At 44.1% G+C, this 111,170-nt stretch overlaps 4 protein-coding genes and 1 long non-coding RNA gene across 10 annotated transcripts; 4 read left to right on the forward strand and 1 right to left on the reverse strand.

Moving 5' to 3' along the window:
• Positions 1–7,569: 7,569 nt before the first annotated feature.
• Positions 7,570–16,550, forward strand: ZNF263 (zinc finger protein 263). 3 transcript variants are annotated; one of them, XM_079781815.1, is made up of 6 exons: positions 7,570–8,788; positions 10,225–10,405; positions 10,860–10,930; positions 11,227–11,353; positions 13,667–13,783; positions 14,279–16,550. In XM_079781815.1, the coding sequence occupies exons 1-6, from the start codon at positions 8,402–8,404 to the stop codon at positions 15,445–15,447; spliced, it is 2,052 nt and encodes a 683-aa protein (XP_079637941.1). In that variant the 5' UTR covers positions 7,570–8,401; the 3' UTR covers positions 15,448–16,550. The 3 variants fall into 3 exon arrangements, with proteins under 3 accessions (XP_079637941.1, XP_079637942.1, XP_079637943.1); XM_079781816.1 differs by lacking the exons at positions 10,225–10,405; positions 10,860–10,930; XM_079781817.1 differs by lacking the exon at positions 14,279–16,550 and having other exon boundaries at positions 11,227–13,778.
• A 10,387-nt stretch (positions 16,551–26,937) lies between these two features.
• ZNF75A (zinc finger protein 75A) lies at positions 26,938–43,785 on the forward strand. 2 transcript variants are annotated; one of them, XM_079794758.1, is made up of 9 exons: positions 26,938–27,153; positions 28,573–29,091; positions 30,989–31,181; positions 31,872–31,963; positions 32,257–32,383; positions 33,507–33,598; positions 33,877–34,003; positions 36,393–36,503; positions 36,682–43,785. In XM_079794758.1, the coding sequence occupies exons 2-9, from the start codon at positions 28,681–28,683 to the stop codon at positions 37,362–37,364; spliced, it is 1,836 nt and encodes a 611-aa protein (XP_079650884.1). In that variant the 5' UTR covers positions 26,938–27,153; positions 28,573–28,680; the 3' UTR covers positions 37,365–43,785. The 2 variants fall into 2 exon arrangements, 1 of the variants encoding a protein (XP_079650884.1); XR_013814817.1 differs by lacking the exon at positions 33,877–34,003 and having other exon boundaries at positions 36,682–36,817.
• A 14,916-nt stretch (positions 43,786–58,701) lies between these two features.
• On the forward strand, positions 58,702–82,629 carry LOC307113260 (zinc finger protein 75D-like). 3 transcript variants are annotated; one of them, XR_013814823.1, is made up of 7 exons: positions 58,708–59,085; positions 62,182–62,294; positions 64,418–64,610; positions 66,559–66,650; positions 67,138–67,264; positions 80,269–80,403; positions 81,111–82,629. XR_013814823.1 is itself a non-coding variant. In XM_079794787.1 (6 exons), the coding sequence occupies exons 2-6, from the start codon at positions 62,289–62,291 to the stop codon at positions 80,304–80,306; spliced, it is 456 nt and encodes a 151-aa protein (XP_079650913.1). In that variant the 5' UTR covers positions 58,708–59,085; positions 62,182–62,288; the 3' UTR covers positions 80,307–82,629. The 3 variants fall into 3 exon arrangements, 2 of the variants coding, with proteins under 2 accessions (XP_079650914.1, XP_079650913.1); XM_079794787.1 differs by having other exon boundaries at positions 80,269–82,629; XM_079794788.1 differs by lacking the exon at positions 67,138–67,264 and having other exon boundaries at positions 58,702–59,085; positions 80,269–82,629.
• On the reverse strand, positions 70,211–91,441 carry LOC307113271. Its single transcript, XR_013814828.1, has 4 exons — positions 91,241–91,441; positions 82,623–83,067; positions 79,733–79,823; positions 70,211–78,957 (listed from the first exon to the last, which is right to left on the reverse strand). It is a non-coding gene; the product is annotated as an uncharacterized lncRNA (long non-coding RNA).
• A 99-nt stretch (positions 91,442–91,540) lies between these two features.
• Positions 91,541–101,844, forward strand: ZNF174 (zinc finger protein 174). The gene is made up of 3 exons (XM_079794775.1): positions 91,541–92,701; positions 93,662–93,884; positions 97,361–101,844. The coding sequence occupies exons 1-3, from the start codon at positions 92,294–92,296 to the stop codon at positions 97,960–97,962; spliced, it is 1,233 nt and encodes a 410-aa protein (XP_079650901.1). The 5' UTR covers positions 91,541–92,293; the 3' UTR covers positions 97,963–101,844.
• Positions 101,845–111,170: the final 9,326 nt, after the last annotated feature.

Below are 111,170 nucleotides of genomic sequence, written 5' to 3' on the forward strand. Positions count from 1 at the left end.
ACTAGTCATCAGAACTGTTTGTTTTTTTGTTAATCCTCACCTGAGAATATTTTTTCCATTGACTTAGGAAGGAGGGAAAGAGAGGGAGGGAGGGAGGGAGGGAGGGAGGGAGGGAGGGAGGGAGGGAGGGAGGGAGGGAGGGAGGGACAGAAAGAGAGAGAAATGTTGATGTGAAAGAGACACACCATTGGTTGCCTCCTGAATGTGCCCCTATTGGGCCAGGAATTGAACTTACAACGCTTTGGTGCATGGGCTGATGTTCTGACCACTGAGCAACATCAGCCAGGGCTAAGCATCAAAACTTTTTAAAGCTCCAAAGGTGATTGCAATATGCACAAAGCTGAGAACCAATGGTTCAGGGGTGGGGAATAATCTGGCTCTTGGGCTGCATAAGATCCTTGAAATCATTTGGTCTGGCCCTGCCAATTAATGTTTGACCAAATATAGCAGGCCACTTTTTAAGTTGATAATTTTGTATGCTCCTTGAATGATGTTATAAATATATAAATGGCCTTTGGCAGAAAAAATTTCCCTGCCCCTGGAGATTGTGAGTAAACTGTTCTAGCACCAGTTCTCATTTTAGGGAGAAAAATCTCCATCTCAGTTGTTAAAACGCTCAGGTTTGGGGGCTGGTTAAACTGACTATAAGTGCTAAGGAGAGGCCAAGAGGTGCCCACCTCCCCTCCCCGCCCCCCTCCGCCCCTGCCACAATTGCACATCTTTATAGGGGGGGGACTTGAAGAGAAAGAAAGCAGAGTCAGGTCAGGAGGCTGAAGATTAAGCGTTAGTTGATTCTGAGATTATTCAGCCCAGATCACTAGGCTAGAAATAAAGATCAATAATTACCTTGATCTTTAGGATGGTTTTTCAGGAATGTGAAGGTGACTGCAAGTGCAGGAGGGAAAGCATAGTCTCTCAACCCCCACCGTATTGTGAGCTCCTTGGGAGCTGACTCAGTCTATTCCCTCATTTCTTCAATTTCAGTCTACACAACACCCTCGTCACACTGTGAAAGAATTCATGGAGATTCTGGAAGGTCACAATTGCAAAAATTGTAATATGACCCCTGCAGGTTCTCTTTGCTTTCAAGAAGACAAACAACTATGGCATCTGAGGAGGACTGTCTTAGCTAGAGAAAGGGATGAGTTCTCTTCTAGGTCCTTTAGCCTCCTATTTTTACTGCATTAAGTAGCTAAGCAGCTATTAACAACTGCTTTATAAAACACGTAGAATAGTTGTTGTTTTTAAAAACTTTTAACAGATAAGAGGAAGTCAAAACAAAACAAAAACCCAGGAGACAAAAATGGGAAGCAACTCAAACTTTTCTCACTTCCCCTTCACATAAGCATGAAGGATGCTTCCAAACATACAAAAGTACTTGAGAAGCCAAGGCTATTTTAGATTTGTTGTTTTATAAATAGAGTCCTTGTTTCCTAGAGCTTTTAGAATATTTAAACAAGTTTTATAAAATATTAGTCTACCAGAAAAATCTAAATAGACTTTCAGAGCAGAAATAGAATGAATTTCATTTTCTAATCAATGCAGTTAAAAAGTTTAATAAATTTTCTTGACCAGATTAACCAGTTGATCAACTCTTGGCTCAAAGATGAAATAAGTTAAAAACAACAATGACAAACTAAATTGAAATCACCAGTAAGGATAGTATTCTATATAAAAATTATGGGAAGTAACCAAAGCTGTACTTAGAGGAAAACTCATAAATTTTTTATCATTAAACAACAAATACTAGAAATAAAATACAATTATATCTATTGAAAGTTTATTTTGTAAAGAGCCTGTATTTAGATATATTTCACTTAATCTTTATAATACTTATAAGGGCAGCACTGTTTTTTGCCCCTTTCATAATACTCAGTATAACTAGGCATATCCATTGCAATGTTCTATGTTCCTAGTTGCCAAGAGCTATTTTACATTTCTTGACTCAATGCTAAGAGCACTTATTAATGTTTAATATGTACAGGGCACTTTATGGGATGGAGATATGAATAATAGATGTTCTCTACTCCGTAAAACTCCAGTTGTGTGTGATGTTGATGTAGCATAAGGGCAGCGGAAGACACAGGTCATAGTATGATTGCAACTGACCTGCCTAGCTAAGGTGAACTGTGTTAAGTGCTGAAAATGAGGCCTAAACAAAGCACTGGGGACCCAGAAGAAAGTTATTCTGACTTGGGGTGGGGAAGGAATCACATGCAGTGCTTATTGCCACGTTCAGGGCCTGCATCATGAAGATTTTTTGTTGCTATTTTGTTTTGCTTTGGTTTCTCCTGTCAGCATAGTTTCTCAGAGATGGAACTGCTTGATCAAAAAGGACTAACATTTTAAGATTCTTCAAACACACTGTCAAATTGATTTCCATAAAATGTAGTGAATTCCTAGGATCTCTCCCCTGTGTGGAGGCATTGGCGTCTATAAAGGTCTGAGAAGGAAGCTTTTCCCACAGTCAGGGCACTTATAAGTTTCCTCTTCTAAGTTAATCCTCTGGTGCTCAATATGTTTAACATTGACATGCTCTTCTGGGTTGAAGTTCTCCAGGCTCTTTCTTTAGAGTGGTTATGATCATCTATAAGCTTTGCTAAATCTGGGGATTTCCACATTGATTTTGTAAACATTTGTTGTTGTTGTTGTTAATCCTCACCTGAGGATATTTTTCCATTGATTTTGAGAGAGTAGAAGGGAGGGGGAGAGACGGAGAGAGAGAAACATCGGTATGAGAGAGACACATCGATTGGTTGCCTCCCGAATGCACCCTGACCAGGGCCAGGGATCAAGCCTGCAACCGTGGTATGTGCCCTTGACCAGAATCGAACCAGGGCCTTTCAGTCCAAGGGCTGATACTCTATCCACTGAGCCAAACTTGCTAGGGCTTATAAACATTTTTAGTAAAACAAACCATGGACAGCATTCCTCTCTAAATGAACAATGAATGGATGCAGAGTTTCCAGTTTTTTCCTGCTGCGACTTAAAAAATAGAAATTGAACATGTTACCCTGTTCCAAGGGGAAAGAGTTGTAATAAACCGATAATGGGATGATAGAAACTTATGTAGATCCCAAAGCTTTTACTCCAATTAAGGCTGATTTTTTCTTTTCTTCCTTTCCTCATATCCAATGAACACTCACTTATTTCAAAGTCAAATAATTGTTTCACTTACTCGGAATCCTGCAATCCCTTCACCCATATCTCTATGCTTCACTGGGAAGCTCAGGCCAGGATGTGGTACTGGAAATCGTGGTCATAAGAAAGATTGGAAGGGTAATATTTGGATCACCATCAGTTTTGCCTGAACTCAAGCTGATTTCTGGGGCAGACAGCCTTTATATCTATCTCCTTTTCAAGATTATTTTACCTGGAGCCTCTGCCAGGCAGTTTTTCAATACTAAAACAAAACCAAAATGAGGGGAAAACTCCTTTTGTGCTTAATTCAAGGCTATTGTGCTTCCATAGAAGAGGAGTGAATTAATTCTATGTTAAAGTAATGCAGTAAATTAGTCTTACATTATGTTTTTTTCAAAATATTTTTTAATTTTAAAAAATTTTTTAATTGATTTCAGAGAGGAAGGGAGAGGGAGAGATAGAAACATCAATGAGAGGAAATCATTGACCAGCTGCCTCCTACACGCCCCACACCAGGGATTGAGCCTGCAACCCAGACATGTGCCCTGACCAGGAATTGAAACGTGACCTCCTGGTTCATAGGTCGATGCTCAACCACTGAGCCACGCTGGCGGGACAATGTTTTTAATATTTCGACAATAGAATTATCTAAGTTAGGTTACTGAGTTCCAAGGGAAGATAAAGATAAAAGTGAGAGTTTTGGAATTATGTTCTGGATAATTTCAGTTAAGAGATTTTCAAATAAAAATTGATATCTGGCCCTAGTTGGTTTGGCCCAGTAGATAGAGCGTCGGTCTGCAGACTGAAGGGCCCCGGTTTTGATTTTGGTGAAGGGCACATGCCTGAATTGTGGGCTCAATCCCCAGTTGGGGTCCTGCAGGAGACAGCCAATCAATGCTTCTCTCTCACTGATGTTTCTATCTCTCTCACCCTCTCCCTTCCTCTCTGAAATCAATAAAATTAAAAAAAATAAAATTAATTTAAAAAATTATTTTAAATTGATATCTGAACTGGGTTATATGTTTCTTTTAGCCGAAGTCTAGAAGTGGATTATCTTGGAATCGATGAAAACAACTACCTAACAGTGTTTCTAGCAATCTAAAGACAATTAGTAAAATTTTCTCCAGCTCAATTTTTTAAAATATATTTTATTGATTTTTACAGAGAGGACGTGAGAGGGATAGAGAGTTAGAAACATCAATGAGAGAGAATCATTGATCAGATGCCTCGTGCACACCCCCTATTGGGGATGTGCCCACAACCAAGGTACATGCCCTTGACCAGAATCGAACCTGGGACCCTTCAGTCCGCAGGCCGACGCTCTATCCACTGAGCCAAACCGGTTAGGGCTCCAGCTCAAGTTTGCTCCATGTCCTACCATTCCTTCCCTCACTGAGACCAGTATGGTTTACACCCTTTTCATGTGTCCCTTTCTTCTCCCTCCTCTCCTCAGACAAAGTTTAGTGGACTGCAATAACATGTGGGTTGGTAAATAGTGATTTAAGATTCAAATAGAGAAAAATGTTTTATTTGTGTTTTTTTGAGAAAAATGTTTAAATATCAACATTAACAAACAATATTAATGCAAGTTAGTTTGGTTGATGTTAATGTAAAGACAAACTTAAATTCCAAAACATTTTTTTAAAATATAGGAAATGATGCAAAATGCCTTTGATATTTTCATGAAGAAAAGGCAATTTCAGATTAATAAAAATAAAATGCATTTCAAATGAAAAGCCATTTATAGTCACTATTTTGTTTATGATTGGATTTCAAAGCTAAGAGTTGAATCAAAGAGTAATATGGTGCACTTAAAAATAAATGCTAAGCCACAGATCACAGGAAAGCTGTATCAAGTAAACTGGGAAGAAACCAAAATTGGGGGGGAAAGCAAATAGCTAAGGCTTAGGGTGGCAGAAGCCTGGAGGTCAGACTATCCTAAGGTGAGCAGCATTTCAGAAAGATAGAAACTGCTCATTTGTCTGTTCCCATGCCAAAGAGAACAGACTTGAAAGTTTGTTTTTTGTTTGTTTTTTTAAAATACATTTTATTGATTTTTTTACAGAGAGGAAGGGAGAGGGATAGAGAGTTAGAAACATCGATCAGCTGCCCCCTGCACACCTTCTGCTGGGGATGTGCACGCAACCAAGGTACATGCCCTTGACCGGAATCGAACCTGGGACCCTTGAGTCCGCAGGCCGACGCTCTATCCACTGAGCCAAACCGGTTAGGGCCAGACTTGAAAGTCCTAGTGCTAGGTTTCATCAAATGTCAATTTGAAAACCAGGCACAGACAACTGCCCACCTGAGTGCAAGGGAATATATAAGACCTGGGTAGACTAAAAGCAGCTCTAGAGACAGAATCTAGCACTTATGAGAACTAAGTCCAGGATTGGTAGGGGTTCTTTATCTGAGATTCAAATTTGTTTTTATTTGAAATAGTCAAGGAGTCACTTACAGCTGAGGACAAGAAAGTAGAATCAATACAGAGTAGTAAGGGAGGCATACTTACCTCCCTTAACTTTTCACCAAAGCCCTTAAAGGAGTGGCTTGTAATCTTCTTGGTGGTTTTGAGAACTTAATGTCATAGATCCACATCCTAGAAAATACTCATACACATGCAATTTTGTATACAATATAAAAAGGTTTACAGAATTTCTAAATCTATCCACTCTACCTTCTAGAACTTCATTGACTAATATGGTAGCCACAAGGTAGCACTTAGCAACACTAGCTGCATTTTAAGTACTCAAAAGATAATATCTCATTAAGTTCTATTGGACAGTGCTGCTCTAGAATTTCATGGACCCTAGGTTAAGAACTTCTGTCCTAAATGAACCCCTATAGATATACTGGCCTATAACCCCACTCCCAAATACCAGCTATTTTCTGTCTGAATATAGATGGGCCTCAAAGAGATGGCCGATGAATATTAAAAGTAATTCTGAGTGACTCTGAAAGCCCATCTAGCTTTAAGTACCCATTAATAACCCGAAATCAAAAGAAACTTACACAGCAAATGATTCATCTTTCATCCCAAGCTATGTGTAGTTTTGCAAACATTCCCATACACATTCTACAATAATCCAAGTGGCTTTTCTATATATATATGCCTTTATTGATTTCAGAGAGGAAGGGAGAGGGAGAGGTAGATAGAAACATCAATGATGAGAATCATTGATCAGCTGCCTCCTGCCCATCAAGCCCGAAACCCGGGCATGTGCCCTTGACCAGAATCAAACCCGGTACCCTTCAGTCTGTAGGCAGATGCTCTATCCACTGAGCCAAACCGGCTAGGGCACAGCTAATTTTTTAAAATAACAATATTGAGTTCACACTAAGTGCTAGGTACCATTCTAAGCATCCTGTATGTTAGCTTATTTAATCCTCATGCAATGTTATAAAACGGGTATAGAATTATCCACTCAAAACGGACAAGGGGACTGAGGTTTGGGACTTAACAAGATTTAATAACTTGTTTGAGATAACATAGTAATGCCAGAGAACTGATTATAAGGTTAGAATCGATAATCTCCTGAGATATAAATCTCTAAAACATGAGAATGGTCTTAGAGGACTCTGAGGTCACATGGTTTTTTTTGAAATGGACCTATACCTGCCAGCGCACTGAGGCCTCTGGATCTGCATTTGCCACAACAGTTTGTGGACCTGACTTTTTCCCTGGAGTGAAATAAGAAAATAAAATACACTCCGTACTTTTTCTCTGCATCCTCATATCATCCTTTACCATCATGTCGCTTTAACTTCAGCGGCAGACTAGCTGTGTGACCCTGGGCAAGTGACTTATTGAGACTTGGTGCCGTTATCTGTAACATGCGCATAGTAGTGTATACGTCCTACAATTTTGCGTGTTGTGAGTCTCCGGCTGCACGTAAGCAGGCACTAATAAACGGTACTGGTGGTCACGATTCACTCCTATCATGCTTCGATCTCCTGAGCCCACGGGTCGGACCGTTGCTGGAGGGAATGGAGAAGCTGGGCGATCCTTGGCCGTAGCTGGGCCACCCTCCCCTCACTGGCACAAAGCACTCCACTGCTCGGCCAGAAAAACAACCCTACGGGTTTGCTCCCATTCCCCTCTCACCGTGCAAGTTCACGGCGGAGCTAGGAGGGAGACCGGATCCCGCCTCCGCAGGGCTGGACAATGAACGGCACGTTCCAGACAAGTTTAAAATCCGGTTTAAAACAGGAGGCCGGTGGCGCAGGGCCGAGTCCCTAGCGGCCTTCCGGGCCATCCAGCCCCCCAGAACTGGACGCCGGACGGCCGGGTGACCGCCGCCGGTTACCAGCCCCGAGCCCCCAGTACCGCGGGGTCGGCGCCGTCACCGGCAGCACCACCGGTCGCACCTCCCCGGCAGGCCCCGCGGGGACGCCGACCTGGGCGGGGCAGCTCGCTTCCGGGCCTCCCCGAGATGCCGGCTCGTGGACACCGGTTCCCTCTCCTGCAACCCTGAACTACTGGAGCGGGTGGAGGCCGTCTTTAATCCGTTATGACTGGGAAATGCCTCTCAAACTTGGCTTATGGGTGAAGAACTTATCGGGGGGGAGGGGGGATGTTAACAATTCAGATTTCCGAGCCACCCCGACACTCTGACGCCTTGAATCTCGCGTGGCTCGAGGGTTTGTATGTTAGTAAGCTCTCCGGGGTATCTGACCCAGGCGGCCCGCCAGTCACGCCCGTTTTAGGACCATTTTTCACAAATCTGTGTAGCGAACCCATCCTGCCCCTTGGCCAACCCCAGGAACCTCCAGGGTCTCAGGGCTGGTCGGGTGACTCCGCCTCTCGTCTTGAATTGGCCCCTCGCTCGTCCCGTCCCGGCAGAGGAATCTCCCTTCCTGGTTGGTCGGCGGTGACTCCGTGGCGAGATCTGGACCAATGGGCGCTGTAGTTCGCAGGACGTGACCTGGAGGTTGGTCCCCAGCTGGCGCCGTTGGCTGGGGACGCCTAACTCTCGCGCTGAGACTTCCGACGGGGGAGCTGAGCGCCGAGTTCTGCGTGAGTTCGCGACGCGGCGAAAAGCGCGGCGCCCGGGTCCTTCCCCAGGGAGGGCTGGGCCGAGGGCGGGCGCGGCGGCTCCTGGGTCCGACTGAGAGGCGAAGACGCCGGAGGTGGCTGCGGCCCGGCTAGAGCTGGCTCTTCGGCCGGGACCTGAAGCCGGCCATCCCTGTGCGAGGCTGGGGGCCCCTCTCCAGGCGGGCACAGCTGGTTTCCCGGGTAGGGCACTCCGAGGGCCTGACGATGGCGTCGGGCCCGGGCTCCCAGGATCGGGAAGGGCTCCTGATAGTGAAACTGGAGGAGGACTGCGCCTGGAGCCAGGAGCTGCTCCCGCCAGACCCAGGGCCCAGCCCGGAGGCCTCCCACCTGCTCTTCAGACGGTTCCGCTTCCAAGAGGCCGCTGGGCCCCGGGAAGCCCTCAGCCGGCTTCAGGAACTTTGCCATGGATGGCTGCGGCCTGAGATGCGCACCAAGGAGCAGATCCTGGAGCTGCTGGTGCTGGAGCAGTTTCTAATCATCCTGCCCCAGGAGATCCAGAGCAGGGTGCAGGAGCTGCATCCGGAGAGCGGCGAGGAAGCAGTGACCCTTGTAGAAGATATGCAGAGAGAGCTTGGGAAACTGAGGCAACAGGTGAGAAAAAGAGCTGTAGTATCTGCGGTTTGTTTGACCCTATGACTGGGACAGCGTCCACTTCCCTATTTACTTGGTTTCCCTGAATAGGCCTTAAATGGGCCAGAGGCCTTTTTTTAGTCAGTCAGGAACAGTTATCTTCCAGATTTTACCCAATGGACAGAGTAGTGAAGAGTGTCCTGTTTCCATATGGAGGCAGTGTCTGCATTAGTGGGAGCCCCAAACTTAGTTTGCAGGGTTTAAATCGTCACTCTTGTTTGATACTAGCATTGTGACTTTGGGCAAGTTAACCTTTTTATTAGTCTCAGATACGCCACTGGTGAAGTGTGAATGGTAGAATACCTTTCTGGTGTTGCTTTTAGGGTTAGAGGGAGAGCAGTATGTAGTGTGTCCCCTCCCCTCCAAATTCTTGCAGCACACCGTTTGAAAATCGCTGCTTTAAACAGTCGCACTGCTTTTTGAATCACACACCAATATTTTTTTATTTTGCTTGGTGAAAGCACTCAAGCAAGTTGTTACATTCAGACATATGTTGTTTTTTTGTGTTTTTTTTTTAACCTTTTTCTTATACCATTTAATTTATTCTTAATAGGATATTCTTTATTTTATTTTATTTTTTATTGAGGTATTATATGTGTACATATCTTACCATTGCCCCACCCCACACCCCACACCCATACATGCCCTCACCCCAGACATACGTTTTTTTAAAAATTGATTTTCGAGAGAGCAAGAGAGAGAGAGAGGAAAGGAGAGAGAGACATCGATTTGCTGTTCCACTTATTTATGCCTTCGTTGGTTGATTCTTGTATGTGCCCTGACTGGGGATGAACCAGAAACCTTGGCATATTGGGATGACACTCCAACCCAGAGTCTCGCCAACCTTTCTGACCTCAACGGACCACTGGTGCTCCAACCAACTGAGGCATCTGGCCAGGGCCGTGCAGTTTTGATCACACTGCTGGCTTATAGTTAGTGCTTAATAGCCGTTAGCTCTTGTTATATTAGGGTCAGCAGTCTCCTGTACAGAGCTGGGTGGGAGTTAATTGTGGACTTAGAAAACCAGTTTGTCACTGAGACTCTGAGGGCACTTGTGCCCCCAGAGCCACCCAAGTCTAACTTATCCAGTAGTGAGGAATGGAAGCATCTAGAAAAGGTAGGGGAAAGCAAGAGGGAGTGAGGTGTGTCCAGAGGAGCTACGTGGGCAGGTGTGCTCAAGGAGTAGACTCTTCTCCCCCCACCAACACTCCATCCCCACTTTCTCTCATGCACTTGGGATCAGAAAAACCTGTAATGGAAACCATCCTTTCTCTCTAGCTGGGTCCAAAGGTATGTACCCATGATTCACTGTTGAAGGCTTGCCCTCAGAGTTCTGTACTAATTTCCCCTCCTGTGGGGCCCTGTTGTGATGATGAGTAATGTGGGTTGGTTCCCAGGTCACAAACCATGGGCGGGGAACAGAAGTGCTTTTGGAGGAGCCTTTGTCTCTGGAAACAGCACGGAAGTCACCGAGCTTCAAGCTGGAGCCAATGGAGACTGAGCGAAGCCCTGGTCCCAGGCTGCAGGAGCTGCTAGGCCCCAGCCCTAAAAGGGACCCCCAGGCTGTAAAGGAGAGGGGTGAGGAACAGTTATCTGGGTAGGTGGGAGGGAGGAGGGGCTTCGGGTTTGCCTTTGACAGCAGGATGAAGCACCTATGCCAGGGAGAGGGAATTTCTGGTTCAGGGTTCCCAGAATGGAGTGAAAGACCTAGAAGTGGTGGTTGGGTTCTTCTGGAAGTGGGAGGAGGGAGGGAGGTTTCTTTGCTCTTTTGTTTGCAGAACAGAGACATTTAGAGCTAGATGAATGATTGAGGGCTTGAATGCTGCAGACAGACTAGTGTCTGTCTTATTCCTACCCCTGCATTTAGGATGTCATTTTGGATGTAGCTTAATTGTGCTTCTCTTGCCTTATTTTGTTCAGTGTTCAGTCCTCAGAGCAGAGACTGGGTGATGGGGAATGGATACTGTGTAATAATCCTTGGGTTGCCAAGAATTAGGAATGCCATTCTCATCATGATTTCTGTCACCTTCAGCATTATCTGCTCCCTGGCTTTCTCTCTTTCCTCCCGAAGGAAACATGGAAGACAAGATGACTGGGCCCCAGGTGATGTGGAAGTTCCCAATGTCTTCCCTCAGCACACACACACACACATCCCCATACACACTGTTTGTTCTTGTGGTGGTGGGGTCCTCTGTTCACTTGGAGAGGATCCTTTCTTCCTCACCAATGTGTCTCCCCTACTTTCTTTATATGCCTCCATCTCACCTCACTCCTAGGCCTCACCTCACTCCCCATGAAATGTGTTCTGGGCACTCCCGGGTTTTGCCCCTTTAACCCTTGACTTTGCTTGAATTGTTCTTGGTGCCTCAGGGGCTAAAGGAGATCTTGTGCTGTTTCAGTTGCCTGAGAGCTTAGAGGACGTGGCTATGTACATCTCCCAGGAGGAGTGGGGGCATCAGGATCCTAGTAAGAGGGCCCTCTCCAGGGACACGGTGCAGGAGAGTTTTGAGAATGTGGACTCACTGGGTAAGGACTTCTTTTCTAGGGATGAAGATTGAGCCATTTCTGACCAGGTTCCTGTGTCTTAGCCACTCACCTCCCTTATTCTAAAACTAGAGGCCTGTTGCACGAATTCCTGCACCAGTGAGGGTCCCTTGGCCTGGCCTGTGGGATCGGACCAAAACCCGCTCTCCAACATCCCCTGAGGGGTCCCAGATTGCAAGAGGGTACAAGCCAGGTCGAGGGACCCCACCGGTGCACAATCCGGGCTGGAGAGGGACGTGGGAGGTTGGCCAGCTGGGGAGGGACCGTGGGAGGGCTCCAGGGCAAGTCCGGCCCATCTCACTCAGTCCCAATCGGCTGGACCCCAGCAGCAAGCTAACCTACTGTTTGAAGTGTCTGCCCCTTGGTGGTCAGCACATGTCATAGCGAGCGGTTGAGTGGCCTTAGCATATCCTTAGCATATTACGCTTTGATTGGTTGAACAGACTACCGGACACTTGGCATATTAGGCTTTTATTATATAAGATTCCCCGGAGCTTGGATCAGTTAAAACAGCTAGGATCAGTTAAACATCTTCCAAGTGGCACATTTGGCACTCTTAAAGGCCCCAGCTGCCAGAGCTGAAAGCAAGGAGTCTGAGCTATAATGGTCTTCCCAAGGCAAAACAAATCAAATCCAGTGACTGACCCCCTTCCAGGCATGACACATTTTCAGTGTCCTAGGATGCGGTGGAACTATAAAGTTCTTGATGACGTGCATTTTTGAAATGCTTACTCTTCTGATCTCACTTGTGTTTTCTATACGTCATTAGTATTTCTAGGCCCTTCCCCAGAGACACAAATTTCAGGGGCAGTGGCACCAGCATTCCAGCTTAGCAGCTCTTCCAGCCCTTAAAAATTCAGGAAGTAGGGAGGACCTTACGGAAATTTGGAAATGATATATACCGTAGGTCCTTGTGTTACGTTGGAGATCCGTTCCTACGGCGCGACATAACACGATTTTCGCTGTAAGTCGGAACCCACTTACATAAGCACCTACGTCACTCACGTGGAGCACATACACAGCAGTAATAAAGTGAAACAGTAAACAAAATTTAAAAGGAAGATAACAATTCCTGATCTTTACTTGTGGTAAATAAATAATAAAAAACATAAAGCACCTATGTACATACGTCGAAATGACGGAACTTTTTTTTTTTAAATAAATGGGAGATGGTGATGTAACCACGAAACAACGTACGTCAAGTCCGATGTAACCCGAGGACTGTCTGTATTCAAAACTGGAGCTAAATGAATCAAGCATAAATTAAGGTGCATCTGTGTGTTGACCTATTATGCAGAGATTTTAAATGATGTCTATGAAATATGACCAAAAAAAAAAAAACCAACAGAGATTTTTAGGTGGAGACTGCACAAAAACTCAGGATTTAGGTGAAGAGGGTACAGGTATTGTTTAATTCCTTCAACTTTTATATATGTATGAAAATTCTCATAATAAAAGTTGAGGTAAGTCTTTAAAAACAACCTAAGACAGCAATGTGTCCATTACAATTATGGCTACATTGACACACACCATAGAAGAGTCACACGACTTTGTTTTCATAAATTAGGTTTTTGTAAAGAGAAGCACAGCTATCAGTTCACTTGCACTAATACTGCAAAGGGGTCACTGCTGGGATTGGTTCCCTTCATTAGGACCTTCTCTAGCTCCCCCTGTTACTCTGCTGTGGTTTGGTGCCTAAGTTGAGCACAGCTCTCTCAGTGAGTGCTAAATAGGAAGAGATGTTCAGATCACATGTTCTTAGAACTGAACTATTTAAAGTCCACGTTTGCTGGAGTTAGAGTGAGGTTTTTGTTTTTAGCATAGCATAGGAATGGCACGTTTTGATTTCGACCTCAGGGTTGTTTTAGAGCCCCCAGATCCTTTTCTGATTGTCCATCATATTATATTTTCTTCTTCTGGAGTTGCCCAGTCAGATTAAGTTCTGTTCTCTATACATAAGAGTCAAAGCTCTTTTACAATATTAAACTGGTAACTTAAGGAACTGACCACTCTGACCATTTTGGTTTGGATGTTTTAATTACAAAAGTGGTACGTTCTCATTGCAGAAAAATCCCAAGTACTACAAAAGTGTAAAAAGAAAAAAGCTATAGTCTCCCCAAATTTCTTCCTTTAGAGGTAACCACTGGGAACAGTTTAGCAGGTTAATGTATATTTCAGACTTATTGTACCCTCTGTATCTACTCACAGAGGACAGGGAACATGACTTGTCTGTGCTTCCCCTGCTTGGTGGAAGAATGTGGTGACACAAAAATCTATATCTTTCATTGTGAACAGAGTCTCAGGTTCCCAATCAGGAGGCTCTGAGCATCCAGGTGGAACAAGGAAGAAAACCATGGGATCCCAGTGTCCAGATTTGCAAGGAGGGACTGAGCCCCAGAAACCCAGCTCCAGGTAAGGAACTTGAGGAGCCTGCCCATCTAGTTTCCCTCTGTTGGAAGTGAGGCATTTGAGGGTTTGGGTGTGGGGCTTAGCCCATCACTGCTGCCAGGAAGGTCCTGTGTCCCCACTGCCCGCTTCCATCCCATTGAGGCAGGCAAGGCACCCAGAGTTCAAAACGTAAGGAAGCATTCACTCCTGGGCTCATTTGCCCATCCTAGTCTCAGCCGTGCTCCATCCCACCCATTTCTGAAGGGCAGAGCCAGAGGCTCAGTTGAAGAGGTATATGGGGGCCCCTACAAGGGAATAAGACTGGTCTGAGCTCTGGTTCCTGACCAATTGCCCCACCTTTTATCCAGATACCTCTCTAGAGTGTTTTCCCTGTATGGGGAAGACAGAAAACAGATACAGCTAGTCTTTCTGGACTTCTGACCTACTGGCAGTAGTGGACATATTGGATTTTCTTTAGGGTAAAAATAATGTAGGGTTTGGTTTCTCTCACTCTACCAGGAGAAGAGAAATTTGAGAGCCGGGAAGAAAGTGCTCAGTCTATTTCTCCTGAGAACATCCATCTGCAGGTGCTTCTGACTGGCCAGGTCAGAGGGGAGGTGCCCTGGAGTCCTGAGCAGGGACGGCCTGGGGACAGGGCAGAAGGGCATTGGGAGCCTCTCCCAGAGGATCGGATGGAGCAGTCCATAGTGGGGGCCACAAGTTGCAGAGAAGTCAGCCAGCCAAAGGAACTGCAGCCGAAGAAGCTCCATTTATGTCCCTTGTGTGGCAAAAATTTCTCTAATAACTCAAATCTAATTAGGCACCAGAGAATACATGCAGCAGAAAGACTGTGTATGGGTGTAGAGTGTGGTGAAATCTTTGGTGGGAGCCCACACTTTTTATCACTACACAGAGCACACTTTGGAGAGGAGGCCCATAAGTGCCTTGAATGTGGAAAAAGCTTCAGTCAGAATACCCACCTGACTCGCCATCAACGCACCCACACAGGCGAGAAGCCCTATCAATGTAATGTATGTGGAAAAAGCTTCTCTTGCAACTCCAATCTCCACAGACACCAGAGAACACACACCGGTGAAAAGCCCTACAAGTGCCCTGAGTGTGGCGAGATTTTTGCTCACAGTTCCAATCTCCTTAGGCACCAGAGAATTCACACAGGAGAGAGACCCTATAAGTGTGCTGAGTGTGGAAAAAGTTTCTCTCGAAGTTCCCACCTTGTCATTCATGAAAGAACTCATGAGAAAGAGAGGCTTTACCCCTTCTCCGAGTGTGGGGAAGCAATGAGTGACAGCAGCCCCTTTCTTACAAATCATGGAACCCACAAAACAGAGAAGAAACTCTTTGAATGTTTGACCTGTGGGAAAAGCTTCCGGCAGGGCATGCACCTCACCAGACATCAGAGAACGCACACAGGAGAGAAACCATATAAATGTACCCTTTGTGGGGAAAACTTTTCTCATAGATCCAACTTAATCAGGCACCAGAGAATTCACACGGGAGAGAAACCCTATACCTGTCATGAGTGTGGAGACAGTTTTTCTCACAGCTCCAATCGGATTCGTCATCTGAGAACCCATACAGGAGAGAGACCCTATAAATGTTCTGAATGTGGAGAAAGCTTTTCTCGGAGTTCACGCCTTATGAGTCATCAGAGAACTCACACCAGATAGAAACAATGGTGTTTCATTACACCACAGATAAGGTGGCATATTCAGAGGGTTCTGCTGTTGAGAGCTGTTATTTCTTGCCCTGCTGACCAAAATCATCTGTGTTCTTTTATTTTAAAAATATTTTTATTGATTTAGAGAGGAAGGGAGAGGAGATAGAAACATCAGTGATTAGAGGAGAATTACTGATTGGCTGCCTTCTGCACGCGCCCGCCTACTGGGGATGGATCCCACAACTCAGCATGTGCACTGACCAGGAATCTAACTGTAACCTCTGGTCCATAGATTAGCGCTCAACCATTGAGCCATACGGGCTGGGTGAAATTATATGTTTTTGAGGTAATTACTATAAAGAGTAACAAGGATGGGTGTGGGGGCGGCGGGGCTGGAGGTCATGCAAGGAAGAAGCAGGGGCAGCAAAGGATTAGCATCAAACTAAAATGGAATTCTGTCTGAACTAGTGAGGATGATAAGTCTTTGAGGTCACCTGATCAGGGCAGAATTCTCTATGAAGTCCACCTTGTCTCATGGTGCCTAACCCCCTTGGTATATTTGGCCATGTTGTAATTTGGATGCCTTACTTAGTCTTGTCTTTCCCAGCAACTTTGGGAATCTATATGACTTTTGTTACTGCTTCCTCACTTGGGACATTCAGCAGGAGTATTTGAACTCCTGAGGCCCTGAGACCAAAGAAGAGGGGCTGAATCTCCTGGGAAACCAGCTTGAGGGCAAAGAAAGACTGGTGGTTAGTTGTAGCTCTCCAAAAGGCCTTGACAGGGAAGCCACAGCACACCTCAATGGCCTCACAGGAGTGCCCATTGGCAGGCCATGAACATCAATGTCACCTCAGACAAAAAGGACCCAGAGACCTAAGGGAAATAGTAAGAAGGAATTTGCAGGTCAGCCTAGGAATTGGCAGAGGGAACTGGAATCTGAATTAGTCTAACCTGTACAGAGATCAAGACTTCCCCCACCTCTGTCAGAGGAGGATAAACAGAACTCTGGAGTCTTCAGAGGGTTATGTAAGAAGGGTTCCCTAGGAGACTTTGAAAACACAGATTTAAGAAATTAGGGATCATGCCTTTCCCTATTGGAAATATGTTTGGATGGTAATAAATACCTTTAAGAAACGTGAAAGTGTGTGACTCTTCATTGAAAGTGTCTTGGCCTCCAGTGTTGATCTGTTTGGAGGACCTGCTTTCTCTTTGTGGTCTTGCTGGGTTGGTTGAGAAGTTGTTCCACAAAGGTGGCAGCAGACAGGTTGAGGTAGGGTGTGGCATGGTAACAAAGGGTCAAGCCCAGGGGGCTTGGGGTGATGATGTCGTAATGGTCTCTGAGGTTTTCTTTCCTTCTGTAGTGTACAGCAGTAAAAGTATCTGATTTTTTTTGTTTATAATGTTTTATTTCTTGGGAAGTAGCTGAAGGAAGATCGGGCTCTTCAGAGACAGGATATTTTGGTCTTACAATTGCTTCCCAGGAAAAGGTGGTCCTGCTATAACTGAATTATTGCCCATTAGTGGAGAAAGGGCAAAATTATTAGGAGAAAGCATATTTTAGAATGGGTAATCAGGAATAGGAATTTTAGGAGTGTATGCCTATGGGAAAGATATCCACAAGAGGGCAGTTGTGGTGTGTATGTGTGCTGGGGGTGGGGGGGAGGGAAGAGGCAGGGGTAAGGGGATGTTTAAGGATTTGAGAGATGAGTGTAGGATCCACAGTGGTAGGAGTGGGACAGGGATGATGTGGTTGCTGATGCCATGAAATGGGTGGTGGTGTCAAGTTGATGTTAATAAGCATTCTCTAGTTAAGATCGTAACCTGTATGCATTGTAAATCTTAAAAGAATAGAAAGTGCCCCTCCCCCTTCATTCTTGCTCCTAACCTTCAGATGTGTCCAACTGGTGTTACTCCTACTTGGAGCATTGCAGCTTGAAGCTTATAGCAACAAGGACTCCCAGGTATTTGCTTTTGGCACTGAAAGGCTTTCCAATAGGAGCCTCTACTCAGTCCCAGTATAGCTCCCTTTCTAGCAAATTTCAGATGCATAGTTGTTCTTGGCCTTGTTTTCATGAGATAATATCACAAATTATTGCATGTAAAAAACACTTAGCACAGTGCCTAGCACATAGAAAGTATGTACCTACTTGTGCCATCTGTGGTCAGATAATTGCAGGACTGTCTTCTAAGCTCCCTGGTGCTGAGGTCAATGTAAGACTACATTGGAAGAACTTCAGGGAGCAGTCTGATATTGACAGGCAGGCTTGATGAGGTCTTCCCTTGTAGCAGGTCAGAGGTCCTTCCTTACTGCAGGCTCTAACCAGAACAGATTCCAACTGGCTTTTATGCCAAAGGAGAATGATGCAAAAAAACACCCCTGCCCTCTAAGTTCAAATGGGTACAAAAGAGATGTGGCCTGACCCTGAGCAATAGCCACACATCCATGTAGCAAATGTAGCACAGGAGATCAGCAGAAAGGCTCCTGAGTGGAGAATCAGTAATACTTTTAAGCAATGTGAAAATGCCTGGCAGAGGCAGACTAAAAGCAGGCAGACAGCAATGAGGACAAAGACTGTAGCGCCAGAGACTAGATGTGTTAAACAAGCACTAAATTGTGTTTGGGGTTTTTTCCCCAAGAAAACTCATCAGAAATTTTAAGAGTTTTTATTGTAGGAATGAAAGAATTTACTGGTCTCAATATCATAATCTGAAATTTGCTATTGAATCGTTACTATTACTATTTGCTACTGATAATCATAGAATTATCAACTGGTATAATTTTGGAATAGGCAAAATCACCACTGTTTTAAGACTTGTAATTTTTGTAAATGTTTCACAAGCATTTGAAACAAAGCATGTAAAAAGTCTTGATGTATGTTATTGGAAACCAACTAGCAAATTTATTAGCATTAGGAGACTTCCTAACTAAGTTGAGTGTCAGGAGCTCAAGAATAGCAAGATGAGTTAAACCAAAAGTACATTTATTAGCCCTAGCTGGTTTAGCTCAGTGGAAAGAGCACCAGCCTGTGGACCTAAGGGTCCCAGGTTCGATTCCAGTCAAGGGCACATATCTGGGTTGCAGGCTCTTCCCCTTCAACTTCTTCCACAACTCATTCTACTCCAGGCTTGAAAGGTGTCTCAACAAATGCTAACTTCTTATAAATACCAAAGCCTTTAATAAACAATATATAAATGGACACTGCTATGCAAAATGAGGCCAGTTGATAAAAACAATGACAATTCACAATAGGTCTGTATCATATATTATATAACTGCAGAAATCTTTAAACACAAATCTAATTACTAGAACCAGAAGTTGAAGGCATACTGAGAATCCTTAATATTCTGAAGCCTAGATTTCAAAAACCTCCTAATTCTAGAAGGGTCTCTCCTCTGGAACTGTTTCTTGATTTTTTTTTTTTTTAATTGTCTGAAGTTTTACATATGTCTCCTTTTTCCCCAATTGCCCCCGCCCCAGCCATTCCCACCCCGGGCAAGCCTCCACTGCCCCAGTGTCTGGGTCCATTGGCTATGCTAATATGCTGCATACAAGATCTTTGGTTGCTCTCTAACCCCCACTCCCCTACCATTTGTCTCTGGATCTATTCTTTTTTTAAAATATATTTTATTGATTTTTTACAGAGAGGAAGGGAGAGGGATAGAGAGTTAGAAACATCGATGAGAAACATCGATCAGCTGCCTCCTGCACACCTCCTACTGGGGATGTGCCCGCAGCCAAGGTACATGCCCTTGACAGGAATCGAACCTGGGACCTTTCAGTCCACAGGCCGACGCTCTATCCACTGAGCCAAACCGGTTAGGGCTCTGGATCTATTCTTGTTCATCAAATTATGTTGATCATTATATCCCACATATGAGTGAGATCATGTGATATTTATCTTTCTCTGACTGGCTTATTTCGCTTAGCATAATGCTCTCCAGTTCCATCCATGCTGTTGCAAATGGTAAAAGTTCCTTCTTTTTTATAGTGGCATAGTATTCCATTGTGTAGATGTACCTTGATTATTTCTTGTTGCATCTCTTTCAGTGTGAAATGGAGCCTTTGAAACTCAGGTGCGGTGTCCCAAGGAGATCGTGGGAAAGGATCTGGGGTATTTATCTAAGGCGTCCCTTGAGATAAACTTTAACTGTGCAGGTGTGGGACATTCAAGTAGTTGCTAGCGAAGAGATTGCTCTTACGCAAGCAGGACCAGAGTGGCAGGCTTAGGACCAAAAAGACCAAAGGCTTTAATTTAAATTTTAAGCGTACGCAAATTAATTAAATTAACTGCCGGAGGAATTACACCACATGAAGCATATGCAGTTGCAAATCACACAGCTTTTTATTACTCACACAAATTCCTGAGCGGCTGCGGGTACTAGCTTAGTTAGGGATCCCCGTGGTGTTGTTCTCTGTGGTGGGGCAGCTGGGCTGGGCTGGGCTGGGCTGGGCTGGGCTGGTCCGGGTGCAGGGGGCGGCGTTCTTCTCCCAAGAGCTCGGTCAGGTCCCATTTGGGGATTACTGGCCGTTCTTCTGTCATCTGGCAGGAAGAGGAGCATGGAGCGGCTTCGCATGTCAGACCAACAAAGGGACGGGCCTTTGTAATGTCTCGACAAGACGAGCATCGTTGGCTGGCAGGGGGAGCACCATTGGCTGGCAGGGGTCCATATTTAAGGCTTGTTCGTACCCGCAGCAGCTCAGGTGGCTATCAATTATTTATGTCAATGCACATTATGTTCATCTTAAACACGGCAAGGGGGCTAAGGAAAGTACGTCACTCAGGCAAGGGTTTATCTCGACACAAGTCACTCTGCGTCAGTTAAAGTCCTTATCTCTGGGGTACACACGCTTCAGGGCAGTGGGAAATGTATCTTTAATATCAGACTTTAAGTTTTAAGGAAAGTTAACTCAAACATTTTTAACTTTTCTCACATTCTTTAAGCATTTAAACATTTCTATATTTTACTATGACATGCGGCATCAACAAAGTCAAGAAGGTAGTCCAAACTCTTTCTTACAACAGACAACTTAAATTCAGCACTATGCTCTTGAGCTCTTCCTTTTTTAATAACTTCCTTTGTCATCCCACTTTTTTATTTTGGGGGACTACCCTTTTCATCATCATACCCACACCCTATCACAACCTAGCTTTGTTTCCAACTTCCCACATTTTTTAAGACTTTATAATCCCCATCTTCTAATCCTTGAAGGTCATATTCAGGTTCCTTTCTGTAAAGATTTTCCCACGCATTTGCTATGGTTATTTGTTCTACTTCATCCCAATTCTTTGCCCAATTAAAAACTGCACTTTCTATATTGTAGATTTTAATCTTGGAAATTCCTTTCTCTCCTTTATCTTGCTCATCATCACTTTCTTCAAAAATTACTAGACTCTCTTCAAGTTGCTTCCACCTATAAGGCTGTTTGCAGCTTAAGATCATACCTTGATTCATTGGTTGAATCAAGGTTGAAGTGTTGTGGGGACAGAACAGGCATTTTATTTAACCATCCTCACTAGTTAGTGATTCAGCAGAAGGGTGAACTGGGGAATTGTCCAGATGTAACAGGCCCTAACATCCTCTTCATGGAATCTTAGAAAGTTAAGTTGAAAATGCTTGACCTCAGGAACAAAATTTTGAAAGAACCATTCTGAAAATAATTCTCTGGTGAACCAAACATCTTTACTAGGTTTATATATAACAGGTAACGTACTTGTGTCCTCTTTCACACTTTTGGGCAGCTTTGATTTCCCAATAATGAGTCTTTAATTTTTGAGTTCCATCTGCATTTGCACATAAGAGAGCAGATAACCGTTTTCTGTGTATTTTCCTTCCAGGCAGGCAGCCATCTTTTCTACTTGCCTGAGTGTTCTCTGGCATTGATTTCCAAAAGAGGTCAGTCTCACCCCCACTGTATAGTTGAGCTAGACACAATTTCTCCTCTTTGATAAGCATGGACAATTTTTGTTGAAATGGCTCAAGTTTCTGAAACTGAACCTAGGACTTGCTCCACTCATATTTTTTGGTTTCCAATTGCATGCTGATTTCAAAATCTAAAAAGCCAATGGGGGAGGGGGAGGGAGTAAGGAGCGGCCTGGAGGAGGTGGAGGGGGAGAAGGAAAGGGGGACATATGTAATACTTTCAACAATAAAAAAATAAATAATAAAAAGCCAACCAGTACTAGCTTTCAAGTCTGTTTGCCCAAAACACTGTGCAAATCTCTCTGCAGCAGTCTGAAGCTCCACACCTCTAACAGGGACACTAGCTGAGTGTTTCTGTTGATACCATATGTAGACGGCATTGTCCACATCACCATATTTGGTTCCTGTTGGCTTCTTTCTCTTCTCAGCCCCAACTAATGGCATGCCCTGCTTCAGTACAAAGTCCAAAATAAATTCCTTATTCTTTTTAATGTCATAAAATGTTGATTTACTGCCCTGGCTGGTTTGGCTCAGTGAATAGAGCATCCGCCTGGCGACTGAAAGGTCCCGGGTTTGATTCTGGTCAAGGACATATGCGTGGGTTGTGCGCTTGATCCCCAGTGGGGGGAGTGCAAGAGGCAGCCAGTCAATGATTCTCTCTCATCATTGATTTTTCTCTCTCTCTCTCCCTCTTCCTCTCTGAAATCAATAAAAAAAATATTTAAAAAAAAGTTGATTTACTGATTCCAAATTCATCCTTTACACTTTTAAGAGATCGTCCAGCTTCAATCCTGCTTAGAATCTTCATTTTTATCCTCCAAATTCAATTCTGTATATTTTCCTCTCTCATTCATACTGAGTTTGGTTTTAAATAAACAACAGGAGAAAAGGGAGAAACCTTACTGAATTGGAAAAATAAAATTCAAACAAAACAAAAAAACCAAAACTAGCTTAATGTCCTAGAAGGCACAGGCATTTGTATGGAAGGGTAATGAGCTAAAGGGATAAGGGCTCATAATTGAAGTGTTAGTCTAGAGGTAAAGGTACTATGAACTCAGAAAGCTGCCACTGCTAAAGTCCTCTCTTGCTTTCACGCCGGCAAGACATGGATGATCAGTTTTCAGAACCTCCCTGCTCCTCTGCTCCCTTGACAGATATAGCAGAACTAGTCAGGAGTAACAGGAATACTTGGATACTCTGTAAGTCAACACAGAAAAAGACACAAGGAAGAGAGAAGACAAATTGTGCTCACAAGTAAAGACCCAGGTGAGATAAGTCTCAATAAAAAGTTGTGCTCATTCTGGCTAGTGTGCTCAGTGGTTAGAGCATCAGCTTGCGCACTGAAGGGTCATGGGTTTGATTCCTGGCCAAAGGCATATATCTGGGTTGCAGGTTCAATCCCCAGTGGTCAGGGTGCATGAAACCAATTGACATGCCTCTTGCACATGGATGTTTCTTCCTCTCTTGTTCTTCCCCTTTCCCCTTCCCTTCCACTTTCTCTAAAAATCAATGGAAAAAATATCTTCAGATTAGGATTAACAACAACCAAAAAAGTGCTTGAGGTGCGGGTAGCTCAGCTGGTTAGAGCATCATCCCAATATGCCAAGGTTGTGGATTCCATCCCGTCAGGGCATATACAAGAATCAACCAATAAGTATGTAAGTGGAACAACAAATTGATGTTTCTCTCTCTCCCTTCCTCTTTTATTAAAAATCAGTTAATAAATAAAACTTCTATTTTAGCCCTGACCGGTTTGGCTCAGTGGATAGAGCGTCGGTCTGCGGACTCAAGGGTCCCAGGTTCAATTCCGATCAAGGGCAGGTACCTTGGTTGCAGGCACATGCCCAGTGGGGAGTGTGCAGGAGGCGGCTGATCGATGTTTCTCTCTCATCAATGTTTCTAACTCTCTATCCCTCTCCCTTCCTCTCTGTAAAAAAATCAATAAAATATATTTAAAAACAAAACAAACCTTTTTTTTTAATGGTGCTTGAGAACATGGGAATGTGGAAGCTTCAAAGGCAAGGACAGAGTAATCTTATGTAGCAGAGATGCAGTAAGGCTCCTCTTCCAAAAGTACCTGATTTTACCTCACTGCCAGAAAAGAAAATGGTGTTCAAATTGCTCTGTATGTAGTGTTCACGGGGCAGCAGCCCATCCACCTGGATAGATTCCAAGCTTACCCTGACACTGGGATGTCTAGAGAGCTAGAACTCGGTAACGGTTATAAATACCTTTAAGTGAAAAAGAAAGTTAGTAGTTTCTGCTGTCCATATGAATAAAATCCAACTTTGATTACATTCAATATAACATTCTTAAAGACTGATCTTTAACAAAGTCATCTGTAAGAAGGTAAATAATTTATTTGTTACTGGCACCTTTCCACTTCTCAGATCTTCTTTGTGTACATCTAGTGTATTCGTAAGTATTATTTTTCAATGAAACTGTTTCATATGTGGGATATTAGCAAGTTTCAGAATCCTGGAAATTCTTAGAGGTGAGTATAATAGTTTTATAAATATTTCACCGTAATTAGAAAGTTAAAAAATTTTTAAAGATCCGTTTTTTTGTTTGTTTTCCTAAATTTACATTAGGGTTTTAAATAATACACTTTTCATATTTGAGACTTTATTTGGTTTCTCTTCAGTGTAGATTTTGTTTAATTTGAACCAAGACTCAATTTTTCCACTGTTGAAAAATTTAAAAAAGTTTCTCTACTGGTATTTCTGATCAATTGATTCCCATAAATCCTTCTGCTGGCAAAGTCTTCTGTAGCTCAGCTCCCTCAAGTAGTCCATTCAGGTCCTCTTGGTGCTGCTCAATTCCATTTATTCCTTAGAAATGTCCTACTCTAGATTAATTTCATGGTTCTCATTCCAGATACAGAATTTCCTGGGAAGTAACAAAAACTACCACTTTTTTTCCATTCCAGGTGCTATGAAGAAAAAAAAGTGTCAGGGAAATGATAAAAATGATTGGTATTTCCGCTATTTTCCCACTCCTTTAGGGAAGAGCCTGACTGGCTTTCAGTCATTCCTCAACTAACAGAATTCTCACAAACCGTTTATCTAGGAGTCCAGAGGAGCCTAACCTTTAGTTTTCCTCTAAAGGTTACAAGAAGTAACACTGGTTGCAAGAAGTGCCAACTGGTTTATGGAGCACTAAGAAGATCATGAAAGAATATCATAGTTAGTAGGGTGTGGAGGTAGTTGCAGACTAAGATCAAGCAACCTTGTAAAAGAGGCAGCTGTAACTAAGACAATACTAACAAAACAAAAAAAAGTTTTTCAGCCAACAGTAGCACTATTACTAAGTCCAGCCAATTACCCAGCAAAAATACTCAGCCTGCTATGGCAGTTGGGTGGTATCTCAAAATAAACTCCATGTATTTGCTTTCATTGCTTCCCACCTGTGCATTCATCATTTTCTCAAACCATGCTCAGGTAGGAGAAGGTGAAATCAAAGGGAAGACTCGGAACTTTTATGGGCTCCACAGCAAGAAATAACTTTGGCCTCAAACTTCAACCAGTGAAAATCATCAGTGGCCCTTATTCACTATTCACCATTTTGTGCCTTGTTTTGTCTTCTTTCTTTCTCAGGGTCTCTTCTCCCACTTCCCTAACCAACTCCCTACTCATGCTATGAATCAAGTCTGCCAATGACATCAAAAGGCACTGCTAGCAGAACTTCATTTATTCAATTCAGTAAGTTCCAATCATATGTTCAGCTTTGGGACAGCTGATGAGGATCTCAATGCTAAAAGCATCATTGTCCACTGGTTCTGAGAGACTGGAAACAATAAAGACTTTTGAAGAAACTAAGTCCCAACCTGGCAGATACTAAGGAAATGGAAATGTTTTGAAACATGCAAGTGACTTAGGCAGATGCCTATAGTTATCACCTGTTTAATCTTTTTCTCAAAAAGGATCAAGATCTATGCTTCAGAGGAGTGTAACACTATTCTATCTAAAAGCAAAATAGCACAGTGGCCTGGTTAGTGGTCTCTTATTTTCATTTTCACCTTAAACTTACCTCCAGATGAACACCCTAGAAAGAAGCTCCCTCAAAAACCTTCAAATGATGCTCTGGTATATGCTCTATTAAAAGCATTTCTCTTCACTTCCATTAAAAGCACACAGATCTACATGAACTTATTTCCTTTCTTTCCCTAAATGTAGCAGTTACATTTAGTAAAAATACTAAAAATTTCACACACTAATCTCTGGTTTTTCAAGGCTATGCTTTTATGTTACCTCACTAATTTTCAACCTTTTTAATCTCACAGCACACTTAACTAATCACTAAAATCCTACAGCACACCAAAAAATGTATTATATTTATTTTTTTTGCTAATCTGAAAAAAATATTTCTCTGTCTTGGAGAATGAATTTTGACTCATTCACATTGGATGGCTCTTGTGTTGGCTGTTGTCATCTTTTTATTTGACAATGTAAGGGAAAACAGGTCGATGCCCTTGACTAAATAGTCAGGTATTGGCAGATTTTAAAATTCTTTCAGCACATTGGCTGAAAATCGGTGCCTTACCCTCTGCTCTCTCCCATCTGCTGGCAAATCCCTCGAGGTCTCCTATAATTTTCCCCAACCAAAAATCAACATCCATTTCCTTGGAATTTCTGCAGCATTCACCTAAGTCCTCCCCTTTCCTACCCTGTGATACTGATATTCATGAAATTGTCTGAGTACTTCTGCCAGATTCCTTCATTTAAAGACATTGTTCTATGAACTTTGTAAGACTGACTACACCTGGTAGACTTAAATAATTCTTTGACTGGTAGAGACTAGTACTATGAAAACACTAGTAATTAGAACACAACCAAAACGAAATACTCATATTCCTTTGAACATGACTTAGTAAATATTTGTGGAATGCACATCTTAATCAGGTAATTCGGCCAGGCACTGCAGGAAATACAAGATAAAAAGAAGGTTCCCATTCTACAGGAAGCACGCTGTCCTGAAAAAGGACAACAGGGAAACTAGATTACAGTCTAGGAGCTGCCAGTGGTAAGTTATGTGACCCTCGCAAGTCACTTCTTAGCTCTCAATTTCTCTGTCATGGAGAACTAGAAATGTAACCTATTCCACATACCTCCCAAGAAAAAACAATTGTGGTATGCACAGCCCAAAACGGGGTAACCTCAGGTCCGTTGATCCTGAACGGAACAAAAAGGCTTCGGGTACGGCCAGCGGGGCCAGGAAGGCCGAGGACCCTGCGAGATCAGCGGGCGGCGACCTCTACCCGGCGGGGCTCCAGGTAACTCGGCCGCAGGCCTCCTGAAGGGGATTCAGGAACCACCCCGACGCTCCCCGCCTCACAGAGCCAGGCCGCGAGACAGCGACACCCACGGGCCAAGCAGCGCGCAGGGTCCTTCTAGGCTCCACAACCTGGAGACTCTGTAGCATTAACTCTTCCGGGCACCAGGGCTGAACCCCTCAGGAGGTAGGTTCCTTCCGCGAAGCCTGGAGCCGCAGCGCAGGCCGGCTGACTCAGCTCGGCGGCAGAGCCAGTCGGGAAGTGCGCCACTTCCGCTTCCGGTGGGAGCGCGGGTTTCAGACACTTGCGTAGAAACGGCCCCAGGTGGGCGAGGCGTCCGGTAGGTCCGTCGGCCCTGTCAGGCCTGTGACCTAGAATCCGCACATCTCGGGTCTCTGGACCCCCTTTGAGTGTCGAGGAGCCGATAGCTGCGGTCCTTGAGAAGCAGCCGGAAGTGCGGCGACGTGCGGTTGAGTCGGAGGATGAGGGAGCGGCCCTCAGGAAACTCAGCTGTCTGAGGTAACTAAGAATCGATTCCCCTTCGGCGTCGGCTGCGGAGCCTCAGAGACCTGCCGGCCTCTGCTCGAGGCCACTGCAAGGTGGTTGGAGGCGAGACGCTATTTCTCGTAGCCCAGCGACGAGGCTGGCCATCAGGCTCCGGAGGTCACTCGTTCTGCCCTTTGCGCAGATAACGCCGGGCCCGCGGCGGCAGCACGCTCGTCCGCTGCCCGCTTGCACAGTGCTCACGAATCCCGAATGCCCTCCAGAAATGTCTACGTTCCCGCCTCTGCTGGCGTGGGTTTTGGTGTGTTTTTTTGTTTTGTTTTGTTTTTGGCTGGGGTGGGGGTGTGTGGGGGAGAGCTTGGGGCCATTACTGCTGATGTTAACCGCCAGAGAGCCGAGTTCAGTCTAAGAGATCACTTTCTCCTGAGGCCAAAGTCCCCGGGCCTCCTGAGCCGGGGTGGACCGCGAGGAGCCGGCCATTCATTTGTGAACACCGTGGCATCCTGTACAGAATCTTGGTGCCGGTTCTGCTGCATCACCTCTGGGAGAGGGAGGCTTATGAAACTCTCCATAGGCTCCTTAGAAGTCTAAAAGACGCTTGAAACGTAAAGTCAGCAGAAGGGTCAGCTTAATCATCACCAACTGCCATTCTCACCCTTTTCATGACTTGGTATTTGGACATACATTTTGTAAAGAAAGGTCGGCTGTGATTTTTCCTAGTGGAAGTAAACAGACATTTTAAAATACAGGTATAAATCTTCTGCATAGTGCCCTTAATACGTCTTGCAAAGAAGTGCCAAAAAAGAATGTTGAGCATCTCAGTTACTTAATTGGGGGATGTTTTCTGAGAAGAAAAGGCTACTTTTTCCCTAATTATTTTCCTTCTACTCTGGTCTTACTGTCTCAGTCTCCTGCCAGTATTCATGCAAGTAAAGGAGAGTCTCAAATGTTCCATGAAGTGAAGGCTTCAGTCATCACAAGAGGATGGAGGGTCATAGAAGTTGTACCTCTTATTAAAAGCAGAAGGCTAGGGTGATATATTAAAATTTAAGAGAAACTCAGAATGTTTTCATAACCTTTTTTTTTTTTTTTTTTTTTTACATGGCAAAGATATGATAGGAAGCACATCAATGAACTCTTTGGATAATCCCCAAACTCTTTGGAGTCATTGGGTGCTAATTTTCTCACCCACCAGTTTTCACCGATTTATTATTTTCTTTTAAAGGCAAAGTCATCAATTGACATTTGTCTTTAATGAGCTGTCTTATAGATCAACTGAATAATATAAAGAAAAGGAGAGAAACCAAGGGCCTGCCTGGCAGTTGATATTAAAGAGAAGGCAAGGCAGGATGTTTTCATTTTTCTCTCACAATAAGTAGCAAGTAGTAAAGTTCTTGTGATTTTCTTATTGACCTGCTTTTTTTCTGTCCTCAGTGCCTTAGGAAGAAGATCCTTTTATTGATTTTATTCCAGACCAGACTGGGCCTTAGTTGTCAGAGGTGGTATTGGTGGTGTGCCCACAGGAACAACTGTTCCAGCAGAATGATGATGGTAGATCTGAAAGTGGCTGAGTACCTGAACCCTCAGATCAGGGCTCTGTGGGAGACCAAAGAACCTGTGACAGAGAGCTCCTCTCAGAGTAAAAAATATACTGCACAAATGGACAGTCTCAGTCCTGAGAGCTTTCGCCAACACTTCCGGAATTTCCACTATCATGAAGCAGCTGGACCCCGTGTGGCTGTTGGCCAACTTCAGGAATTATGCCGTCAATGGCTGAGGCCAGATATACACTCAAAAGAAGAGATCTTGGATCTGCTGGTACTAGAACAGTTCCTGACCATTCTGCCCAGGGATACTCAGACCCAGATAAAGAAGCACCACCTACAGAGCATTGAAGAGGTTGTGGCCTTGGTAGACCACTTGCAGAGTGAATCTGGTCAAACGAAGAATGGGGTGAGAAGATTCTTGATTAACATACAGTGATATAGAATGAAAATGGATAAATGGGGTTAGGGGCAGTTAACTGAGAAGTAAGATGAATTAGATCAATGATCTGTTATTGCTTTAGGCCATCTAAGGCAGGACCTGAAACCACTGATCTGTAGCAATCGTCATTCCACAGGTTTTGGAGATTCTGGCAGAGACTTCCTTGGCTATAGAGTTGCGTTTTTCCCTCTTTGGAGCCAGAATGTATTGAGAGTAATAAGCTTAGTCTGGCTTGGTGTAGGAGATGGTTCTTAAGTTCTAAGAAACAAAGGGCAACAAGAAATTGGAGAAGAAGGGGCAGATCAAAAAAAGGGAGAACATATAAAGATGAAAGGAAAGGACAGCAAAAAGAAAGAGAACCCAAAAAGTTAGTAGGGAAGACTGCAGAGGAAGAAAGGATAAATTTAAAAAAATGGAAACAAAGATTTGGAAATCCCAACAGAGTGACAGAGAAGAAAGACAGAGTGATAGTGTCCTTCCTACAATAGACAAGAGCCTCCACTGCCCTCCCTTAGTGGTTGATCCTTGGCTCTGCTGGTGAGTGAGAATCCAGGGTATGCCCTTGGGCAGGTGGCAGCATATCAACTGGCTTCAGGCCTACTGTCAAGAATACAGGGCAGGGCATATGTTTGGTGTCAAGATCATCTGGAGAGAGGTTGGAGTCAGAATTATTCTTTCCCCTTTCTTCTCCATTTTATCCACATTCTCTGTAAAACCTTTCCTGGCCATGGAGAAAATCTGGTTGATAGGACAGTTAAATTTTTTAATCTTTTGAGGAAAGTATAAAACAAGAAATCCAGGAGGGATCTAAGTGAAGAGAGAGATGCTGTCAAGACAGCATGAGAATAGGCGGCCTGCACAACCCTGCTAGTGGTCTGAGCTGGGCTTTATATAGAGGAGTGGAGACTACTCTGATGGAGGGCTGGCGGTAGCCATATCTTTTTCCTTTTATCCTGACTTTACCACATTTGTGGATAGTTTTTTTTTAATCCTCACCCAAGGATATTTTTCCATTGATTTTTTTTTTAAGAGAATGGAAGAAAGAAGGAAAGATAGAAATATTGACGTGAGAGAAACACATCGATTGGTTGCCTCCTGCACACCCCCTGACCAGGGCCCGGAAAGAGCCTGCATCCAAGGTATGTGCCCTTGATCGTAATCAAATGCAAGACTCTTAGGTCTGCAGTCCAACGCTCTATCCACTGAGCCAGACCAGCTAGATAGTTCTTCGTGAAAAATTTGTGGCCCGTTATCTCTTTGTTTTTTAAGGGTTTTTGTTTGTTTGTTTGTTTTTTAATATATTTTATTGATTTTTTACAGAGAGGAAGGGAGAGGGATAGAGAGTTAGAAACATCAATGAGAGAGAAACATCAATCAGCTGCCTCCTGCACACTCCCCACTGGGGATGTGCCCGCAACCAAGGTACATGCCCTTGTCCGGAATCAAACCTGGGACCTTTCAGTCTGCAGGCCGATGCTCTATCCACTGTGCCAAACCGGCTTCGGCAAGGTTTTTTTAAAATATATATTTTTTGTTGATACCAGAGAGGAAAGGGGGAGGGAGAGAAAAGCATCAGTGATGTGAGAGAATCATTGATTGGCTGCCTCCTGCATGCCCCCCTATTGGGGATCGAGCCCACAACCTGGGCACGTTCCCTGACAGGGAATCAACCGTGACCTCCTGGTTCATAGGTCGATGCTCAACCACTGAGCCATGCCGCCTAGCCCATTATCTCTTAAAGTCCTTTTGTCATTTCCTTTAGTGTCTCATACTTCCCACAATCTGGACTCTGCTTTCTCCTCCCTCTTCCACAAGCCCCAAGCCTCAAGTAAGTTCTGGTAACATGGATGGGAATTATTTCTAGGTTGCAGTCCATGTGCTGGGAAAGGAGGCAGTGCCCTTGGGAGAAACAGCAGAGACCTCAGGCTTCAAACTGAAGCCAGCAGAGTCCCAGCCAGTGGGCAGGTCCCAGGATGAAGAATTTTGGAATGAATATCAGGATCTACAACAGCTGAGCAGGAATACTCATAAAGAAACTGAGCCTGTGTGTGAGAGGGGTAAGGAACTTCATGATAATTTCTTCCTGCTGGGAGCTGTGATCGTAATTTGTCCAGCCAGAACATTGTGGGCACTTTCTGGGTTCCCAGCTTTGTGGATGTGCAGATGTAGTCATGTTAGCAATTATGATTACCCCTAACCCTCCCCTCACAGATGGCCTTAGAATAGACCAGTTGTTGTGAAGGTGGGGATTGGCCTAAGGTACAGAAATATCCAATCCAGAGGACCCTGGTAATAACACCATGAACACTGTTCCTTAGAAAAGTGGAGGATTGGGCCACCCCATCCTTAAAACACAGAAGGAATTGGGATCACAAATGGGCTGTCAGTGGCAGTATGTGAACTATAATTGTGTACCATGAAAAATAAATAAATGATAAATAATACATCTCCTACTGTACACTGGAGTCCATGAGTATTTCATTTTCAAATCCGTTAAAATTTTCTTAACTCCTTAACTCGGAACTATTTATGTCATGAGAGAAAGTTAATAGTTTTTGTTTTATTAATTTCAAAACTGGGCAACCTGTTCTGGGGGTTGATAGATACTTAGTTCTTACAATGATAAGGCCACTTCACACTTATAAAGGTTTCCCATCTACTGAAAGAATCAAGATTTTATTTTAGAAATGAGCACAAGATGTGTATAGAAGTGAGAGAAATTTCTGATGGCTCTTTTCCACCCTTAGCTGTGCCTACTCACCAGATCCTAGACTTTCCTGAGCAGACAAACACCAAAGACTGGACAGTGGCACCTGAGCTCATCTTACCTGAGTGCCAGGTGAGCTGTGCTTTTGAGCTCTTCAGGGCTGCCTTTCCCTGCTGCCCATGACCCACACTGCCCAGCAGGTGCTTAGAGGCATTTAGCCCAGATGTTCTCCCTGGGTAATTGGACATCTCCCAGACAGTTTGCTGATCCCTTGCCTCCTTCCTTTCTGCCTTTTCACTTGAAAAAAAAAAAATCATATATTGTTTATTCCTTCAGTGCCTGGCCTACCATGCAGTTTGTGGGCTGGATGTTAGGGCTGCTTCTGGAGTGGCCAGTACTGAGCTGAAGCCCATTCTCTTCTTTAGAGCTTATTGACATTTGAAGAAGTGGCCGTGTATTTTTCCCAGGAAGAATGGGAATTACTGGATATCAGTCAGAAGACTCTCTACAATGATGTAATGCAGGAAAACTATGAGACTGTCATCTCTCTAGGTAAAGATTCTTTGTGCCTTTTGTGTAGAAGTTGAGTAATCTAATGTTCTTAGCTTACTGGGAATGCACTCTGGTTCCAGTTGCTAGTTGGTTCTCAACTTGATGGTGTGGGCAGGGAAAAGTGTATCCAGATCATCTCAAGCTTCTTACAAAGTTCATATGCTCATTCCTTATCCTAAAATTCTCCACTCTCCCCTACTCTTCACTCTTGCTTACAAATCTGCTCTTTTATCTTTCCATTTCCATAAATGCCACCACCATTTACCCAATATTTCAGGCCAGAACACCTGGGTCATCCTTTAGTCCAAGCATGTCAAACTTGCAGCCAATAGGCTGCATGCCTCATTTATGGCATGTGGTTCACCAGCCGCGAGTTTGACATGCTTGCTTTAGTCTGAACTTGCCATTCATATTACACTACTCATGCATCACTAGTTCTCTTGGCTCCACCTTTGCATCATAGCCTGAGTCCAACCATGTCTCATTCTCTTGCCCTGTTAGCATTCTGATCTAAGCCAGTGGCTTCTCTAACCAGTTTTGTAACTGATGCCCTGGCACCACTCTTACCTTTCCACGGTCTGTTTTCCACAAAGCAGTCAGAGTCTTTAAAAAAACCTGATGAGATATGACAGTTCTCTGCTTCAAAACCTTATGATAACTTTCCACATTCAGAATAATATCTAAACTCCTTATGAGGTATGTAGACCCCTCTAAGATCTAGCTCCTACTCACCTACCTGCCACTTGTACCCTGGCTCCGTCCACTTTAGCCACACTGGTCTTGCTGTTTCCTGAACTTGCTATGCTCATTTTTACCTTCCTCCTTCCTTTACTTGACACACTGGACTCCTACTTTTTCAGACACCTAATTTTTGCCCAACTCAGAATAATTTAGGTAGTATAAGGAAAAAATGAGACTTCCTTTTATTGACTTCAGTCATGAAAACTGAGGACAGTCAATTTAGGAACTGGTTGTAGGGCTGATAGCCACTTCTAGTTACCACATAACACTTGTAAAGGAGTCCCATCTCTACTGAAAGAATCAGATCTTGTATATTTTAGGAATGTGCCCAGAATGTTCATAGAAGCAAGAGAAATTTCCTATGGCTCTTTTCCATCCACAGCTGTGCCTACTCACCAGATCCTAGACTTTCCTGAGCAGACAAACATCAAAGCCTGGACAGTGGCACCTGAGCTCATCTTACCTGAGTGCCAGGTGAGCTATGCTTTTGAGCTCTTTAGGGCTGCCTTTCCCTGCTGCCCATGACCCACACTGCCCAGCAGGTGCTCAGAGGCATGTTAGCCCAGATGATCTCCCTAGGGAACTAGACACCTCCCAGATTGTTTACTGATCCCTTGCCTCCTTCCTTTCTGCCTTCTCACTTAAAAAAATTAATTCCTTCAGTGCCTTGCCTACTATTAATTTCATGGGCCAGATGTTAGAGTTATTTCTGGAGTGGCAGGTAATGAGCTGAAGCCCATTCTCTTCTTTAGAGCTTATTGACATTTGAAGAGGTGGCCGTGTTTTTTTCCCAAGAAGAATGGGAATTACTGGATCCGGGTCAGAAGGCCCTATACAATGATGTAATGCAGGAAAACTATGAGACTGTCATCTCTCTAGGTAAATATTCTCCCCTTCCCTTTGTATAGAAGCTGAGTAATCTGTCATGTTCTCATCTTACTGTGAATAGTCCCCTGAGGGACAGTCTGTTCCAGTAGTTAGTTGGTTCTCAACTTGATGTTGTTTGCAGAGAAAAGGTGTGTGTCCAGATCACCTGGGAGCTTTTTCCAAGTATACATTCCTTATCCTACATAGAATTCTGGGTCTCTTTCCCTTAAACCTGCTCCTCTCATAACTTTTTCATCTCAGTAAAGATCAACTTCGTTCACTCAGTAGCTCAGAGCAAGACACATAGTCATTCTTTCCCATTATCTTGTCATCATACTCCACTACTAATACATAACTATTCTCTTGGTTCCATCTTCACAGTATATCCTAAGTCCAACTATGTCTCATCCTCTTCCCTTACTAGCATCCTGGTCTAAATCAGTATCATCTCAAACCAGGCCCATCTTAGTAGCTTTTTAACTGGCTGATGCTGCCAACACTCTTGCCCTCCAATAGTCTATTTTTTATGCAGCAGCCAGTCTTTAAAATCTGATCAGATTATGATATTTTCGTATTTCAAAATCTTATTATGACTTCTCACCATATTCAGAATAAAATTAAAACTTTTCCTTATCAAAGTTCTCAGGACCCTTCAAAATCTGGTGTCTCTTCTCCTTTCTGCCTTCATCTTCTACAACTTGTGCCCCTTGTTCAGTTCTCTTTAGCCACACTGGTTTTCTTGGCAGCTGTTTGGTTTTCTGTTGATGTTGTTTTTTTAATGTATTTATTTTAGAAAGAGAGAAGAGGGGAGAAAGGGAAAGACCAGTTTGTTGTTCCGCTTATTTATGCATTCATTGGTTGATTCTTGTATGTTCCCTGACCGGGGATCAAACCTGCAACCTTGGCGTATTGGGATGATGTTCTAACCAACTGAGCTACCGGCCAGGGTTTCTTGCTGTTTTTTTAAATAACCATGCTCATTTCTACTTTCCCCTTGCCTCTACTTGACATACTTTTCTGCTATACGACAAAACTTGCACCTTTTGTTATGCTCAAATATCACTTTCTCAAAGAAGTCTTCCACATAGCCGTATCTCAAATAGCTTCACAGAAACAATCTTTTTTTTCTTTTTCTTTTTGGTTTTGTTAATCCTCACCCGAGGATATTTTTCCATTGATTTTTAGGGAGAGTGGAAGAGAGAGGGAAAGAAAGAGAGAAACATCGGTATGAGAGAAATACATCTATTGGTTGCCTCCAAACAGGGCTAGGGCCTGAGGAGATGGCAGCCAAGGTACATGCCCTTGACTGGAATCGAACCCAGAACCCTTTGGTCTGCAGGCCAACGCTCTATCCACTGAGCCAAACCAGCTAGGGTAGAAATAGAATCTTAAATGCTCTCTTATCCTGCTTCAGTTTTTTAAAAAAAACATGTATCATTTCGTGCCCTGGCTGGTGTTTCTAAGTGGTTAGCGTCAACTCATGCACTGAAGGTCATGGGTTGTTCCTGGCCCAGTTAGGGCTCATATGGGAGTCAATGCATCTCTCTCATATCGATGTTTCTCTCTCTCTCACCCTTTTTTTCCCTTCCACTATCTAAAAGCGACGTGAAAATACCGTTGGGTGAGGATTAAAAAAACACATAGAAACATTTATTACTTCTTGATATTTCCTTTTGTCCGTTTTTTTTTATGTTTGACTACCTCAGTTTCCCACTAGAAGATAAGTTCTATGAGATCAGGGGATTTTGGCTTATTTACCACTATATTCCTATTTCATAGAAAGTGTTTGGCATGCCATAGCCAGTTAATACATATTTGTTGAAATATTGAACGATGAATACTTCCCATCCTTGGAAATTTGTATGTATAAAAAGTCCACTAAATGATGCTGATCTGTTTTGTCCAACTGGATATGAACCAGTGAGCTGTAGGAGTGGTAGAAACCTTTCCTAGTGCAGTTTCTGGTGCTCAAGAGCGAAATAAAAGGCTACTATAATTATGGCAGGAATCACTTGTGCATATGATTCCTAATCCACTGACCTTCACATTGGCTCTACTAGGCCTGTCTTATTCAGGTGACTCTTAAAGAGTTAATATGACCCTGACATCTCTGGAGTTTTAGTCCAACTTGGTCAAGTGTGCAGTTATTGATGGCAGAAGAGGGGAATATGCACAGAATTCCCATGACTATGTCCTTTCTATCGACCAACTAATCTCCACTTTGCATATCAACCTAACAAATGCAGTGTAGTATAAAACTAATAGCTGATATGATAGTATAACCATTTAACCATTTGGGGATAACAAATTGTAAATGTTCCTTACTCTTACTGAAATAATCTTGAATTAGTAAACCATTGTTAAGTTAGCGGTCCTTGACCTTAGTTTTTTCATTTCACAGCCATATTTGTGCTCCCCAAACCTAAAGTCATCTCCTGTCTAGAACAAGGGAAAGAGCCATGGGTTCAAGGATCCACAGAGATCATGGACAGTCCTGAAGAGCTGCCTATAGGTAAATACACTATGGGAAGAGGAGAAATGTGCTTTAATAGGAATCTTTGCAAGGAATTAACATTTTAAGATTCTACTTATTACTACAAATCAGTGATCTTCGATTTATTTCCCTCTCTATTCCTGTGGTTTTCTTGCTCTGCCATTCAGTAGGTTGATTGTCATATTAATTCCAACAGGGTTAAAGCTCAAAAATGACACTGAAAATCACCAGCCTATATGTCCTTCTGACTTAGAAATACAAGCTCCTGGAGACATAATACCAAAAAAGACCAGAGTGAAAGTTCCTCAGAAAACAGCAGTCAAAGAAAATCATGGTGATATACACAGGGTAAATATACACAGGCACCAAGACTTTACAGTGAAGAAAAGAAAGAAACTTTCAACCTGGAAACAAGAGCTGCTGAAACTTATGGATCGTCACAAGAAAGAACGTGCAGGAGAAAAGCCTTTTAAATGCCAGGAATGTGGGAAAAACTTCAGAGTTAGCTCTGACCTTATTAAGCACCAAAGAGTTCACACTGAAGAGAAACCGTATAAATGCCCACAGTGTGATAAGAGGTTTAGATGGAGTTCAGATCTTAATAAGCACTTAACAACACACCAAGGGATAAAACCATATAAATGCTCATGGTGTGGGAAAAGCTTCAGTCAAAATACAAATCTACACACACACCAAAGAATTCACACTGGAGAGAAGCCCTTCACATGTCATGAATGTGGGAAAAAATTCAGTCAGAATTCCCACCTTATTAAACATCGGAGAACCCACACAGGTGAGCAACCTTATTCCTGTAACGTATGCAGGAGAAACTTCAGCAGGCGGTCAAGCCTTCTTAGGCACCAGAAACTCCACCAGTGAAGGGAAGATCATCCAGTGTCCTCAGTCTGAACAAATTCACCAAGAGGAGTTCGACACTAAAGTTTATGAAAAAATAGAAAATTATGAAGCATGATTTTTTATCAATGGGATATTGCACAAAAAGGAATTAAGTCCGACTCTGCATGGGATGAATTAAGGTTGTACTACTTACTGTGTTTACTTATAACCTATAGGGAATTCCATAGCAAGATTGGTGTTCTAGGAACATTCTAAAAATGGAAAAAACTGTTTTAGGATTGTACCTGCCAAAATATCAAATTCAGCTTCAGATAGCAGATGAAGTCATAAAATCAGTCTTCTGTGGCCATAGAGGTAAATAGTGTTGGTTTTTCATTGATTTGCCCAGCCACTACTAAACACATGTGATAGAAACATTTGTAGCATGGTCTTCCAAAACAAAAAGCAATAATATGCTTGTTTAATTGCATACCATTGTCTTCAAGGTAGCAAGCTTAAAAATTTCATTAGTTTCATGGGATAGAAATGAATTCTAATGTAAAGTTTCCTAAGAACCTAATTGGATTTTCTTCCTCTCTCATCATTGGACTTTGTGTGAGTTTTTTCTTGAACTTTTTAGGAACTTTAGCTCTTGAATCATATTAGCACAAATTTTACTTTGATGAAATCATAATTTACTTCACCACTAGGGAAACTGCCAGATAACTAATAATGCACTATCTTATGCATCTCATTGGTGGTATTTGAAAAAAAAGAAAATCATTTCTAATGAGATTATATGTAAACTAGTGGCCCAGTGCATGAAATTCATGCACATTAAAAGGGGATTAATTAGAGGAAATATTTTAATATTGCTATTTGCCCTTTCTCTGTGATAGAAGTATCAGAGATGAAAGAAAATTAGTAAATTGTATCTGAAAATCCTCCTGTCAGAGTCTGGGGCACACCACAGGACCCAGAGTCAAGTCCCCCCCCCCCCCCACGTGCACCTCAAAATCGTGTAAGACCCAAAACCCGGCCACCCCTCCCCCCCATTGGGCTAGATCCAGACCCAGCCGGTCCCACCATTGTCAAGCCCCACCAGGAGGGGGCACAGCCTTAGGTCCCCTGGCCTGGCATCTGGGCGAGGGATGTGGCCTGAGGTCCCCCAGCCCAGGCCGGGGCAGGGGCGCACCTTGTAGTCCCCTGTCAAGCTCCACTGGGTGGGGGATGTGGCCTGAGGTCCCCCAGCCTAGCACTGAGGTGGGGGGTGCACCTTGAGGTCCCCAGTCAAGCCCCACCAGGCGGGGAGGCACGACCTTAGGTCCCCCGGCCTGGCGCCAGGGCGGGGGGGTTTGGCCTCAGGTCCCCTGGCCTGGTGCCGGGGCTGGGGGCGTGGTCTGAGGTCCCCCATTGAGCAGGAGCACAGCCTGAGGTCCGCCGGCCCAGCACTGAGGCGGAGGGGTGCACCTTGAGGTCCCCCGTCAAGCCCCACCGGGCAGGGGGTGCGGCCTGAGGTCTCCTGTCAAGCCCTGCCAGGCGGGGAGCACAGCCTCAGGTCCCCTGGCCCAGTGCCAGGGTGGAGGGGTGCAGCTTCAGGTCCCCTGTCCTGGTGCCGCGAGGGGCGGGGGGGGGGGGGGACGTGGCCTGAGGTTCCCTGTCAAGCCCCACGGGGGGTGGCGGGGGTGGCACGCAGCCTCAGGTCCCTGCTGATTGCTCGTTAAGGTTAAGGCTTGTTACGGGAACTCAGCCTCTGCTGTGGGTGCAGCCATCTTGTGTTACAGAAACCCCACCTCCACTGTGGGCGCTGCCATCTTTGTGGCAGAGTGATGGCCAATTTGCATATTCCCTCTTTATTATATAGAATGGGTTGGAATTTCTAGCCATGGAATAATATATTAGATGTAAAGAAAAATTTTTTGCAATAAAAGAAACTAGATTGTTTCCTCATAATGTCAATAGGATAATATAGCCATAAAAATTAGCACTTTCCTGAGGCCTAAAAGAAATGGGAGTCCTGGGTTCACTTCTCAGGATTTTGTTTGTTTTCTTTTTCATTTGGCTTTTGTTACTAAGAATCAGGAGAGATTCGTGTGTCTGGGAACTGGAACATGTGCTGCAGGCAGGATCCTGTGGTTTACTGTACATGGTGACCTAGGGATCCATTCAGCAGGGTACCAGGTTTCCAAAAGGATAGTTTTGGGAACTGATGCAGAGTGGTTGGCAAAAGTGAGCTAATCCATATCCATATTGGTTGTCTTACACTGTAAACTATTAGGCAGGGTCTACCTGTATCTGTTTTCTTCAGCATTTAACAATAGTCTTGGTTGATGCTTAATAGACTGCTAAAAACCTATAGGCAGTAGATATTATAACTCATGCTTTATCTATTTTTACCTTTGATTCAGATGTGTTCATGTTAGAGCTTGTAGGTAGTATCAGGAAAGGGGTTAAATTATCTCTTCCAAATCTATTAGTTTAAAAATGAGGAAGTTAAGGCACAAAGAGATACAGGGACTTGTTCAAGAACCCGTAGCTAGTGGGTCTTTGGGCTTTCACTTGGCTTCTTCAGTCAGGCCTGAAGGCAGGATTATCAGGACTTTGTATGTTATCCCTGTGGAGCCAGCCTAGATAACATTGTATTATATCTATTTTCATCTTATGAAACATTTTTGTTTTTGATTGGTTATTGAAACACTCTTAAGTCTCCATTTTCTCTCTTCTTTTTAAAAAAATTTTTAATGACATAATTGCAGATGTCCCCCTTTTCCCTACCATTTGCCCACCTCCACCCACCCCTGCCTTCACCAAACTTTGTCCATATCCATGGGGTATGTATATATGTTCTTTAGTTAATCCTTTCACCTTTATCCTGTCACCCCCTCCCCCTCCCCTGAGGCACCAGCCAGTCTCCATTTTCTCTATATATAGAAAAACACTCACCTCAGGGTTGATCTGGGGATTACAGGGATTGATGAAAGAAAAGCACCTACCAGCCTGGCCAACAGTAGATGCTTAATGTGCATTTCTTTCCCTTTCTTCTGCTTCCCAGATATATTGGGTGGACTGACTACATTTAAGGATAGATGCATTTGTGGCTCTTGCAGCTTCTTTCAGGAGTTGAGCACTGATTGTGGTAGTAATGCTGAATTAATTTGGTTCATGGCTTTGGGTGTTTTTTTGTATATATCACCTGAGCTTTGGTCTGGCTTCTTCAGTGGGAATTATTTTCTTCCAAAAGTTGAACTACACCAAGTATTTATTTATTTTTTTTAATGATCATTTTTTTAAAAATATGTTTTTTTAGTTGATTTCAGAGAGAGGAATGGAGAGGGAGAGAGAGCTAGAAACATCAATGATGAAAATCATCAATTGGCTGCCTCCTACTTGCCCCCTACTGGGGATTGAGGCTACAACCCAGGCATGCGCTCTGACCAGGAATCGAACCATAACCTCCTGGTTCATAGGTCCACACTTATCCACTGAGCTATACTGGCCAGGCCACCAAGAATTATTTCTTAAGCATGGCCAGCTCTGAAGCTTTAGTCTGAGTAGCTCTTACCCAACACCCTCAGCTTTAGACCCCTGGCACTCATCTCTTCTCTAAAGATACATGTGAATTTTTTGTTGGTAGTACATTCATTCATTTACTTAATTTAATGATGGCCTATTATGCACCTAGAGCAGTTCTAGACTAAGGATATAATAGTGAACAAGAGAAAAAAAAATGCATACCCACATGGAGCTTGTATTCTAGTGAACAGTAAAAAAGGAGAAAGGTTATGCTTTTCTCCTTGTAGTTAGACAAGGTCATCAGGTCATTTTTGTTCAATGGGTTGCTAGCAGAAGCCTCACTTCTGGGCTGAAGCATTTATTTGTTGGTACAAGACTCTCTAGTGCTCTCCTTTCTTACCTCAATCATGGAAGCGCATATAGAGAGAGGTGCCATGAGATCAAACCAGTCTAGAATGTTGAGTCCCTTACATGGTGGATCATCTGTTCTGTGAGTCCCCTAGGCCTATAATGGGCTTTGTGGGAACAAGAAATAAACGTTTGTGTTTAACTACTGAGATGCTGTGTGCTGTGTGTTTCTGCAGTATTACCTGGCCTGTTTTAATAGAAGTGGCTCTTATATTAGAGCTTTGACATTTTTGGTTTGCCATTCTACTTGGCCTTTGGCCCTCAGGAAAGATCTAGCTTCCTCTAGGAGGATGCTCCACTAAACTGATATAACACTGATGGGAACACTTAGGAACTTACAAGACTATAAGTAAAAATAAAAATATAAATAAAACAACAACAAAAAGGACTATATAAGATATTTTAAAAGGACTCATTGCTTATCAGGGCACATATCCTAGGAGGTCAGTTTAAGTGGACAAGGCAATCTCCTCCCTCTGGCCTCATTCCTCTTTCCTTGTTCTTTGTTCTCTTGTACACCACTGCCCCATGAGCACAAGATGTGCTTCTATTGGTCAGTGAGGTAGGGAGAAGATAGGGGTTGCCTTTCATTCCTCATGTGAGTACAGATTTCAAGGAATGGTTTGGTAACTACCCCTGTGGAACCTTCTGTGAGTTGTGCCTCAAAAAAACAAAACGGGACATATGGCAAATCCTTCACCCCTATTGGTATATAAAGGAGGTGGTTGCTCTTTCTGGGCTAAGGGGTGACAGTTGGGAAGAAGCTTGAGTAGGAAAGCAGGAGTAGGACACCAGTTGGGGAGTGAGAGTCTCCGGTGGGAATGTCCTAGCTTAGCCAATAGCCAGCAACACAATGTCTCAAAACTCCTTATGCTTGGAATTTGGGGTGGACATGTGGAAATTGTTAAAGGAACTTCTATAGCCTTGTCACTGGGATAAGAGCAGATAACTAAAAAAAAATCCTAAATACAGAATCTATTGCTCTGGCTGGGTAGCTCAGTCGGTTAGAGCATTGTGTTGATATGCCAAAGTTACGGGTTTGATCCTCAGGGCACATACAAGAAACAACTAATGGATGTATGAATAAGTAGAACAATTCTCACTTGCTCTCACTCTCTCCTCCCTCTAAAATCAATAAATAAAATATTGAGGCTTGTTTTAAAAATGAAATCTGAGACATGACCCTATATTCAGTTTCCAATATTAGTATTAAAGTTCTCACAATTCTCACAAATATATCCTCCATGCCCAGATTTCTAAGACAAACCAGAAGGTGCTTTAGTTTGTTCAGATAACAGTCTCACAATGGCTCCAAGGCTGGTTTTGAGCACTGCAATTGACCCAGGCTAGCCCCCAAATCCTCAACCCCTCCTCTGCCCTAGTCTAAGTGGCCAGAGTGCTGGGCACATCCCAGACCCAGAGTTCTCCCACCATTAAGTGGACTCTGGAACCTGAAGCTGATCATAAGAACCTCAGCTATCTTAACGAGGGGAATGAGAACTTGGAATCAAACTAAAACTAAGACTGCTGGGGTTTCAATCCATTTTTGGAAAAGTGAAAACAGTTTAATTCCTCTGGAGAGCTTGAGAAGAAGGATGCTAAGCAGTCTTTTCCATCCAACTGGACAGTTGGAATAACAAAAAACTGGAAAGTTGGGATAACAAAATATTTGAACTCGATAAAATATTTTTTAAGCATTCACTGAGTCACTCCACTGACAAGTGCGTACTGAGCACCTGCAGTTTAATGGATCATGGCTACCTGTTAACTTTTCTCTTAGGGGCTTTCCCTCTAGTACTAGAACGGATTATTTGCTGAAGTTCTCTGTACTTTTAAAAATAATTACCCTTTATCATCTTGAGAATGTTCCCTTCTATTCCTAGTGTGTTGAGTGCTTTTATCATGAAAAGGTGTTCAATTTTGTCAGATGCTTTTACTGCATCATTCAATGATCATGTGTTCTTTCCCTTCATTTTAGTGTATTATATTAGTTGATTTTCTTATGTTGAACCACCCTTGCATTCCTGGAATAAATCTCACTTTGTCATGCTATAAAATCTTAATGTGCCTTTAAATTCAGTTTGTTAGTATTTTGTTGAGGATTTTTGTATCTGTATAGATAAAGGATATTGGTCTGTAGTTTTTTCCCTTGTGGTATTTTTGTCTGTGGCTTATTTATTTATTTATTTTGGTTAATCCTCACCTGAGGATATTTTTTTCCATTGATTTTATTTTATTTTTTAATATATTTTTATTGACTTTTTACAGAGAGGAAGGGAGAGGGATAGAGAGCTAGAAACATCGATGAGAGAGAAACATCGATCAGCTTCCTCCTGCACGCCCCCCACTGGGGATCAAGCCCACAACCAAGGTACATGTCCTCAACCAGAACCAAACCCGGGACCCTCCAGTCCATGGCCCAACACTCTATCCACCGAGCCAAACCGGTCAGGGCTCCATTGATTTTAAATAGAGTGGAAGGGAAAGGGGCAAGTGAGAGAGAGAGAAACATCTCCTTGAAGATGTTATCTTTACCTTTTACTTCTTCTTCCTCTTCTTAAAGAATACACTTCAGCATCCTACCTAATAATAGACAAATATGCAAATTGACTGTACCTTCGCTATGCCCACGATTGGCCAGGAGGCGTGGGGGGGCGGGACTCGGCGTGGCCGGGGTGGCCGATTGGGCCGGCAGGACGCTGAGCTCGCATCTCCAGCAACGGCTCGAGCTCAGCATCTGCGCCATGGCTGTGCTGCAGCACAGAAGGGGCCTCTGGGGCAGCGAGCTCACGTCCCACCGCAGACCATCAAAAGTGGGGGATCTGGGTGCCTGTCCGCTGGTGCACCAGGCCTTTCAGAAGCCTCCGCCCCGCCGGAGGCTTCTGAAAGGCCTGGTGCCTGAGCGGACAGGCACCCAGCTCCCCTGTGATCGAAAGCGAAAGTGTGTAGGGGACCCTACACGTGCATGATTCAATCATGCACTGGGCCTCTAGTTTCATATAATACTGGTCTGGCAGTGATGAACTCCTTTAGCTTTTTCTTCACTGTGAAGCTCTTTATATGACCTTCAATTCTAAACGATAGCTTTGCTGGGTAGAGTAATCTTGGTTGTAGGTTCTTGCTATTCATCACTTTGAATATTTCTTGCCACTCCCTTCTGGCCTGCATAGTTTCTACTGAGAAATCAGCTGACAGTCGTATGGGTGCTCCCTTGTAGGTAACTAACTGTTTTTCTCTTGCTGCTTTTAATATTCTCTCTTTGTCTTTTGCTCTTGGCATTTTAATTATCATGTGTCTTGGTGTGATCCTCTTTGGATTCCTTTTGTTTGGGTTTCTCTGCACTTCCTGGATTTGTATGTCTATTTCTTTCACCAGGTGGGGGAAGTTTTCAGTCATTATTTCTTCAAATAGGTTTTCAGTATCTTGCTCTCTCTTCTTCTGGCACCCCCATAATTCGGATGTTGGTTCGCTTGAAGTTGTCCAGAGGCTCCTTACACTATCTTCATATTTTTGGATTCTTTTTTCTTTTTGCTTTTCCGGTTGGGTGTTTTTTGCTTCTTTGTATTTCAAATCTTTGACTTGATTCTTGTGATCCTCTAGTCTGCTGATGGATCTCTGTATATTATTTTTTATTTCAGTCAGTGTATACTTAATTTCTAGTTGGCCCTTTTTCATATCCTCGGGGGTCTCACTAAATTTATCTGCCTTTTCTAGAAAATTCTTGAAAAACCTTATAACCATGGTTTTGAACTCTATATGCAGTAGTTTGCTTTCCTCCATTTCTTTCATTTGTGACTTGTTTTTTGTCTCTGAATTTTGGCTGCGTCCCTGAGTTGATATAGTGGCTTTGTGTGCTAGGTGTCCTATAGGGCCCAGTGGCTCAGCCTCCCTAGTTACCTGAGGTGGACACTCTTGGTGTACCCCTTTGTGGGCTGTGTGCACAGTCTTGTTGTAGTTAAGCCTTGATTGTTGTTGGTATTACTGGGAGGAATTGACCTCCAGGCCAATTGGCTGTGAGGACCGGCTGTGTCTACAATGGGAGAATTTCTGTGCTGGAGACATCCTTATGAGGCAAGACTTGCTTCAGTGGGGCTTTTGTGCTCACTGAGTCTGCCCCCTGAGCATGTCCCTTATGGATCTGAGGAGTTGTAATCTGGATGGTCCTACTCTGACCCCTGGGTACACTGGCTCTTGGATTGCCAAGGAGGTGCTAATTTAGCCTCTGCCTGAGGCCACCCAGCAGGAGCTACAGAGAGATCTGCAGATTCCTCTTCTTTGTTTGGGTTTTGGAGGTGCCCAGATGAGGCCCAACTGTGAAGCAATGCAAGCTGCTGTGGGGCCTTGGGCCTTCTTTTGGATGTTCTGGGTCTCTCTGACTCAGCTGCAGTTTTATAGGTAAGTTTAGATTTCAAAGGACCAGGCCTCTGTGCACAGCTTGGATGGCGTGGAGTCTCAGGGTGGAGCAAACAGCAATGGCTTCCCGTCAGCCCTGCCCTAAGAGGCCCCTGGGTCTCAGTGTCCTTGGTAATCACTGCAAGAACCTCTGAGAGAAAGCCACCCTCGAGTTCTGCCCGATGCCAGACAGTTCACTTTCTCCCCGTATGAGTCTGGGTCCCCAGAGTCTCGCCCAGAACTGGAGTTCAGAGCAGTCGGGAGCTTGTGTCTCCCTCCAGCTTGAAAAAGCCAGCTGCATACTCAGTTGCCAGCCCTCTCCGTGCGCGCCTCCGTACCTCTGCACTTTACTTCCGCAGCTCCTCCGAGTCTCAGTGTGCTTTTCTCTTCCCTTCTAGTTGTAGAATTTCCACTTAGCCATCCTTCCTGTGGTTCTGGATGATGTCAATTTTATCTTTTAGTTGTAGTTTTGAAGTGGTTGTGCGAGGCGGCAAGTTCAGGTATTTATCTATGCCACCATCTTGGTTTCTCCTCCTAAACGTCACGTTTTTTATGTGTGGTTTTTAAAATCGATTTTTAGAGAGGAAGGGAAAGAAACATGAATTTATTTTTCCACTTATTTATTAATTTATTGGTTGATTTTTGTATGTGCTCTGACTGGGATCGAACCCAAAACCTTGGCATATGGGGAGGACACACTGTAGAACTAAGCTACCCAGCTAGGGCCATATTTTTTCTTTATGCATATCTGTAAAATAGGCTATGAGCCCATTCAGGGATGGTACAAGACCCATCTGGTGACATAGGAAAAACAACCTCACAAACACAACAGTAATGAACCAATAGGAGAGATTAGAAAATGCCCAAGTCCAGGGCCCCGGATTCTCAAAGAATGTCATTGGTCCCAAAAAATGAAGGAGAGAGGATCCTGCTCACTCATTGGCAAGGACTGCTGTAGATTAGCAGAGGGCAGAAAGCAGAAGGAAAGACAGTCCTTTAGTGAAGCGCTTCTTCCTTACTCCTTGGGCATGCAGCTGGGCTCCTGGAGGTGCTGGCTTGCCCAGCGGCAGCTTCTGGCTTAGTGTGTGGAGAAACATGGCATAGTAGGTGAGGGACCAGCTCACGGCAGGCTTTTGCTGTTGGGGCGGGTCCTGAGCCCTGCGACTCCCCCGTAAGCACTGCGTTGGTCTCGTGACTTCGTGTATAGTTAAGCCAGGACCTCCTCACCGAGTAGGGAGGCTCAGGAACAAGGTAACCTGGTGTCCGCCCTTGCACCCTTGGGGCTCCGGTCCTTTCTGTTTCCGCGTGATGACTTACTTGAAATTTACGCTAGTATAACCCTCGTTCTCTGAGGCCTTATTGCTTCCTTGTGAGCTCTTGTGCTGCATGATGGGGACACAAAAACAGTTCAGGAACGTCCCTGGTCCTCAGCTCCCAAACCGCCTGAGTAGATAAACCCACCAGAAACAAATTCTGGCATTAGGTGGCATGAGATAAGGCACCCTAAGAAAGATTTACAGACAGGGCTGAAGAGTTCAAAGCATTAGGAGGCTTCCAGAAAGTGGTGGTGGTGGTGGTGTTACCAGTCCTCATCCTGTGGGTTTCTTGCACTTCCAGAGGACATAAAAGTTTCCTTGTTTTTACATTTCTAATGCCTAGACTCAGATACCCTTCCCTGGTTGGGAGGGATGGAGACTGGCAGCCCCTTGTGTTCAGTATAAATAGAAAGAATGAATCTGGCCTTGATGAAAGTGTATTTGAGGCAGGATACTCTTAGGGCTGGAAATCACAGAGCTTGTTCCAGGACCTGGGACCAGTTCGCCTTTGCTGGATTATAGGATGTGTATAGGGTTGTGGGTAATGAGACTGAGGGATAGGTTGGGCTTTGAATGCCAGGGAGATCCTTGAAAGCTTGAAGATCTTGGCTTATTTTAGTGGCAATAGATAGTCTTGGAAACTTTTGAGTAGTTATACAATTGGACTAGTGGCCCGGTGCATGAAATTCATACACGGGCGTGGCCCCTAGGCCTGGCCTGCGATTGAAGCGCGAGTGTCTGGTGTGGAAGGGCAGGTCCCAGCTAAACCTCTGGGCCCTGGGCAGCACCTGGGCCCCCAGGCCTCCGTGCGCCCCCCTCCACCTGAGTCATGGCGCCTAAGTCCCCTCACAGAGATGTGGTGAGTGGGCTGGGGCGCAGCATGGGCCTCTGGGCTACCCAATGGAGCCGCATGGAAGCCGGGCAGGCAGCATGTTCTGTCCCGCCCAGCCTTGCAGACCAGCTCCTGTGCAAACGGGAGCCCTACTGGCCCCTGTAGTCCCAGCTGCTGTGGCCCAGCTCACCTGGAAGAGGCCGCAGGGGTGCGGGGCGGGCTCCTGGAGGATGCCCAGGCGGGGAGGGGGGAGGGGGCTTCCCTGGTGCTCGAGCCCTGGCATCCCAGGGAGAGAGTAGCAGGGGGAGTGAGGGCAAGTGAGGGAGAGAGAGAGAGACAGAAACATCTATGATGAGAGAGAATCATTGACCGGCTGACTCCTGCATGCCCCACACTGGGGATCGAGCCTACAACCCAGGCAGTGCCCTGACCAGGAATCAAACCATAATCTCCTGGTACATAGGTTGATGCTAACCTACTGAACCACACTGCCAGGCAGGAATTATGGATTTTATAGCCTAGTGATGGCGAACCTATGACACGCGTGTCAGCACTGACACGCGTAGCCATTTCTGATGACACGCGGCCGCTGAGGCGGCCGCATGCCGAGGATGAAACATTTGCGAAATAATGTTTTTTCCTCAAAGTGACACACTACCCGAGTTATGCTCAGTTTTTTGGCGAAGTTTGACACACCAAGCTCAAAAGGTTGCCCATCACTGTTACAGCCTTTTCTCCTTCAAAGCAAAATCGAAATCCACAGTGAGACAGGATTGTGAAGTTCTGAGCAGAAATAGAAAGAGGCCCGTGCATTCTTAAGCTGATTCCTATTCCTGGACATGGTTCTTGAGATCCAGTTGTCAAGTTTACTGCTGAGCCAGGGATTGGCTATTAGAACTATCCACAGAACAAGGAAGCTCTCAGAAACACATGTTGACCTAAGGAGTTGATGTCAGGTTTTCTACATATTTGTCACATCTCTTGCTTCCTGTAATGTATCTCTTCTATGTATATCCCGATGGCAGATGAGGGAAGAGTTCTTAGTGAAGCTTTTCTTACACTGGAAGCACTTATGTGGCTTTTCCCCAGTGTGGGTTTCCTGGTGGGCACTGAAGTGGGAGCTGTTCTTGAAGCTTTTCCCACACTGGGCACACTGGTACAGGTCCTCCACCATGTGGACCTGCCAGTGAGTGATAAATGGGAATTTGTTGACTCTCTTCCCACAGACAGTGCACTGATAAGGCTCCTCCCCAGTGTGGGTCCTCTGGTGGACAATGAGGCTAGAGCTCTGGCTGAAGCTTTTCCCACATTCCCCACACTGGTATGGGCTCTCCCCTGTGTGAGTCCTGAGGTTGGAGTGCTCACTGAAGCCTTTTCCACATTCACTGCACTTTTGAGGCTTCTTTCCTCAGTGAATTCTCTGAAGCCAACAAGATAAGAAACTCGGCTAAAGTTTTTGCCCATTTTGTGACATTTGAAGCTTTTTCCAGTTCAGGGGCTGGCTGGTGATGAGAGGAGGGAGAATTCTGAGAGCATTCTCTCCCACACAAGAGATGTATCCAGGGTTTCTCCTAAGTCCAAAGTCTCTGGTGACATATCCTCTCCTGGGATGGAGCTGTCTCCTCATTCTCCCCTGGACAATGTCAAGTTGCTTTCCTGACATTGGTTCACCCACCAATGTTTTTCTAAATGCTAACCTACTGAACCACACTGCCAGGGCACTGGTCAGGGCACTTCCTGGGTTGTAGGCTCGATCCCCAATGTGGGGCATGCAGGAGTCAGTATTGCCTGGATTTAGCTCAGTGTGCCAAAACACTTTCCTACTAGAATTTCTCCGTAAATCCTTGTACATTTCTACTTCTTCTGAATCATCCCATTTTAGATTCTCTTATAGTCCCATTCTCCATCTCAGAATCTGAAAGAATAAAATTACATTGGACTCTTCTGAAGAAGGAAAACAATGGAATGAGGAAAGAGTTACAAATAAACTACCATAAAGAAGGAATACCTAATTGGAATTCTTCATGTGACTCAGTCACAGTCAGTCTTCTGCTAATGAAAAGCCTAAATTTTATTTTCCAATTATAATATTTTTTAGCTCCAAATTTGTGGTCACTGGTAAATATACTGTACACCCCACTATTTTTTCTCCTATTCTCTATCTTTTGGGATATTCTGACATAATGACAAAACTGAAGCAAAGAGTTAAGCTGTCAATCTGTCTGTAGGTGTATTCTCAATTCTTGAATGGCCTAGTTTCTGGGAGCAGAATCATAAAAGGCCACTCTGAGTTTGGGCAGCTGAAACAAGAATGAAGCAAGTGCCCTAACCGGTTTGGTTCAGTGGATAGAGCGTCGGCCTGCGGACTCAAGGGTCCCAGGTTCGATTCCGATCAGGGACATGTGCCTTGGTTGCATGCACATCCCAGTGTGAGGTGTGCAGGAGGCGGCTGATCGATGTTTCTCTCTCATCGATGTTTCTAACTCTCTGTCCCTCTCCCTTCCTCTCTGTAAAAAATCAATAAAATATATATTTTTAAAAAAGAATAAAGCAAGTTTCTTTGTGTGTGTGTGTTAAATATGTTTTTCTTGATTTTTAGAGAGAGAGGAAGGGAGAGGGATAGAGTGATAGAATCATGGATGAGATTGGCTGCCTCCTGCATGTTCTCTACTGGTGATCGAGCCTACAACCTGGGCATGTGCTCTGACCAGGAATTGAATTGGTGACCTCTTGGTCCATGGGTTGATGCTCAACCGCTGAGCCACACTGACCGGGTTAAAGCAAATTTTTTCATATCTGGCAAGCACAGACTTAGGTTATGAAAGGAGGGAAGGGGAGAGAGTCTGAGCTGGAGGCCTAACTGGCAATCTAAGGAAGGAAAGTAAGTGAAACTCCATGAAGAAAAAAAATGACATGGACCCTGTGAAAGAGACCAGCAAATGTAAAATTTGGGCTCTAAAGTGCAAGGAAATAATGCTTAAACTCCATGAAAATCGAAACTCTCTGGCCTGTATATGGTCATTCATCAAGAAGATGACAAGGCCAAGAGCAGAAACAACCCTTTCTAAGTATACTTTCCAATCCTTTAACCATCAGAGCCAAGAGTCTTACCAAGTATGTTTGGGCACAGGACTGGCAGGTCAACTCCCCTAACTTCTTTGCCAGGCCCCTGTAGTCCTTTTCATCCCTGGCTATATTATCTTTAGTGGTACCTTGTCCAACTCCCTGTTCTGCTGACTCAGCTCTCCAGACTCCATATAATTTCCCTCTTGGCCAGAAACAACGTATTTGCCACAGGAGGTGCAGAGGCGCTTGAGAGGGCATCCATTTCCTCATAAAAGATACAAGGCTCAGGCAAATAATCTCTCCTCACTTTGCAGTAACCTGACTATGGGCTTTTGAATTTGGTGTGACACTGCTATGGGGTCCCCAGAAAACCCTGCTCCTGGAATTGTTCCTGCATAGCCTGTAGATCTGGGTGTTCTGCAGATGGGTCTGGAGTTATGAAACAGAATTGCTGGGAGTGGCCAGCAGTATTTTGGTCTCATTTCCCCAGTGTATACCTGCACCAATGGTCAAAGAACACAGGGATCAGATCAGAAAGGACTGGATACCTAAATGCAGAGTTTTAGCAACCCAATATACAAGTTTCTCAAACAATGCTACAACTGGCTACCATCATTCCTGGAAGGTATCTCACTGTGGGCATTTTTCATTCAATTCAACTAACATATTTGATGTCCATTATGCTAGTTTCTGAGAAATGCAGCTATGAATATGACATGGAATCTGCCTTCAAGGAGACCACAGTCTGATAAAATTTCTGTAACATGAGACGTAAACAGATGTTTACTAGGTGTACCGGTTAATAATGCGGATTTTTTAAATTAGATGGAGTTACACATATGTTGATATATATGCGATTTGACATGTATGCTATTTTGTTGTATTGACAGCAAGCTTCAAAACTTCATATGTCAAATTTTCTGAAGGTGCTAACATCATATTTTTATGCTTAAAAATATCAAATTTCGTGCCAAAAAAAGAGCATTTGCCGGAAGTTTTAATTCATTACTTTATTTTGAAGAAAAGTGCTGCTGAAAGTTATCGTGTACTTCGGTAAGCTTATGGTGAACATGCTCCATCTCAAGATATTTGTGAACGTTGGTTTAAACGCTTTAAAAGTGATGATTTCGATGTGAAAGACAAAGAACGTCCAGGTCAACCGAAAAAGTTTGAAGACCAACAATTACAAGCATTATTGGGTGAAGATTCGTGTCAAACTCAAAAAAGCTTGCAGAAAGATTAAGCGTTGCTCAGCAAACAATTCCTGATCATTTACAAGCAATGGGAAAGATTTTAAAGGAAGGAAAATGGGTGCCACATCAACTGAACGAAAGACAAATGGAAAACCGAAAAGTCATCAGTAAAATGTTGCTTCAACGGCACAAAAGAAAGTCTTTTTTTGCATCGAATTGTAACTGGCGATGAAAAGTGGATTTATTTTGAGAATCCCAAACGCACAAAATCATGGGTTGATCCAGGTCATCCATCAACATCAACTGCAAGGCTAAATTGCTTCGGAAAGAAGACCATGCTCTGCTCTTGGTGGGATCAGGAAGGTAGTGGTGTACTATGAGCTTCTAAAACCAGGTGAAACAATTAATACTGATCGCTATCGACAACAAAAAATCAATTTGAACCATGCTTTGATTGTGAAACGACCAGAATATTCCAGAAGACATGGTGAAGTAATTTTGCTTCATGATGACACACCATCACACACTTCAAAACCAGTTAAAGACACGTTAAAAGATCTTGCCTGGGAAGTATTAACCCACCCACTGTATTCACCAGACCTTGCTCCTTCAGATTACCACTTGTTCCGATGGATGGCACACACACTTTTTGAGCAGCACTTCAAAACGTACGAAGAAGTGGAAAATTGGGTCTCTGAATGGTTTGCCTCAAAACAAGAAAAGTTCTATTGGGACGGTATCCACAAATTACCTAAAAGATGGGGGAAATGTGTAGCTACTGATGGACATTACTTTTTTTTTTTTTTTCAAGAGAAACATCAAAAGTGCTTTACTCAAAGTAATGTCCATCGCTAGCTACACATTTCCCCATCTTTCAGGTAATTTGTGGATACCATCCCAATAGGACTTTTCTTGTTTTGAGGCAAACCATTCAGAGACCCAATTTTCCACTTCTTCGTACGTTTTGAAGTGCTGCTCAGAAAGTGCATGTGCCATCGATCGGAACAAGTGGTAATCTGAGGGAGCAAGATCTGGTGAATACAGCGGGTGGGTTAATACTTCCCAGGCAAGATCTTTTAATGTGTCTTTAACTGGTTTTGTAGTACATTACTTTGAATAAAGCACTTTTGATGTTTCTCTTGAAATTATCATGTTTTCTTTGATTACAAAATCCGCATTATTAACTGGTACACCTGGTAAGTAGAGTTAAGTACCAAACAAATTGAAATATTCAAAGTTACTGTAAAACTATTACTCCCCTAAGACTCAGAAAGCCTTATAACTCAGAAAGTCCAAGTCCTTACAAAATTCTTTATGTAGGGACTCAACAGCCTTTCTTAGTGATTCTCAAATGATTTTTGAAAAACCATTTTTTAAAAAAAATACAACAAAAATTCAGTTGAGAAGTACAGCAATGTCAAACTGCTATAAAATTTTCTAAATACTTACTCTCAGTTTCAGTTCATGTCACTTCCAAAGGCACTGCCCTACATGATCTGGCTCATGGATCTCATTTATTACCCCTTTTTTCTCTCAATCTGCATAGGTCACAGTGGCCTCCTTGCTCAGGCTCCCCTCCAGCTCAGAGCCTTTGCACTGGCTATTCTCGCTGTCCGTTACACTCCTTCCCCAGAGAACCACATGGCTCATTCCTTCTCCTCCTAGTCTTTGTTCAAATGTCATTTTTTTTTAAATGAGAAGTACCCTAACTACCCAAACTAAAAATGAAACCCACCCTCTGCTCCCACACTCTTGATCATTCTTATTCTGTTCCATTACCCTGCAGCTGCAATGGAACCTGATTCCTAGACTAATGAATCCCTAGCCTTTTGAATTCAGTGATGACACCTCCTAGGACATCACCCACCTTCCACAGAGAATGCAGTACTCATTCCCTAGGCCAGTGGTCGGCAAACTCATTAGTCAACAGAGCCAAATATCAACAGTACAACGATTGAAATTTCTTTTGAGAGCCAAATTTTTGAAACTTAAACTATATAGATAGGTACATTGTTATTAACTTAATTAGGGTACTCCTAAGCTGGCCTTTGCTAAAAACTCAAGGAGTCAAAGAGCCGCAGTTTGCCGACCACTGCCCTAGGCCAATGTTACCTTCATTCTTTTATGTTCTATTGACGTTCTATTGACAAACTCTAGATATAACACCTACTCAGACAATTCATTACTTTGGTGATAGCAACATACCTGACTTTGGACTTCCAATTTCACAACTTGAAACAAAATCCCCTAGACTAGCCAGACAACATATGGCTTTGGGTACTACTTTCTCCTCTATGTAATCTGCACATGGCCAACTGAATGGCTCTATGTTGGGTTCCACTATACATTTTATCCCAGTGTACCCCCGACAGTGAGGGAACAGGAAGCATTCAATTTATAGCTAGAAGACAAGACCTAGTTTGGGGGAGCGGTTTGCTAATAAGTGGTCAGTACCAGGATACGTACAGAGAGGTCCTCAAACAAGTGGCTCTGGAGCAGGCTCTCCGTGCCAGACCTCCCCGTTTCCAGGACTGGCTGCTTGCTGTCCAATTTTTAGCTGTATCAGTCCTCCACTGTCCTCACACCCCTCCTCATTCCACTTCCATGGGCGTTGACTTGTCCCTTTTGCCTCAATAGCCTTGTCTGCCAACCTCCTAGGACAGTGAGGGGCAACCTTTTGAGCTTGGTGTGTCAAACTTCGCCAGAAAACTGAGCATAACTCGGGTAGTGTGTCACTTTGAGGAAAAAACATTATTTCGCAAATGTTTCATCCTCAGGAGCAGCAAATGTTTCATCCTCGGCATGCGGCCGCCTCAGCGGCCGCGTGTCATCAGAAATGGCTACGCGTGTCAGTGCTGACACGCGTGTCATAGGTTCGCCATCACTGTCCTAGAAGAACTGGAGAAGGCTTATGAGGTCAGCAGATCTTCCATCTTCTCTTGAAAGACACAGGGCTCCCGACAGCCACAGTCCCAGAGGCTTCTGAATTATGTTTGGCACTGCTCCAGAGTGCAGTGGAAACTTCATTCACAGAAAGCTAATTCCCTCTATAGCTGGCTGCTGTGCTTGTGTACCTGGGGTTTCTCCTAAAACTGAGGCTCATTGACAACTGACAGGAAAGTCCTGGTTTCCTAAGAGTCCATGGTGAACCTGCCACTTTCCCAACTGCCAAATACAGCGCTTTTGTGTGACTCCTGATTTGTTCCCCCCTTTGCTAGTTAGTGTCTCATGGTATCTAAATGAAAGAGGCCAGACACAACAGGTTAGGTATTTTAGGATTCTAATTCTATGAAATGTCCAGACTAGGCAAATCCATAGAGAACAAGGAGCAGCTGCTTAATGGATACAGGATTTACTTTGGAGGGATTCTAATGCTTTGGAACAGTGTTATTGTACTTAATGCTACTGAATTGTTCACTTGGAAATGGCTAATTTTATATTACATGAATTTCACCCAAATTAAGAAAATTTTTAAAGATTTTTCCGAAAACATTGAAACAAGTAAAAACATAAAATAGAGCTTCATAAGAAAGGTAAAAATAATAGAAATGTATTCTGAAAAAGATTAAGCTGGATGGGGCTAGGGGCTTAATGTCTTTAAGTACATGAAGAACTGCTATGCAGAAGCTCAGGGTAAACATGTTCACATTAATACAACCGATTCTGAAGTAATAGAACAAACAAAGGATCTTCACTCTATTTTTTTTCTTCAAACGTGGTGATTTTATTTTAATCATCACTAGACATATACAATGCTGGTGTATGGCTTGGTCTCCAAGTAGTTAAAATAAAACATTGAAATTTGATAACAGAATGAGAATAAAGTTAACTAAATTATTCCAAATATATTCTGACACAATTTCATATTCATTACCTCATGTTTCCAAATGATTTTGAATGTTGCCTTACATAAAGTGCCCACTACAAAAAGTATAAGATTAATTAAGCTTTTAGATGCATGCACAATGAAATGTCCACATACTCACTGAAAATCAAACTTAAAAACCAAAATTTTGCCAAAACCGGTTTGGCTCAGTGGATAGAGCATCGGCCTGCAGACTGAAGGGTCCCAGGTTCGATTCTGGTCAAGGGCATGTACCTTGGTTGCGGGCACATCCCAGTGGGAGGTGTGCAGGAGGTGGCTGATCGATGTTTCTCTCTCATCCATGTTTCTAACTCTCTATCCCTCTCCCTTCCTCTCTGTAAAAAAATCAATCCTATCTAATAATAGACAAATATGCAAATTGACCATACCTCCAACACCCTCACAAGCCACGCCCACCATCCAATCAGAGCGAGTATGCAAATGAACCCAAACCAAGATGGCTACAGCCACAGAGAGCAAGGTTTCCTAGGTAACAGAGGAAGCCAAGCTTTCCGCCTGCCCTTGCCAGGCCTAAGCCTCCACTCAAGCTACAAAGTTTCAATTATAGAAGGTAAACAAATTCAAACAAATGGCGGCAGGATGGAGCTTGAGAGAGCAGGCCAGGGTTGCCGCCAGCAACAGGGGAAGCAAAGCTTTCCGCACACCCTGGCCGGGCCCACCCGCTTAAGGCAACAAAGTTTCAATTATAACCCCAACACAAATGGCTGCCGGCCTCGGACGGAGCCCCAGGCTTGGCTCCGCTCCAGGCTACAAAGTTTCAATTGTAGAAGGAAAATAAATTCCAGATACCAGGGCCTCTGCTTGGGTTGCCCGGGGGTGTGGCCGGCCTGCAAACCACCACAGGCCCCTCGCTCAGGCCGCCCCACACCCCAAGGGAACCCCCACCTGATCCAGGACGCCCTTCAGGGCAAACCAGCTGGCCCCCACCCCTGTACCAGGCCTCTATCCTATCTAATAAAAGAGTAATATGCAGATTGATCATCACTGCAACACACAATATAGCTGCCCCCATGTGGTCAAAGATCCTGCCCCCATGTGGACACAAGATGGCCAGCAGGAGAGGGCAGTTGGGAGGCACCCGGCCTGCAAGGGAGGGCAGTTGAGAGGGACCAGGCCTGCCAGGGAGGGCAGTTGGAGGTGATCAATCCTGAAGGAGAGGGCAGTTAGGAGTGACCAGGCCGGCAGAGGAGGGAAGTTGGGGGCAAACAGGCTGGCAGCGGAGTGGTTATGGGGTGATCAGGCTGGCAGGCAGAAGCGGTTAGGGGCAATCAGGAAGGCAGGCAGGCAAGCAGTTGGGAGCCAGCAGTCCTGGATTGTGAGAGGGATGTCCGACTGCCCGTTTAGGCCCCGAATTTCGTGCACCGGGCCTCTAGTAAAATATATTAAAAAAAACACAAAATTTTGCAGTTAACTTACCTATAAAGATAGGAGTGATAAGAAAGTAAATGTATGTACATGGTAATGAAACATTTTCAATACAATGCTAAGGAGAGGTGTCACTTAATAGTAAAACAACAGCCTTCAAATGACGTTTCGAACTTAAGTTCCAGTTCTGTCTTCGGAGTCCTCAACTAGCCGGTTAACAGAGTGATGGATAATGGCCAGCTCTTGCAGTTGAGCGTCATTCACAAGCTTTTTGTGCAATTGGGCCAATTCATCTTTAAATTCTTTTATTTCTTTGGCAACATGCTGTTCTTCTTGTATCTTTAAGCATGCCACATCCTGTTTGAACTGCTCATGTGCACCTTTCATTTCTTGCAGTCTCTGGTTTAGGCTATTTCTAGCTTGTTGAAAATGCTCTTGTGTCTCGAGAAACGCCTGCGGTTTTAGCTCTTCTAACAGCAACTCCAACTCTTGAAACGAAGTCTCTACTTGATTATTACATTCCTCGGGAAGCTTCTTTCTCCCTTTGCTCCTGCCGCTTCCTGTAGCCGTCTGCAAGCTTCTGGGAAATGGTTTCCACGCAAGCATTGGCTTCCATGAATAGTTTTCTTCTCTTTGTGACAGGAGACCTTTCCAGGCCATCTGCGTATTTGTCCAGGATTTTCTCCAATTCCTCACTAATTTTTCTGTCCTGCAGGTCTGAAGGAGGACAGTCTCCCTGACCCTCCAACTCTCTGTTCATGTCCTTATGAGTCCGTGGCATCGCGCTGTGTCCCGGGTAGTCACGGGTCTCCTGAGCCTCCAGGCTGCGTTCTCAGCCCGCCTCCTCACTCACTCGGATCTTCACTCTATTGATATGGTATCTAAATGAAAGTAGTGCTGTTAACTAATTTGAAATCTTGCTCCACCTGCTGAACTCTCTAATCCATTCTCATCTACACAGAATCCGGTAGAACTTTTCAAAATGTAAGATCATGTCCATCCCTGTTAACACTCTAAAGTGGCTTCCCACTGCACACAGAATAAAATCCAAACTTCTCTTCCCAGCCTGAAAGGCCCTGCATAACGTGGCCCCTGCCTTCCTCTCTCACTTCCTCTCATACCACCCTTCTCCGTGATCCTGGAGCTCTAGCCACAAACCCTCCACTCCATTCCAAACATGCCAAGTCCTCTCCCACCTGAGGCCGAGTGCGCTGTGCCCTGGGGCTGCAGGCACAACTCTTGGCACAACCAGCTCAAACGTCTCGGCACAAACGTCTCCTCGAAACGCCCTTGCCCCACCACTGTCTCCCCGAGGTCGATGTCTACTAGTATCAGGAGCCAGTTCCTTACCTCGCGGCACCCTAACGGCTTGAACGGCGCGACGCCTAACGGCTCACCGCGAGAGGGCGACACGCGCTGCCAGGCCGCACGGGGGCTGCTCTAGGCGCGGCGGCTGGGAGACTCGGTGGCGTTCATTCTAGGCTGCCGCGCTGACCTGGGGCGGAGCCCGACTCTTCCTGCGGGTCCTGGGGTCGCGGCGCTGGCGACCCCCGGAGCTGCACCGGGCCTGGCCGGAAGCACTCGGCTTTCGCTTCCGGTAGCAGCGCGGGCCCTAGACCCGGAGTAGTAACGGCCTCCTGCGGGCGAAGGGGGCTTGTGGGCCCGCGCCCCGACCCTGAGCTCACCTCCCAGCTCGGCCCTCGCGGCTCCCCGAGGATCGCGCGGCGGGTTTTGCGGTTGAGCCGTAGGAAGAGAGAGCGGCCTCTTAGAAACCGAGCTGCCGGTATCCCAGGTAACCAAGAATCGCTTTCCCTGTGGCCTTGGCTGCGGAGTCCCGGAGACCGGCCGGCCGCTGCAGGCGGTTGGAGGCGAGACGCCATTTCTCGTCGCCGAGCGGCCAGAGCCGGACGCCTTTGCGCAGAGAACGCCGGGCCCGCGGCGAGGGCGCCCGCACACTGCCCGCTGGCACAGTGCTCCCGAAGCCGACTGCCGTCCAGAAATGTCGCCATCCGCCTCTGCGGGCGTGTTTTGGTTGGTTTGGCTGTTTTTGTTTGTGGGGGTTACGTGTGTGTGTGTTGCGGACTGACGTTAACAGCCGGAGAACCTTACTTAGTTCAGCGTCACTTGTCACTTTCTCCTGACGCAAAAGCATAGGGCGTGTCCCCGGGCCTCCTGAGCCGGGTGGACAGCGAGGGGCCGGCCATTCGTTTGTGAATGCCGGGCATCCTGTACAGAATCGGTGCGGGTTCTGCGGCATCTAAACGACCCTTGAAACGTCAAGTCAGCAGAAAGGTCAGCTTAATCATCACCAACTGCCATCCTCCCCCTTTTTATGACTTGGTATATGGGCAAACTTTGTCAAGAAAGATCGGCTGTAATTTTTCCTAGTGGAAGTAAACAAACATTTTAAAATACAGGTTTTAGATCTTCTGCATAGTTCCTTTCATATGTTGTTGTTTTTTTTTAATCTTCACCCAAGGATATTTTCCCCCCATTGATTTTTAAGGGAGAGACTGAGAGAGCAACATCGGATGTGTGTGTGGGTGGGGATGAGCCTGCAACCAATGTCCGTTGGAATCGAACCCACAACCCTGCTCTAACTACTGAGCCAAACCAGCTAGGGCCCCTTCATAAGAATGTTGAGCATCTCATTACTTAATTGGGGGATGCTTTCTGAGAAGAAAAGCTATTTTTTGCTTGATTATTTTCCTTCTACTCTGGTCTCACTGTCTCAACTCTCCTGCCAGTATTCATGAGAATCTCAGATGTGCCATGAAGTGGAGGCTTCCATTATCTCAAGAGGATATGGGGTCATAGAAGTTGTACCCTCATACTAAAAGCAGAAGACTAGGGTAATATTTAAAATGTAAGAAAAACTCGGTATGTTCAAATCTTTTGACATGGGGAAGATGAGATAGAAGACACGTCAATGCACTCTTCTGCTAATCTCCAAGCTCTTTGGAGCCAGTGGTTGCCAAATTTAACACCCACCAAACTTTAAAAAAAAAATTTATTGATTTTAGAGGAAAACATTTAATGGTTTGTTGTTCCACTTATTTATGAATTAATTGGTTGATTCTTGTACGTGCCCTGACCAGGGATTGAACCCACAACCTTGGCTACCTGGCCAGGGCTCACCCAACAACATTTTTTGAAATTTATTTAAAGTACTAGTACGCTCCTCGCTCCCCTGGCCACCAGCAGCCCCCCTCCCTGTACGAGCTGCCCTCCCATCTCCCATGTGAAGGGAGCCTACCGCCTCCCCGGAGCAGCGAGCGAGTGGTAGAAGTACTTTGAGTTGGAGGTACGGGTGCCCCAGGCCAAGGGCCCCCCAAGCACGTGTCCCTGGTGGGTACTGATGACCTGCGGAAGATCCAGGAGGAAGAACCCAGGAAGCTGCAGCAGAAGAGGGTGCAGATGCTGTGGGAGGCGGCCGACGCGGGGCTTGTGGACTGGAAGGCCCCGACAGCGAGGAGCCCGAGGGCCAGCCTCCCTGGGCCAGCGCCCCTGCTGCAGGGCTGGTCCCCGCGTCCCTGTCTCCCCTGGGAAGCAGCGCTCTGGTGTGAACGGCCAAGGCTGAGCGCCATCAGGAGCGGCTGCGTGTGCAGAGCCTGGAGCTGCCGGTGCCTGAGCGGGCCCTGTCCCCTGCCGAGCGCCGCGCTAGAGGCTGAGAAGCGAGTGCTGTGGAGGGCGGCTAGGATGAAGTCCCTGGAGCAGGACGCCCTTCGTGCACAGATGGTTCTCAGCAAGTCCCAGGACGGCTGGAGCCGTGCCCACCCCCTGGAAGACCTTGGCCCCCTGACCAGCACCTCCCCGGAACGTGTGTCCCCAGATTTTGCTGAGGAACTGAGATGCCTGGAGCCGTCTCCCAGCCCTGGCCTGCAGGAGGAGGACGGAGAGGTGGTCCTGGTGCTTCTGGGCAGGCCCTCGCTGGATGCCCTGGGCCCTGAGGACGGGGCCCTGTGTAGCAGCCGCTGCCCCCTGCAGCCAGGGCTCGGAGGCCTGGGCCCAATGCCCTCCTGGAGGGCCGGGTCCCTTCTCCGGACTTGGGGTGGCCACACTGCCAGCACCAACACCACCCTGGCCCCAAGTCTTTTAACCTGGGTGTTAGCATTTTAGAGACCCCTCAGGAATTCTGGCCACTGACTAACTGCCCCCTCCCCAGCCGGGACCTCTTGGCAAGAATGTAACTAGTGATGTTTGTACAACCAAAGATTCTATTTTGTTGTTTAAGGAAAATAAAATTGACTACGTTTAAAAAATAAAATAAAGTATTAGAGGCCGGATGCAGGAAAGTTGTGCAAGGGCCTTGGCCCTGACCCCCGCCCGCTGGTGGCCAGGGCCCTCTGCAGCCTCTGCCTTGCCCCCGCCTGCTGCGGCTTTGTCCAGAAGGAAGGACATCCGGAAGGGCGTCTGGTCTAATTAGCATATTATGCTTTTATTATTATAGATATTTTTATTGATTTGAGAGAGGAAGGGAGAGAGAGAGATGGAAACATCAGTGGTGAGAGATTGGCTGCCTCCTGCACACCCACTACTGGGGATTGAGCCCAGAACCTAGGCATGTACCTTGACTGGGAAAAGAACCAGGATTTCCTGGTCCATAGGTTGATGGTCAACCACTGAGCTATGCCAGCTGGGCATGAAAAATTTTTTATTTTTTAAAATAGTCATCACTTTGCATTTGTCTTCAGTGAGCTGTGCTGTAGTTCAGTTAAATAAAAGGAGAGAAAGAGCCTGGCAGTTGATTGATAAAGAGAAGACAAGGCAGGATGTTTTGGGATGTGGGAATCGAACCGTGAGAAATGAGAAATTCATTTTCTCATAATAGGTAGCAACTAGTAAAGTTCATGTGACCTTATGATCTGTACTTTTTTTCTGCCCTCAGTGACTTAGGAAGAAGATCCTTTTTTGTTCCAGACCAGACTGGGCCTCTGTTCTCAAAGTTAGTGCTCGTGGTGTGTCCAACACAGGAGCAGACTGTTCCAGAGCACAATGACGGTAAGTCTGAAGGTGGCTGAGCATTAGAATCAGGGCTCTGTGGGAGACTAAGGGACCTGTGACAGCGAGTAAGAAATATACAGCACAAACGAACACTTCCAGAGCTTCCACTATCGTGAAGCAGGTGGCTGTTGGCCAACTTCAGGAATTATACTGAGGCCAGAGGTCTACTCAGAAGAGCAGATCTTGGAACTGCTAGCAGTTCCTGACCATCCTGCCCAGGGATACCGAATCCCAGATAAAGAGGCACCATCTACAGAGCATTGGAGAAGCTGTGGCCTTGGTATACCACTTGCATAGAGTGAATCTGCTCAAATGGGAAATTGGTGAGAAGAAAAATTATGTATAAATAACAATGAAATAGGATGAAAGTAGATATTTGGGGTGTAGGGGCATTTAATTGAGAAATAAGATGAGTTAGGTCAGTGATCTCTTGTTCCTTTGGGCCATTTAAGGCAGGACCAGAGACCACAGACCTATAGCAATAGTCATTCCACAGATTTCAGAGACCCTGGCAGAGACTTCCATGGCCTTAGAAAAAGAATTGGTTTTTTTCCCCTCTTTACAACAGGGTATATTGAGGGTAATAAACTTAGTTAGTCTGGCTTAACCTATCGGATGGATTTTAAGTTCTTAGAGACAAAGGGCAACGAGGAGTTGGAGAGTAAGGGGAGAACAAACAATGGATTATACTTAGAGAACAAAAGAGAGAAGATAACAAAGAGGAAAAAGAAAAAAGGGAAATCAAGGTTTGGAAATCCCAACAGAGTGACTGAGATAAGAAAGATGTTGAGGGCCCTAACCGGTTTGGCTCAGTGGATAGAGCATCGGCCTGCAGACTGAAAGGTCCCAGGTTCGATTCCGGTCAAGGGCATGTACCTTGGTTGCGGGCACATCCCCAGTAGGAGGTGTGCAAGAGGCAGCTGATCGATGTTTCTCTCTCATTGGTGTTTCTAACTCTCTATCCCACTCCCTTCCTCTCTGTAAAAAAAATCAATAATATATTTTTTTTTTTTTAAAGAAAGAAAGGAAGAAAGATGTTGAGGGATGAAAGATGTTGAGGGATAGTGTCTTCCATACCATAGTTAAGCCCTCCACTGCCCTCCCTTAGTGGTTGGTCCTTGGCTCAGCTGGTGAGTGGGAATCCAGGGTATGCCCTTGGGCAGGTGGCAGCATATCAACTGGCTTCGGGTCTATTGTCAGGAATACAGGACAGGCCCGACTGGCATGGCTCAGTGCTTGAGACTCAACCTAGAACCAGGAGGTCACGGTTCGATTCCCACTCGGCACATGGTGGGTTGTGGGCTTGATCCCCAGTAGGGGTCATGTAAGATGCAGCCGATCAATGATTCTCATCATTGATGTTTCTATCCCTGTCTCACTCTCCCTCTCTCTGAAATCAATTTAAAAAACTACGCCCTAACCGGTTTGGCTCAGTGGATAGAGCGTCGGCCTGTGGACTGAAAGGTCCCAGGTTCGATTCCGGTCAAGGGCATGTACCTTGGTTGCGGGCACATTCCCAGAAGGGGGTGTGAAGGAGGCAGCTGATCGATGTTTCTCTCTCATCGATGTTTCTAACTCTCTCCCCCTCTCCCTTCCTCTTTGTAAAAAAACCAATAAAATATATTAAAAAAAAAAAACTACATATGTATATTAAGAAAAAATTTAAAGACTACAGGGCAGAACACATGTTTGGTGTCAAATCATTTGGAAGGATGTTGGAACCAAGTTCAATCCTCCCCTTTCTCCATTTTATCAACATTCTCTGATCATAGAGAAAATCTGGTTGATAAGACAGTTAAAATTTTTAATCTTTTGAGAAAAGTATAAGATAAATCACTGCAGTAGAAGAAAGAGAGGCTGTCAAGACAACACGAACACAGGCCTCACAACCCTGCTAGTGGTCTGAGCTAGGCTGTATGTAGAGGGGTGGAGGCTACTCTTGGAGGGCTGGCAGTAGCCACATCTTTTTCCTTTTATCCTAAATCCCACAGACTTTGTGGAAAATTGGTGGGTGTTTTCCCACTTCCCACAATCTAAATCTAGACTATATGCTTTCTCCCTCTTCCACAAGCCCCAAGCCTCAAGTAAGTTCTGATAACATGGATGGGAATTATTTCCAGGTTGCAATCCATGTGCTGGGAAAGGAGGCAGTGCTCTTGGGAGAAACAGCAGAGACCTCAGACTTCAAACTGAAGCCAGCAGAGTCCCAGCCAGTGGGCAGGTCCCAGGATGAAGAATTTTGGAATGAATATCAGGATCTACAACACCTGAGCAGGAATACTCATAAAGAAACTGAGCCTGTGTGTGAGAGGGGTAAGGAGCTTCATGATAATTTCTTTGTGCTGGGAGCTGTGATCGTAATTTGTTCAGCCAGAACATTGTGGGCACTTTCTGGGTTCCCAGCTTTGTGGATGTGCAGATGTAGTCATGTTAGCAATTATGATTACCCTTCCCCCCTCCCCTCACAGATGGCCTTAGAATAGACCAGGTGTTGTGAAGGTGGGGATTGGCCTAAGGTACAGAAATATCCAAACCAGAGGACCCTGGTAATAACACCATGAACACTGTTCCTTAGAAAAGTGGAGGATTGGGCCACCCCATCCTTAAAACACAGAAGGAATTGGGATCACAAATGGGCTGTCAGTGGCAGTATGTGAACTATAATTGTGTACCATGAAAATAAGTAAATGATAAATAATACATCTCCTGCTGTACACTGGAGTCCATGAGTATTTCATTTTCAAATCCATTAAATTTTTCTTAATTCAGAGCTATCTATATATATATATATAAAAGGCCATTATGCGCCCTGGCCGGTTTGGCTCAGTGGATAGAGCGTCGGCCTGCAGACTTAAGGTTCCCAGGTTCTATTCCGGTCAAGGGCATGTACCTTGGTTGTGGGCACATACCCAGTGGGGGGTATGCAGGAGGCAGCTGATCGATGTTTCTAACTTTCTATCCCTCTCCCTTCCTCTCTGAAATCAATAAAGATATATTAAAAAAAAAAAAAAGCAAATATGCTAAGTGTCCCTCTGATCATCTGACTGGTCGCTATGACACTCTGACCACCATGGGGCAGATGCTTAACACAGGAGCTGCCATGATGCGCACTGGCCATTTACAAAGAAATGGCACCACAGACCTGGTGCTGACAAACCAACACTCAGCTTTCCCCAAGTGGGACACAGGCCTCGCCACCACCCTGGAGCAGTACCCCACCAAATCGAAGCCAACACTGCCAAGACCCCATGGCACAAAATGCAGTCCACAGCCCAGCCCAGAAACGGTCGCTGTGGGTGCCAGGTAATGATGTCACTCAACGTAGCAACGCCCAGCTTCCTCTCCCTAGCGACTAGCCTCCTTGAAGTTTCTTCCGCCCAGGAACACGACTTGCTTTAGAGCCAGGTGCAAACATTTTACACTTTAACCAAATGTCTGTGAAGTGTTTTCCTGTGCCTCATCTCATTTGATCCTCACAGAAGTCCTGGAGTAGGTAGATAGGAGACTTGGTGGAATCCTATTTTCTTTTCATTAGCTGGAAAACAGAGATTTAGAAACTTGACCTGACTAAAAAGAAGTAAGAAATGGTGGACCTTGAAAATGACTTCAGGTTTTCTCACTGTGCAGAATATAGTCAAACACTGCTGCAGTTAAGTATTTTACCGTTCTCCCTGCGTTATCTACAATAATAATCTGCTTTGTGTTGATATTTACTGCTGTGTTGCTGACAATTACCTGAAAGAGAAGTTGGGGTGCTTCACTGGGCTGGAAAAAGTAGCTAAATCAGAAAGCAGGTCTAATTAAACAAGCTTATTCTATATATATAAAAGGCTAAGTTGACTCATGCATGCACAGTACATATAAAGCTCTTTCTCACGCCAATCACACACATGTATTTTGATCTATCATTGTCGATCGTGAATTTGATGGACACTTCTATTATAGAGAAAGAGCAAATAGCAACATTAAAATATTTCTTCTAATTAATTTCCTTTCAATGTGCACGAATCCGTGCACCGGGCCTCTAATTTGTCATAAGAGGAAAATAAGGTTTTTTGTTTCAACTTCATGAAAACTAGGCAACCTGTTCTGGGGTTGATAGATATTGCTTCTTATTAACAATGATAAGACCACTGACGGTCACCACACACACTTGAAAAGGTTTCCCATCTACTGAAAGAATCAAGATTTTATTTTAGAAATGAGCACAGGATGTGCATAGAAGTGAGAGAAATTTCTGATGGCTCTTTTCCACCCACAGCTGTGCCTACTCACCAGATCCTAGACTTTCCTGAGCAGACAAACACCAAAGACTGGACAGTGGCACCTGAGTTCATCTTGTCTGAGTCCCAGGTGAGCCATGCTTTTGAGCTTTTCTCTGTTGCCCATGACCTACACTGCCCAGGGTCATGTTAGCCCAGATGTTTTCCCTGGGGAACTGGACACCTCATGGATTGTTTGCTGATCCCTTGCCTCCTTCCTTTCTGCGTTATCACTAAAAAAACACACACACAACAAAATATGTGCTGGGCCCTGGTGGGGTTGCTCAGTTGTTTAGAGTATCATCCCAGTATACCAAGGTTGCAGGTTCAATTCTCCAGTTAGGGCACATACAAGAAGCAATCAGCGAATGCATAAATAACTGGAACAGCAAATCAACGTTTCTCTCCCTCTCTCACTTTCTTTTTTCTCTCTCCAATCAATCAATAAAAAATTTAATAACAAAACAAAAAAATCACGTGCTGTTAATGCCTTCAGCCTATCATGCAGTTCATGGGCCAGATGTTAGGGCTGCTTCTGGAGTGGCCAGTACTGAGCTGAAGCCCATTCTCTTCTTTAGAGCTTGTTGACATTTGAAGAAGTGGCCGTGTATTTCTCCCCGGAAGAATGGGAATTACTGGATCCCAGTCAGAAGGCCCTCTACAATGACGTAATGCAGGAAAACTATGAGACTGTCATCTCTCTAGGTAAAGGTTCTCCCCTTGTTTACAAGTTGAGTGATATGTCATGTTTTCAACTTACGGGAATGCACACTCTTGTGAGAGTGTCTGTTCCAGTAGCTGGTTGTTCTCAGCTCGATGGTGTGGGCTGGGAAAAGGTGAATGCAGATCACTTCGGAGCTCTTTTCAAGTACACATTCCTTATCCTGCATAGAATGTTTTACCTCTTTTCCCTCTTCCCTCACAAACCTGTTCTTCTCATATCTTTCTCTACTCAGTAAAGGGCACCTTCATCCACCCAGTTGCTCAGAGCAAGAAAAATTCAGTCATTGTTTACTCTGATCTTGCCATGATATCCCACTACTAATGCATCACTAGCCCTCTTGAGTCCACATTCACAGTATCGTGTGAGTCCAACCATGTCTCATCTTCTTGTGCTATTAACATTGGGTCTAAGCCATCTCTGACCAGGTCTACCTCATTCACTTTCTAACTAGCTCTTCCTGCCATCAGCCTTGCCCTCCCATAGTCTGTTTTCCATGTAGCAGCCAGAGTCTTTTAAAACCTGATCAGATTATGACATTTTCTTGTTTCAAAATCTTATGATGACTTCTCATCCATTTAGAAGAAAATAAAGCCTCCTTATCAAGGCTTCCAGTACTCTCTCAATCTGGCCTCTATGACTTCCTTGCCCTCAGCTCCTGTTCAGTTCTCTTTAGCCACACTATTCTTAATGCTGTTTTTTGAACTTGCCATGCTCATTTGTACTTTCGGTTTCCCTCTACCCAGCACACTTTCCTGCCACATGGCAAAACTCTCAATTTTAGGTCAATTCAAATATCACTTTCTCAAAGAGGCCTTCCACACAGCCTTATCTCGAATAGCTGAATAGAAGCAGAATCTTTTTTTTAATGTGTGTGTTTTTTTAAAATAATGTTTTCATTGATTTTAGAGAGAGAGGAAGGAAGGGGGATAGGGAAACATCAATGAGAGGGAAACATTGGTCGTCCCCCACCAGGGATCGAGCCCACAACCTGATCTGGGAATCAAACCGGGGACCTCTTGGTTCATGGGTTGACGTTCAACCACTGAGCCATACTGGCGGGGCGGGAAGTAGAATCTTAAATGCTTTCTTAGCCTGCTTTTGTTTCTCTTAAAACATTTATCACTTCCTGGCATTTCATTTGGTTATTCATATTTGTCTCACTCTCCCACTAGCAGATAAATTCTCTGAGATCAGGGAACTTTGGCTTATGCATCACTATATCTGTCATTCATAGAGAGTGTCTGGCACACCATGGCCATTTGATACACATGTTAAAAGACTGAATGATGACTACATCTCATATTTGATAATACATAGTTACAGAAAGTCCACTAAGTGATTCTGGTTTGTTTCATTCAATGGGATATGAACCAATGAGCTATGAGTGGTAGAAATACCAGTTTAGTGTCTGGTGTTCAGCTGCTAAATAAAAAGTATAATTATGACAGCAGTCACTTATGCATATGATTCCCACCCCACTGGCCTTTACATTGACCCCGCTAGACCAGGTGTTATTCAGGGTGAGTCCTAAAGAGTTGATAGAAACAGCCTGCATTCCCTGCAACCTCTGGAGTTTCATTCCAACTCAGTCAAGTGTGGGGAATTATTGGTGGCAGAAGAGGGGAAAATGCACAAGATTCCCATGAACTGTGTCCTTTTGATCAATCAAGCTAGCTAGTTTTTTTTCTTAATCTCCACTTTGCATATCTATTCATAAATGCAGTGTAGTATCAACCTGATACCTGATATGAGAGTCTATCCATTTAACCATTTGGGGTAACAAACTGTAAAAGTGTTTTTTGTTGTTCCTGAAATAGTCTATAATTAATGGACATTGTTAAGTTAGTGGTCCTTGACCTCAGTTTTTCCATTTCATAGCCATATTTGTGTTCTCAAAACCTAAAGTCATCTCCTGTCTGGAGCAAGAGAAAGAGCCATGAGTTCAAGGATCCATGGAGTTCAAGGACAGCCCTGGAGTGCTGCATATAGATAAATACACCATGGGAAGACGGGAAATGTGCCCTAATAGGAACCTTTGCAAAGACTTAACATTATAAGATTCTACTTATCTATATTTTAAAATTCAGTGATCATTGAATTTTTGTCTCTATTCTTGAGGTTTCTTTCTGCCATTTAGTTGGTTGATTTTTATGTTTATTCCAACAGGGTTAAACCTCAAAAATAACATTGAAAATCATCAATCTATATGCCTTTCTGACTTAGAAATGCCAACACCAGAAGACATAGTTTCAAAAACGGACAGAGTGAAAGTTCCCCAGAAAACAACAGTCAAAGAAAATCATGGTGATATGCACAGGGTGGGGAAATGCCACCAAGACTTTTCAGTGAAGGAAAGAGAGAAACTTGCAACATGGAGACAAGAACTACTGAAACTTATAGATCGTCACAAGAAAGAACGTGCAGGAGAGAAGTCTTTTAAATGTCAGGAATGCAGGAAAAGCTTTAGAGTTAGCTCTGACCTTATTAAGCACCAAAGAGTTCACACTGAAGAGAAACCATATAAATGCCCACAGTGTGATAAGAGATTTAGGTGGAGTTCAGATCTTAATAAGCACTTCACATCACACCAAGGATTAAAACCATATAAATGCTCATGGTGTGGGAAGAGCTTTGGTCAAACTTCAAATCTACACACACACCAAAGAACTCACACCGGAGAGAAGCCCTTTACATGCGATGAATGTGGGAAAAAATTCATTCAGAACTCCCACCTTATTAAACACCGGAGAACCCACCTATAGCATATGCATGAGAAACTTCAGCAGGTGGTCAAGCCTTCTCAGGCACCAGAAACCTTCTCAGGCACCAGAAACCACCAATGAAGGGAAGCTTGTTCAATATCCTCAGTCTGAAGAATTTTACCAAGTGGAGCTTGACCTTAAAGTTTATGAAAATGCAAATTTATGAAGCATAAAAAATTCTTCATCTGGAAAATTTGGGGATATAAACTTTCACAGAAAGGAATCAAGCTGGACTCTGCAGGGGACATAGTAGTTATATTATTACTGTTTTTACTTAGCCTTCAGGGAGTTTCTTAGCAAAAGGTGTTTGAAAAACAGTCTGAATGAGGGAAAAATCTTTTTGGGATTGTACCTGGCAGTATAGCAAATTCAGCCTCAAATAGTACATGAAACTGTGAATCATCTGTGGTCACAGACATAAATATTGTTGGTTTTCCCAACTACTCTTAAACATGTGATAGAAACATTTGTAGCATGGTCTTTTGTAACAAAAGCAATAACAGCCTTGTTTTATTGCATACTATTACTTCAGGGTAATATGATAATTTCAATAGTCCCATAGGGTAGAAATGAATTCTAATGTAAAGTTTTCCAAGAACCAAATTGGACTTTCTTCCTCTCTCGTCATTGGACATCATGTGAGTCCTTCTTGAACTTTTTAGCTACTTTAGCTCTTGAATCCTATTAGCACAAGTTTTCTGTGATGGAATCATATTTACTTCATCACTAGGGTATCTGCCAAATAACTAATATCTTATGCCTCTCATTGGTGGTATTTGACAAAAGAAAACATTCCTAGAAGATCATATGGAAACAGTTGAAATTTTTAGCCATGGAATATGTATTAGATGTAAAAAAGAATTTTCTGCAAAACAAAGTAAACTGTTTCCTTCCCTCACAAGGTTAATAGGATAAGACAGTTACAAAAATTAGCACTTTCCTAAGGCCTAAAATAAAATTAATTGGAGGTTATGGTCAACTTCTCAGGGTTTTGTTTGTTTACTCATTAATTTGACTTTTGTTTTTAAGAACAAGGAGAGAGTTAGGTTTGGGAGGACTGTGTGCTGCAGACAGGATTCTGTGGTTCACTGGTCATGGTGGGAATTCAGTCAGCATAAGACCAGGCTTCCAAAAAAATGTTTGAGGACTCATGCTCAGTGGTGGGCAAATCCACACCCATGTTGGTTGTCTTACACTGTAAACTATTAAACAGGCATGGCCCACCAGAATCTGTTTTCTCCAGCGCAGCAATTGGCAGTAGCTTTGGGAGAGTTTGATAGACTGCTGAACATCTCTAGACTGAGTTTTATTTTTTTTTTAATTTTAAATATATTTTTATTGATTTCAGAGAGGAAGGGAGAGGGAAAAAGAAACATCAACGAAGAGAAAATCATCAAGTGGCTGCCTCCTGCATGCTCCCCACTGGGGATGGAGCTCACAACCCGGGCATGTGCCCTGGACTGAAATTGAACCTGGGACCCTTCAGTCCGCAGGCTGACGCTCTATCCATTAAGCCAGACCGGCTAAGGCTCTTAATTTGTTTTAGAGAGAAATATCGACTTGTTGTTCTACTTAGTCATGCACTTATTGGTTTATTCTTGTGTACGCCCTGACTGGGGATTGAACCCGCAACCTTGGCGTATCAGGATAATGCTCTAACCAACTGAGCTACCCAGCCATGGCTAGTCTGTGGGTTTTCTAATGCAGGACTCTGGTTTGGGCCTTCTGATTACAGATCCCAGACTGCTCCCTCTGCACAGCTGCTCCTCCCGGGTGTTTATTCTGCCAGGTAGTCATTGATGTTCACAACAAACCTCCTCCACTCCATGCAAGTAACAGAAAGTCAGATCAGTGTCCGATTCATCTAGGTGGATCCCCAAATTGCCCAGATTGATGCCAACCACAGGGGCACCTGGTCTGTGTTACATGGGTAGGTGAATGGAAGACAAGATTAGTATATTCCTTTACCTTTGATTCAGATTTGTTCCTTTAAGAGCTTTTAGGTAGTATTAGGAAAAAGGTTAAATATCTCTTCCAAATGTGTTATTTCACAAACGAAGTTAGGGCTCAAATACTCAGGGACTTGGTGTGTTCAAGACCCCATAGCTACTGGGTCTGTTGGCTGTCACTTAGCTTCATCAGTCAGACCTGAAAGCAGGATTATCAGGACTTTGTATGTTAGCTCCATGGAGCCAGCCTAAATGACATTGTATCTATTTCTAGCTTATAAAACATTGCTGTTTCTTGATTGGCTACTGAAACACTCTCAAGTCTCTTAATGAAATAGAGATAACACCTCAGGGTTGATCTGGGGATTACAGGGGTTGATGAAAGAAAAGCACCTATCATCCTGGCTCAATCAATGTGTGTGTTTCCCTGCTCCCTAGTAATATGTTGGGTGGACTGACTACATTAGAGGAGCAGAGGCATTTGTGGCTCTTTTTTTTTTTTTTTTAATGGATTTGAGATCGAGAGAAAGACATCAATTTATTGTTCCACTTACTCATGAATTCATTGGTTGATTGTTGTATGTGACGCTCTACTGAACTACCCGGCCAGGGTGCATTGGTGGCTCTTGCAGCTTTCAGGAGCTGAGCCCTGGTAGTAAGGGATATGCTGTCTTGGTTTGGTCTGTGGCTTCAGTGCTTTTCTGTGTAAATCACCTGAGCTATCTGGTGCTCTTGGTGGGGTTTTTTTTGTTCCCAAAATAAACTACATCAAGTATTTTTAAATCAAGTCCAGCTCTGAATCTCTAGTCTGCATAGCTCTTACCCAACAGCCTCAGCCTTAGACCCCTGGGGCTCTGTCTTTTCTCCCAAGACACATGTGGATTTCTTCCTAGCCCTACTCATTCATTTAATTTGATGAGGGCCTGTTGTGTGCCCACGCATAGACTGTTGTAGACCAAGGATATAGTAGTGAACAAAAGAGGAAAAAAAAATGCATATCCTCATGTAATTTGTATTTTAGCCCTTTGCACTCGCTTTTTTCTCGATTCCTTTATTCTACTCGGGATTTAATTTTTTAAATACCCCAGATTTTACAAAGTGCGGCAGTAGAATAAAAAACTGGAGTTTCTTTTCATACAAATTTATTTATTTGGATGTTTTTATATTTCAAATTATTGATACATTCAAAGAGTATGAAAAGAGCTGCTACCGATGCTAACCGTGTCGAGTCACACTCGACATCCGAGTGCTAAAGGTTAGTGAATAGTAAAAAGGAGAATGGTTACGTTTTTCTGCTCCTTGCAGTTAGGCTCATCGGGTTGTTCATTGGGTTGTGAGCAGAAGCCTCACTTCTGGACCGAAGCATTAATTGGTTGGTGCGGAACTCTAGTGCTCTCCTTGCCTCAATCATGGAAGCACACACAGAGAGAGGCGCCCTGAGATCAAACCAGTTTGGAATGCTGTGTCTCCCACATGGCAGGGCAGCTGTTCTGGAGAGTCCCCATGCCTATAATGGGCTTTGTGGGAATGAGAAATAAACTCTCGTGCTTAACCACTGAGACATTAGTGCTGTGTGTTTCTACTACGTAACCTGGCCTGTTTCAAAAAGTTCAAGGTCTTAGTGACACAGTCATCTTCTTGATCTCCATGGGCTTGACCCTTGTCACCTGTGGCAGTTTTGGCAAAGCTAACCAAGTCTGATTCTTTTCACAATCAGACTCTGCTCTTTCCTGTCAATGCAACCAACGACAGAGAGAAGCAAAGGCTTTGGATCCTGAATTTTCCAGGTGGTGGTGGTGGATTACTCTTTAGCACAGTCACTTGACTAAATCTACCCTAAGAAGAGCTACTTTCTTAATCAGATCAAGTTCCTTATCTTTATCCTGTTTGTTTTTAATCCTCCCTTGGGAATATTTCTTTTAATTGATTTTAGAGAAAGAAAAAAAAACCTCATCGATGTGAGAAACACGGATCTGTTGCCTCCCGTACCTTCCCTGGAGCAATAGTTAACCCATGCTCCACTCTCACCTGCAGCCTAAGAAACACACCTAAAGGGTGCACTGCGGAAGTTTCTAGGTGGCTGAAAAGATACATGACAAGGGCTGCAGAGCAGCAGTGTTCTGCCCCTGCTGCTTTTCACAGTCTGCTCTTTCCTGTCAATGCAGCCATCTAGTTACATTGCCCTCTGAATAGGGAGACAACAAGATACCCTAGAAAGTTCATGACACCGGAGGCAAAGGAACTTGAGCATTTTGTTATATTCTGCAATTATGGTAGTCAGTGGATCTCTCTAATACTGTTTCACCACCTGTAAAATAAAATAGCTTGCAAATATGTTGCAAGGATCAACGTAGATAAGTGTGCTTAGAATAAACTGCTCAGTGTTATGCCTAATCAAAAATGGGATACATAACCTAAGGAGGTGTATCAGTCTATTTCACATTTCACCTCCCTCCATTTATATCCTGATGGACTACTCACCTTCATTGTGCAGCAAGTATTTAGAAATGATTGAGGGATGAAGGGGACAGAATAAAGGCAGACCATGTAGGAACTGCCACTATTTTTTCCCTTACACTAAACACCCTAACTCATTAGCTCCCTCTTGAATATATATCCAGAATATTGCAATCAAGAATAACACGATCAAGGAAAGTGTCATATCAAAGGGAAATGATTGAAGATTGAATATGTTGCAGTACATACCTAAATGCAGCAGTTTGTGGGGTTTTTTTTAAAAGATGAGGTCAATATATTGAAATAAAAACTTAAAAAATAGTACATGGGCATAAATACTAGTACAGATTAAGGTCCAGAAAGTTCTATACAGTACTAATCATTTCCTCTGAGGAGTGTAATTTTTGAGGTAAGAAAATGACGAGACTTTATTTTTAGGTGAGAATACTTTGCAGTACCTATTCAATATTAATAACAGGATAAAACATTGAGTTAAGAAAAGAGTTTTAGTCCCACTTTTGGCATTAGGCACTAAAAGAATGCTCAGTCTTTCTCTTATCTCTACCCAGAAGTCAAGCCAGGATGAGCAACTGGACTACAAGGAGGCTAGAACTAATAACAATGAAAGCAAGGATTCATCTGTGAGCAATGAAATGGGCACTCTAGTTCAGGATACCAGAAGTCCTGGGCTGTTCTTAAACTGACTGGCAAAGAATCCCTTACAGAAGAAGCATAGAAGAGGTAGCAAGAGCAAAGGAGAGTGGGGTAAGGAGGTTTCAGGGGCCTAGCTCTGCTTTGGCTATGACCACCCATCCACCACCTTAGGCTGAGGAAAAAGAGTAACAATCAGTAGGCTTTGCCCTACATTTCTCTGGATTATAGTGAGAATATCTGATCCAGTCTATGGGATATGGTTAGGAATTCTTGGAAAAAAGAAATAGTGTTGCCCTGCCGGGTGTGGCTCAATGGTTGAACGATGACCTATAAACCAGGAGGTCATGGTTCGATTCCGGGTCAGGGCACATGCCCAAGTTGTGGGCTCTATCCCCAGTAGGGGACATGCAGGAGACAGCCAATCTATGTTTCTCATCAGTGTTTCTCTCTATCCCTCTCCTTTCCTCTCTAAAATCAATAAGAATACATATTTTTTAAGTAAAATAAAAGGAATAGTGTCAATTGAAAAATTTAACCAATTAGTTAAAATGTTTCAGTGATGGAGATACTAAGAAACCATATGAAGAACCCTAGTAGTTAATTTACAGGGGGAAAATCTGGCTTCTTAATGAACATCTGAAGGGCTGAATCAAACCAAGAGGATATTGTTACACATCTGAAGAACTCTATAGACTTGGGAGTGTTGCCTTTTGTACAACCTACTTCAAATTCATTCTCAAGTGGGTAGTGCACTGAGGCAATGATACATAAACACTAAGCTAATAGAGATCATAACTATAGGAAGCACCATACAAGGGTTTGGGAGAATACAAGAAAACGTCTGTGTTTATCAGAAATTGGAAGCTTGGAAGAGAGGCCGGCAGAGCTGGCATTCAGATCTTGGGGGATTGGTGGCTAGGTGGTGCTGCCAGACTGGCACTGATATTTCTTTTTAATATGTTTTCATTGATTTTAGAAAGGAAGAGAGATAGAAACATCAATAATGAGAGAGAATTATCTATAGGCCTGCAACCTGACTGGAAATCAAACTGTGACCACCTGGTTCACAGGTCATCGCTCAACCACTGATCTACACCGGCCGGGCATGACACTGGTATTTCTGAGGTGTCCAATGAGGATAGTTCTAGAAGATAGTGTCTTTGTTCACTGCTTTGTATGTACCTCTTACTATAAAACCTGGTACACTATAGACAATCAAATACTTCCTAAATGAATGGATTCTCCAATTCTTACCTGTCTACCCCAGGCCATCCAGAATAGCTCACAGGCAAGTGTTATGAGCTCTAGTACTGTATTCCTTTTTCTGCCCAGCACACTCGAGAATAAAGCACGTTGGAGGGTAGAGGCAAACTAAAAATGCAAGGTGGTCAACACTTGCATCAGTTTTCCCTAGCCACTGCAAACCCATGTGGGGGAGAACCCTGATAGTGAGGCCTCATTAAATATCTCCACTTCCCTGGCATTTTCATTGACTTTCACTGGCTCTGCTCAGTCATCAAATCTAACTTCCTTCAAGCTCATATCCAAAGCCCTTCAATAATATATCCATTCCATGCCAGGCTGTCCCAAACAGGTCACATTCAAGCCTAACTCATTGCCTTTGCCCAGGATTTTGGAAGATGTTAATTTTTGCCTCTGTGCAGAGTATGTAATTATGTGACTTTGGGAACTAACCTACATAGCTTGTTATAAGGGCCATGCTTAAGGACACTGTATGCAGGGAATCTTGGAGTAGCAAGGCTCAAACTGAGGAAATGCTGAAGTATGTTCTTCTGTCCTGCCTTTGCATCCTCTTCTTCCCCAAATTTTAAAAAAATGAAAATTTTTTTGTGCCTGCTTTGCTCATATTGAATTCCTCAAAAAAACTCAGAGACATTTTGCTCGCTCTTCAAGATACCTTAGCCAAGGTACTAACATCTTGCCTGTAAGGGCCAAAAACTGTATAACATACCCATCTTTTACCACATTTTCTCTATGGAGATTTCACAGAAGCTGGAATATCTATGCCTTGTTCTGTATCAGTAAGTTGTAATTTTGGTTCCTAGTGCTCCTCACATTCACTCTTCCTTTCACCTGCAGGCACAGCCTCCTGCAGTTCCTACATTTTCCTTATGCCCTTGATCTCCCTTCACTGGGACCTCAAATCCTTCCCACCAAATTCTATTCCTCCTCTCCCTATTTCTTGCCCCTTACTCTCTTTCTGCATGACCTACTGCCCTGAAGCAGATACTACACATAGATCCTCTTCAGAACCCTGCAGGCTTCAACACGAGTGTAAAGTTTCTAACTGAGAAAATTACAATGATAGGCCAAGGAAGGGGAGGGAGAAATAACTTTATTTTCATCAAAGATAATAATGCTTATAAACTTGTATAAATGCGATGGAAGAAGAAACCAAAAACTGGGTTGGGAGTGATGGTGAGATGAGAAATCTTACAAAATTAACCTAGATATTACACTTGCTTAAGATTAGGTTGCTTTGATTTCATATTACCCAATGGCTTAACCTATCCTTTCTTTCCTTTGTTCATGGCTCTGTTGCAGAATATGACCTGAAGGTTGCAATTGTATATAGCAGTAGGTACCTAGTAGTCAATTATTGGCTTAGAACAGATCCAGGCTATTAAAATTCTAGATGTACTCCCCAGGAGGGGACAGTATTTCTTCCCTGATATGGCTCAGAAACAGTTCTCAGGCCACTAGCTATACTTTCTTTGTTCAGAACAAGGATACCGTAGTTTCCCATCAGGAATTATGGGTTTTATATCATTCTCCTCTTCAAAGCAAAATGGAAATCCACAGTGAGACAGGACTGTGAAGTCCTAGGCAGAAATAGAAAGAGGGCTCTGCATTCTTAGATCGATTCATATTCCTGGACATGGTTCTTGAGATCCAGTTGTCAAGTTTCCTGCTAAGCCAGGGATTGGCTAATAGAACTATCCACAGAGGAAAGCTCTCAGAAACACATGTTGACCTAAGGAGTTGATGTCAGGTTTTCTACATATTTGTCACATCTCTTACTTCCTGTAATGTATCTCTTCTATGTATATCCCGATGGCAGATGAGGGAAGCTTTTCTCACACTGGAAGCACTTATGTGGCTTTTCCCCAGTGTGGGTTTCCTGGTGGGCACTGAAGTGGGAGCTGTTCTTGAAGCTTTTCCCACACTGGTACAGGCCCTCCACAATGTGGACTTGCCAGTGAGCACTAAATGGAAACTTGTTGACTCTCTTCCCACAGACAGTGCACTGATAAGGCTTCTCCCCAATGTGGGTCCTCTGGTGAACAATGAGGCTAGAGCTCTGGTTGAAGCTTTTCCCACATTCCCCACACTGGTATGGTCTCTTCCCTGTGTGAGTCCTCAGGTGGGCAGTGGGGTTGGAATGTTCACTGAAGCCTTTCCCATATTCACAGTACTAGCGATGCTTCTTTCCTGTGTGAATTCTGATGCCGAACAAGGTAAAAAACTTGGCTAAAGCTTTTCCCACATTCATGACATTTATAAGCTCTTTCCAGTTCAGGGGCTGGCTGGTGATGAGAGGAGAGAGAACTATGGGAGTATTCTCTCCCACACAAGAGATGTGTCCAGGGCTTCTCAGTTCAAAATCTCTGGTGACTCATCCTCTCCTGGGATGGAGCTGTCTCCTCACTCTCCCCTGGTCAATGTCTATGTTGCTTTCTTGTCATTGGTTCCACTCCTAGCCTGTTTTGAACTCAAAATGCCAAAAAACTTTTCTACTAAACTTTCTCCATAAATCCTTATTCATTTCTCCTACTTCTGAATTATCTCATTTTAGATTCTCTTTTGTAATCCCATTCTTCATCTCAGAACCTGAAAGAATAAAATTACATTGGATTCTGGAGAAGGAAAACAATGGAATGAGGAAAGAGTTACAATTAAACTACCATAAAGAAGAAATACCTAATTGAATTCTTCATGTGACTAAGTCTTCTGCTAATGAAAAGCCTAAATTTTATTTTCCAATTGTAACAGTTTTTAGCTCCAAATTTGTGGTCGCCCTACTTTTCTTGGGTGAGGATTAAAAAATAAAAATAGCCAAAACTGGTTTAGCTCAGTGGATACAGCGTCGGTCTGTGGACTGAAAGGTCCCAGGTTCGATTCCGGTCAAGGGCATGTACATTGGTTGTGGGCACATCCCCGGTAGGGGGTGTGCAGGAGGCAGCTGGTCGATGTTTCTCTCTCATCGATGTTTCTAGCTCTCTATCCCTCTCCCTTCCTCTCTGTAAAAAATTAATAAAATATATTTAAAAAAATAAAAATAAAAAATAAATAAATAAATAAAATTAAGTAAAATAAATAAAATAAAATAGCACTGCTCTAGCCTGGGGTGAGGCAGAGTCAGGACAATAGTTATCAGGTCAGAGGCAAAGCAAGGTAAGGGAGGTATGGCCTCTTTGGGAAGGATTGAGGTAGGTAAGCATCCATGTGATGCCAGAGTAGACAGAATAAGAAAAGAACCCACGACAAGCTCAATGGACCACATAAAATTCTTTATAACATCTCTGGGAAAGAATGAGTTTTAGAGTGAGTCAGTACAAAGTGAAATGGGAACTTCAAGAGACAAAAAACATCAACCACAGCTCACCTGATCAGTGGTACAGAGCTCAGCAACATCTCCTGGTTTTGAAGACCCCTCTTCTGGAGATGGTTCCTGGTAGCCTGTGGAGTAAGACAGGCTAGGGGAGAAATATCCATTATTAGAGGGCAGCTTCCACATAACAGGTTCTGAGTGGAATCCCTGGACCAACAGCATCAGCACTTCCTGGGAACCTGTTACACATGCATATTCCTAGTACCCACCTCAGATCTACTGAGAAAGTCTGGAAATGATGCCTGGGAATCTATTTAACATGTCTCCAAATGAGTATGATGCACAGTCAAGTCTGAGGAAGACTTTCATAGCCAATGCCTCCCTGTGTGTAGAGAAGTTAATTTACTGGATGATTACTACTATTCGCAAAACAGCTTTTTTTTTTTTTTTTTCATTCCAAAGAAATACGTGCACATTATAGAAAAATTTTAAGACAATAATGGTGGTGGCGGGGAGTGTCTCCCAGCCAAATACTAGACATAACTAAAAACTCATAAATACCACAACTCAAACCTCTTATTTTTTTCCAGACCAAGATTATGTATTCTTTCCCAGATACCACCTTTAAGAATTCTACAAAAGAAATGGTTCGTTTTGATGACATTCCGAGGTCTGTGGACTTGGGGAGATTACAACACTTGGGATCTGAGCGGCCTGTGGGCATGGTGAGTGACGGGAGCAGAACTGGAACATAGTGAGTCCTACCCCCTTTCCTCAGACCCCAAAGCTTCAGAAATCACACACAAGAGAGCACAGATGTTCCCAAGGATTAAAAGGACATAAATGCTAAATGGCAAAGTTTAAAAAGATATTGATAGAGTATTTATATTGCTCAAAAAATACGAAAGTTAATAAACCTTTTAGACAATTACCCCTTTCGATAGCAGAATCTTACCAATTTAAATAGCATGCTCTCCTCCAGGATTTGAGTTATATAAAGATGAGCTAGCTTTTAAAACTTATTTAGCAACTTGCAAGGGCAGCTTTCAATGAAGCGGAAAAGGCAGCAGTGGTCTTTAGGCTATCTAAAAATGTATGGAGCTAAAGTGCTTAATGGAAAAAGACTTATAAATATAGAGCCTTGGTCTGTCCATGTAATGGAATATCAGTCAGCCATTAAAAGGAATGAAGTGATACATGCTGCAAACATACCAAGTGAAAGAGGCCAGACACAAAATGTCACATATTATAGGATTCCATTTCTATGAAATGTCCAGAACAGGCAAATTCTTCGACAGAGAATGAATAGAAACTGCTTAATGGATACAGTGTTTCACTTAATAAAATGTTTTAGAACTAGACAGAGGTAGTGATTGTACAATACCTATATTTTTTAATCCTCACCCGAGGACATTCCTCCATTAATTTTCAGAGAGAGTGGAAGAGAGAGGGAAAGACCTCCTACATGTGCCCCAACTAGAGCCTGGGCCGGGAAGGAGCTTGTAACCGAGGCACGGGGCCCCAACCGGAATCGAACCCAGAACATCTTTGGTCCACAGTCCAACACTCTATCCGCCAAGTCAAACCAGCCAAGGCTATATAACATTTTTAATGTACTAAATGCCACTGATTGTTCATTTGAAAATGGCTAATTTTATGTTATGTGAATTTCACCTAAATTAAGAAAATTTTTGCTGAAACCGGTTTGGCTCAGTGGATAGAGCGTCGGTCTGCGGACTGGAAGGTCCCAGGTTCGATTCCGGTCAAGGGCATGTACATTGGTTGCGGGCGCGTCCCCCGGTGGGGGGTGTGCAGGAGGCAGCTGGTCAATGTTTCTCTCTCATCGATGTTTCTAGCTCTCTATCCCTCTCCCTTCCTCTCTGTGAAAAATCAATAAAATATATTTTTTTTTTAAAAAAGAAAAATTTTAATTCATTTTTTTTCTAAAATAAGTGAGACAAAACAAAAACTAGAGCTTTGAAAGAAAGGCAAAAATAATAAGAGAAATGTATTCTGAAAGAGATTAAGCTGGATGGGGCAGGGTTTAATGTCTTTAAGTACATGAAGAACTACTATGCATAAGGTCACAGTAAACATGTTCACCTTAATACAACCGATTCCAACATAATAGACTACAAAGTTTCATTTATATCCCACCTTCTCACTAGGAAACATAACTACTTCCTATTCCAGCCACATAGACTCAGCACCCAGCTAGCTGCTTCCCGCTCAGACCACAGAGCCACTTAGGCTATGGCATTGCTCTGACCCACACTCCTCCATTACTCTATGCCTCTCCCAGACTTCTGATCCGGATTTCAGTTGCCTTTTTCCACCAAGTCTCTCACAACCTAACCCTCATTTTACTTTTCCTTCCCCTGAGCCTTTTACACCTCCCTTCTCCCAAAGTATACAAGGTGGTTATACTAATTGGATCTCAGACCTAGTCCCTACCTCCACATGAGGATATTGTGTGAAACGTGTCACTCTGTCCCTAACTGACCCTGTTAATCCAGACAGGAAAGACTAACTCCAATACAACTTTGTTGAGCATACTACCTATGGCATTGTGCCCTCAATGTACCTTCTAGCAAGAGAAATTAGATTTTAATTCACCAATTTATCTAATTTTCCTGACCTCCTTAGTAAAGGACAGTTGTCCTTTCCCTGACCTTGTTTTAGAGAACTGTTATGAGTATTTTTACCACTTTAATTAGGGTCTCTAAACATTCACTGAATATATGAATGTCTAAGATATTTCAGCAAATGAGAAATTCTTCCCACAGACTAAGGGCATAGGACCAACTAAAGTTAGTATTTTGGTGGGTGGCAGAGGGCTAGTATACATTTCTCAAATAAGCACCTTTCTAGTAAGTAGATACCTGTGCTCCTCAGCCCAACTTCTTATAATCAGAACCACAAGGTTCTGGTTTCCTTTTCTCACCTGTTGCCCAGGTACTCTCTGTACATCCTCAACCAGAGCTACAGCTTCCTCATTTTCTGGATGCTGTTTCTTCACGCAGGTCTGGAGCTCCTCCAGCAAGATTGTGAGAAACTGCTCCAAAATCAGCAGCTGTAGGATTTTCTCTTTTGAGTGTCTTAGGCCTCAGCCACTGTCAATAGAGTTCCCAGAGTGTGCTAAAGGCTTCATGGGGGCCAGCTACCTCCTGGTAGCAGAACTGCCTGAAGCGCTGATGGGAAGCTTCATAGTCAAGGCTGTTGTTGTGAAGGGCTGATTTCTGTCTCTGTGTGGATTCCTTGCTTGGGGATGAGTGTGCCTGGGGACTCTTTGTTGTAGCCATCATTCGCTTCACGAACTGGCTCACTGGTTGCCACTTCCAACCGAGATCAGATTCCATTTCTTTTCATATCACTGGAAAGTAGTTCTCCTGGATACCAATGAAAGGAATCAGAGACGTGAGAGTGACATAGATGTGCAGAATCATAGTTGAAAAGGGCCTCCCTGGCCAGATAGCTCACTTGGTTAGAGCATCGTCCCAATACACCAAGGTTGCAAGTTCCATCCCCTGTCAGGGGACATACAAGAATCAACCAATAAATAAGTGGAATAACAAATCAATGTTTCTTTCTCCCTCTCTCTAAAAATCAATAAAACAAGTGTGTGTGTTTTTAAAAAAGGAAAGGGCTCAACTTTGAAGGGAGAATGCAAAAATACAGCATTAAACTGTCCTGTATTCTTTCCCTCTGCTTCTTGTGATTTATTTCTATCCTTTATCTTTACTCCCTTCACAATCTAAGTCAAGGACCCAAAACATTAGAGATATGAAAAAAACATAGTTTTCTCCCAGCCAGATTTCTCTCTATTAATGAATTCTCCAAACTACTCCCAGTGTAGTCCAGCTGTCCATTCTCATGTCTGGGTCTTGTCCCTGTCCTTCCCCACCCTCAAGAAGCCTGGACCCACCTTTCCAATTGTCACTTTCTCTTAAGGAGAGAGTAGTATGTGAGTGCCTCTGAATTAACCTCTATCACTGTGATAGCCTCCTCCCTATCACCACCACCACCACACACACAATGTGTACGACAGATGACTGATCTGGTTTGCTGTATGTTGCTCCCCGCTTCCCCGCCCAGCATTCCTTCCTCACTTCTGATAGCCATAGCATCTTCTTTTTTGAGAGCCCCTCTCCATTCCATTGGCTCTGGTGCGGCTGTTCATCATTACAGTGCCCTTCTCCCTACCCCAGGAGTGGACATCTGAAAAAGGCTGGACCTGTCAAAATTCTTCTGAGATTTGACATACAGGTGGGGTGGGAGAAGTTCAATTTCCTATGAATTGCTAACTTGAGAGGATGTAAGACTGGAACTATCTGCAATATGTCCCACTTAACATTCTGCTTCTCCACGGAAGGAGTGAGCCTGTTTACAGGAGTAAAAAAAATTCTTTAAAAAAAGGAATTCAGGGGGAGAGAAAAAATGGCAGCCAAATAGGTAGAGCAGAGTCTGGAGCCGGCAGGGCAGGAAAAGAAAAAAGCACCTCATCCCAGGGCCAGACTGGAAAAACAACTAAATTGGAGAACATACACCTGTGTGAGAATTGTGAGAATAAACAAGTAATCTTTTCTGTCAGAGAAGGGAGTTTAGGCAACCACCATTTTGGTTTGCGTGATTTGATAATTGCCATTTCGAAACCGCAAAGGTCAACTCCTCCCTTTTTCCTTTAAATTAGCCAATTGCGCAAGAATGTGAGCCCAAACTCTGACCAATCAATAGCGTGGGAAAGATGGCATGCTTCAGAGATAAAACCCTGAGTGGACTGCCCGCTCAGTGTGCATGATTACCAAATCCTGTGTTGGTTGCCTACCCTCCTGCAGAAGTAAAGATATTTGCCTTGTCTGGCTCCCAGGTATCCTTTGTGTTCTACCAGGACCACTGGTTTTTGTGCTCGCCTTCTTCCTAACACCTGGAATTACCAACTGAGGTCCAGCTGAGGAGGAGACAAATCAAGGAAAAACAGAAATCGCCTGGAGACCAGTAGAAAGGGCGAGGTTGTGAGAGGGGATGACCCAGCTTCCAGGGGTGGCAGGCCAGCGGGGGCTGAGAGAGAGGAGGCAGCTCCTGGTTACAGGAGGGTCGGTTCCCTAAGAACCATAGTCGGCAAGCTGCGGCTCACGAGCCACATGCGGTTCTTTGGCCCCTTGAGTGTGGCTCTTTGGCCCCTTGAGTGTGGCTCTTCCACAAAATACCACGGCCTGGGCGAGTCTATTTTGAAGAAGTGGCGTTAGAAAAAGTTTAAGTTTAAAAAATTTGGCTCTCAAAAGAAATTTCAATCGTTGTACTGTTGATATTTGGCTCTGTTGACTAATGAGTTTGCTGACCACTGCCTCAGAAGGTAGAGGCTGGGAACCCAGGCTGGTCTCCACAGCTTGCAGCATCAGAACCTAGACCCGTAGCCTCCGTACTTTCCCTGAATAGAAGTGATGAAAACTCCAGGTTTCCAGCCGACCCTGTTGGTCTTCATAGAAGGATCTCTGTCTAGCCAATGGCAGAGTAATACTTTGGGCCACTCATGGAGGAGTAGCTCCGAGACAGGGAAACACCCACCATATTCCTTCCTTGATCTGTCTCCTCCTCAGCAGCACCGCCCTCACCTAAAGCCCTTTCAGAAACAGACATTTGAGTGACTAAGATTAAAGGCAGGCAAAGGCAAGCAGAGGTGGAGCAGGCAAAGAATAAGAATGGCAATAAATAAGTATCTATCAATAATACCCTTAAATGTAAATGGCTTAAATGCTCCAATCAAAAGACATAGGGTAGCTGATAGGATAAGAAAACATGACCCATCCTATATAATAAAAAGGTAATATGCAAATTGACCATCACTACAATACACAAGATGGCCGCCCCCATGTGGACACAAGATGGCTGCCACAAGATGGCCAGCAGGGGAGGGCAGTGGGGGTAACCAGGCCTGCAGGGGAGAGCAGTTGAGGGCAACCAGGCCTTCAGGGGAGGACAATTAGGGGTGACTAGGCCAGCAGGGGAGGGCAGTTAGTGGCAATCAGGCCAGCAGGGGAGCAGTTAGGCATCGATCAGGCTGGCAGGGGAGTGGTTAGGGAGTGATCAGGCTGGCAGGCAGAAGTGGTTAGGGGCAATCAGGCAGGCAGGCAGATGAGCGGTTGAGAGCCAGTATATCCCAGTGGGATCGGGCCTAAACGGGCAGTCAGACATCCCTCGAGGGGTCCCAGATTGGAGAGGATGCAGGCTGAGCTGAGGGACACCGCCCCCACCCCTGTGCACGAATTTGTGCACCGGGCCTCTAGTATAGTATATGCTGTCTATAAGAGACCCACCTCAGCACATAGGACTCACATAAACTGAAAGTGAAGGAAAGGGAAAAAAATTTCAGGCAAATGGAAATGAAAAAAAATAGAAAAGCTGGGGTAGCAATACTCATTTCTGACAAAATAGAATTCAAAGTGAAGGCCATAACAAGAGATAATGAAGGCCACTGCATAATATTAAAAGAATCGATACAATAAGAGGATATAACTCTGGTAAAGATATATGCACCCAATACAGGAGCATCCAAATATATAAAAAAAACTTTTGGAAAATTTTAAGGGAAAGATTGACAGCAATACAATCATAGTAGGGGACGCCCCCCATTGACATCACTGAATAGATCTTCTAGACAAAAAATCAACAAGGAAACAGTGATCCTAAATGACACACCAGATCAAATGGCATTAATTGACATTTTCAGAATAATCTCCCCAAAGCTACAGAATATACATTCTTCTCAAGTGCACATGGACATTTTCAAAGACAGACCTCATGTTAGGATACAAACTAAGTCTCTACAAGTTCAAGAAGACAAATCATATCAAGCATCTTCTCATCACAATGAACCTAGAAATCAACTACAATAAAAACACTCAAAAACATTCAAACACATGGAGGCTAAATAGCATGCTATTAAACAATAAATGGGTTACCAAAGAGATCACAGAAATAAAAAACATCCTGAAAACAGTCCTGAGGGAAATTCATACCACTAGGCCTACCTCAAAAAACAAGAAAAACTTTTAATAAGTTATGTAATGCTGCGATTTAAAGAATTAGAAAGAGAACAACAAGAAAAGCCCAGAGTAAGTAGAGGAAGGAAATAATAAAGATCAGAGCAGAAATAAATGACATAGAGAGTAAAAAAAAACAAAGAAAAAAAAAGATCAATAAAACCAAGAACTGGTTCTTTGAAAAAATAAAGATTGATGAAACTCTAGCCAGACTCAGCAAGAAACAAAGAGGACACAAACAAAATCAAAAATGAAAGAGGTAAAGTAATAAATGATCCCAGAGAAATACAAAGGATTGTTAAAAAATACTATCAACGACTACATTCCAACAAACTGGACAATCTGGACATATTCCTAGAAAAATACAATCTTCCAAAACTCAACCAGGAAGAATAAAAACAAACCAACCTGAGTAGACTGATGAAATTGAAGCAGTAATTTAAAAACTTCCAGCAACAAAAGCCCTGGTCTGGAAGGCTTCACAGGGAGTTTTACCAAACAGTCAAAGAAGAACTAACACCTATCCTCCTCAAACTATTTCAAAAAATTCAAGAGGAAGGAATACTTCTAAGCTCTTTTTATGAGGCCAGCATTACCCTAATTCCAAAACCAGATAAAGAAACTATATCCCTTATGAACATAGATGCTAAAATCCTCAACAAAATATTAGCGAATTGGATCCAGCAATACATTAAAAAGATCATACACCATGACCAAGTGGGATTTATTCCAGGGATGAAAAGCTGGTACAATATTCACTAGCCAATAAATGAGATACATCACATAAACAGATTGCAAGACAAAAATCACATGATCAGCCACTGTTCAACATAGTACTGGAAGTCCTAGCCATAGCAATCAGACAAAAAGAAAAAAAAGAAAAGGCATCCAAATTGGAAAGGAGGAAGTAAAACTGTCATTAAATGCAGATGACATGATGTTGTACATAGAAAACCCTAAAGACTCCATCAAAAAACTACTAGATTTAGCGGGCTCTGTGGTGCAATGGATAGCGCATTGGACTTCTAATGACAAAAAAACTACTAGATTTGCCCTAGCTGGTTTGGCTCAGTGGATAGAGAATCAGACTGTAGAGTGAAGGGTCCCAGGTTGGATTCCTAGTCAGGACACATGCCTGGGTTGTGGGCTCAATCCCCAGTGGGGTGTGTGCAAGAGGCAAGCTGATCAGTGATTCTTTTTCATCATTGATGTTTCTATCTCTCTCTCCCTCTCTCTTCCTCTTTGAAATCAATAAAAATATACTTAAAAAAAAAACCCTGCTAGATTTGGATGTGAGGGCTATCTGGCTGCGACATCTGTCACCCCATTGATCACCAGGGTTGATTCGGCTGATCTGGCTGACTAGGTGGGTGTCCCCTTCCTCCCTCACCAATCCATGTGCATCCCTCCCGAAGCTGCGTGCTCAGTTGAAAAGGACTTGCTCAATTGAAGAGGATGACCTTTGCCCCAGAGGAGAGGACCCGTCTTTGGTCAAGAGTATACGAGTAGCTGCATTCCCCTGCTAGAACCTCCAAACAATCTCTCAAAAAACTACTAGATTTAATAAATAAACTCAGCAACATAGCAGAATACAAAATTAACACCCAGAAATCTATGGCATTTTTTTTTACACCAATAATGAACTTTCAGAAAGAGAAACTAAAAATAAATAAATAAATAAACAAATAAATAAATAAATAAAATCCCATTTACCATTGCAACAAAAAAATTTAAGAAACTTAGGTATACACTTAACCAAGGTGGTAAAGAGCCTGTACTAGGAAAACTACAGGATGTTGAAAAAGAAATAGAGGAAGACACAAACAAGTGGAAGAATATACTGTGTTCATGGACTGGTAGAATCAACATCATTAAAATGTCCATACTATCCAAAGCAATCTATAGATTCAATTCAATCCCTATTAAAATACCAACACCATGCCGAAACCGGTTTGGCTCAGTGGATAGAGCATTGGCCTGCGGACTGAAAGGTCCCAGGTTCGATTCCGGTCAAGGGCATGTACCTTGGTTGTGGGCACATCCCCAGTGGGAGGTGTGCAGGAGGCAGCTGATCGATGTTTCTCTCTCATCGATGTTTCTAACTCTCTATCCCTCTCCCTTCCTCTCTGTAAAAAATCAATAAAATATATTTTAAAAATAAAAATAAAATACCAACACCATATTTCACAGATCTAGAACAAATACTCCAAAAGTTTATATGGAACTAAAAAAGAGCCTAATAGCCACAGCAATCTTGAGAAAGACGAACAAAGTTGGAGGGATCACAATACCAGATATCAAGTTATACTACAAAGCCACTCTAATCAAAACAGCCTGGGACTGGCACAAGAACAAGCATATGGATCAATGGGACAGAACAGAACACCCAGAAATTGACCCAAGCCATTATGCTCAATTAATATTGGACAAAGGAAGCAAGAGCATACATGGAGTAAAGACAGTCTCTTCAATAAATGGTGTTGGGAAAATTGGACAGATACATGCAAAAAAATGAAATTAGGTCACCAACTTACACCATACACAAGAATAAACTCAAAATGGATAAAAAACTTAAATGAAGTTGTGAAACCATAAAAATCTTAGAAGAATCCATAGGCAGCAAAATCTCAGATATTTCTCATAGCAATATGTTTATAGATACTTCTCCTAGGGCAAAGGAAACTAAGGAGAAAACAAACAAATGGGACTATGTCAAAATAAAAAGCTTCTGCACAGTAAAAGAAACCATCAACAGAATGAAAAGGGAGCCCACTGCATGGGAGAACATATTTGCCAATGATACATCCAATAAGGGGTTAATTTCCAAAATATATAGGGAATTCATACAACTTAACAAAAGGAAGACAAACAATCCAATTAAAAAATGGGCAAAGAACCTAAATAGATACTTCTCCAAAGTGGACATACAGATGGCCAAGAGACATATGAAAAAATGCTCAAAGTCACTAATCATCTGGAGATGCAAATTTAAAGACAATGAGGTATCACCTCACACCTGTCAGAATGGCTATCATCACCAAACTACAAGTGTTGGCGAGAATGTGAAGAGAAACCTAGCACAATGCTAGTGTGAATGCAGACTGCTGCAGCGATTATGGAAAACAGTATTGCATTTCCTCAAAAAATTAAAAATGGAACTCTCATTTGACCCAGTGATCCCACTTCTAGGAATATATCCCAAGAAATCAGAAACACCAATCAGAAAGAATATATGCACCCCTATGTTCATAGCCACACAATTTACAATAGCTAAGATTTGGAAACAGCCCAAGTGCCAGCAGATGTGTGAATAAAAAAGTTGTAGTACATTTACACAATGGAATACTACTGTAAAAAACAAAGAACTCTTACCATTTGCAACAGCATGGAGGGACCTGGAGAGAATTATGCTAAGTGAAAAAAGCCAGAGAAAGATAAGTATCACATGATCTCACTCATATGTAGAATCTAATGAACAAAATAAGCTGATGAACAAAACAGACATAGAAGCATGGAACAAACTGTGGAATCTCAGAGGGAAGAAGGGGGAGGGTTGGGTGGATGGAAAGAGATCAACCAAAGAACTTGTATGCATACAGGCATAACCCATGGACACAGACAATAGGGTGGTGAAGGCCTGGAGTAGGGGGCAGGGGTGGGCTAGAAGAGGTCAGTGGGGAGGGGGGAGCAGGAGGGTATGTAATACTTTCAACAATAAAGAATTAAAGTGGGGGGGGGGGGAGGATTCAGGTTGCCTTTCTTCCAAAGAACTTGAACTGCCTTCATTTATATTGTCTTTCCATTTTAATGTGGTAGTTGGGGCTAGAGATAGAGGAATCAAAAGCATTGCTGTTAATAGTCATTTTTAACAAAAAAAGGAGTATCATATCTCCTCAGCAGCAAGGCTGGGACTAGAACCTGTAGCCATCCGCCCCCCCCCCCCCCCCTTGTCTAACACATTTTCGTACATCCGCACTTTATCTGAAAAAATAATTTAACGAATGCTATTCTAGTTTCATTCAGAAGGCGGAGCCGGCACTCCTCTCGACCGCTGACATCATTCATATAAATTTTAAAATTCTGGTCTCTCAAAAACTTGTTTCCCTCTGGCGATGATCCACTCAGCAGAAAGTAGGATGAGAATGGGGACCGGACTGATTCACATTCCCTGGTCAAGGATGCACTAAGTACTCCTAGAGCACTTGATGCTAAAGGTTCTGTGCTGTGGCTGAAGTGGTGTAGGAAAACATCCGCAGGGTCGCGCTGCAGTGAGACGGAGATCGCGGTCACAGGCCAGAAGGAGTCAGGGCGCGGGCACAGAGATCGGAACCCGGCCTGGTCCGCTCAGGTGAACCGAGGACACCGGGACGTAGGAAGGTGACCGCTGAGCATGCGAGAGGTGCCCGGGCCTGGCTCGACCGCTCTGAAACGACTTGGAAGGCAAAAGGCACCCAGGCCGACATGGTGCCCAGCTGCGGGCGCTCCCCCCCGGCCCCCAGCCAGGGGCAAGCAGAGCACTCACCTGACGCACGCACTCTCGCCTCTTCAAAGCCGCCGGGCCGGACGTCAGGTCTCCAGCGCAGGCGTTAACTGCCCTGGGCGAACGCTCGTGGGCCTCGCCAACGGACTACAACTCCCAGGGTGCACTACGACGGCTGGACGTCGTTTTCTCGTCAGCATCGACAGATATATCAGCCAATAGACAGGAGAACCTGCCCTCGAAGATCCAATCCCTTTGCGAAGAAGGCGGCTCTCCCGTAGCGTAGTTTCCTCCGCAGTAAGTGGGAGTGTCTGCGACGAGAGGTTCTGCCCCGCCCCCAGCCCTGGCTCCTGGGTTTTGGGTTTTCTGATACCCAGTGAGGTGAGTCCGCTGCCGGTGGGCGCGGGGTACAGCCCGTCGGCGACGCCGCCTTCCCAGGGGCCAGCCCGGGCTTGTACGCGGACACGAAGTTGAGCCGCGCCGGGAGTGCCGGAGCTTCAAGCCCGGGGCTAGCTGGGGCGCGGAGCCCGAGCGGGGCTTTTTCGGAGGCCGGAACGGCTGGGCCTTCGGAGCCTCTGGAACGAGCCACCACCGTGTCTCCGACGCCTCTGCTCCCTAGTAGGAGGCTTTCGCTGACTCCCAACCCCCGGCGTGCGCCGCGGCCTGCCTGGGATCACCCTGTGGTGAGATGCTGGAGGTCTGCCCAACCAGAATACAGGACAGTTGGTGGCGGCTGTCTGACAACTTGAACTTTTCCTAGGTCATGTTGCGCATTTCTTCTGAGACTTCGTGCGCTCCTCGGTGAAATAAAAGCAGTATTTCCCCACAGTTTCCTTTGAGGACTTTCTGACTTTTCTCCTTCACAAGATAGTTATAGAAACTGTCGGAAAGACAGACTCTTTCCACTCCCAGGGACTGTGTTGTCTTCAGGAGTTTGGAGTCAATGCCAGTGAATGAGAAGGGCCTGTCTGCATCCTGTCCTCCACATCTTCAGAAGAACTTCGTTTCTAGCATTTAGAAAGACTTCTCCAGGGCTATGATCCCTCAGGCTTGAGCTGTTCACGAGGAGAAAAAAGCTGTCTCCTGAGCCCCAAAATGGCAGCTAAGATGGAGATAACTTTGAGCTCTCAGTCCCACATTCAGGCTTCTTCCAAGCAAGAGAGACATATCATAACAAAGCTAGAAGAGAAGCGGGGGGCGGTTCTGCAAAAAGACTGCCCCAATCCTGAAGTCTGCCGCCAGAGCTTTAGACGGTTTTGTTATCAAGAGGTGTCTGGACCCCAAGAAGCACTCTCCCGGCTCCGACAGCTTTGCTGGCAGTGGCTGCAGCCGGAGGTGCACACCAAAGAGCAGATTTTGGAGCTGCTGGTGCTGGAGCAGTTCCTGAACATCCTGCCCCCAGAGATCCAGGCTCGGCTCAGGCATCGATGTCCAATGAGCAGCAAGGAGATGGTGACTCTGGTGGAAGACTTTCACAGAGCAGCCAAGAGACCAAAGCAATGGGTAAGGAGGGTCTTCGCTAATGGTCCGTAGGATTCCCCCCACCCCCATCAGGATAGTGTTTGGTTTCTGAGCCCTCTCTAATTACAGCCCAGAAATGGACCAGATGGCTTCAAACATGTTTTCTGGCCTCTATTTTGGGAACATTCCCCTACCCCCAGATGTACCAGGTTTTCAGAAAACCCACCCATGGGCGCTTCCATGACAAAGTGGAGGATCAAGTAAGGTTATTGAGTCTTTGCTGACAGATCTCCCCTCCATTCCTTTTGAAGGTTTCCTACAATCAGGATTCTTAGCAGACAGCATAATCCTGTTGGGTAGGAATTTGATTTATGAGCAACTTCATTGAACCTTGTTCCAGTCAAGTGTCTTGCATATTGCCTTTGGATCAGGAAGTCACAGCTCAGTTGGCTAGTATTCCTTTCAACCCTCACCCTCAAAGTCAGACCAAAGTTGGATCCTCAGCAGGAAGCAAACAACCATTTGCTTTGGGGAATGGAAGCGGTTAGGGAACAGGAGTGGGCAGTCCTCTTAGAGCCTTGGGCAGAACAATTTATTAGGTAAAGATGGTTTTTAATGGCCCTTACCACACTGCTTCCCAATTCTACAGAGCCTGTTTTCAGTAGTTGGGAGGCAGGTGGGCATAGGGTGGGAATCTGCTGAACCAGTGTCTTGTTGTCTGCGCCTGCTCTTTAATGACTTTGATTCCAGGCCTTGAGCAAGGCCCAAGCTTTAGGATTCTCCACTCAAGAAGTATTGGCTGATTTGAAGCAGCCTCATTCTGGTCATTCCCCATGTCCTTCCCTGTGTTTTCTTTGAGAGTTTCAGCAATCTCTATCAAAGTTGACCTCCAGTCCATTATCAGGAATTCCCAGGGTAAGGGGTGATTACAGAGCAGTGAGAGGTCAAGCTGCCTTGAGTCAGTCCTCTGGCTGCACTCTAATGCATGGGGCTTGTTCCTAGGTGGCTGTTTGTATGCAGGGGCAGAAAGTGCTCTTGGAGAGAACTGGATCGCAGCTTGGAGAACAGGAACTGCCAGACTTTCAGCTGCAAACTCCTAGGAGATACCCTAGGGAGAACTGTTTGGAGGAGCCTTTCCAGGCAGGACTTCAGGACCAGTTTAGCCCCCATCAGTGGGAAAAAGCCCCACTCCTTCTGGAGCCAGCCACCAAATTGGCTGGGACAGGTAAATGCTCTGTGCCTCCTCTCTCCCTCTCATCAGTCTTCATCTCCATCAAAGCATTCATGGTTCTGAAAAGCCATAGACGAGATGATTTTTTTTTTAAATGTTGTATGTAATAGTAGATCTTTATACCTGAAAAAATTTCACTAATTAGAATGGTAGTGATATGCCCAGCCGGTGTTGCTCAGGGGTTGAGCATCAACCTATGAACCAAGAGGTCACAGTTCGATTTCCAGTCAGGGCACATGCCTGGGTTACATACGGGCTTGATCCCCAGTGTGGGGCATGCAGGAGGCAGCCAGTCAATGATTCTCTCTCATTATTGATGTTTCTATCTCTCTCTCCCTCTCCCTTCCTCTGAAATCAACAAAAATATATTTTAAAAAAAAGAATGGTAGTGATACTACACATAAGAACTAGTTTTTATTTTCTGTTAATGACTATTTGACAATGCAGTACACAACAGGACTGTTCTAGTGCTTTTCTGCCCCTTTTAGAGCTTCCTATATAGTGTAGACAGATCCAAATATGACCACTGATGAACTTCCATGCAAGCTGAGTTTCATCACTTAAAATGGTCCTATACTAGTATTTAGAAGGGGCCTACAGAATATTGTTTTCATTAGAGAAAAAGCCCACTCCATATTATTTTCTCCCTCCTCCTATGACATTTTCTGTGCTTTAAACTTTTGTGTCCACTTCCTCACCTATCTCTGGTACAATGCCATTATAACTCTCAGCCCTACTCCACCCAGCCCTGTGACTGCTAAAACTGAGTGACAGTGACCTTTGGCCAGTCTTGATGAAGTAAATATAGGATAGAGTCAGCAAGTTAGAGAGTTACAAGAAAACTAGAGCCTTGATCCTTTCAGATTTGCTACAGTCAGTGAAACACTTTGATTTGATGATTCTCAGAACTCAAGAATGGAGAAGAACTGGGGTATCCAATAGAAAATCATTGTGACTCTGGCTGAGGTCCTGTCCCAAAATCTGTGGCCTTCGTGGACCTGAATAAAGTGGACCACACACACTCCCTTCCCCTGGCTCAGCAGAGGAAACTGGCTGTTTGTACTATCTTCCTTCATTTGTACATTCTCATGCTTCTCATTCCTGAGATCCAACAGTGTCTTCCTTCAGAGCTGCACTGTGCAATATAGTTGCCACTAGCCACATGCAACTGTGTAGATGTTATTTATTGAGATATAATTCACATACTATAAAATTCACCCTTTTAAAGTGTGAATTTTAGTATATTTACAGTGATTTTTAGTATAATTACACAGTTGTGCAACCATCACCACTAATTTCTGAATATTTTCATAACCTCAAAAAAGAAACCCATACCTGTTAGCAGTCACTCTCCATCCCTCCCTTTCTAATCCCTGACAACCACTGTTTACTTTCTGTCTCTTGATTTGCCTATTCTGGACATTTCATTGTCCAGCATCATGTAAAATGTGCTCTTTTGTGATGGGCTTCTTTCACTTAACATATTTTCAAGGTTAATCCATATTGTAGCATGTGTCAGTACTTTATTCCTTTTTAAGGCTAAATGATATTATATTAATAGAAATTTTGTTGGACATGTGGGTTTCCACTTTGGGGTATTATGAATAATGCTACTGTGAATATTTATTTACAAGTGAACATGTTTTCATTGCCCTTGGTTATAGAGTGGAATTACTGGGTGATATGGTAACTATGTTTAACTTTTGGAGGAAATACCAAACTGTTTTCTAAAGAGGCTGTGCAATTTTACATTCCCACTAACAGTCTATGGAGATTCCACTTTCTTTACATCCTTGCTAACATTTGTTACTGTGGGTTTTTTTAATAACAGCCATCCTATTAGGTGGGAAGTGGTATCTCGTGGATGTTTTGAGTTATTTCCCTAATAATTAAGGATGTTGAGCAACTGTCCATATGTTTATTGGCCACCTACATATTCTTTGGAGACATGTCTGTTCAGATCCTTTGCTCATTTTTAAATTGAGTTAGTCTTTTTATTGTTGAAAGAGTTCTTTACATATTCTGGATACTAGACCCTTATATAGAGTTTGCAAGTGTTTTTCCTATTCTATGGGTTGTCTTTTTACTTTCTTACTTTTTGTTGTTAATCCTCATCTGAGGATCGTTTTCTCCATTGATTTTTAGAGAGAATGGAAGGGAGTGAGAGAGGGGGAAAGAGAGAGAGAGAGAGAGAGAGAGAGAGAGAGAAATTGATGTGAGAGAAACACATTGATCGGTTGCCTCCCACTCAAGCCCTGACCAGGGCTGAGGATGGAACCTACAACCCAGGTAGGTGCCCTTGACTGGGAGTTGAACCTGTGATTCTTCAGTGCTTGGGCTGATGCTCTAAGCACTAAGCACACTGGCGAGGCCTCTTTTTACTTTCTTGGTAGTATTCTTTGAAGCACAAATGTTTTTTATTTTAATTAAGTCCAGTTTATCTGTTTTTTTCTATATCTGTTTGTGTTTTTGGTCACTTATGTAAATTACCATTGCCTAATTCGAAGTCATAAGGATTTACATCTATGTTTTATTTAAAGAGAGATTGGTTTAGTCCTACATTTAGGTCTTTGATCCATTTTAAGTTAATTTTTGTATATGTTATGAGGTGGGGATCCAATTTCCTTCTTTTGCGTCTGGAAATCCAGTTGTCCCAGCACCATTTATTGAAAAGACTATTCTTTCCCCATTGAATTGTTTTGTCAACCCTGTTGAAGAGCAATTGATTATAATTACATGGGCTGCTTATTTAAATTAATTAAAAGTGTAAAATCCAGTTTCTCAGTCATACTAGTCACATTACAAGTACTCAGTAGCTGCATGTGGCTAGTGGCTGGTATATTGAATAGCACTCGCACACATGTACACACACACATATTGACTACATGTCAAGAATTCTATGGGATAACACAGCTCTGGATCCTCTGACTAGCCCACGGGCTATTCCAGCTAATTTCCATCCTGATTCTCAATCCTGTTGGTTAGAAGTTGGGTAGTTTCTGTAAATAGGATGCATATCTAACCCATATCCCAGGTTCCAAACACAAATGCTGTCAATTTTATAAGGAAAAGAAATCCACATTCATTGGATTTACCATTATTTGAAGAGAAAGTGGTGGTCGTTCAATGTCCATGAAGAGAGAGTGAATTTGCAAAGTTGAAATTCCAACTCTCTTTCTTCTTTTTATTCCTTAGTTGATACTCAGGCCTTTGAGTTTGCTTTTCCCTATTTCTCCTTTCCTAAGCCTTTCCTAAAGTTGGTTCCTAACTTTAATATCAATTTCCAGGTACCACCCCCCAAAGATTCTGATTCAGCAGTCTGCTTGTTTGGTAAGTGCCCCAGATGAGTCTAATGCAGGTTGCCAGTGGAGGACCACAGATTGAGAAACCTTACAGTATATTTCATAACTCTTTTGCTGAGGTTCTTTCTTTGAAGCCCAAAATATGAAACAGATTCTTTCTAATTATAGAGGCCCCCAGAATGAAAAGTGAGAACAAGGAGAATCCACAACAGGAAGGGGCTAAAGGAGCAAAGCCATGTGCAGTGTCACCCAGCAGACCCAAAGGGAATCGTCTGCAGAGTCCTGAACCAAGAGGGGCAAATATGAGTGAATCCCGGTTGTCACGAAGGCAGGTCAGCCCCCCAAATGCTCAAAAGCCATTCACTCACTTCCAGAGACATTACAGGGAACTGGAATATATCAGCAGCCCCCTAAAAAACCATCCACTGAGAGAGCTGAAGAAAAGCAAAGGAAGTAAAAGAAGCCTGAGCAGTCATTTGCAACGTCTTAGTCACCAGACGAACCACTCAGTGAAGAAACCTTACAAATGCGATGACTGTGGGAAAAGCTTCACATGGAATTCAGAGCTGAAAAGACACAAGCGAGTCCACACAGGGGAGAGACCCTATACCTGCGGAGAGTGTGGCAACTGTTTTGGGCGGCAATCAACTCTGAAACTGCACCAGCGGATCCACACTGGAGAGAAGCCATACCAGTGTGGCCAGTGTGGGAAAAGCTTTCGCCAGAGTTCAAACCTTCACCAGCATCACAGACTTCACCATGGGGACTGAAAGCAGAGCTTTGGTCATTCTGTTCAGAAGGAAGGTATTCGTGTTTCTCCTTTCCCTTACTTACATATAAATTATAAAGACTGTGAGACTTACAAGGAACGCAAGAGGTCCCTGGAGAATGATAGTGTACATTTCTCTGGTGAGGGATCCCAGAAGAAGCTGTTGGGGACATGACCATGCATGGTGACAGGGTAAAGAAATGGCAGGCCTGAGCATTGGTTGAAAGGGAACTGGGGTCTCTGCTGGAGAGTGGGACATAACCACTGAAGGAGCATCAGGATGATCCTGCAGGTATCCCTGTCCCATGTTAAATCTTTTCTGCACTGCTTTATTTATCCTCAAGGGTATATTCTATATATAGTTATACATTTACTGTTATATCAGGCAATCTTTATCATGCACACACTTCTTTAATAAAGATGGGTGATACACAAGAATTTCAAGGCAAAAGTTCATATAAATACCCTAGTATTCTTTCTGTAATTCCTGGCTGTTCATAACAAAGGACACATGAAGGGAGAATATGAACATACTTGTGTGAGGAGAGGGTTTCCAGGTAATTAGTGCTTTTACCACACACACACATATTGAGGGATCTTTTTATATCAAAGCACCCTTAATTTAGGAAAAGAAAATCTACACAGCTGCTTCAATCCTGTCCAAGGGATAGGGAAAAGCTACAACAAGGAGCAAGTAGTGGATGTCGACTGCTAAGCAGATGTCAAAGGGAATCCTTACGACTCTCCTTTCTCACTTGCCAGTAGCTTTAGGAATAACAGAATAATTGGGGTAATTAAAATGTTTTAAAACTGGATTATTTCAGTATGTTTACTAAGAATTATTGAAATGGGTTAATTATATATGTAATTAAGCCAAAATGAGGTTTCTAAAAATGACAAAATATACTTATTTAAGATGTTAAAGTCCTGGAACTAGGCCTGAGAGATTACCTAATCCCATTCCTTTATTCTCTCATAGTGGAAATTAAAATGCAATTATTATACAATTTTTAGTTACCCTGGGCAAGCCAGGTGATCCCCCAGTTGAGAGAAAACTTTTGGTAGATGGGTGCACTATCTCAAGCAGAAAACTGGTAGGTAGCATTCTTCCTAAAGCATCAGTATCCTAAAGCCACTGCCAGTCACCTCAGGACTGTGGCTTGTGCTGTCATTACCTCCCTCCCCATTACATTCTTCCTTACAGCAAAGGGTCAAGTGCACACACTTGCATTCCTGCCTTCCAGGTATTTGTACACACAGTTTCCTTTGCCTTTAGAGCCTGCAACACGCCCCCTTCCATCCTCTCTCACTTCACAAGAGTTGCCTGTTCTGCAAATCCTTCTCTGAAAAGTTCTAGGCATACTTAGACTTAATGTCATGTCACTCCCTGCACCACTCTGCACACCAGTGGTGCTCAAACTGGGAGTACATTTTGCCCCCAAGAGGAGATTTGGCAATGTCTGGAAACATTGTTGGGGAGGGAAGGATAGCTCCTGGCCCCTAGTGGGTAGAGACCAGGAGTACGGCTAAATATCCGACAGTGCACAGGATGGCCCCCACAACAGAATTATCTGATCCAAAATGTCAATAGTTCTAGGGTTGGGGAACTGTATCATACAAGATAAAGGGTCTTTAAGGACAAGAACCTGTTGTACCACCATTTTAGCTGTTGGACTTAGCCCATATGCCACCAGGAGAAATAGAGAAATAAGTGTCAGTAATTGAAGAGCCAGGGGCTCCTCGGGGCCCATTTCTGTCTGAAACAGAGATTCTAGTGACAATCTGTTGAATGCAGTGGATGAAACCTTTTGTCTTTGGGGCAGAGGTGGACTTAATGGAAAAGCCCAGTGGCCTTCATCATAATGTTTGGTGACCCTTTAGTCTCTAATCCACAGTCCCCTTCCCAACAAATACGTTAGATATTAGAAGAGTTCATCTTCATTATTAGGCCTAGACCAGCGGTCGCCACTGGTGGTCCATGGACCACTGGTGGTCTGTGAGGTCCAAAAGGTTAGTGACCACTGGTTTAAGGAAACCTTTGGAGCAGTGGTCACCAACTGGTGGTCCGTGGACCACTGGTGGTCTGTGAGGTTCAAAAGGTTGGCAACCACTGGCCTAGACCATACCTCACTCCTGTCTGCTGCCTCTCACTGGTCAGGGCCTCTTTGGTTCCTCATTCTGTTCCTACCCTCCCCACCTCCTTTTTCCACGCCAATTTCACTGTTGTTTCTTAACTTTCCTAATCTTACTTATATCTGTATTAATTTCTTAAGGGTGAACAGCACAAACATCTCAGAGTTCCAGAGGTCAGAAGTCCAAAATCAGTTTTGTTGAGCTGAAATCAAGGTGTAAGTAGCCCTGGTTCCTTCTGGGGGCTCTAAGAGGTGAATCTTGTTTCCTTGTGTTTTTCAGCTTCTAGTGGCTGCTTGTATTCCTTGGCTTGTGGTCCCTTCCTCCATCTTTTTTGTTTTTAACATTAAAAAAAATATTTTTTATTGATTCCAGAGAAGAAGGGAGAGGGAGAGAGAGATAGAAACATCAATGATAGGAGAGAATCATCGACCGGCCGCTTTCTGTGCGCCCCCCACCGGGGACCGAACCCACAACCAAGGCATGTGCCCTTGACTGGAATCGAACCTGGGACCCTTCAGTCCGCAGGCCCCGTAGGCCGACGCTCTATCCACTGAGCCAAACCCGCCAGGGCCTTCCCTCTATCTTCAAAGTGCATCCCTTCAGTCTCTGTCATCACATCACCTTCTCTGACTCTGACCTTCTAACCTCCCTCTTATAAGGAATATTATGATTATATTAGGCTCACTTAGATAATCCAAGATAATCTCCCCATCAAGATCGTTAATATAATCACATCTGCAAAATCTCTTTTGCATATCTAAGATCTAAAACATAAAGGTACATAGATTTTCACTCTTCTTATTTATAGGAGTTGGGACAGAAACTCTTCCTTAAATAAGAGCTCTGTTCCTTTGGTATACTTTGAACCTGTGTGTATGTGTTTTCTCTCTTCTAATTACAAAATTGATAATTGTTGAATCTTAATGTCTTTGGGTACCTGTTCAAAAGTGAACCTTGAATAAAGGTGACAAAATCACCACTCTGACTATCACTCATTCCCAAAAGGTGATGCTACCTTACCTCCCCCAGCCCAGTTTTCCTTTGGCAGATAAGGTAATGAGTTGCCTGTGAGGGTCTGAGGGCCTGGAAGAAGGTTCCTCAGCATCCAGCCACATTTGCAGGTCTGATTTTAAAGAGGTGAAGGGGGAGAAAGAGAGAGTAACATCAATTGGTTGCCTCCTGTATGTGCCCCGACCAGGGATTAAGCCCACAACCTGGGTATGTACCCTGATTAGCTTCAACCTGCCACATTTTGGTGTATGGGACAATGCTCCAACTGAGGCACACCAGCCAGGACTGTACTCAGTTCTTCAGATGTAGGTTCCCCCTGTTCCCTTCACCTATGCATGGTTCCACTAAAGAGTCTCAGCACAAAACACTGATCTGCTGTTTTGGAATCAGCTACCCCATGTAAGAAAATATCATTATTGTATGCTTTTTTATGGCTGAATAATATTTTATTGTGTGGATAGATCATGTTTTGTTTATCCATTCATTAGTTGATGTACATTTGGGTTGTTTCTACTTTTTTATGAATAATGCTGCTATGAACATTCATGTACAGGTGTTTTGCAAATACCTTAATTTCAAAAACCCAATGAAAAGTTTGTCAGAGAGCCTAGAGTCTTGTGAGAGTAGTGCCATACACTAGTGTTTCTAGAGTACCTGCAAGCAAGAATAGGTGCAGAGGCCTAGGGAAGGGCTTACTTAAGATGGGAGAGACGGCATCCCCTTCAGGAGCAGCTTTAAGGAAGGCAGAACATCTAAAGATGGTTACAAATTAGGGCTCACCAGTGTCCCACTGGGAGGTATGAGAACAGGGGCATGGGATATGGGCATGTCTGTTGCGAGTGATTGGGGCGGGGGGGGGGCACCTATACAAAGGATTCAGCCTTGTCAGGAGAGGACAGGAGCAGTATGCTTTCATCATCAGGAGAGAAAATCTGAGTTGACGGATTCTGAGAGTGACACACTCTTAGGAAATGATAGAGCTCAGGAAGTAATACTGCAGAGAAGTAGAGTTCATGCAGAGTGTGGGTGTTCAGACCGAAGACAATGCCCTGAGGGAGGTTTTTACCTTTTGGAAAACTCTAAGAAAGGAGTGTCTAGAGACAGTTCAGCATAGCCAAGTGTTTTTAGTCTGCTTGGGCTGCTATAACAAAATACCACAGATTTGGAGGCTTATAAACAACAGACATTTATTTCTTATAGTTCTGGAGCTTGAAATCTAAGATCAAGGAGCCAGCATAGGCAGGTCATGTTCTGATGCGAATCCTCTTCCTGGTTCATAGCAGGCTGAGTCCTCTGTGTCATGTGAGCATGATTGAAGGGGTGAAGGAGCTCTCTGGGGTCTCTTTTATAAGGGTCCCATTCATAAGTGCTCCCCCCTCCCACCCCCAAGAACTAAGTACGTCTAAAAGATTCCTGCCTCCTAATACCATCATCTTTGGGGGTTAGGATTTCAACATATGAATTGTGGTAGGGTTGGGGGGGCACACAAACATTCATACCATGCACCAAGTGTGAATGAACTTTGGCTTTGGACAGACCTAGATTTAACCCTTGCTCTAGTTCCCCTTTCAAATCTGTTTCTTCAACTCAATAAGGTTTAAATAAGAAAATCTGAGTTATGTCTCTCAGCATGATAAGTACCCTAGCTAAGGCAAAAGCTCCATGGAGCATAAATGCCTCATTCCTTAAGAGGCCCGGTTCCCCCTCGGGGTGGCTCTCAGGGGTCTTGTCTAGATATTACTGCAAGTGTGGACCAGTGGGCAATGCTGCCTCAGGCAAAGCCAACCTACAGCAAAACTGGGAAGGTGATCAAGTCTGCCTCTAACTACCCCACATTCTACTTTACAAACCTTTTCAAAATCGCAGTCTAGCTCTAGCTGGTTTGGCTCAGTAGATAGAGCGATGGCCTGTGGACTGAAGGGTCCCAGGTTCGATTCCAGTTATGGGCACGTACCTCGGTTGCAGTCTCCTCCCTGGCCCAGGCCCTGGTCAGGGCTCGTGTAGGAGGCAAACAATCAATGTGTTTCTCTCACATCGGTGTTTCTCTCTGTCTTTCCCTCTCTCTCCTAATCTCTCTAAAATCAATGGAAAAATATCCTTGGGTGAGGATTTTTTTAAAAATCACAGTCTAGCCCTGGACGGTTGGCTCAGTGGATAGAGCGCCGGCCTGCGGACTGAAGGGTCCCAGGCTCGATTCCAGTCAAGGGCACATGCCCAGGGTGCGGGCTCGGTCCCCAGTGTGGGGCGTGCAGGAGGCAGCTGATCCATGATTCTCTCTCATCATTGATGTTTCTATCTCTCTCTCCCTCTCTCTTCCTCTCAGAAATCAATTTAAAAAAAAATCACAGTCTATTGCTGAAAGAAAAACCAAGATTGTCCATAGTCCAGCTGTTGCATAGATCCTTCTATCATACCTTAATAGACCGTCATCCAAATTCTTGTTAGAAATTTTCATAGATGGGGAACTTGTCACTTTACAAGGTACAATATTTCATTTGGGGGCTGTCCTCATTGTTTTAAGTTATAAGATGCTGGACTTTCAGTCATGTAGGCCTTTGCCTCTGGATCCCTGGTTTTTTCTGTCAATACCTTGGAAAGGCAATGGGCAGAGGCAGAGAACTGGGAATGAGGGGGATCAAGTTATAGCTTCTAGAATGCCCCACACAAAGGCTTTGTAAAAATCTGTCAGTCTTTTTTATTTTTAAACTTTTAAGGTTGACACTATTGCCGATATCCCCTATTTTCCCTCTCTTTGGCCATTTCTACCCAACCCCACCTCCCCCTCCCTTGGCCTTTACCACACTATTGTCTGTGTCCGTGGGGTATGCGTATAGTATATGTTCATTAGCTAACCCCCTCACCTTCTTTATCTAGTCACGTCCTCCCCTCCCTCTGGCACCCAGCAGTCTGTTCCATGTATCCATGCTTCTGGTTCCATTTTCTTGGTCAGTTTATTTTGTTCATTAGTGAGATTATATGGTATTTGTCTTTCTCTGACTGACTTATTTTGCTTAACATAGTATTCCATTGTGTAAATGTACCACAGCTTTTTTATCCTCTCATATGCTGATGGGAAAATATGTTGGTCTTAGCTCCTCAACACAGAGAAGGAGCCCACAAGGGAAGTTTGTTTTCAGGGTGAAGGTGAAGTAAAACATTTGGAGACCCAGACATCTCTGCAGAACATGCCCCTGTATGTCTAGTTCTGAGGCATATACCACATTGAGCAAGATAATTCCCTGGGAAAGAGGTTCTGTTCTAGAAGGTGACAGTAAGAGTCTGCTCTGATCCAGGAATTGAAGGTCGTAGATCAATCAGAAGCCAGATATGTACCCTTAGGAAAGGGATATCAGAGCCAAGGAGAAAGTCCTTTCTGTTGAAGAAATTTGCTCCTAGTGAGTAAGGGACCTCCTGAGGCAGGTGGATGGGATAGGACAATTGTGTTCCAAAGGATACTTTGAGGACAGCTTCATACCAGCTGGGACTGTACGTAGGAACGTCATACTCTGTCCATAGGGTGTTGTTGGGCACCTGGGTTCTCCAACTTCTGGCTGTTTTTTCCTAGAAACAGAGAAAGTACAGGTGAACAGGATAAGCTTACTATACATGGGGTCAGCTGACGCATTAGCTGAGGTCCTTGTAAGGGTCTCCATTAGAGAAGTCAGCCCACTACCCTGTGCTCTTTCCAGAAGTCTCCAACCAATAAACTCCAAGTCATTGTGTTGCTCCCAGCGCTCCTCAGAAGAACATAGGCTTCCTGACCTTCCTGGCCAAATGAAATCTCTCTCATAGCATGATGTGCCTCTTCTCTATGGCATGCACCATAACTGCAATGTCACACTCACTTGTGAGTAAAGCATCTCCCTAGAAAGTTTAGAAAAACTGTAAATTCATGAGGAGGCAACAGGTCTTCTCTCCACAAAGCTACCAACCATCATCTCTGCTTTCTCATCCCACTAAATTATTACTTTTGCCTTTAAATCTATCTCAAAGTCAACCCTTTTTCCTCATTCCTTTGACCCCCACTACAGGCCCTCATCTCACCCTCATTGTATTATAACAGCCTCCTGAGTGTCTGTCATCTTTGGCTGGTCCCAATCTGTAGCATTTGGTTGCAGAATTATCAACACAATGCAGGTAACATTGTCCCTGTCTTCCTGTCCCACCTCCACACGGGAGCACCCCTTATCCCGGGGTGGCGTGCTGGATTGGTGATGGCCCCCAAACTGACCAAAATAGTGGGGAGCTGAGCCTGGTGTCTCCTCCCCTGGGCTTGGGACTTGATGGGCAGATGGGGCATAGGTACCAATGCCTATGGATGAGGACCGGGCCCCTCTACAGAACGTACACTGTCCGGTCACCCAACCTGAGGAAGCCTTGTTTCTTTCTTTCCCCCAACTATAGGAGAGCATTTGTTTGGTAAGTCACAGAGGTAGAAAAAGTAATTTGTAGGAGAAATGGGCTTAGGAAACAAGTTATACTGGCAAAGGAAGAGTCCTTGGAGCTTGGGAGGGAGTAAGGTAATGATAACAGCACCTGGGGGGTAGGGAGGAAGGAAAGGCAAGGGCGTGCTCCCAGGAGGGAGAGCCGAGGAAACCTTGTTTCTTACTGCCTGGCATCTCTGTCAGTGTGAAGAGGGGCCAGGCCATTGAGGAACCCTCTGAGAAATGGGTGTTATGAGGAGGGCAAAATAAAGGAGGCAGAGATGGGGGTATATTCCAGGTAAAAGGAAAAGAATGTTCACAATTCTTGAGAAATTTAATAGCCTGGTATATTTGATGAACTGTAAGAAAGACAATGCAACTAGAGAGTGAGAAACAGATAAGCAGAATACAGAAAAGAACAGCTGGAGTTGGAGCTAGCAGGGCACCAGAAGTGAGCCTGTGAATTTCAGTTCCCAACCTTGGTAGCAATTCTAGTGCATCTGGTCTTGGCATTTCCATAGGCGTGCCCTGCTGGTGGCCGAGCACAAGTTGCAGGGGTTCTTCTCCAAGACTGAGCAAAGATTTCTGGGAGCCCCAGCCAGCGCACACTCACCTTCCACCCACTAATCGCTGCCCCTGTACTGCCAAGGTGGAACAGAGAGGAGGTGAACTTGATGTCTAGTGTTGTCTCCCAGAGCATCACTGGAATTTTCTTCTGAGTTCCCAGGAGCATATGACTTTACCTCCATTATTAATGGGCTCTGTCTAAACCACAAGCCCAACAGTTTTCAAAATTCACCTCATTGCATCTAAAACCACTTAAATGTAAAAAAAAAATTTAAAAAAATCACCTCATTGCCATCATAAAAAAGCAGTTAGCCTAGGCTGGTGTGCTCAGTGATTAGAGTGTTGGCCCATGCACAAAGGGTTAAGGGTTTGATTCCCGGTCAAGGGAGACAACCAATCCATGTGTCTCTTTCACATCAATGTTTCTCTCTCCTTCCTTCCCTTCCACTCCCTATGGTTGAAGATTAACAACAACAACAACAACAACAACAACAACAAAAGCATTTATTAGATGTCAAATTGCACATCAGACAGACATAATCACTGCCTAGTAAGAGCTTGCAATCTAGAGCTAAGCCTGATGCAAATACACAAAAAAACAGTAAAATCAAAACATTAAACAACAGTACAAGTGTATACAACAAATATACTTATGAGGTATCCAAAGGGACTGGAGGTTGCAGAATATTCACAGATTTCTATACATGTACACTTATGTCATATCCCTATCCTCCCCAGGCTGTTAATGCAAGGAGGGATGTTAAAAAAATATAAGACAAACCAGGCTGGAGTGGCTCAGTGGTTGAGCCACCTTTGAACCAGGAGGTCACAGTTCAATTCAGGTCAGGGCACATGCCTGGGTTGCAGGCTCGATCCCCAGTAGGGGGCTTGCAAGAGGCAGCCAATCAATGATACTCTCTCATCATTGATGTTTCTCTCCCTCTCCCCCCCTTCCTCTCTGAAATCAATAAAAATATATCCTATATAATTAAAGCCTAATATGCAAATTGTTCAATCAGGAGTTCGACCACTCGCTATGATGTGTGCTGAACACCAGGGGGCAGTGCAGAACATGGCTGGCCTCCGCAACATGGTGCTGGCAGCCCCAATGGGCTCTGACAAGACGGGGACTGTGGCGGGATGGTGGAGCAGGTGAGCAGCAGCACCAGGCCAAGGCAGGTACAAGCAGGGGCCATCACCCCACAGATGGCGACCAGAGGCCAGCAGGCCCCCCAGGCTGGGATGGGGAACTGAGGGTGGGTGGTGGCGACCAATCTCCCGAGGTGCATGGGCAGGGAGCTGCGACCTCTCTCCAGCTACCTGGAGGCGGGGGTGTGGTGAGAATGCAGGTTGTCTGCTGAGCTCCCTCTCACTCCTCCTACTATCCTTCCTGGGACGCCAGGGCTCGCGCACTGGGGAAGCCCCCCACCCCCACCCCCACCCCCGCCTCACCTCCCCGCGCTCAGGTGCCGGGTGCCCACTAGGAGCCCGTCCCGCACCCCCACAGCCCAGACCACAGGGGCCCGCCTTTTGGTGTCTGGGAGGATGCTCCAACCACCTGAACAACTCGGCCAATCAGTGCCAGGCCAGTTTTCCAGTGTTGACCAGTAACGCCAGACCGATAGCTCACTGGGCATGCTGGGAGATGTAGTTTTTTTCCGGGTTTCCAAGCAAATATTTCCGGTTCCGCTGCCTGGGTCTCCCCGGTGAGCTCCTTGCAGGCTGGCGCCCTGAAGTGGAGCTAACTTAGGGTGACTCCCCAGGTTTGTAATGTTTCACGGCAGGAAGCAAGCAAGAAGACAAGGAGACTCTGGAACCTGAAGGATTGTCGATACTGAAAGTTGGGTGCAGCCGGCAGTGCCCTGTGGGCCCAAAACGGGTCCTGCGGGCGTGAGGTGAATGAGTAGCCCGGAGTGCTGGTCCTAGGCTTGGCCTGAGCTGTCCTCTGTGTCTTGGGCTGTGGGTATGTGTAATGTAACCAGGTGGAATGTATCGGGGTGGAATGTAACAGGGGGTTGTCTTCGTGTGGACAAAGTTCATTCAGATCGGCTTAGGCCTGGTTGCTAGTCAATGTAATCTAGGGCAGCAGTTATCAGCATTTTTCATCTCATGGCACACAATGTTGTGGAGCGGATGCGAGTGAATGACCACTGGAGCCCAGACCAAATTAAAATTTAGGGAGCCTTTATTAGCCGGCCGGCCGGGCGAGTGACTAGCCAGGTGACTGCTCTGCCATTCTCCGTGTAGGGAGACCAGAGAGCAGCAGTGACCCTTTGTGTAGGACCGCTTTTAAGCACATTAACCATATCCGGTTTTTGCAGAACAAGTAACCCAAGACAAAACAGTTTTTTCCAAGCAACGTCAGGATCATGCCAATGACGACCATGTTATTCACAGGGTCATCCTTTTCTTCAGAAAGCTGACAGTGTTCTGTGAAAGAAGGCTACGTGCTGGGAAGGGCCCATGAGACCATATCTCAAGGCCTGGCCTAGTGTCAGCACTGACAACTCTATCTGGGGCATAGTCCACGGCCTCTCTGGAAGCATGCTCAAAAATTCCCACTCTCCAACAACATAAACTAATTACTAAAATTCTGGCACACACAAAATATATCTTTTGCTGATCTGACAATAAAAAGGTTATAATTTTCATTCATTCACATTGGACGGCTATTGTTGCATTGGCTGTTGGCATTTTTTTATTTAAAAGTCTAACGGAAAAGAGGTCAGTGCCCCTGACTAAATAGTCTGGTATTGCATGTGTTAAAAATCCTTGCTCACACTAGTGTGTCTCTTGCAGCACACCGGTTGAAAATTGTTGATCTAGGGGCATTGTGCCCCAAGACTCAGCAGAACTGAGATCAGGTTCAGAGCCTGAAGCAGGGAGTAGAGTTGGCCATTTGCTTCTTCAAAAGTATGCCTAATGATACCAAACATTGAAACAGCCCCACCGTTACATATTTTCCACATTAATGACACCAGTGCTGTGGTGTAGGGATTTGGAATTTTAAAATTGAGTTCCTTCCCCAATCTCTGCCACTAATTGCTTAGATCTTAGCCAATATATAACTTTGCTTTCCTCAGCTACAGAGAGTTGGTCAATAAGCTGACTGTCCCCCAGGGCTTGCCATGAAAGTGTTGGTTCATGATCTGTTTCTGAGACCCTGGAAAAATGTTTTTAAGGTCTTCCTGGAAAGACTGCTTTTGGAAACTTAGCTGTCCTCCTGGGTGTGTCAGGAAAATTATGATCCAAGAGAAGGCATCATGTCTAAATGATGAACCAGCCCTAACTGGTTTGGCTCAGTGGATAGAGCATTGGCCTTCGGACTGAAAGGTCCCAGGTTTGATTCCCATCAAGGGCATGTACCTTGGTTGCAGGCACATCCAGCTGATCAATGTTTCTCTCATTGATGTTTCTAACTCTCTATCCCTCTCCCTTCCTCTCTGTAAAAAAATCAATAAAATATATATTTTTAAAAAATAAATGATGAACCAATTCATTTGTCCCTTGGCTTTCATTCTTCATGGTGTTGCTGGGGAAAGAAGCTTCATGCTGCATGCTACAAAGACCTGGTTGGGGTGGGTGTCTTTCATCATCTGTAAATGGGACAACAATACCTACCTTTCAGGGCCATTAGGAAAGTGAGGACATTCAGGAAGTACTGTAACACAATGAGTAGCATGTAACAGACACTTAGTAAATACACATTCACTCATTCCATTGTCCTGTGTAAGTACCTCTGTTGAAATCCTTATCAAACCATCTTGTAATCTCACATCTTCTCAAAGGTAGAGAATGTATCTCAGTCACCATTTATACCCACAGCTCCTGGCACAGTGCCCACTGTCTGTTTTGGAAGAAGGAAGAAAAGAATCCAATATCCAAGCATGGCCCTCATCTCCCTCATACTCGCTTTTTATTTATGAAAATGTCACATTGCTTGTCTGTGTAAATAAAATCTCTGAGAGGATACCAGACACTGGTAGCAGTAGTTACCTGGAGAATTCTGGTATTCGGAGTCAGAGGGAGGGAAACTTACTTTCCATATACCCTTTTGTTTTGCTTTTAAAAAGTTACCATGGGCATGCATACTTCTAAAAAAATGTTTATGTCAGAAAATTCCCCCAAATTAAATCAAAATATCATGTTGGACACATCTGTAGAAATCATATAGAGAAGAAATATAAATGGCTAATGAAAATAAGAAAAAGTGATCAAACTTACTAAAATACACATTAAAATAGTGAGATGTTTTTCACCTCGTTTGCAGAGAAGGAATGATAACACCTTAACTCTTGGTAAGGATGTGTGAGACAGGAGCCTTCTCACTTGAAAAATTTTAACCAGCATTCCAGGAATTTTCCCTAAGGAAATAACTGAGCCGTGTGCAGTTTCTGTACAAGACTGCTCATTGCAATGCCATTTATACCTGAATGTCTTTGTATTTGCTGAGGAAACCTGATCACCAGCCCCTGCTATCCCCTCTCCCCAACCCCAGTCCATCTGATGGAGTATAGTGAGTAGGGCCCTAGGCAGTGCGATCCACCCTAGTTGGTATAAGAGAGCAGTACCCAACTTTGTTCCTCTCTAGGCCAGATGAGAGCCTGGGAACCAGAGGGGAGAGGTGAAAATTAAAATGCCTTAATTTCTGAAGAGATCTTGGCCTTAGATATCTGTGGAACTGCAGAGAAAGTTGACTCTTATATGTATAGTATGTATTACTTTTAGCAGAGTAATTAAGCCAGGGCTCGGGAAGGACTGAGCCTGCAAATATAGATGGAAGCTTGTTGCACTTCCTGGCCCAGAGGAACCTGATTACCTTCTTCTCTCTGAGGCTGGGGGAGGGTTCTACAGCTGAGGAGGCAGGAATTGAGGGATTTTTCCCAAGTGCTCCATAAAGGACGGGTGTTTACTTGGCAGCTTGGAATGTGGCTAGACTAGAGGAGTAAAGACTGCTGGCTTTGTCCACTGGTAGTGCCTCTAGGTATCTCTCTGCTTGACCCATGGCCAGAGGATTGAAAGAGCCATGAGTAGGCAAGAGAAAAATAGCCCTAACTGGTTTGGCTCAGTGCAT

The sequence above is a fragment of the Cnephaeus nilssonii genome (genome assembly GCF_951640355.1).
Source record: "Cnephaeus nilssonii genome assembly, chromosome: 2".
Taxonomy (NCBI): Eukaryota; Metazoa; Chordata; class Mammalia; order Chiroptera; family Vespertilionidae; genus Cnephaeus; species Cnephaeus nilssonii.

Bases quoted from the DNA above. Each gene is read 5' to 3' on its own strand.
- ZNF263 (XM_079781815.1), top strand. From the start codon at position 8,402: ATGGCGTCGGGCCCGGGCTCCCAGGATCGGGAAGGGCTCCTGATAGTG. The intron at 10,931-11,226 runs GTGATGTGGAAG...GTGCTGTTTCAG, and splicing joins ACAAGATGACTGGGCCCCAG to TTGCCTGAGAGCTTAGAGGA. The intron at 11,354-13,666 runs GTAAGGACTTCT...CATTGTGAACAG, and splicing joins TGAGAATGTGGACTCACTGG to AGTCTCAGGTTCCCAATCAG.
- ZNF75A (XM_079794758.1), top strand. From the start codon at position 28,681: ATGATGATGGTAGATCTGAAAGTGGCTGAGTACCTGAACCCTCAGATC. The intron at 29,092-30,988 runs GTGAGAAGATTC...AATTATTTCTAG, and splicing joins CTGGTCAAACGAAGAATGGG to GTTGCAGTCCATGTGCTGGG. The intron at 34,004-36,392 runs GTAAATATTCTC...TTCATTTCACAG, and splicing joins TGAGACTGTCATCTCTCTAG to CCATATTTGTGCTCCCCAAA.
- LOC307113260 (XM_079794788.1), top strand. The intron at 64,611-66,558 runs GTAAGGAGCTTC...TTCCACCCACAG, and splicing joins TGAGCCTGTGTGTGAGAGGG to CTGTGCCTACTCACCAGATC. The intron at 66,651-80,268 runs GTGAGCCATGCT...ATTTTTTTCCAG, and splicing joins TCATCTTGTCTGAGTCCCAG to ACCAAGATTATGTATTCTTT.
- ZNF174 (XM_079794775.1), top strand. From the start codon at position 92,294: ATGGCAGCTAAGATGGAGATAACTTTGAGCTCTCAGTCCCACATTCAG. The intron at 92,702-93,661 runs GTAAGGAGGGTC...GCTTGTTCCTAG, and splicing joins CCAAGAGACCAAAGCAATGG to GTGGCTGTTTGTATGCAGGG. The intron at 93,885-97,360 runs GTAAATGCTCTG...TTCTAATTATAG, and splicing joins CACCAAATTGGCTGGGACAG to AGGCCCCCAGAATGAAAAGT.